Source organism: Nannobrachium achirus, assembly GCF_963921795.1.
Source record: "Nannobrachium achirus genome assembly, chromosome: 15".
Taxonomy (NCBI): domain Eukaryota; kingdom Metazoa; phylum Chordata; class Actinopteri; order Myctophiformes; family Myctophidae; genus Nannobrachium; species Nannobrachium achirus.
The window spans coordinates 10984315-11128493 of record NC_137822.1 but is presented as its reverse complement, the minus strand read 5'-3'; the positions used below and the strand labels follow the sequence as shown (position 1 = coordinate 11128493).

Genomic DNA, 144179 nt, shown 5'->3' with positions numbered 1-144179 from the left:
TTCATTCTAACTCATTCTAATCCCGTTTCGCTCCACCTCATTTTCACTTTTCACACTTTCCATCACCTTCCATCATTCCGTGGCCCTTACCTCGACCATCCCAGAAACACACACACACACAGGGGCGTCACAAGGGGTAGGAAAGTGGGACTGAGTTACTGGGGCCCAAGGTGGAGGGGCCCTAATAACTTTATCTATTGAAAAATAGCAGATATACAAGCTCACAGCGCGGCACCGAGTGCCGCGCTGCGAGCTTGTAGATCTGCTATTTTTGAAAAGTTGTGAAAATGTGTGAAAATCTTTGAATATATGTATTTTTTAAGCGAACATTTCCAACTAAAATGTTGCTTCTGGGGGTCCCTGGAACGAAATATTTTGAGATCGGGGTCCGTGGCCAAATACATATCATCTTGGGGGGTCCTTGACATAGGTTTCTTGCACACATTTTCACGATTTTTCAAAAATAGCAGATATACAAGCTCCTGTGAGCTTGTATATCTGCTATTTTTCAATAGTTAACATTCATGGGGGGCCCGCAGTGAATCCTTGTACCCAGGGCCCAGAATTTGGTGTGACGCCCCTGCACACACATGCTCATACTGTCGTCCATTGACACGATCCACTTATAATAAGATTACGACATCGTAAAACCTGCCGCTCTGATCAGATTAAAGAACTATTTCACCCTTTAATACTTGTTATTTTGTTTTATAACAGTAATTCATAAAGAAGGAAAAGATAAAGAGTATTGCAACAACTATAGACCAATTTCTTTACTAAACGTGGACTATAAATTGTACACATCCATTATCTCAAAAAGATTTGAAAACGTTATGGCGGACCTATTATTTTGTACCTTAAAACGATATCTAATGTACATGATATCACACAGCCACATTTTGTAAAAATAAATAAAATAATAATAATAATAATAATAATAAATGTGTTGGATTTGAATGGCATATCATAATTGTACAAAGCTAGGTTGTGCAATGCAACATAATATTCGCATAAATGCATTCAACCTTTTAGAATTTGATCTACCAAATATGTTTTTTTGGTGTTTTACAATATTTCATCGACTCTACTTAAAGCAAGATGAATTGTCTTTCTTGAACCTCATGAATTAATGAACATTAATTATTCTTAGGTATGTATGGTTCAGGATTTATGTTCATGGGCTATGCAGTCTCTGCTCAGCTGTAGTACTGTTAAACCATAATTAACATCTTTGTTACAGTAGGTCTGTTTTTTGGAAAAGGATTGTTATAAAAACTGGCACCGTAGATATTGTTTATGGTACTATAGCTTGTACGGCCTGGGCCGATTCAAAAGTATCCTTCTATATCCTAAATCCTAACATATATATATAGGTAGCTAAAATCTAAAATTACACAGATGCTTTCCGGATTGAATGGGTTAAGTGCAACATTGAACATGTGTATACACATGATGGTATAACAACAATTCCTCAAAATCATGTATTAATACATTATGCAACAAGACATTACATGTACCAAATAGTTTATTGTTTAGAAACAAAAATATTGTCAATGGTGATTTGGGTGAAGTATAGTCCTTTAATTGCTCTTTTCCACCTAGAATACTCATCAGAACTCATTGGTCCAGCAACATATGAACTACATTGTCTAGAAAGCATGGTTCATTTATACAAACAAAATCCCACGATTACAACTCATGTTTAGCTGTTCCATGTTATCAGCACTCACATCATGAGCTCAGGAATGTAATTCAAATAAAATAACAATAAACGTCTCAAATTTTCCCCAAATAAGTTAGCAGGGTTTTCCTTCTATCCAGGCCAATCAGCATCCTTTTGAATGAGACATTTCAAAACGACAATGGAGGCGGTAGAATTATCTGATCGTATAGATCAGAACTATTCAAGCTGTATTAATTGTCACCTGCTCAGTGGCCTTGTCCTTGTGGTTAAAATGTCTGCCCTGAGACTTCAATCCCCGGCTGGGTCATACCAAAAGACTGAAAAATGGCACCCTGCTTGGCACTCAGCATCATGGGTTGGATTGGGTTTGTCCCTGTGACATACTAGCGTCATGTCCAGGTGGTGCCTCAACAAGGCTTACTACTAACTGTTCCTTAAAGGACAACTTTAGTTTTTTACAACAAGGGTTCATATTTTAGATTGTAATTAAATAATATAAAAGATGAGTGTTAAAATTATTTCATTTACTTCTTTCTATTGTTTTAGAGATTCTTATTTCAGTGGTTGGGGGCATGCATACAAGTGGCTAAATGTGTCATTTTACACAGAATAGGCCCATTCCCAAGATACAACGCAATCTTTCATGGTTGGATGTGACTTATGGGGGCTAGAAGTATTACTGTAAATAGCAATAAAGAAACTGCTGGCTTATTGTGTCTAAAAAGACATATTTAGCCACTTGTACGCATGTCCCCATGCGTAAGCATGCCCCGCATGCCCCACATTTTAGCACTGTGATGATGGTGATGAAGCAAATGAAAACATTTTAACATTCACTTTTTCTTTTCTCTAATTACAATCTAAAATATGAACCCTCGTTGTAAAAAAACAAAGTTGTCCTTTAATTCATAAAATGTACTTACACAGGATTTTGTTATACAAACAGTCTGACATACATTAACCGTATCTAGCCAGTTAGTTAGCAAGCTTGACAACGCCTCTCCCTCTTCGGCAACATCCATCTCAGAAGATGGCAGCAGTGGGAGCACTTTCAGATTAATAATTCATAATTCCAGAATGAAAATCCACATGAAAACTGTGTAGTCTAGGAAGGAAAACATAAGATTGCTCTTGTCTAAAAAGCACTTCTCATTTGACCAGAAAAAGAAATAAAGATAAAATAAATATGGTTCTGTATTTTAACTTTATAGACTTTATGAATCATCCTTGCAATGAAGAAGAGGATAAACTAGCCAGCATGAGCGTTGTCTACGTTTATATGACTGTGATTGTCTGTGTGTTTCTGTATGTTGTATGGCTCAGAACATTGAATGTAATCTAGAATCAACCTTTTATTAAACATCCCAAATTTGCAAAGTTCATGAAATTCAAGGGAATGAACACAGAAGTGTTATCAGACAGAGAATCTAGAATCAATCATCAATCACAAATTCTTATCATTTTCTTCTAAACTGTAATTCACAGGCCATCATGTAAAGACTAATAGAACATATGTTTGAATCGACATACTGTATTTAAGGGGGAAAGATTTACATATTTGTCATAGCTGTAAGGTACTGTAAAGTAACAACGTAATTCACGGGTACCCTGGATGAAAAAGTTATTTACTGGGTTGAAACCACAGTTTCAATCGGGTTTAATGACATTCCTGGAGGTGCAGGAAGAAACACTTTGTGTGATGTTCTGGCATGCATTAAATGTTTCACGTTAAAACACCCAATGTAATCACTTATAATCACATTATATTGCATTATTACAACAATACAGTTTATACTAAAGTAAATGATTCATACAGTACTAGCTATTCAGTTCGGTAGATTCTTATAGTAGTCATCCTGCAAACTTTCTGACAAAGGCATTGTCTAGGTAGGCGTGTGTGTGTGTGTGTGTGTGTGTGAGTGTGTGTGTGTGTGTGTGTGTGTGTGTGTGTGTGTGTGTGTGTGTGTGTGTGTGTGTGTGTGTGTGTGTGTGTGTGTGTGTGTGCGTGTGCGTGCGTGCGTGCGTGCTTGTAGACAACATTTTCGGGGATTTTTGGGAGGATACATAATTATGCATGTTTTCACTTGCGAGTATAACTGCAAGTGCAACAGCAACTTGCTGTTTCTTTTGCAGTGACTGCAAGATGCTGCTCACCCACACCTACGATTTGTGACTAGGGTTGGAACGATAACTATGATTTCCTGGTATTATGTTTACTAAAACGTCTAAAAAAACCTCATCTACATGTCTCAAACAGTTGGTCGGTCCAGATTGTAGCCTCCTAGAGCACCTTTCCTCTTCCTTGATTGACTTGTCACTAAGAGTGACTTACAAGACCGAAATACGATTTGTAATGGATCCAAATACTTGGATCCATTTCCTGTACCTGTGATGGCCATAAAAAGTGTTGGATTATGTGGATAAAGAGTATGTATTTATGGACATTGAAATGCTGTATTTAGCCAGCACCTCAAAACTACATTTGTACATGAAACTATACTCTTTCTGGTCCATGGGCCATTATCATGTCACATGGAAAACTGAACTACTGTACCAAAACTCATCTGGCACACAAGATTTGGGGAGACCCATTTCTTGAGGGTTTCTGTCGTTCATTCTACATATGGTCAGAAATGAACACAACAAATGTGAATTCATTTGTAGGTAAAATATCACTCAAATCCATCAATACCACCCTTACTGTATGTGGATATCTGGTATACCATTACTTTGATATCTGAACATTGAATATCGTGCCAACCCCACTTGCAACACATAACACTACTGTAGATACACTTCTTCTCACCTCCTGTTAAGGAACACAGCATAACTGTCAATACAATATGTCACTTTCTTATTTATTAAGACACAAAGCAATGCAGCCTTCGCCTTATAGAAATGAAGCTCCTTTAACCCCTTGTTAAACCTCACAATTTTGCTGTGTCCCAATGATGGTTAAACAGACTGCTTCCTTTACCAAACAACACAAATGAGTCTACTTTAAAACCAGCCAACCAAACAAGTCAACATTGAACAAGGTAAAGGAAGCACAAGGAAAAAACAACTATGTTTTTACTACTTCCAGTAAGGTTCTGGGCTCTGCTCAGGTTATTTCGACAATGTGTACCAACCACCTTTTAATCTGAAAGTAACGTAAAAACATATTGGGTTGGGATTATTTATCAAGGGCAGTCGAGAGGGAGTGCTGATTTAAGATCAAGACCAAGGTCTGTCTTTCACACTTGCACACCAAACCAGCTGCACAAGGCCCTCGTCGGTCAGTGGTCCTAAATCATCAACCTCACTCACAAAGCACTTGATAAAAGAAATAAACCAAACCAAAAAAAAAACCCTCTGGTTTCTTTCCTGGCATATTGGGACACGGCCGAGTTGGACTGTTTCGTCTGAGGTCAGAGCTGTGGTTCTCAAAGTGGATTCCAGTGACTCTGTGGGTTCCTTTAGTGGGGTCTAAATCGACCCATACAAGTCTGTAACTCTGACAGTGTACAAATGGAACCAAATGAACCCTAACAGGTTCAGTTGGTTCCATTTGTACACTGTCAGAGTTAACGCTCGCATGACAGAGCCTGATTTTGAGATTTAGAGGTGAAATGGATTTGCTCAGGAAACTCTCAGAAATTTGCCCTTTCAAGTCTTGTTTTTTTTTAACCATCTTAGACGTTTTGTAAATATGAAATAAATATTTTTGAGGGTTTCCTGAGCAGTCTTGTTTCATTTCTTAAATCTCAAAATCGGTCAAAATGACCTGTTCAGTCATGGCGAGTGTTTGGGAGACCTTGACATTTGAACATTTGAGAACCACTGGGTCAGAGAAACAGTCACCCCCCCTCCCCGTCCTCCTGAAGGGCTTGCTGGGTTGGTTCTATCTCTCGTCTCCCTTCCTTGTCTCCCCCCCTCTCTCCAGGTTACGGGCTGGTTGCGGAGGAGCTGCTGTCCCCGGCCTCCCTGCAGTACAGCTTGCCCTCCCCGCTGGGTGTGGAGCCGTACTGGCAGGAGGTGTCCAGCCTGGAGTGCGCCCCCATCGCCACCACCGAGGAGGACACGCTGATGGAGATGTCGGACGTGCAGGTGTGGCCGGCGGGGGTGAGCCCCTCGCTGGTGACGGTGGAGGACTCCTCCCTGGACGGCGGCAGCAGCCGCGCCGACGACTCTGAGGGCGCCACGCTCTCGCTGCCCTACAGCATGGGCCGCCCCAGCAGCGGCGCCAGCGGGGCGGGCAGCTCCATCATGGAGCTGGAGGAGGAGGAGGAGGACGATGAGGATGAGGAGGGGTTGGAAGGGGAGGCGGAGGAAGGAGGGGAGGCGCCGCCGGAGCTCGCTACCGCTATCGCCGCCGCGCTGGCGGACACTAGTAGGGACAGGGACAGGGTGAGAGCCAGCGGCGCCGTGCCCAAGGTCAACTCAAACGGCCAGCTCGGAGGAGGAGGTCAGAGGTCGGAGCTGTGGAGGGGAGGAGAGGCCCCGGGAGGAGGAGGAGTGAAGGGAGGAAGAGGTGTAGGGATGATGGGTTCAGAGGGGCTTTCTGTTTCTGCAGGCCAGGAGGATGTTTACGCTCAGCTCTGTGAGATGTCAGGATTGAGCCGCTCTGCCGAACACAACGGAGACAACAGGTAAACGAATGTCACGCTTATGCAAAGTAGTGTGCGTGCGCCGTGCGGGCGGGTGTGCGAGCGAGTCAGTGAGTGCCATCCCCATTTACATTTCAACTGCATCTTTCTCTTATTCCTCCCCCTCTCTCTCTGTCCCTGTCTCTCTCTTTCTCAATTCCATTCCATTCCATTCAATTCAATTAAAATGGCTTCATTGACATGAGAAAACACACTTTAATATTGCCAAAGCAAAAGTGTAACAATAGAGGGTATGCGCGTGACATCATCATCGTACCTGGAAGTTATGCGGGAACGCCTACTGAGTGGGGAAAAAAAGACTTTCTGGCCCATATATCCAAACAGAAAAGTCATATCTGATTGCATTAAACAACGTTAAACTCACTTTCCCACTCACTTTGCCAATCGATTTGCCCAAAAAAATGTACAATTGAAGGGAATAGAAATGATGTGCTCTCAGAGCTGTTACATTGCAACTGAGGCAAATCTAACTTGCAAAACCATACCCCCCTCTCTCTCTCTCTCTCTCTCTCTCTCTCCCTCCATTCATCCAGGGTGGTGGGAGGAGGGGCGTTCCAGCCCTACCTGCCGTCGGCAGACAAGGACTCCTCGTCCCTGCAGGGCTGGGTGGCTGCCAGCTCCCACCAGACCACCACCAGGACGTCAACATCCTCGTCGTCATCGGGACACGACGGCGGCGGCGGCGGCGGCGGCGTTCCGGGGCTGCGCGTGGCCCAGGAGACCCTGCTGACTCCGGTGTGTGACACGGGTTACTCACATGTGCTGCGTGCGGGAGGGCGCCTCCTACATGGCACGCAGGAGCCGCAGTCCTTTGAACAGGTGCTGCGGGAGGCCACAGGGCTGCGTGCTTGGGGACAGGAGCAGAGGCGGGAGATTATGAAGGTCAGGTTGTCACCTTGTCACGCCGACCGACCACCCCCCACGCTCGCTTTCCTGTTGCCTGGAGGAACAGCCTTCCGGGTGCCCATGCCTCGACCCCATTTCTTTTTTCATATTTGTTCATTTAAAACCCATTTAGGGCCTAGAATTATTGAATGCTTTAACCAGTGAAAAATAGCAGATATACAAGCTCTCAGCGCGGCACCGAGTGCCGCGCTGCGAGCTTGTAGATCTGCTATTTTTGAAAAAGTCGTGAAAACGTGTGCGCAAATCTTTGACTATTATGTATTTTCAAAGCGAACGTTTGTAACTCAAATTTTGCTTCTGGGAGGTCCCTGGAACTAAATATTTTGAGATAGGGGTCCGTGGCCAAATAAATATAATTTTGGGGGTCCTTCACATGAAAAAGTTTGAGAACCACTGACATAGTAGTCTCTCAAGAACAGACTAACTGAGCTCCAGTTAAGTGAAAAGGACCTTTTCTTTGACGATGTCTAGCCAGATTGCTGACATAGAAACGTAGGTTTTTCAAAAAACCTTAGAAGGATTCAAAAGGCACTTATAGAATCATGTCAAAATTCTAATTTTCCCGATTTTTCAAAAATAGCAGATCTACAAGCTCGCAGCGCGGCACTCGGTGCCACGCTGTGAGCTTGTATATCTGCTGTTTTTCAATAGTTAAAGCATAAAATAATGATACACAATAGTGTGTACCCGTTCTAAATGGGTTAATTTTTTGAACGATGAATACAAACAGTGGCATTCGATTTGAATTCATCCTCAGCCATCGAACGATTTCAACGCAAGCCCAAATGTCGCGCGTCAGAATTTTGCTGAATTCGATTATGTGTTGTGTGGTTTGGTGCAACACATGGGGCGAGAGATTTGCCATATCCAGTCGCTAGATTTTTGCTTTTTTTTTTGTTCACGTTCATTGATTAAAGAACAATTCATTACTAATCTAAGAAATGTGAGACATTAATTTCAATTAATTCCTAATCTAAATAATGTTAGATATTAATTGTGTGTAAATGTTTTCACAGAGTGAAGAGAAAGGTGACTATGCAGATGTGGAGCATTTTGTTGATGAACATGGAAGTAGTGAACAACTCCCAAGGAAGGTGAGTTTTAAGGTGAGGAGGCCTACACTAGTTGTTAGGGGTGGGCGATATGGACACAATCAAATATTACTATTTATTTGACCAAATACCTTGATATCGACATTGTAAGGATAATATAATTGTAATATAATATCGTCGTTGTCGGGTGAAAACCAAATGTCCAAAAGCGTTCGTTTTGCATTTATCATTTTAAAAATGATTCAAACTAGTGAAAACACTTTTGTGCGACGGCCTTGTATGGTGAAGCAGGCTTTACTTTTGCGAAAAGATTACCCATTTGAAACTTGGAGATACAAGGTTTCTGCCCGACAACGACGATATAATCTTTAATATTTTATACTTTTATTATACTATTATTATTTATTATTATTTACATTTTTTAAAATAGCAGAACTACAGTACAGGCTCACAATGAGCTTGTTTGGTATTTCTGCAATTATTTTCTTTATTACATTAATAAAAGGGCTTAAAGGTAGGGTAAGTTTCAGTTTTCATGTAGGTGACAGGCAGCCATCCTCCAATCATGATCAAGTGGGGGCAGGCCTTGATGCGCTTAAGGCTCGCCCCCACTCGTCCATGATTGGAGGAAGGCCCCACTCTAAAACTTGTCACCCAAACTGCTTATTTCTCCTCACAGGAGATAAGGCTGGAGTCCAAATATGGACCAAACATCCTATAGTAACTACTGTAGTACTATCAGAACATAGACCCATGTTGTTATTATTTGAATTCACTTACCCTACCTTTAAGTTATTACAGGGTTCCCACGGTCATGAAATTCCTGGAAATATTTTGAAATTAGAAAAATATCTTTCCAGTACTGGAAAAGTTTTGGAATTTATCAAGGGTCCTGGAAGGTCCTGGAAAAAATAGCTATGCATTGTCATTGGTTATTGATTTTGTTAATACCTCTGAAATGACAAATTAAGAATGGGCCAAATTGTCAAATATTAGAGGCAGAAATTGTGAAAATAGCCGATCTACATGCTCACAACGCCTCGCAACGCGAGGCGTTGTGAGCATGTTGATCAGCTATTTTCACAATAAAACCAAAATTCCTCTACTCTTAGTGCTCGTCAGGGTGGGGGGGTCCCCAGTTAAAAGATGATTATTTTGGGGGTCACGGCCTGAAAAGGTTGAGAACCACTGGCATACACTACCTGTCTTTAGGCATATTGCACATAGGAGTAAGCGACCTGTTATTGAGCTGAATTATTGTTGTATAGTCCTGGAAATTGGGTTAAATATTCTGGAAAAGTTTTGGAAAGGTTTTGGAAATGAATTGGTAAAAATGTGTGTGAACCCTGTTATTAAAACCATGATTCTTCTTTCTGCTAATTCCCATTTGCTGCATTGCCACATTCATGCGTTTCCATATCTTCTTGTCCTCTGAATCTTCTTCGGTTCTCTCCAGCACCTGCATGTCCTCTTTCACCGCACCGCACAAAGCCTTCCTCTTTTCCTCTTGCGTGGCAGCTCCATCTTCAGCATCTGTCTCCCACTATAGACATCATCAGTCCATTTTTAAAATCATCTCAACCTCGTCTCGAGTACGCAATCCCCAAATCTTCCAACCTGGGCTGTCCCCCTACAGTATATCTAATATACTTTAGACCAGGGGTCTTCAACCTTTTCAGGCCAGGGACCCCCAAACTGATGGGGAGATGGCTCGCGGACCCCCGGTTGAAGACCCCTGCTTTAGACAGGAACACTCACATCAAGTAGATTTAACCATTGATTTCAACAAATGGAATACAGTTAAACTTGGCGCCAAAGGCCTCCACGTTCGGAGATGTTCCATGAATTTTGTTCAAGCAGCTGCTATGCAAAATCAGGGAACGCTAAGCATAGCTCGTTTTATACTTGCGGGTTAGGTACTTTTAATCTTGCGGGTTAGGTACTCTTCAGTTGCAAATGTCATGCATTAGGGCGAACATGACAAAAAGAGGGAGTCCACACACAAGTTCAAAAGTTAAAATGTTATTTATTAGACTAAATTAATTCAATAAGGCAATCAAACAAACTGGTATGAGGTGTGACATGAAGTCAGTATCAGTCATGTCTGCAGGGTATGGATGTGTGGAGTGTGCTGTGCGCTTGTTGTATAAAAAGTACAAGAGCCCGCTTCCAGGAGTAGAGACAGTCCCTATATACTCTCCAAACCGCAAACCACACCCCCATCAGGTGTGCCCTATTTGCCTGACGGCCTGCCCCACCCTGGCCTATTGACCATATTCACACGGCGGCCATCTTGCCATTAAAGTTAATGCAATGCCACCCCAGTTGCCACCCGGTTTCAATGCAAATTTCAAACATGGCCGCCAGGTGAATAAGGCTAATAGTCACTGGGGCTGCCAGCAATCCAACAGTCAAGGCAGAGGGGCAGGGCTGTCATACAAATCACCCCTGACATTTATATTGCCATATCGCAATATTCCGATATCCAAAATCCCAGACGATATCTAGTCTCATATCACAATATTGATAGAATATCGATATTGCCCTGGCCAGTTGTTTTTTACATTATTTACATTCAGCCATATTCATATAGACACAGAAACATAGCTAGTGCAAGAAGACGTTTATGCTTACACAAGTGGTGGGAAATGAATGCCAGCCACCACCCAAATGATCATACATTTTGGTTGTGACTGGTAAATGTGTCCACACTACCAGCCATTTTGACAGCTTATAAAATTGGATTTGGAGGTAAAGTTGTGTTTTACGAAAGGCAGGGTTTACTTCCAAAATTAGACCAGTATTCTTATATAATGAATGAGTCTAAGACCCAAATTAACATAGTAAAGTATCGTTTTATCGGAATACATAAAAACATTACATTAAATCAGTGGTTCTCTCACATTGGTTCTCAGTCAGTGAAGCGTACCAGTCTGCGGAGAGTTTATGGGGGTCTAAATTGACCCTTACAAGTCTGTAACTGAATAATGTACAATGTCAAAGTTAAGTGGAGACCTTCAAATTTCATAGTTTGAGAACCACTGAATTAAATGATTAATAGTTCAAGGTGTTGAACTCTGAATTATGATGAGTCTCTTCAAAATGGATGAGCATGGAGGATGTCCGGGTGGTGTAGAGGTAAATCCACCCACCACTGCATACAGTAGGTCTGGGTTCGCTTCCCTGCCAGGCACGTAGACATCAAATGGGCTTTTACAGCACTGTTACCCGTCAGTAAAAAGTGCCCTCGCTCCAGACCACAAATTTCAGCATTTACTATGGTGAAAGAAATGCAAATGCCCCCTTTCCATGCCGTACCCAAGGGCAGCATTCAAGAGAACTGCCTTTGCCAAACTCTCCTGAGCTCTCCTGAATTGCTCTCTGTGTCAAAATCCATAGCACAGTGTTACTCAAACTTTCAAATGTCAAGGTCTCCCCTTAACTCTGACAGTGTACAAATGGTTCCATTTCCATTTGTTCCTGCCCTGCTTAATGTGTGGAGGGTTCCTATAACTTCCTACAGTATAGTTAACCGGTCAGAGTCTTGTCTCCTTCCCTCCTCCCTCCCTCCTTGCTCCTTAGGTGAGGGTGGAGGTGAAAAAGAGCGCTCAGTCAGTGAAGCGTACCAGTCTGCGGAGAGTTAAACACTGAAACACACATACTACCCAGTCCTCCAGGTACGGGACATGCAGCAAGCACTGGAGCAAACCCAGTGCTTGGGGAAACATGACTCTTTAGGTGGATATAATGAGCCCTTGGGCCCAAGACCTTATTAGAATGGATGTGCAGCGCCCAACTTTCACCAGGCATGCTTCAGCTTATGTGCACTGGACATGGCAGATGGCATTTATACATCGAGATACATATTTTTCTTTATTTCTTTAATGTTTCATACCTCTTAACCCTTTGTTAACCACATGAACCCTAGCATCCCTATTCTGGTCATGTCATAGAACTGCCTGTCTGGTGTAATTTACGCATCCTATAGGTTGACCCCATAGACTTGTTTAATATTGTGTCAAATGGATATGAAGGATAAACAATTGTCCAGAATAGCAGCTCTACAAGGTCACATTCTAATGCAACACATTTGGATCTATTATTTTTGCTATTTGACTTACAGGTACAACAAAGCACATAGGGTTTAAGTGGTTACGATTGGGACAGTCTTGTCACATATAACTCTCATATAAGTGTATGTTGTGTGTTGTGTGGCGTGTCACATGAATCAACTGAAACAACTGAGACAAAAGAGAGTAAATCCCCACTAGCAGCACAAAATTGCATGGCAATCTGCCCTTTCAAAGTGGGCATTTTGGCCTTCAGGAAATACATGAGATTATAAAGACCTCAAATTGAGCTTTAAGTAAAGTAATTCATATAAATATTGTGCCTTGTTGTTAGGCATATCGTGTTATTGCTTGTACATGTCGATTACTGTGAATTATAATAATGTTTGAACAATGTTTTTTTTTGTAGGTATATAACAGCCTTAAAGGTGTAATGTTTTGTATAAAGGCTAAGAGAGATTTAGGCTAATACAAATTAGGCCCAAGTTATCTATCTTTCTGTTTGTCATTTATCTTCTTGTTTAAATGCAAAGGAAGATAACAATTTACAGGTATGAATCTGTTTACCTAACAGTGAGCAGCATTAGGCCCAGTGCACTTTCTCCTCTGTCCATGGTGCTGAAATTGTTCAAATTCATGTCGCTGGCTGCCATTGAAAAGGAATGGTTGACTGTGGGTCAACCATTTTTGTCTATTGACATGTTGGCCACTTTTGTGTCAAAGCATAACTTATTATAATGATTTTTTTAATGGTGTCTCTCCATCTTTTAGGATCGGACATCCACTGCCAAACCATCATCCGCAAAAACACAGCCCGCACGGAGATGGAAATGAGGGGAAAGGAATGAGAGAGTGGGAGAGAGGACGACAAAGACACAAAGACTAAGAAATGCAAACTACAAAATTACAAATAAAATCATCTTCAAAAAGAACATGGGATCCTACAAATGAGAAGAAAAAAGACGAACGGAGTTCTACTTGTAGTTTTGTAAAATTTTTAAAGAAAAAAATATCAATTAGACTAGGGCATGATAGCTTTTGTATTAAAACAAAAGAAACGTGAGGAGAAAAAAAAACTAACAAAAAAAAAGCAACAAAAAGTGCTTCCTGTCAACTGTAATCGCATGATGACTGCTGGTGCATGCAATTTGACCTTTGAACTGTCATTATCTACAGACTGAAGGGGGTACAAGGTTATGGGACCTGTCCAAGGGCCACGTTTTGGACCTTCACCCCCCTCCCCCTCCCCCAAATGGAGTGGTTTGAGACTGACAACACTACAGCCAAAAAAAGCAACAGTCTTTATTCTCCCTCAATGGATTGCTATGTATACAGATAAGCTTACGCTGAGCCTACCGATGCATCTCTCACCGTCACTGGACCCCTTTCTCCTAATTATTCTCTATGTGATATATGCACTCTATGCTACGTGAAAGTGTGTCGGTGTGCGTATGTGTGCGTATGTGTGTGTGTATACTTCTCTACCTACCTACCTACCTACCGCATGTGTTTCTTGCTTCTGGCTTGGCTCTGGGCCCGCCCTATGATTGGTTCCGTGGCCCCTGTGATGTCATGGCGTGCTCAGGGCTGGAATGAGAAAGCCGCTCGTGAGTGTCAACGTCTGTGTGTGTGTGCTGATGTCTTTCCTTTGTGAACGCTGTGTGCTTTACTCTATTGTTTCTTTGGAACCTGTCCACCTTTGTTCTTTTTGTTTGGTAGGGAACTGAATATCTTTGCTCCTTGGGTTTTCCAGGCAGCGCAAGTGTGATTTTTCAGACGCTGAGGATGTTTTATCTGGATGCTCGATAGCATTGTGTGGCAGCCAATGGAATCTATAACACATGTCTACACTTTTACTTTCCTAAGATGGCAGATTGGTCATCATGTGCTTTCTTTTTGTTGTTTTACCTGGTTGTCACGCAGTATGTTTAACCCATGATCTTCACCTGCTTCTCGGTAGCCTAAATCGTGGCTCATTCGTACCGGCGTAGAATGACCACGTTGTACGACAGAAACTCTTGCGCTTTTTTGTCGTGCAACGGTCATCGGACGAGGTACAAATGAAGCCTCGACGTCAGTATGCAGTGAACTTCCATCGCCATCTGTAGCGCCGACATCGAACGTGTCAAACTTGGTGTGCTCTTTCTACTTCTGTGTGCAATGGCTGTAGCGCCTCACTCGTCCCTAAGATAGTTCCGGTTTTGGTATGGAAGAGGAAATGTTGACGGGGAATCTGGTTATTTGCCTGTGTACGCTTGAGCGGTCTGCCACAGTAAAGGACTAGCGTTGTGGTGCTAGGAGCTCCGCCGCGAAGACAGACAGATTGACAGCACTGTGATTGTTAACACTTAACACTGACCCCAGACTCGTGAACTGTGGAGACACGCGTACATGGACATGGACATGCATGCATGCGCGCACACACACGCACGCACACACACACACGCGCGTGCGCACACACACACACACACACACACACACACACACACACTGAAATACACAAATACAGAAGTACAGAGGATAACACTCCAATCCCATTGCCTGATAGTCTATGGCAGTGGTTCTCAACCTGTGGGTCGGAACCCTAACCCTGACCCAGGGGGGTCCCCAGATGATTAACTTAATTTGCAACATTGTTTCCTCACTCAACAGTAAACCAACCATAATTAACAAAAATAACAAATTGTCAAATATAATAGAGAGCAGAAATTGTGAAAATAGCCGATCTACATGCTGAGCATGTAGATCTGCTATTTTCACAATAGAAACGTGTTGTACAAAATGAAATGCCTCAACTCTTAGTGTTCGTCAGGGTGGTGCTTGCGGCCTGAAAAGGTTGAGAACCACTGGTCTATGGTATGGTATTGTATGGTACAGCAATATGAGTATGTGGGCCAAGCCCACACACTCTGCTGTGCTGCTTAACCCCCAAATGGGGTAGCATTTAAAAGGGACATTAACAGGCTTTCCTGCGGTATAAAAGTTATTGGCAAAAATGTTGTCAACAGAGAAATATTCCCGAAATGTTCCAGAACTTTAGTTTATACATGCATACATACATACATAGTGTACATTAAAAACTACTGTACACTACTGTACATTTAAAAATATGTGTGTTTGTGTGTGTCTGTGCGTGCGTGCGTGCGTACGTTTGTGTGTGTGTGTGTGTGTGTGTGTGTGCAAAGTGAAATTCCTCTGTATTCGGCAGTGAGCGGTTGTGCTGTATGTTTGATTCCACTCACCGAAACACCGATGACACACTGAAGTGACGAGACTGACGTCTGATGATGATGACCGTGTTGATGTTTGTAGCAGGGCGGATCGGGGAAGGACCAGAGTAAAGATGGGTTTGTTGTTCAGCACATAACGTAGCAGCATATAAGCCAGGATTATTTATGTTCACTTCATACACTGTCTGACAAGTATGAATGAGCCTGTCGCTGCTGATGGCTAAAAACCACGTAACTGCAGTTCTTTTTCATCTTCTCGTGTCAGGTTCAAGCTCGGATATTCGTTCGGTCGCCCTATGAAGCCTGATCTATATTTTGTTGTACGATGGTGCCGTGTGCCTAAAATAATGAATTGAAGACCGTTCATTTTGTATTTATCATTTAAAAAATAACTAGTGAAAATAGCAGATCTACAAGCACACAACGCCTCGCGGTGCGAGGCGTTGTGTGCTTGTAGATCGGCTGTTTTCACTACTTTTGTGCGACAGCCTTGTATGATGAAGCAGGGCTTTACTTGGTGAAAAAACATACAAATTTGAAACTTGGAGATACGAGGTTTCTGCCCGACAACGACGATAACCATTATACAAGCTCGCAACGCGTCAACCCATGAACGTGAACTTGTAGATTGGTCATTTTCGGTGCTCGTCTTACAACGGAGTATAAATTAACCATACGTTTTGTGAATTTCAGGTCATTGATTTTTTTTTCTTTCTTTTTTTTTAAGAATACATTGTATATTTTCTATAACTTGGGTATCGGTGAATAAATTAGCAGTGTTCTCATTTCTAAACAAAATTAATGTTACTTGTTTGCAGTTGGCATGGTTTTTGTCCACCAGCAGCACTATGAATGAATCGTATCATAGTAGCATACATTTCCTGGATATATAAACACCATATTTATCCCACGAGCACTGTATATATTACTCACATAATTATTCATTCACTGTAACATGAATGAGTAAGACAACAAATGAATGAAAGAATGAATGAATGAATGAATGATTTAGCCTAGTTGCACATCTCAGGCTCCGATTCATTGACACATATTCCTTGCCCTTGGAAGTGCACACGAAAGCCTCATCTGTGATCTCACACATTACATATCACCCTTTTTTCCACTCTTAACTTCACTCAGGTTTTCAGTTTTGCTTTTTTCAGGATCCAAGCTTTGCCCTTTTTTTGTATTTATTTTCATTTCCTTCATTTCAAGCCCTGCTCTTAGAAAATAACGGGGGCCCAACATGAGTGCTTCAGAAGAATGGGATGGGGATATATACAGGGGACAGAAAGGTTATCATATGAAGTGTGCGTGTGTGTGTGTGTGTGTGTGCGTGTGCGTGTGCGTGTGCGTGTGTTTGTGTGTGTGTGTGTGTGAGTGTGTGTGTGTGTGTGTGTGCGTGTGCGTGTGCGCGTGTCTGTGTGTCTGTGTGCGTGAGCGTGCGTGCGTGCATTCATGTGGTGAGAAGCTGGTGGAAGTGCAACCAAAAAGGGAAGTCGTTTTCCCTGGAAGCCCATTTCTGCTGCTGAGAAAAGGTTATGAATTAGGGGTTCGTTCTCTTGCCATTCCCACTTTATACCTCACAATTCTCGCAACTGCATAATCTGATATTTCTGTGCGGAAACAAAATGAGGTATTAGTTGCTAGATTAAAAACTTTTAACCACTTAAAACCCTACATACTTAATTGACAAATCTCTTTCGAAAATAGCTGAGCTACAAGCTCACACCATGATGTGTTGTAGATATGTTTTTGTTTTATTTGATTCAGTGGCGGTAATGGGCTTCCATAGGGTAACATTACTGACTGCTCAGTAGTTGAGTGGGATTGTGTTGTGGAGAAGTGCAAAGGGGGGCTGGAACAATTTGCCCCCCCCCCCCTCCTTTAAACAATGTGCAATGAAAGTATGAAATACAGTGAACAATTAACTGCATGAGTTCTTATTGAACAGACAACAATGTGAACTATAACCAAAAATACAGTTCATTGCAATACATTGTTGCTAACACTGTATTGCAATGAATCCTGTTTGTGCTTTGTACTGAAGTATCTAATATTGTGATATATTCCAACATGTAGTAATCAACACTTTTATTCTGAAATTGAGTACAAGAGATATAATTATTATTAAACACTAAAGGGGTAGTTAATAAAGGGATTAATATGAGTGAAACTCTCAAGCACCTACCCGATTCACCCCCCACAGTTTCAATCGTTTCGTTTGTTCCTTTAAAAGAGACAATAAAAATGATTTAGGCACATGCAATAAACGCTTTGTGTAATCCATTGCGACCTGGATTATAAAATGAGTATGTATTAGAACTGGTTAAGTATATAAGTATATATACCCTGCACATCAAAATGTCAAATCTTGATCATGAATTGATCATAATTTGGATAAAAAAAAAATATACATTAGAAGCGGACGTTTGGCTTAATGCTTAATTTAAAAAAGAAATGCATATTTGTGTGGCTTATTGATGAACTGTTCCAGTTGGAACGATCTGTTATTACTTGTCTGAAGCTCTGTACTGTGACAAATACAGACTCAATCTGTGTGTGTGCGCGCGCGTGAGTGTGTGCATGCGTGTGTGTGTGTGTGTGTGTGTGTGTGTGTGTGTGTGTGTGTGTGTGTGTGTGTGTGTGTGTGTGTGTGTGTGTGTGTGTGTGTGTGTGTGTGTGTGTGTGTGTGTGTGTGTGTGTGTGTGTGTGTACATGTGTGCGTGCGTGTGTGTGTGTGTGTGCTTGCGCTTGCGCGTGTGTGCGGTGTGTTTGGTTCAGGATTTTGAAACGGGGGAGTTGAAAATGTTTTCAAAGTGGACATGACACGAAAGGATATTTAACCCAACGAAGATGTATTTTAAAAAAAAGAGCATTGTAAAATGTAAAAAACTGTTGCGAAGAATAGAGATCACCTATTACTCCTCTTTAGAATGGATACATGACAATGTAAACGCAATATCATATTACTCTATCCTAAGGAATGCAACTGCGCACACATGCACAAGAAGAGAAGAAAAAAAATGTTTTTATGAAAATATATGTATAAATATATGACAAAATCTATTTAATTAGAATGCTATGCACCCTCATAGAGTTGTTATGGATGTTCTTTAAGCATTATGTAGACTAACGTTATAGGCAAATGCCCACATCTTCATGGGGAATGTAGGGGCTTTGTAGCTATATTATTATCACTCGTTTTCTTTCCTTTTGTATCGTCCTGGAGAGAGAGAGAGAGAGAAAAAAAACTAACGTGAATAATGTATACAAGCCTTTCAATCAGAGTTCATTCTGATGTGAAGATTATGTATAGATCATCTTACCCTGTACACCAGCTCAAAACCATTTACACAAATTAATAAACAAACATGTGACATACTGTACTTATTGTTGTTGTTGTTGTGAATGATGTGTGTTATACCAAATAGCCTACTGCCAGTCATACAAACATACCTAATGTAAAGGTGTTTACATACAATGTTACAAAGCAATAATGTTTTTGGAGCTGTGTGGAACACAAGCTCCCTATACGTGGCCGTGTGTGTAGGTATGTGGGTGGGTATGTGGGTATGTGGGTGGGTCTGTGGGTCTGTATGTAGCCTGTATGTAGTAACCCTGGGTGACCAGAGAGGTGCTGTTGAGTCTAGCCTGCCCTGAGCATCAACTGCAATACACACACACACACACACACACACACACACACACACACACACACACACACACACACACACACAGCTCCACTTCGAACAGAGGTTCGATTTTTAATAGTTTTAATAGGATAACATGCATACAGATGTATTCGTAATATAGCATATATCCAATTATTTAAATTCCCCCCCATATGAAAAACACAATAGCAGCCTATGCCATTTAACCAATTATGCCCTACTCGGCATTGGTTTTCAAGCTTTTTCATATCACGGTCCATTATTTATTCATCATTTGAGCTATGGATCACCATTTGATGATATATAGGCATAGGTGTTTGCATGTAATGTTACATAATAGCAATAATAGTTTTTAAATAGGTTTTAATGGGATAAAATGCATAATATTAGTAAAGGCATATTAATTGTTTAAATTCACCCATATGAAAAACACTTTAACAGCCTGCCACATAACCAGTAAATCCCTACTTTGTTGTACACAATGTACAGGAATAGTGAGAATTAAATGTGAAACAAAATTATTAATTGATAATGAAAATTGAGGGAAAACTGCAGTGTTTGTAAAATTCCACACAGCATGTTTGGAATTTACATAGCATGCCCAAAATAGGGCCGCCGCCAGCCAGGGGGGCTATAATGTGCTTAACGACTACTGTAAGTGGGTCACTGTTTATTATAAGTGTGTACACTAACGGTGTACTGTACAGTGTGAATGACGACGCGCCCTCTCCCTCAGCCAATCAGAGGCTGGTCCGTCCCTCGGATCACGCTGTTTACGCGGAAGCCTCTCGGGTTGTTTTGGTGGAGTCAGTCACAAACACGTGGTCGCTCCGATGGAACGCCAGGAGTGACAGCAGGTCGGGACGTCAGATCTCCCAAACTTTCCCACACAGCCTGCTCGTATTTTTGTCTACGTGGTGTTAGCGTGTTGCTGAGGACAGGCAGCGTTTGGACCGTTTGGACGGTACAGTCAGTGTTGTTGTTGTTGCTGTTGTTGTTGTACAGCTATAGAGACATGTCAAGCACCACCAGAAGTCAGGCTATTCCAGCCACCAGACGGGTTCTCATCCACGATGCGGCTCTGATGCCCCAGGATTACTCCACCACCCCCGGAGGAACCCTGTTCAGCACCACGCCGGGAGGTAATCCCAGCATATGGGCCGTGGAAACTATAGGGGGAAATACTAGCCTAACAATAATAAAGTCAAAAACGTTCATGAACAATGTGGGGAAAGTATAGGCTACTCAAATGTGTTTGTACTTGAGTAAAAGTATTAAGTCTGGAATTTATAATGTAGGCCTACTATTGAGTAATGGTACGAAAATGGAACAAACTAGTAGCTAAAGTTTTCATATAATTGTAGTGGAATAAAAAGTACAATATTTGCAGTGGAATAGAAGTAAACTTGTATTGGAAATGACAAATACCTAAAAACTTTTACCTATACAGTAATGTACTGTGGTGTAAATGTTAGTTTACACCACAAGTCCACTGGAGGTAATCCCAGCTGGGCCAGATGGTAGTGGACGGGGAAAATACTATAGTAGCATCATAATTAATTAACAAACAAAAACGTTAATAATGAACTTGTTACTTAAGAAATATGCTTGTATTCAGTAGTGAGTGTCAGCATTCAGAGGACCAAGGCTGTCAGGCCAGGCTGACCACATTATGTATAATTTAGACTAGTATTATAATTGTTGTGCAACAATGTTTTGTTGGTCCTGTTGTAAGCTTATCATTATGCACATTAACAGTAACCTTTTGCTACTTTTAACAAGTGACAAGTGATTTTGGGTGTTGTTTTCCAGACACCAAGGGCTCACTGTCACTTGACTGTTACCCTTTTTATATATATATTTTTTATTAGGATGAACACAATTAATTGAAGGCAAAATGCAAAACATAGGCCTATGCCATAGGAAATGTAAGCTTTAATTTAGGTAATTACTTTTTTCCTCTGGTATAGCTTGAGTCACACACACTGCTATTATGCAATTCAAACGTCGTCATGTGCTACTGTGTATTGGGATGGTGTTTTTTACTGGTGTTTCAGTCCGAGTGTGGGGAAAGGGTGCGTTCGGAAATGCGCACCGGACTGCGCGGGCGTTTATCGTGGGCTTGCCCAGGCCTTACGGCCTGGGCATAAATATAACGATTGCATTCACCACGGCTTCGTAACTCGCGCGGCGCTCCGCCGGCCGCGCGGCCCTGGCCCGCTCTTCGCGGCCACTCGCGCCTGCGGCGCTCGGGGGCGAAGAGCAGGACCAAGGTCCGCTGGCCTTCGCGCCGCTTGCAATGTCGTGGACAATAAAACGAGCGCACCCTTTCATACACTCTGACTGAATCACCAGTAAAAAACACTATCTCACTGTGTATTCTTGTCCCTATATAACCTAAAGGGGTAGACCACCCATTTTCAATATTGAACTATGTCATTAATATACCTTAGAGGAGTTGTGTGTAAATAAAAAAAAGTTCCCCCTCTTCTGTGTTGCCTAGAACTGGAGGATTGATTTTGGGGTTTGTATTGCAAATCACAACTTGATGACATCACACATTGTACTTTACAATACAAACCCCAAAATCAATCCTCCAGTTCAACACAGAAGAGGGGGAACCTTTTTTTATTTCCACACAACTCCTCTAAGGTATATTAATGACATTAGTCAATATTGAAAATGGGTGGTCTTCCCCTTAAGGTCAGTTCACTCTTTCTTTTTTTAATGTGTCTCCAAAACATTACACACATGGTGCCACAATCCTCTGAAACTAAATCTTCGGTGTTTGACACTATTACTGTTACTGTTACTGAAATCTTAAAGATCGATTGCTACTTATAAGCGACTGATTGTCTCATCCATCATCTTCCGTTTGATTTCTGCCCCCATGTGAATTCTGCTTCTGCCCACGACTTGAACTTCCTGCAACCCACAGGAACCAGAATCATCTACGACAGGAAGTTCCTCCTGCAGTGTCGGACGTCCCCGCTGGCGTCCACTCCCCCCATCCTGCCCGATATCCCAGGGGTCACCAGTCCTCTTAAACCTGACTGCTCCACACGGCCAGACACTGCCCCACCTCAGAAAACACTCCACAACAATGACTCAAACCACAGCCCCACGCCAGATGAAAGTTCAGGTACAGTAAATCATTGGCTCCCAACAGTGTTGTTTTTGACAGCAAATTTTGATTTAGTTTTAGTCATAGTCTTTTGAATAAAATGTATTTTAGTTTTATATAATTTAGTCACCCGAACAGTTTTGGTTTTAGTCTAATTTTAGTCGACTAAATATCATAAGATTTTAGTCGACTAAATCCACTGTTGATTTAGTCAACTAAAATGTATTTTGGCAGGCCTTGATGACATCGTAATGACTGATTTTACACTTGATTGTGTGCTAAAAATAGCAGATCAACAAGCTCACAACGCGTCGCGCTGCGACGCGTTGTGAGCTTGTAGATCGGCTATTTTCAGCACGCAACACCTGAGAGCAACCAAACATAAAATGACTCTCTTCTCCACTAGTCCCTCCCTAACGTTTTAGTCTAGTTTTTATTTTGTTGTCGAAATAGTCAATATATTTAGTGTTAGTTTTAGTCATCACAGCTTAGTTTTTATTTTGTTTTTATTTAGTTTTCGTCAGTGAAAAAAACGCAGTCGACAAACATTTTTCGTCATAGTTTTAGTCGACGAAATCAACACTGGCTCCCAAACTTCTCAGGTCGAGACCCTAAAGAGAGATTAGACGCTTGCCCGGGGACCCAAACTAGTGAAAACTCTACAAGCTCACAATGCGTGTAGATACGTTTTCCCACAGAGTTCAGAAAATATTTATATTAATTATTTCAAGCCTGGAGCCAAGTCATACAGGCTCCTTGTGAATCGTGACCATAAAACATTTGATTCTTTGTCAAAAGGTATTTGAATATTCGGTTTTCTAACTGTGGAGGCGAGGAGGGAATCTATCACGGGTTTGGGTAAAACGTTCAGGCCCCCAGGCTCGCAACGCAGATACACTTAAACAACACTGAACTAGTAGCCTACACATTATTATGTAGTATTAAACTACACCTAGCAGCCCTCATCTATATGTAATCTACTAATCTTGCAAATAATAATATGATTAAACACACACTTAAGAAATATACACCATTAGCCTGTGCTTTACAATACACAACAATTACAATGACTTTGGCAGAATTACGTAATTATTTACAGAATACAAATGATACAATCGCACAGAGTTATAGAGCTTTCTTTACCAAAGAAGTGTTTCAGTTTTTATTTACACGCGACCCGCTGCGTTCTATCTGCAGAGAAGAGCTTGACGGAAGCTTTCTCCCTTCGCCTCCCTTCTACATCGTGAGCCTGTTGGTGAATCAGTGACTGGGGACGTGAATGTTTTACCCAAAACTGTGATAGATTCCCTCCTCGCCCTGTGGAGACTGTATGTGTGTGTGTGTGTGCATTCGTGTTTACTAAATTGCAGCATTTTGTTTTTCCAGATGCCCAGTTTGAAATGGATATTTGAAGAATCGGCTACAACATGCCTTGCTAAGCCAGTGGACACAGTACTTCCTACTGTTCTTATTGTGTGTATGTGTAAAATTACAAACTGCACAAGCTGTTTTATTTGTGCTGTCAGATGTATTGGTGTTTGAAATTTCTGTATTTTGTAATAGTACAAAACTATTTGTAGTTATCAATGTATGTTCACATTTGTCTGTATCAAAATAGTCTGTGCCAATTTAATGAGCACTTAACTTTCAACTTTGACTATTTTTGTCAAGAAAGTGACCAAGGGTTGAACGTAACAGTTGAAAATTACTTGTACAGTATTTTTATTTATGTATGGAATGATGTATTAAGCATAAATAAAATCAGCGACGGAGTCCCAACAGAGTCAGAGACGTGTTTCCACAAGGCATTGTGAGTAATAAACTGGCAGAGTAGACGACAGTGTAATAACAACGTTTTCAGAGAAAGACATCCATTTCTATTGACATGAACACATACTGGAAATATCCTCAGGTTTTAAAAGGTGTCATGGATAGATCCCAAGGCTATTAAAGTTGATCTTTGTGTAAACTAAGGTTTACACAAAGCCTTAGTTTACACAAACTAAGGCTTTGTGTAAACAAAGCCGTATTAGTTTGTCCTGAGCCGAAAATGGCAGATCTAATGATAACAGATTTACAAGCTCACAAAGTACTGCATTGTGACTTGTTTTTCTGCTGTTTTCAGGGGCTTTTTTCTGAGGCTTCAACGTCAGAGTTGAAGCCAACTTCAGAGGCTCTACGTATAATAACAGTATTCTAAGGTTGGCCAGGAATATCACTCCAAACACTAGCCATGTTTTGTATGGAGAATATACTGTAGGTTGCTGTGGGCTGAGTGGTGGCCGGTGGACCTTTATGTACATATGTACATACAGTATGTAATTTAGTTTTTGTTCATCAAATGTGTGTATATGTGTTGCATACAGGGCTAGGGTGTTGCATTACAAATTTCAGTGTGAGCTGACTAAAAAAAGTATTATATTGTCGTTGTCGGGTGGAAACCTTGTATGTTCAAAACCGTTTGTTTTGTATTCATCATTTTAAAAATGATTTAAAACTAGTGAAAACAGCCGATCTACAAGCACATGCTTGTAGATCTGCTGTTTTCACTACTTTTGTGCGACGGCCTTTCATGATGAATAAGGGCTTTACTGTGCGAAAGAACGTGCAAATTTGAAAGTCGGAGATACGAGGTTTCCACTCGACAACGACGATATCTTATCCATGGTAATTTGAAAGGCTTCCTTCTGGGTTCAATGACATAAGATGTATTTTCTGGATAATTCCGTTGCTTCAGCTAGATATTTGCCTTTCTCTCCACGTGTTGTTATCACGACCGAAGTTGTGACTTGTATCTTTAAAAAAAAGTAAAGTAAACAATTATGCTGCAGATGTTTCCGAGGTGTGAGGACTGAAGAAGAGACCCGAGCAAGCTGCACAGTACTTCTCTACATAAAAACTGCAATAGAAAGTACCACATCCCCTTAAATCTAACCTTTTTGAGAGGTTAACACAGCCACAACAATTAGTATGGAGATGCTATGCTCGCAACAGGAGAAGTTTTGCCATCGTAAATAATGTTTGTTTTTGTGTGCTGTGTGTTTGTTTGAGGTTAACCATAAGTCCATATTCTCCTTCCTTTCCCTCAAAAAGGTTTACAGCTGTGCCAGAGCTAAGGACAGAGAGAAATGGTCGAGCAGTTCTGTCCACGTGTGTGCTTATTTCCTTTGACCGATTGGATTTTGTTTTTATAAACATTTTGCAGTGCTGGCTGTTTTGCCCTGTGTCCTTGAGCAAGACACTTAACCCTAACTGCTCTCAATGAGCAAGTGTGATAATGGGTGGATGTAATGCACATTGTAAAAGACTATATAAATGAAACTATAAACATGCACCATTTTATGTGTGAGTGTGTGGTTTATGATGAGGGTTTACTTGTTTAAGTGAACTGACCCCACCTTGCAATCAAGACACATTACACCGATATAAGAAATAAATTAGGAAAGTATTTATTTCATGCTCAAAATTGCATTACAAAATACATTGCAGAAAAAGATAAAGCGCTTAAATTACAATTGTTAATTTACATAAGTCATTGGCATGTCTTCAAACCCTATGGAGACACACACAAAAATGTACAGGAGTCTGGTCATTTTGACTACAGCTTTCCTTTAGTGCATCTATCATCTTAAAGAATCCTAAGGAGCAGTGTTAATAAATACATTCATTCTGAGAACTACCCATAAGTATTATTTGCGTGCGGTCACCATTTAACACCCATGATGTTTGTTCCCTGCTACTGTATATCCCGAACCCAAAGCCCAGTGTCCAGCAACAGGGTGCAATGTTGCAGCGATCGGCTCTAGCCTGGTGACACACTGGCCATCTTTGTAAAGTGCATGTGCTTCCATGTTGGGCCCTGAGTGGCCCAGTGGCTGGCGAACGCGACAGGCCTGTGTAGCCAAAGGCCATGTGGCTTCTGAGTCTCAGACCACGGTCAGCCTATGCGTTAGCAAAAGCAGACACAGTTCTCTGTAGACCTATAGGTATAGGCCTAGTAGTGGCGTTACAAGGATATAAGATCCCTTCTCAATGACAGCCACACTCCTGCACCACCATACCCTCGTGCTGCCTCATCACCATCTTTCCGTTCTCGAAGTACAGCATGGACAGTGATTCCAGGCGGGTTGGCACGCAGGATGGGCATGGCACCTTGTCGGGGTGGTGAAGCTTGAGAAGACTCTGCATGTATGCGTGGTTAGTCGGCGTGAAGGTCTCGTCGACGGGTGAAGGACAGCTCCCCTCGCAGCGGTAGGCGTTGTAGCGCTTGGGGTAGACGATCCACTCGCTCCAGCCCAGCTGGTCAAAGTCCACCCACATGTCCACCTTCCTGCAGAGGGGTCCCTCGCTCTTCTCCTTCTCCGATTCCACGGGAGCCGCCCCGGCCACTCTCTCTTGCTCGTGGCCGTGGTGGTGGTGCCTCTTGGTTCTCCTGGGCTTGGTCTCGGACCCTGTGGCCACCTCCCTGTCCAGGGTGACGTATTTGGACTTCTCTGCCGTGTGGATGAGGGTTGTGGCTCGCTGGCCCATGGGGCTCTGGCTCTGCTTGGAGAAGACCACCATCATGACCCGGTCAGCCGTGAGGTGCTCAACCTCTTCCTCGGCCTCGCTCTCCTCTTGGATGTCCTCCTGTGGTAGGGGTGCGGGGTCGCCCTGCCCCAGCCAGCCGAGGAGCAGCCCGGTGACGTCCATCACCTTCCAGGAGGAGGGCGAGGTGGTGGAGCTGGGCTTGGCCACGACGCGGCCCAGGAACTGACTGTGCTCCTGGCCCCTCGGGGAGTGGTAGATGTCCACGGTGGCGTGGGCCGAGCGGCTGAAGGCGGGCAGGCGGATGCGGAGCTCGGAGAGCTGGACCGCCTCACTGGCAGCGATGGTGGACATGTCGAAGGTGACCGACCATCTCTCGCCGTTCTGTTGACAACCTTAAGAGAAGAAAAGAAGAAGACATTAGTTTGTTGTCCATATTTATGGGCAGGAATTATATAAATTATACATTTACAATTATCAGCATTATACAGTGTTAAGATATAAGCATAGGTAGTTTTGTATAGTAGGCTAAGATTCATAAAATGAATGCATTTGTTGTTTTCAATTAAGAAACATTTAAACTTAAAGTTAACTGTTGAACTAAATTAAATGGACATATCTATGCTCAAAAATTCTAAACAGGACACCTGAATACATAATAATTATTATTATTTTAGATTAAATAACTTACTTTCAGCAACAAGGCTGACCACGGAGTCGGAGTGATGCAGACGCGGGTTATCCTCGCTCTTGGGCCGGCTAGCAGCGCTGGTAGGATGAGCCGCCTGCCGGTCCTCGGCCAGCAGGGTGCGGTAAAGCTGCATCATGTACATGGGCAGCCCGCCCTGGGACTGCTGCTGCTGCTGCCCGGGGCGTCTGGAGGCGCCGGGCCGGGGAGAGGAGTGAGCCAGTCCCCGCATCCTTTGGAGCAGCAAGTCCTGCTGGCTCCTCGGGAAGCTGTCCGTGCCATGAGGGAGACACACCAGAGCCACCAGAAGCACGCAGAGGAAAGTTGATCCTGCCATTATTCCAAGTTAGCTCCAAAATGCGCAATGAAATCCAAAATAGTAGTAGGCTAAGTAAGTCACAGCAATGATCCAAAGTAGGATATTCCTTCAAGTGATGCAGGTAGGTATAGATAGAAGAGACGCGGAGAGGAGAGGTCCTTGCCTTGTCTCTGTCTGCTCTGGACTGATGCTGTGAGGTGAATTTCATGGAGTTATGGTCCTACCTTATATACACCCATCATTTATGGACATCAGTCAAAGCCACGGGCCTTTGAAGCGACCGTGTGATCCATGGGAGCGCAATTGGACCTCAAAGGGTTTGCTCGTACCGAAACCAATCGGCCATTGATGACGTGTGAAAACTCTAATACGGCATGATTGTCGTTGTTGTGTATATTAGGGATCCTTTTGATAAGGACACATGACAATAATATTAGTTAAGCAGATTATAGCATGAACACAACGCACTGATTAATTGGGGACATGCGTTAGGGAGTTAATCATTATTTTTGGAAACCCAACTCCTCCTGAACTAATAATTATACGAGCCCATTTGCTAAATAAAAATAGATGTTGACTTTTCTTAATGGGACTCATAATTGACATCAATTTTCACAGGATCTTCTCTCGTGTGATTATTTGTTTATTTATGTTATTTATGTTCATGAGACTTATCATTAGATAGCCTATCATTTGTTATCATCATTCATAATCTTAAAAAAGATCAATCTTCATATTGTAGGATGCTACTTTCATTTTTCTCAATTTACAATTTTATCCAAAGTGACTTACAATAAGCAGGTAATACATCAATATAATAATTCTCTCTAGTTTATAGGCAAGTCAAGGCATGTTTTAAAGTTTAAACTGTCCATAATGGCTTTGATTTGATGAATGGAAATATCGGATTGAAAACTGCACATGTCTAATAAATGTAACCTATAGGCCTATTACCATCAAAAGGTAATTCATAACATTTTATAAACTATATTTTGTTTTGATTTTGTGCGGAAATAAGCGTTAATGTAATAACAGGTTTCACTGATTCAGAAAGTAATATTGATAAATAACATGCAGCTAAATATTGTCTTTGACAGGCAACATCTGAAAGGAAAACTCAAGTTATTAAGTTCTTATATTTGTATTATGACTCGTCGTGGACACTATGGGGTATATTTGGCAACCATAGGCACGGGTGCCAACATTGGCACAGGGGAGAGTGATTACTGGCACCTTAGCATAAATGTGAAATATTATAGCTTATATAGGCCTACATAGAAATATTGAAAATATAGTCAATTCAACTAAATTCACCTCACACACACGCAGTGCATTCAAACTCTGAACTCTGACTGACTGGTGAGGGAGTGAGTCAGGGAGACAGTTTGCTCTATGAGTCCATTACAATGTCCTGATGTGAAAGAAAATATTTCAAAAGAAGAAGGAAACACGTGTTTATGGAAAATCAAAATCAGTTGGAAATCTTATTTTGATGTGGTGTCATAATTACATTTTATGAACACAACATAAAATAAATTTATTTTTTTATGAACAAAATAAAAACGACAGCACCTCAAAAAGGTTGCAGGCCCCTGCATATAACCTATAATTTATATACAGCAATAATTAAAACTGTTTACCCATGCTGCAGCTTACCCATGCTGTTATTGTGAAAATAATAATAAACAAATTCAAATAATATTGTTCTGTCCAAAACAGAATGTACCTTTGATTTTGACGATGTGTGAAAATATCAAAAAGGTCACAGTTACAGTACATTGTCTGAATGAGGATCAGTCCACTGTCCATTAATAGCTCTTTAGTTTTGCGACATCAAACGAACTTGCTTGATCCCTACTTTGTTCTCTTTTTGGTTTTGTTTGATTAGGATGAAAGAATAGCCTCTTACATATAGCTTACGTAGGCCTATAGATTAAAGTGGGTGAAACTAACCCTAACCCTTTTAACCAGTAGCTTTATCATTTTGACGTCCAATAAAAATCATTTGATTATATAGAGACAACGTGCATGTGCTTTGATTGATTAGACTGTGTACGTCTGCACTCGTTATAATTGGTTCAGCAATTATTAGGCTACATAGGCCTATAGGCCTACATGACAATATTTCATAGAAAGTTTTGAGTACGGCTATGTAGGCCTATGTGTCTTTGCCAGCTACGTGGGAATATTATGCCAACAGCAGTGGTTCATGATGTAGCAATAATAAGGACTTTCTCAATAATTAACGTGCATTTTGGCCGCGGGCCCTCATGATTTTGTGTCAGGCAGGGACCCTCGCCTGCAATGTTTCACGAGACTTTTGCTTTCTATAGGACTAATGTTATATTGGCCTATATACTACACACACACACACACACACACACACACACACACACACACACACACACACACACACACACACACACACACACACACACACACACACGCACACACGCACGGCAGGTAGGCTGCTACACCCACGGTATTCACTCAGATAATGCGTGAATGCGCGCGTCTACACTAGGCCTACAGCATTGGTTCTCAATTAGCTAGGCCTACTCTGTGGGTTCCTTAGAGGGGTCTAAATTGACATAGTCTACAAGTCTGTAATATTAGTATACACAAATATAACAGTAGGCTATATATAGCCTATAAACGGAACCAAATGGATTTGGTTCCATTTGTCTACAGCACCACATGACATCACCTGCCTGGACTGCAATGGAAACAAGCTGTAAGCTATTTGCGTTATCCTTTTGATTATGGTGGATCAAATATGTATTAGGTCTATTTGATGACCAACAAAGACATCAATCAATCAAAGCAGTAGCTAGTATCGGCTAGTGAACTTCAAGTGTGTAGGCCTACATCTGACTATATCATGTGACAGTTGGTGCCACTTCCAAACACTGTGGTTCAAACAGCCATCAAAGGCCTGCATAGGTGTTGATCCTCTGGTGTTGATTACTGTACTTACACAATGTTTAGGCATTGGTGCTTTACTTGAGTATTTCCAATATTTTTACTTCTCCATGCACTTCATCTCGGATCCATTATTGTATAGGCCTATTTTACTCCACGAAATTAGTTAGGCTAGTTAGGATAGGCCTACTTTGTAGATTTTTATTATTACAAAACATGCATTAACCATAGGCTATGGGCTACATTTAGGCCATTTGAAATACAAGCTCATAATGTAGGCTAGATCTGATATTTTTATACATTTGAAAACTTGAAGTGCATAGGACATTCTAGCCTACTTTAAGTACATTTTGAATTTTTATGCCAATACTTTTTGCAATGGAAACAAGAAAGCTAAGCTTTTTTGCGTTATTCTTTTGATATGGTGGATCAGAGATGATCAATAGATCAATCAATCAAAGCAGCAGTAGTGTCTTTGTACATGTGCAATAGTCATGTGACAGTTAGCCTAGTAGTGCCACTTCCAAACACTGTAGTTCAAACAGCCATCAAATGCCTGATATGTGTTGATCCTCTAGTGTTGATGAACCACGGATGATAGGCCTACATATGAACCACGTGACAGCCATCAAACTATCGGTTATTATGAGCTCTTTATTCCAGCGGTGTGCTGTGGAGGTAGGCCTACTGCATGGCTGGCAGCTCAGTGCTGGTGACGTGTTGTTTAAGTTGAAACTGTTTTAAATTGCAACTTTAAAACCACCGTCCTGATAAGGCCTAGTTCTAGGCAGGCTGTGTGATGCGCAAAATAACGCGGCAGGGATGCAGCCAGTAGGAGTTGGCCAGTCTCTGGGGTCCATGTCGAACCTCTTCAGACAGCTGACCGAGAGCGCGTGTTGAAGACGGTGCTCCACGTGATGTGATGTGACACTTATTTATTTTTCTTTAACTCTATGGATGTGACCAGTGACCAGTCCAGGACAGGACATGCAGTAGCCTACATGTTTGTGTGAACCCAAAAGGAAATTGGCTGCTGTGAGTGAATACATTTAATTTTCCGTTTACATCCGAGTGTGGGCCTAGTTGAGTTTTTCCAAATCTAGTGGAAACCCGTGGTAAAAAATATATATAGTAGCCTACCATGGCATTAGCTAATTAAAACAATATCCTGACCTACAACTACAACTCTGTGTAGTGTCGTTCACTAGAAACATTATTTTCCATTCAGAGATTATACCCTGTCTAAAGTCTAGGGGCTCTTAAGTCTGACATGATTTTGTAGGCAGAGGAGAACTTTTGGGGCCAAAAGGCCCCAGCGCCCATGAATCTTTTTACTATTTTTACTATTTACTAATTTGTTGACAGGAAAGTGGTAGAATTATACTTTAGTCGTTATTTTTGTCTCAGATCTGTTGAAATAGCGAGGGACACATATTGACAATAAATCTGCTTGGAGGTCTGACTACAAAATGATGTCACGGCTTAAAAGCCCCTTGAAAACCACTGTCAACAAGGAATATAATCCCATTTATCCAGCAGGGGGCAGTATAATTCAACCATCTGTTACATAATCAGGCGTTACTGAATACTAGACGCGCGCGCGCGGGTTTTCTACATTTCTAAATTGTCATATACAATACTAACAGTATACACAAACATGTGTTTACTTTACAGCACCACACTAATGACATCAGCCTACACCTGGACCGAAATGGAAACAATCTGTAAGCTTTTTTGCGTTATCCTTTTGATTATGGTGGATCAGAAATGCATTAGATCTATTTGATGATCAACAATGACATCAATCAATCAAAGCAGCAGTAGTCTATAGTGAACTTCAAGCTTCTCAACAGTGTGTAGGCCTACATCATGTGACAGTTGGTGCCACTTCCAAACACTGTAGTTCAAACAGCCATCAAAGGCATGACAGGTGTTGATCCTCTGGTCTTGATTACTGTACTTAAGTAGGCCTACAATTTTGAGGCATTTTCTTTACTTCAGTATTTCCAATACTTTTACTTCTATGCCTACTCCACTCCAATATTATGTAGCCTACTTTTACTCCACTATAATAATTAATTGAATAATTAATAATTGAAAACTTTAGTTAGGCCTATAGCCTACTAGTTAGACTACTTTGTTGATTTTGATTATTATTATTACAAAACATGCATTAACCACTTGATCAGCCCTATATACATTTCGGCCATTTGAAAATAGCCGATCTACAAGCTCATAATGTAGGCTAGATCTGCTATATGTTCATATTTGAAAACTTGAAGTGGGACTTTCTGCACTGTGAGTATTGTTCTAGGGGTAGCCTACCTTAAGTACATTTTGATGCCAATACTTTGTACCTTTACTCAAGTAGGCCTATACATTTTGAATTCTGGACCTTTACTTGTAACAGAGCATTTCTACATTGCAGTATTCATACATTTACCAAAGTAAATCATGTCAGTAAGCCTTTTTCCACCACTGACAACAGGCCATTGAGTAGGTTGCCACACTCGAGTAGCAGGTAAGGCAGGCTACATCCACGCATCCAGTCAGAGAATAACCTACAGTGCACCCAACATCAGCACAACACTAATGACATCATAGCCTATAGACACCTGGACCTGCAATGGAAACAAGCTGTAAGCTGAGCTTTTTTGCATTATTCTTTTGATTATGGTGGATCAGGATCAGATGTATATTTCGTGATCAATAAAGATCAATCCATCAAAGCAGCAGTAGCCTCTGTGTACATGTGCAATATAGTCATGATGTGACAGTTAGTATAGTGCCACTTCCAAACTCTGTGGTTCAAACAGCCATCAAAGGCCTGATAGGTGTTGATCCTCTGGTGTTGATGAAACACGGTCGATACATGAACCTCGTTACAGCCATCTGCCATCAAACAATTCTTGAGGTACTGCATGACTGGCAGCTCAGTGGTGGTGATGTGTGCTGTGTGTTGTTTAAAGGGGAAGACCACCCATTTTCAATATTGAACTATGTCACCTTAGAGGAGTTGTGTGGAAATAGAAACAAAGTTCCCCCCCTTCTGTGTTGCCTAGAACTGGAAGACACATTGTACTTTACAATACAAACCCCAAAATCAATCCTCCAGTTCTAGGCAACACAGAAGAGGGGGAACTTTTTTTCTATTTCCACACAACTCCTCTAAGGTATATTAATGACATATTTCAATATTGAAAATGGGTGGTCTTCCCCTTTATGTTAAAACTGTTTAAAAATGCAACTTTAAACGAACCACCATCCTTATGATGAGGCCTATATTACCGTACCAGGCAGCCAGGCAGTGATGCAGCAGTGTGGGTGCTGCCCAGTCTCTGGAGTCCATAACCTCTTCAGCCAGCTGACCAAGAGCCGTGTTGAAGACGGTGCCCACGCGATGTGACACTATGGATGTGACCAGTCACCAGCCCAGGACAGGCCTTCGCTTACTGTGAACCCAAAAGGAACTTGAGGCTGCTGTGAGTGGAATACATTTCATTTTCTCTTTACATCGGAGTGGAGTTGAGTTTTTCCCTTTATTTGTTGTACCTTGCTCTTTACTGTACTCTGTTCTTTTTTATTCTTTTCATACTTCTCTGTAACTTTGTTGCTGTGCTGCCTCTGGGCGACTGATTTTTGCCCTTGGGATAATAAAGGTGTCTATCAAATGTAGTGGAAACCCGTCGTAAAAACAAACAAAAAACCCAAAAAACTATGAATAAATAATAATAATGATTATTATTCTTTCGTGTGTAGCCCCAGCCAATAAACTGACCCGCAAACGCCCTGCCAATCGAGCTCAGCTCTATTGGCACAGTGGTTTGTGTGTCAGACTGGCGAGTGGGAGAGTGGTGTACGATTCACGCTCCTGCGCTTCACTACAATCTGGCGTTGTCGGCAGGATGAGGAGCGTGCTATCCTTGCGTGAGGGACATGAGGGACGTTGTGTGCGGTGGTCCGCGGCGTGAAGTGTGAAGCGCGAGGACGCGCTTCCAAAGACCGAGGGGGTGATTGTAGCCCCAGCCAATAAACCGACCCGCAAACGCCCTGCCAATCGAGCTCAGCTCTATTGGCACAGTGGTTTGTGTGTCGGACTGGCGAGTGGGAGAGTGGTGTACGACTCCCGCTCCTGCGCTTCACTACACGTGTATCATCGTCCTTGGTGATTGGTTGACGACATTCTATTTCACAAGATTTCTTGTTACTTAGGGGAGGCCATGGGGCTGGCTGTCATTATAATCTGTTTTGAGAAACTAAGAGGTTTCACCCACAATAATCAGCTCATGCATGCATGGCTAAAATGAAGTAGCCTGTGTTTGTCCACTGATTGTCGCTGTTGTATCATAGTAGCTGCAGAATGTAATCCCATTTATCCAGCAGTTAGGTGAAGACGTGTGTGCGTGCGTGCGTGCGTGCGTGCGTGCGTGCGTGCGTGCGTGCGTGCGTGCGTGCGTGCGTGCGTGCATGCATGCGTGTGTGTGTGTGTGTCTGTCTGTCTGTGATTTGTACATAAATCATGATGATGAGAAGTACGCGTCTCTGTTGATGTTCCGTGGTTAAACACTCACAATAAAAGCTGAACTCATCAGATGTAGTGAGCACTTTGCTGGAATTAGTCTCGGTGGGTGGAATTGATGCAAGGACAGTCACCTACAGAACAGGAGAGCCCATGGCTGAAGCAGGCACAAACAGCTTGTGTTGTTGTCAGTCTGATTTGAATTATTATCATTTAAATTGCAATACGTGTTTTGTTTTTAAACAGGATTTGGGTGTAGAAGTAAAAACGTCCACACTCTTCAGATGTTAGTTTGACTTTCATCAGGGGTTAATTTGTAAACTCTGAAGGTGTACAAATGTAAAGGGTCCATTTGGTTACGTGTATGCAGTCTAGGATTTGGTATGATGTTGATCATCTAGAAAATGCTTCACAATTTGCTTTGGCTTAGATCAGTGATTCTCAATCCTTTTTAATTTCAATTTAAGGACCCCCAGTTTGATATGCAGATGTATTTATTGTCCTCAGTTTTGATTGAACTCTGAGAGAGTATACAAATGGGACCAAATAGACCCTTATGGGGTCCAGATGAACCATAGGGTCCATTTGGTTCCTATTAAAGGTAAGTGATATGTTTTGGTTAAAACAAAATGTTTTCGTTAAAAGGTTAAAGCACCGAATTCCGATAGTAATCATTGCTATAGAGCGTTACCCATTTATCAGCTTCATTTTTGTAGTGTTCCAGTTCCAATATAGAGCAATTGAACCTTATTTCAACCAAAGAAAATCACTTATCCTACCTTTATTTAACTGTCAATAATGTATCTGGGGCCCCTGTGATCCCCTAAGGACCTCTGTGTGTTCCCAGAACCCCTGTTGAAAGCAGTGGCTTACATAGATCATGATTACTGCCCAGACTATTATGTAAGTGTCAAAGTCATTATCCAATTGATAGTTTTCTGCTGTCAGAGGTTTAGATGAATTAGATTTGCCGACGAGTGGCCTGCAAACAGGGGCGTCACAAGGGGGGGGAGAAAGTGGGACTGAGTAACTAGGGCCCAAGGTGGAGGGGCTTATATTTTAGCTATTGAAAAATAGCAGATATACAAGCTCACAGCGCTGTGAGCTTGTAGATCTGCTATTTTTTTTAAAGCTATTTTGGAAAATTTGCTTCTGGGGGGACCCTGGAACTAAATATTTTGAGATGGGGGTCTGTGGCCAAATACATATCATTTTGGGGGTCCTTCACATGAAAATGTGTGAGCACCACTGATATTGAAACATATGTTTTTCATAGGATTTGAAATATTCAAAGACTTGCACAAACTTTCACAATTTTTCAAAATTAGCAGATCTACAAGCTCAAGCTGTGCCGCGCCGTGAGCTTGTATATCTGCTATTTTTCAATAGTTAAAGCACAAAATAATGATGCGTTCCCAGTCTAGATGGGTTGAACCCCCTCCCCCTTTGAAGAACATTCATGGGGGCCGGCAGTGACCTTGCAGGGGCAACTCCCTCTGCTCCACAAATGCTTGTCTAATTAGAGGTAGAAATAATACTCTGATTGTGAGCAATAACCCGATATCCTCCTGCTTGAATTTGCCCTCTGGGATCAATAAAGTATAATCTCATTTTGCACTCATGCCAGAAGTCCATTTTGGAATTGGCACTTTAAAGAAAAAAGTCCTTTTGCACACCTACAGTATGGAGAGAAACAGTGTGGGCTCGCATGTGACACCGTTTATGGGCATAAAGATCTACCCTTTGGCTACACCTCAAGGGCCCTGCCTTTTTTACTGTCGAGGAGAACTTGAATGATAGATAAATAATGAAGATAACATACGTGTGCTCGCTTTCAGACCTACAAGTAATGATTGACCTTAATCAGCTCTGACCTTTATCAGGCATGATATTATATTATATTTGGTTGCGCATCGTGTCGTACAACGAAAATAGACGATTTACAGGCTCACAACACGTCCTGCTGGGACACTTTGTGAGCTAAAAGATAGGCTTAATTTGTTAGAAGAAATGGTTACATCCTATCTCGAGTCATATCTCTATAGCTTCTCTCTGTGGAATGTGTTTAACACCAGCCATTGTTCCTGCTTCAAGTTCACGTCAGTCACCAGTGGAGTGGCTCTGATTGACAGAACTTCCAAATAGAATAGTCTGACGTGTCGGGAACGTTCCCCTCACGGTAGACTCTGGAGGTCACATTAAAGTTCAGCTCGCCTAATAGACTCTCATCCACTTCACATTCAGGAGACCCCGGGGACTGAGACACACGCACGCACGTACGCACGCACGTACGCACGCACGCACGCACGCACGCACGCACGCACGCACGCACACACACACACGCACGCGTTTACTTGTGTTTGCGTGTATATTCATTTGACAATCTATACAGTAGACTAGAGTAACTAGAAAGATGCAACTGGAGATTGCAAGAACAATAGTCTAACTAACACTGGTTGTAATTGGTCTTCAGCAAGCATACCTACAGTATAGTCCTCTTTTTTAAAGTTAAAATTTGGGGTCTTTTTGCCTTTATTGATAGTTCAGTAGGTAGACAGGAAACAGGGAGAGAGACTGGGAGTGACATGTAGCAAAGACCCAGATGGGACTCAAACCCGGGCATCAAAGCCTGATGTGGTATGCACCTGGACCGCTAGGCCCCCTACAATTCTCCTTTTATTGAGGAATCTAGATTCTATCAGGAACCACTAGTGGTTGACATGGAAGGTCAAAAGTGCAATTTATCGTCTGCTCAAATGGTCTTTCTTTCCATTATAGCTCACAACAGCAGAAATTGTGGCGCTCGTGCGGGGGACCCAGTTTCAAATCCGCGGGTGCAAAGTCACGGATTGCAACTTTATCACGCTCTACCTTTTTATGAGATCTTAGACAAGGCGTGGAATGAAATACAGACACCGTTGACGTGATAAAGGCTTTTGGCTTCCAGACAGAGCTTAAAATGACCAGTTATGTGAGACCATCCTAAACTCTTTTAAGACCTACAGACTGCAGTATATTGATATTGACACTTTGACAGATGGGTCTCATAGCCTCATTTACAACCACATAAATGAGCCTGTGCCAGAACAGGCACATTTCTTTTTCTGATCATGTTGGACGATGTTGGGAGAAGGCCCAAAGGACACGTTTTCACTGTTTTCATGTGGAAGTAGGGCTGTCACAATTATTGCATAATTATTTGACATATTCACGATTATATTTTCATAATCATCACAATCGTTTCCATGTTGAACATTTTCATATCTTTTTTTTAAAGTAAAAAATAGTGGAAATAGCATCGCAACGCGTTGTGAGCTTTATCGGCTATTTCCACTATCAATGTTCTTTTTTAAGTATAAAATATGTCAGTAATTTCTTTGTATATTTAGGTTATGTGTCATATCTACCATTTGCAACTTCAAAGCCTAAAAGCCAAACAGAAATGTAATTGTCAACGACAAAAACACAATTAAATCGTTAATCTGCGTGAATTTAAGCTGATTTATGTTACACACCTTTCCAGTCATTCATTCCATGAATGGGCAGTGAGTGGGATCAGTGAGTCTCCTGAATGACCAGGCCGTAAAATGTACACATCCATTCAGACACAATGATACACATACATGACATGTGCTCTGGAGGCGGCGGAGAAATTGTCTTTTTCTGGGAATACAATACACCCTACTACCAGACAGGTTGATTTTAGAGACGAGGGTTGCCTGGCAGCATGTCGCCCCCACAGACACTGATAGCTGCAATCAGGGGAAGAAGAAGAAAGAGGGCTGCTTAAGAGGCTCGCTCGTCAGCCCTGATAAGGCTTCTGGTATCTTAAGTCTGATTGGGTTGGAATACTTGGAAGGCACAGGGGTAATGATGGTCATATCTTCTAGTGTAGTGTAGTGTAGTGTGTTAGTGTGTTAGTGTGTGTGTGTGTGTGTGTGTGTGTGTGTGTGTGTGTGTGTGTGTGTGTGTGTGTGTGTGTGTGTGTGTGTGTGTGCGTGCGTGCGTGCGTGCGTGCGTGTGCGTGCATGCGTGCGACGTGCGTGCGACGTGCGTGCGTGCGCGGCTGTACACGCGTGTGACATATTTTCAGTCCCAATTGTTCAGTCTTGTGTGTTTCAGTCTCTTGTGTTGCCCACCCAGAGGGGAGCAGTTTGAAGAGGGGGTCGGTCACAGGTGACAGGTGATGTCGGAGGCCCCGCCCCCAGCCTGGTCATTATGCTTTTCCAGGTGTGTTGAGGACCCTCTGTGGAGCTTCCTGGTCCTTATAGTGCAGATGACAGACCCCCGTTGTGATGCACTACATTGTTGGACACTGCTCCTACAGATTTTGCCCTAAAATCACACAAACCGGTACACAGTATCTCTACAGTCATGTCATCAAAATGCATCTGTCCCATCGAGCGCCACCATCTGGCCGATTTTTGAAAAACTAATTTTTGGACACTGCTCCTACAGATTTTGCCCTAAAATCACGTGAAGCGGTACACAGTATCTCTACAGTCATGTCATCAACATGGATCTGTCCCATTTCCCATATTCCCTCCTGATTGGCTACCATTGCCTTCCAAAGTTTGTGTATGCGACCTGACGGTCCCTTATCTCCCGATTTAGGGAGTCTTACTGGTTTTATTGTTCTAAATATGGGTTAGTCGGGTGGCGAGATTGAAAAAGCTCAGGTTTCTTGACCGTAAGACGGAATTGATTAGTGTGGTTGCCATAGGCAACGCACTTGCGTTCGGTCCAAGAATATTCTCCCAGCAAAGTGAACCTGTGTCTTGTAAACCTATTGAGTAATGTTATCCGGGTTGGGTGGCTGCACAACAGTAAAGTGAAGCTTTTGGTCATGCTTCACTTGACATCAAAACATATATTTATTATAACATAATTGGTAAGACGGAATTCATTTCCCAGCGGATTCCTCGTGACTCGTGTCACAGCAACCACACTTGCAATTCCCCCAGAATTGCATCTTTCTAGTTTTCCAGTTAGTTTCAGTTTGCTTCGTAAACACAGTGCAGTTACCGTTATGTTTTTCGTACAGCCTCGTTAACTAGATACAATTATAAATACTACCTTTCGTAATTTTATTATAATATAAGCCTGGTCAGGACACTCCACTGTGCCCTGGCACGCATGATAGCAAATGAGAGCCGCATTTCGACAAACCCCACCCTGCCAGCGTGTGATTGGCTGAAGTCCCTTTGAGCCGCATTCGGACGCGGAAGCAGTCCCTTTGTCAATATTTACTACATCCTTTCGACAACCAAACCTAACCCAAACCCTAACCCTAACCTCCGCATGGGGTGTAGCGAGATACATGTCATCTTTTCGACAACCAAACTTAACCCAAACCCTAACCCTAACCTCCTTGCATGGTTGTCATTCAAAGCGACGCCAGCCAATCACAGCGTGTATTTTCCGGGACTAGGCAGAATGTGGCTCTCATTCGCTTTCATGCCTAGGGCATGAAAGCGAATTACATAATAATCGTCTAATCGTGATTATTTGACATTATCGCAATTATTTTGTCATAATCGTCATAATCGTGAATGTTGAAAAATGTCAGAAATAGTGGAAATAGCAGATCTACAAGCTCACAACGCGTCACATTGCGACGCGTTGTGAGCTTGTAGATCGGCTATTTCCACTATCAATGTTATTTTTTAAGTAGTAAGTTGTCAAATATGTCAGTAATGTATTTGTATATTTAGGTTATGTGTCATATCTACCATATGCAACTTCAAAGCCTAAAAGCCAAATAGAAATGTAATTATCAACGACAAATACACAATTAAAGCGTTAATCGCCAATTATTTGAGTGACAATTAATCGTCATGTAAAATGTCATATTGTGACCTATTCATGCCCCTGGCACACGTTCCCATGAGGGGTGCAGGCGATCATTTCCTGCCCCCTGTACCACAGAGACTAGGCGTGCGAATCGTCCGCGGTACAGTGCCTCCAACGAACACAATAATGGTCGGCGGGAGGGAACACAGCCAACACACAGCCACCTTTCAGCCAACATTCCAACTCATTATACTTTTATCAGGCTTCCAACAGCTTTCTTTCTGTAAGACATTGCATGAGACATAATGCACACTAAGACAGCTATACCGCATATGGGCACCTCAAAGGAAATTAGAATGCTGACCGCCACATCACCAACATGAGCATGTAAATCAGACATGTACATCACGACATGTAAATCAGCCTTGGAATTATAAGGATGATTAAACTGTCACACAAAGAACGCTGGCGGTGGGGACTTATTTTGTCAGAAGCTAATGAAAGACTAGTCGTGTGCGTTGTGTGTTCATATGTGTGTGTTCTTGTGTGTCTTTCTCGAGTTTGTTGTGAAGCGCTGGTTGACACCAGCCAGACAGCCACTATTCAGCTTAAACAAAAACACAAAAGTTTATCGTCACTGTCGGGCAGAAGTAGCCTGATTTCAGACTCTGCGCTGGAGCTTAAGAGTCTGAGCCTGAGCCATTGTGTTGAGATTTCAAAGGGGAGGGGATTTAAAATTTGAAATTCCCAATCACAAGCGATCTGGTGGGAGGGTTGTGTTTGACTTTTGCACACAAAACAATCCCTCCTCCCCCTCCCCTCAATGACATGCACCCAACAGGTCATTGTCTTTGATGTTTCATTGATTAGAGAGAATCACTAACGAGCTACTCGACACTTGTATGGCTCAATCAATGCCTGCAGTTCGGAGTCCTTCTGAAGTTCAAAGGGAGCAATTAAGAACTCTGGTGAGCCACGCAGCCACCCCTCCCTCCACTGTTTCTGTAGATTTTTTCCCGTCTTGCTTTGAATTCATTGGTCGGTTCGCCAAGATACGGCTTTGAACCGAATCAAGAGACTCGTCATATGACATATCCAGACCAAGAGATGCAGTTCACTCAGAGAGTGGGCGGGTCTATTGGCTGGAGCCAGGCTAGGGCAGAAGCCTTGTACCGGTATCTCCAAGTTTCAAATTTGAACGTTTTTTTTTACAAAGTAAAGCCCTTCATCATACTAGGCCATCTACAGCACGGCTGTTTTCAATAGTTTAAATCGTTTTTAAAATGATAAATACAAAACGAACGGTTTTGGACATACAAGGTTTCCACCCGACAGCAACATTATGAGGGGTAGAGGTAACATAGGCAGGAGGTTAGGGTTTAAATAAAGGAAGGAAACAGTGCTTTCACTGTCTGTAGGTTTGCTTTACGTTGCCTGTGAGAAAGTGCAGCCGTGAACAAACGGGATGGTGTTTTCTACTGGTGTTTCAGTCCGAGCATATCCAAGGGTGCGTTCGGAAATGCGCACCGGGTATGTGCTCAGTGTAGTGAGTGACTAAACCTAACCCTAATCCTAACCCTAACCTCAGTAAAACTATGCCTAACCCTAACCCTAACCCTAACCTTAACCTCAGTAAAACTATGCCTAAACCTGCATAACCCCTAACCCTAACCACACCCGGTGCGCATATACGAACGCACCCTTTGATACACAATGACTGAATCACCAGCAGAAAACACTCTCCCGTGAACAAACACAAGTAGCTACCTTGTTAAAGCACAGAAGGTTGGAGAACCATAAGTACATTTCATATCATTTAAACATTTCAGTAACACTTGCTATGCATATCATATATCTAATAATTCACTATAAACATACTTGTTAATGCATTCTAAACGATTCCTTCCCTATTGGTTTGGAACTCGGATGGTTATTGCTACAGTCATGTGCACAGATAGACGTCAAAGGGGGCTTGAGCCCCTGCCCTTTTATCAGTCTGTAAAAAGTGTCCTCTCCAGACCATGCAGTTTTTACTACGGTGAAAGAAATGCAAGTGCCCACTTCCATACCATACCTGAAGGCAGCATTCAAGAGAATTGCCTTGTCCAAACTCTCCTGAACTTGAATGCAGCATCTTGTGTGTAGAAATCCATGCCGCTACGCCACATTTCCAGTATTGACTAGATTATGCTTAGTTCCGTGTGGTATCACGCACCGAAAATAGCCGACCTCCGAGCTCACAACGGGTCGCAGTGCGACGCGTTGTGAGCTTGGAGGTCGATATTTCCACCAAAAGGCCCTTTTAGAAATTTCAGCCCCTGCCTAACATTCTCTGCACGTCCCTGGTTTGCTGGTTGACATGCGAGGCCAGTGGGCGATGCTTGGCAATGCCACTCTGTGTAGCATTCTGTGTGTATATGCGTGTGTGTGTGTGTGTGTGTGTGTGTGTTCTGAGGTGCAGCTACCAACTAAGTGGTGTTCAGTGTTTCTTTCCAACATAGACACATCAACAGCGACACCAATCTCCATCCAGGCCAGCTGATGATTGCCATCAAGTGTCTTCGATGATGCACTTTTGCACTCGACTTGCCCATCAAGTCGCTATTCACTGGCGCCCTCTGCGCTGATTGTTCATCAAGTGATTCTCCCTACCACCATATTTGATATAAACATGCAAAACAACGACGTAATGCATACAATAAGAATAATCAGCGAACGATTTGTTAAATACTACTTTGTTGTCAGGGAAATGCTACCCCACGGGAGGACGGAGCGCCAGGAGGTAGCACCTAAACCTAGCCTTAACCCTAACCCTAACCTCAGTAAAACAAACACTGAAAATCTAACCTGCCGACGCAGGTGAAAAGCTAACCTGGTGAATTGCTAACCATTTTTTCAACAAAAAAAAAATCACACCCAATGTGAAGTGAGCGGTGGTTGTGTTTGCATAACGTCTTCAGACTAGGATTTGAGTCTAGGTTGTACTATGCTACACACACACGTTTTGCTATGGCAAAACGCTGAGGAAAAAGGCTACAGACACACGCACAGCCACTCTATGATGTAAGGCCATGCTACACACACACGTTTTGGTATGGCCAAACGCTGAGGAAAAAGGCTACAGACACACGCACAGCCACTCTATGGAGCGGTTTACCACCGCTCAAAAAGTGTACAGAAAGAGTTAAAATTGTGTTTTTATGTGGCCTCACCCACCAGTTCATTAAGTATGCCTGCATGGTTGTCAGTTGGGTGGTGACCCAGCTGAGGTTAGCCACACCCACACTGTTGGGTGAATGGTGTTTTTCTGGGCCTTTTGACTCAGAGGCTTTCAGCTTTCAGGAAGTAAACAAAAATACACAGGGAAGACAGATCTGCACGTTATAACAGTGGTCTATTAGAGTAATGTTTAACTTCATAGACACATACAAAACAGAAAAGGTACAAAACTATGGCACCACCGCTTTAAGGACTTCCAAGGATGGATGCAGCTGTGGGTGTCAGACCTGTGGCCTATGAATACAGGTCACTCTAGTCTTCCATGGAGAGTTGTGTAAAAAAAAACATGATAAACCTGTTATAGCACCACGAAAACATTATTGTTCGCTTGGTTTAGCTACAAATTTCGTTCAAACTGCTTTACACAGTTATGAGTGCTTGTATTTTTCTCCTTACAAATGTTTATACTTTTTGAGATTTTGTAGTCGAACTGGACATTTCCAACAAAAAGTTTGTTTTTTCGGACAGAGTATGTACGGCCCTTTACCTTCTTCAGGAGGGATGTGTATACATTTTACTGCCCATAATACACTTTGTGCATTCTTTTAGAGAGCCCGCGCAGTTTCTGCAGGAACTGCATTTCTAGTTTCCACCTGCCACCCTTTGGTGAGCGCAGCAAACACGACACATATTATGCATCTCTCCTACAGTATATGGGCTATTCTGCATGACGTCAGTTACTTTATGTGTAATCCTCAAATCCATTACATTGTCCAATCAGAAAATGGTTGCAATTTTCTCCATTTTGCATTAAAAATGGACAGTGTATCAATTACTTATTTTCACCACATGGATATACACACAAAGTCATGTATTGGAGCAGCTAGCACCACTAAAGAAATAATAATAATAAAAAAAAAAGAAATGAAAGACAAAAAAACATGGGTGAATTTTGACTATAGCTGGATATTTTTCTGTTTTGTCATTAGTGTGGTTTCTATTGGGAACCCACTATTTTATTTGCCAGCAAAGTGAAGCCGCTTTTGGCTAACCTTTGCACAAGAGAAAAGTTAATTTTTTGGTCATGCCTCACTTGACATCACAATATTTGCCATTTTCCAGTGGATTTCTCGTAACCCGTGTCAGTGAATTGCACCTTTCTGGTTCAGCTTATTGGCAGAAGGTTTTGTTATCAACGTATTAGCTAATAATAATGGTGGCATTGTAGGGGCTCTGTCAAAATGCCTCCAAAAAAGCCAGTCTGTGAAAGTGTTATGGTGACTCGTGACAGGTTGGCATCTTCACCTGCACAGCCCAGAATGTAGCGGCACATTTCCACTCAAAGCCCAGGCAGGCAAATGTTTACAATCTGACTGATTATGCCATCAGTGCAGTCTGTGTCTGGGACCTCTGGGAAATAATCGCTCATCCTCAGTGACTGACAGCTGGATCTTCTGTTTTTTTTACCCCTTTTTCACCATGATGGTAATTGATTCCTCCCAGGGACGTGCTGGGCCCCTGATTCAGCCCGGGAAAAAGAGTTGGAGAGGCCCTCATTGCACGCTATAGAGAGAGATCTCTCTCTATAGCGCTGCTGCTACTCAAAGATTTGCCATTTCAGATCATGACAAGTGACAAGCCAGTGTGCAGTTTTATTTCATCGTTGTCAGGTGGAAACCTTGTATGTCCAAAACCGTTTGTTTTGTATTTACCATTTAAAAAATGATTTAAACTTGTGAAAACAGCCGATCTACAAGCACACAACGCCTCGCACCGCGAGGCGTTGTGTGCTTGTAGATCTGCTGTTTTCACTAATGGCCGGCCGGCCTGGACCGGCCTTTCGGGAGTTGTCCCGCTTTTCCCAATGGCCAGCACGTCCCTGATTCCTCCCCACACATGTTTCTTGTCACAGCAGTGACTGAGGTGTCGACCCAGCCCGCATGAGTAGGCTACATGCAGTGACAGTTAGGGCTTCCTTAGGGCTTCCCTCCCTGAACACGGGCCATCAAGGGCGATCTCTATTGGCATCCCCGTCCCCACACATAGGGGACGCAGGTTAGCATTTCACCAGGTTAGCCTTCACCAGCGTCGGCAGGTTAGCATTTCAACCGCGGGGGGAAGACGCACCACGGGTGGTCGACGGAGCATCGGCAGGTCCGCATTTCACCAGCGTTAGTTTTACTGAGGTTAGGGTTAAGGTTTGGTCTACAGTAGGTGCTACCTGACGGCACTACGTCCTCCCGTCCTGCGGGGACGCGACGGGGACGGGAGAATCGCGTCCCGGTCTTCAGGTGCTATGGCAGGTTAATATTTCACCCACGACCCCACGCGATTGACGCCTTTCTTGATCTTTCCGATGAGTATAATGGTGAACGCCAGGGCTGTGAGCAGAAGAGCTCCAGTTCCGAGGAAGCTGCCCATGACCACCAGCGCATGGCTCTCGATGGCACTTGGAATGGCTAAAGGGCAGCCAGGCACGACCTCCAAGAACGTGCTGGGTTTGGGGCATGTCTGTTTAACCGCATCGAGTTCAGCCAAGCCCCCCAGGACGCCACAGCAATGGAACCCATGGTGGAAGAGCGTGAGAGCGGCGGCGATGGCTGGGTCCTCCTTCTTGGCCAGAACGCCTAAGTACAGAGCATACAGGGTGGTGTAGAACTCCGACAGCTGTGCCCCAACCTCATCGCTTCTGGTGTAGGCGAGCACTCCGAGTACCGCCACAGACGCAGCCAGGAAGGCCAGCAGAACAGCGAACACTTGGAGGGCGCGTCGACTCTCATTGTAGACACCGATGCCTCCAAAGAGAACCACGGCCAGCAACACTGAACCCAGTGTGATCAGCACAGTAACACCTTGGACAAACGCACCCGTCTCGATCATAGTGGTTACGAGAATGACTTCATCCTTAGATCTCAGCCACAAGCCAAGAGCCAACATGGCAATCCCCACCGAAAGCAACACCGTGTTGAGAATGAGGAGCATCCATTTGGATAGCTTGCCGCCTGCGTCCACAGCCATGATGATAAAGATGTCTTCTTTTCTTCTCCGTCTCCTCTCAGTGTCTGATCTCTCACTACTACAAGAAAAATCTTTAGTCAATTTAGTTAGAACAACCAATACTCTGGAAACCAACTGCAGGTCTTGCTTATTTACTTCCATTTTATAGGGCATGTTGTGATGTCATTGCATGGTTATGTGACATCATTCCCATTAATTCATTCAATTCTGAATGAATTAATGATTTTGTCTGGAGGGCCAAATTGTCATGTGAAGCTTGACCAATCCTTTCTGCATGCACGGGACATGTACGGGACAGACAAAGCCACTCCTTGAGAATCTATGGGAATCCTCAAAAAAACATGTACGGGACAGACAAAGCCACTCCTTGGAAGCGGCTTTCACCGCTTCAAAAAGTTCACTGAGCTCAAAGGACTTTTTCTGTAACTCCCAAACCCCAAAAGTCCATTGAGTTTAAAGGAGGAGTGGTGAGGGTTTACGGATTGGTTAAGCTTTCCCTACCATAAGAACAGTTATACTGTATGTACTGCTGTGCTTAGTCTCTCTTAAGGCCAGTCCATACTCTCTCCGAAGAGTTCTCTCGTCTGAGAGTTCTGACTTTCCGACATGCAGCTTTCTGAACTCTAATTCGGGGTAATGGTTTTCAGAAGTTCTGAGTGATGTCATTTTGTAGTTGAACCGGACCTTTCAGATGAAAAGTTAGTTTTTTCAGAGAGATTATGGACAGCTCTTTACTTTCTTCAGGAGGGATGTGTAGATTCTAGCCTCGTAAACCAGCTCCTCCTGAGGAGTCAGTTTACAGAAGTGCCCGCACCTGTGGAAGCCAACAAACACAGAGTATACAAGTAAAAGCCTCGTTCTCCGTCAGTCTGGGCTGGGACTCCGACAGGCGAACATATGGGCTATCGGGCGGTAAGAACCAACACTAATATTCCCTCCACCGCACCTCTGTAAATGAAAGAACAATATAGTGACATGTACAGTACTCACCTCTTTTAGGCTTGTGTGGGGAGCTAAACTAAACTCTGGAGAGAGAGTACTCAACGGAGACCTGAGGAGAAAGGACAAGGAAAAGGAGTGGTCAACCTTACCTGCCTGGATTCCGGGAAACCTAGAGCCAACTTATGCTCACCTTAACCTGGGGAAAGAAGTACGGTACCTACCTTACCTTATACTCACCGCAACCTGTGGGAAAGAAATACCCTACGTTATCTTATACTCACCTTAACCCTGTGGGAAAGAAATACCCTACCTACCTTAAACTCACCTCGAACCTGGGCTAGAGGAAAGAAACACGGCAGCCCCCACCCGGGGAAGAAGATTTGTTGAACTGTTTTGGCCTATGTTGATTCACCTTTGTTAGCCCTGTGACCTGAAAGAAATACTTACGTTGAATTTAACTGCCCTGTGACCTGAAAAATGTGAATAAATGCGCAGTGTTGGCAACACTTACCTTGCTCTCTTGTGGTGGTTCAGTCTCTACAGCGTGTTTTCAGAGATCCCACACAGTTTCTGCAGGAACTGCATTTCTAGTTTCCACCTGCCGTCCTTTGGACCTGACTTACATTAATAATTGCACCTGTGCGAAGTGAGCGCCGCAAACACGACACACGTGCATATCTCCTTGTATGGGTCACTCTATCCGTGCTGTCAGCTACTTTATGTGTAATCGTCAAATCCATTACATTGTCCAATCAGAAGATTTTTTCCATTCTGCATTTAAAATGGACAGTGTATCAATGACCTGCCCATGTTCACCACATGGACATACACACAAAGTCACCGCTAAAAAAAGAAACACACCCAGTGTGAAGTGAGCGTTGGTCGTGCTTGCATAACGTCTTCAGACTAGGATTTAAGTCTAGGATGTACAGGCTACAGACACACACACAATGCTATGGCAAAACATGACATGTACAGGCTACAGACACACACACACGGCCATGCTATGGAGCGGTCTACCACCGCTCAAAAAAGAAAGAAGAAAGAAGAAAAAACAGCAGGTTTTGTTGCGAACGTCAGGTCACAGTTACTATGAAAAGTTCCACTGGCTGTCTGTCCCAGACACACACAACGTCACACTTTTGCCCTACTCATATCTCCGCCATTGTTGCCCCTATCCATGCCAAACTTTGCACACACACTCCTTGGTTACCAAACCACAACCCCTCATTTCTCACATGGCCCTCTTCTAGTGCCACCATGAGGCCGATTCTTGTAAAACACTTGGACACTGCTCCTACAGATTTTGCCCTAAAATCACGCAAAGTAGTACACAGTATCTCTGAAGTTGTGTCACCAACATGGGATCTGTCCCATTTCCCATATTCCCTCCTGATTTTCTACCATTGCCATCTAAAGTATGTGTATGCGACATGACGGTAGCTTATCTCCCGATTAGGGAGTCTTACTGGTTATCAACGTATTAGCTAATAACGGTGTGTGGCGTTGTAGGGGCTTCTCTCGCCGATCACAAGCCGTTCATACAGGCTGTCAAAATGCCTCCAAAAAAGCCAGTCTGTGAAAGTGTTATGGTGACTTGTGACAGGTTGGCATCTTCACCTGCACAGCCCAGAATGTAGCGGCACAACACCATTTGTTGGCAAATGTTTACAATCTTGACTGATTATGCCACCAGTGCTGTCTGTGTCTTGGATCTCTGGGAAATAATCGCTCATCCTCAGTGACTGACAGCAGGATCTTCCGTTTTTTGACCCCTCTTTCACTATTATGATCATCATGGCAATTGATTCCTCCCCACTCGTTTCTTGTACAGCTGTGACTCAGACCACACGCAGTGACAAATAGGGCTTGATAAATAAGAAATTCACTCAAAATATAAATAAAAGAAATATAGAACCTTAACTAAAATGTAAAAGAATATAGGATCCAGAGGTTGATGAGGTAGACATTTCCAGCAGCTTTATTCAGAGAGGTCACAGAACAAGTCCAGGAATGGCATAAATCAAGTAGAGTCAGGATACAAGAGAAGGTCCTCCAGCACTGACATCACCTCACGGCAGTGTCAGGCTAATACTGAGTTCTAACATCAAGAATAAAGTCACAGCTGGTCTAGGACCCCTATAGTGTATTAGGAGCAGCCAACTTATACACAGATTTTAAAAGAGTGCATTAATATTAAACAAAATACAATCATGCTCAGGGACGTGCTGGCCATTGGGAAAAGCGGGACAACTCCCGAATGGCCGGTTAATTCTCGGCCGGGACAGGCCGGGCCATTAGGAAAAAAATGTAACTGTTTGCACAAAAGTAAAAATGAAACTGTTTGCACAAAAGTAGTGAAAACAGCAGATCTACAAGCACACAACGCCTCGCACCGCGAGGCGTTGTGAGCTTGTAGATCGGCTGTTTTCACTAGTTTAAATCATTTTTTAAATGATAAATACAAAACAAACGGTTTTGGACATACAAGGTTTCCACCCAACAACAACGAAATATAGGGCTAATTCATCATGTAATTGGCCCACTGGCTTGTCACTTGTCATGATCTGAAATGGCAAATCTTTGAGAAGCAGCAGCGCTATGGAGAGAGATCTCTCTCTATAGCGCACAATGAGGGCCTCTCCAACTCTTTTCCCCGGGCTGAATCAGGGGCCCAGCACGTCCCTGATCATGCTTAAACCTATTCATCAGGGCTTCCCTAGGGCTTCCCTCTCTGAACACGGGCCAATTGTGTGTCTTGCATTCTCTCTATCTCGATCTTTCCGATGAGTATAGTGGTGAACCGCAGGGCCGTGAGCAGAAGAGCTCCGGTTAGGGGGAAGCTGACCATGACCGCCACTGTATAGCTGGAGCTGGCACTGAACATGACTGCACGGCAGCCGGGCACGATCTCCAAGACCGCGCTGGGTTCGGGGCATGTCTGTTTTAAAACCTCATCGGCTTCATGCAAGCCCCTCATGCCACAGCAATGGAACGCATGGTGGAAGCGCGTGAGAGCGGCTGCAATGGCTGGGTCATTCCTGGACCGAAAATACATGTACGTGGCGGTGTAGGAATCCAACACGTCACCGCTTCTGATGAAGACGAGCGCTCCGAGCACCAACACACACGCAGCCAGGAGGGCCAGCAGAACAGCGAACACTTGGAGGGCGCGTCGACTCTCATTGTGGACACTGAAGCCTCCAAAGAGAACCACGGCCAGCAACACTGAACCCAGTGTGAACAGCACAGTCACACCGTTGTCAAACGCACTTGACTCGATCATAATGGTTACGAAATCGCCTTTTTCCTTAGATTTTAGCCACAAGCCTAGAATCAACATGGCAATCCCCACCAAAAGCAACAAAGTGTTGAGAATGAGGAGCATTGTTTTGGATAGCCTGCCCCATGCGCCCACTGCCATGTTAAAGTTGTCTTTTCTTCTCCATCTCCTCTCAGTGTCTGATCTCCGTCTGATAGGGAAAAGCGTATCATTATCACGGACAGGAAAATGCCTAGCATTAGCATGGACAGGAAAATGCATGGCATTAATAGCACCGCCAGGAAAAAGCATGGCATTAGCACTGCCAGGAAAATGCACAGCTACTTTGACAGAAGAACCAATAGTTTGAAAACCAACTGAAGCAGTTGCTTATTTGACTTTCATTTTATAGGGCATGTTGTGATTGTGGTCATTGCGTGATTATGTGACGTCATACCCAACCGATACGCCCATAGATAGGCATATATGGAGATCCAGTTGTCCAGAACTGCCGATCTGACCGCTATGTCCATATATGGGCATGCCCATATATGGCACTGCCCGACTTCAAACTCGGCATGGGCTTGATGTGCCAAGGGGGAAGACGGTTGGATCAACAGATCTCTTTGTTTACAAAATAATCGCACCTGTGCTAAGTGAGCGGTGCAAACACGACACACGTGCATATCTCCTTTGACGTCAGTTACTTTATGTGTGCGAGCTGTACTAATACACACAAAGTGAAATGTAGGAGCGGTTTGCACCGCTCAACGAACTAAAATAACTGAAATCATAGAGAAAATCTCGTTCGTTTTAGTATTTGACAAAAATAGCAAAGAATTGCAGCTCACAATTCATTTGGCTATTTCTTCTGACATTGTTTCAATTCTGATCTTGCCCTGGCCCTGACTAATCCATATTAAAGAAAGAAAAAAAGAAAAGAAAACTAAGCATTTTCAAAGACATAAATCTAAACTAGCACACCCATTTCAAATGTGTGCATGTGCCTGTTTGTGAGTTAGGGCTGGAAGGGTCTAGCGCATGTGCTTGTACAGTAGGCTATGTGTGTGCAGGGGCATCACAAGGGGGGAGGGGGGCTTAATTATTTAATACTTTAGCTATTGAAAAATAGCAGATAAGCTCACAGCGTGAGTGCCGCACTGCGAGCTTGTAGATTATTTTTGAAAAGTCGTGAAAATGTGTGCAAATCTTTGAATAGGCCTATTATGTATTTTTTAAAGCGAACATCTGTAACGCAAATTTAACTTCTGGGGGGGTCCCTGGAACTAAATATTTTGAGATGGGGGTCCGTGGCCAAATGCATATTTTGGGAGTCCTTCACATTAAAAAGTTTGAGCACCACTAACATAGGTTTAAAAAAAAAAAAACCTTTGAAGGATTTGAAATATTCAAAGGCAGATTTACAAGCTCGCAGCGCGGCACTCGGTGCCACACTGTGAGCTTGTATATCTGCTATTTTTCAATAGTTAAAGTATCCAGGGCCCCGAATTTGTTGCGACACCCCTGTGTGTGTATGCAAGTGTGCACTAGGGCCTGAGTCAGAGGGTGGAGTTCCAAGCCACTCTGAGATATCCCAGACTCCCACCAAAGACATCCTTGACCAGTTTCCTGTAACCATGGCGATGAAGAGCAGTGTCCAATCAGATCTTTGTACTGTGTGTTGGGGAAGTGCACTGTTTCCTGCCCGTTTGGCTGATTTCCTCCCATTGGCGTAAGCTTGGAATTCTTTCCTTGGCCCAGGAAAGCTGCACCAGAAAAACAAAACAGAACTTTTCTTACAACATTTATTTATCGACTTAATCAAATTAACCTTGAATACGACCATCAGTTAAATGTGATTCATGTAAGTAGTGTTTTCTTATTCAAAACTTTCATGTTTTATATCAGGGGAGCATACCACCTCTTTTTGATCTACCAGGTGCTCATATAGGCTATTGGGGTGATCAATTGAGAAAATAACCATTATTGTTTGATTTGCGTAAAACTTTCCTCTGCAAATAGAGATCTAAAGATGTATTATTTATTATTCGTTTTCTTATAAAAAATATGGATTTATTCTATTGTATTATTAAGCAGCTGAGCCTACATAACTATAATAATATGTAAATGCAATGCAATGGCGATTTTAATATGAGGCACTGAATGATCACACCGACCTTGGAAAAAGGCTAGTTGTGATTCTTCTGTTTGCATTGATTACAAATGCTTGTATTTACCTAAAAGGATTATCAGATCTTTATAATGAATATTTCACTTTAAAAAATGCTTCAAAAGAATAACAATAATACATGTAAAAGCTATGTTGCATAAAACACAAGTACTAGTGCCTGTCCAGTTGGGAAATGATTTAAGTGATCTGAGAGAAGACCCAATGAAAAAGAGATTAAAGTCTTCCGCATGTCTCGTCTGTCCTAAAATATATTTATCATAAAGTTGTGTTCTGAAATACTGCATTCTTTTATTGTTTTAATGCATTCCATGCCGTTTTTTGTTTTGCTGTAAACAAATAAATCTGTAAAAAATTAATAGAACAGGTACACATTATTTTGTATCATTATTTTATGCTATAACTATTGAAACATAGCAGATCTACAAGCTCGCAGCGCGGCACTCAAATTTTTGAAAAATCATGAAAATTAGAATTTTGACCCGATTCTATAAGTGTCTTTTTAATCCTTCTAAGATTCTTTTGAAGAAACCTATGTTTCTATGTCAGCAATCTGCAGCCATCGTCAAAGAAAAGGTCCTTTTCACTTAACTGGAGCTCAGTTTGTCTGTTCTTGAGAGACTACTATGTCAGTGGTTCTCAAACCTTTTCATGTGAAGGACCCCCAGACTGATATTTATTTGGCCACGGACTCCCATCTCAAAATATTTAGCTCCAGGGACCCCCCAGAAGCAAAATTTGAGTTACAAATGTTCACTTTGAAAATACATATATTCAAAGATTTGCACACATTTTCACAACATTTAAAAAAATAGCAGATCTACAAGCTCGCAATGCGGCACTCGGTGCCGCACTGTGAGCTTGTATATCTGCAATTTTTCACTGGTTAAAGCATTCAATAATTCTAGGCCTAAATGGGTTAAAAAAGAACGAAAAATAATTCATTTCAACATGTCTCTTTTAGATCTCACAGCATATATCAAGGCCGTTGCAGCAGGTTCCATGGGGATGCATGCATGCCATGGGGTGCATCATACCTCATACCATATCTCTATCTGACACCACCTCTTAAAAGCGGCGTCCAGCAGGATTAAACATGTCGACGGTTCCTGAGGCTGGCGGTCAGGTCACCAGCAGCACGGCTCTCCAGATCCCTCCCCAGCCTGAGCCTGTGCCACTCGGGAGGAACCAGCAGCACCCGGTCAGTGGTGTAACCTAAGTCAGGGGTTCCCAAACTTTTTTGTCTCAGGGCACCCCATAAATATTTTTTTAATCCGAGGCACCCCTACATATATTTATAGCATATCGTTGTTGTCGGGTGGAAACCTTGTATGTGCAAAACCTTTCGATTTCTATTTATCATCTAGCTTGTAGATCGGCTGTTTTCACTAGTTTTGTGCGACGGTCTTGTAGATGAAGCAGGGCTTTGCTTTACCAAAAGACATACACATTTGAAACTTGGAGATAAGATGTTTCTCCCCGATAGTGACGATATTTTAGTGATTATGTTGCGAGGAAAACGTTGAGATAATAGCCATTTTGGTTAGAACTGACTGAAAATAACTTTGTACTTCAAGTTTACAATGATACTAAATATTTTTTCAAGTGTCCAAATAAATTCCAAATATTATCAAATGATCTCGCGGCACCCCTGGACTGCCGTCGCGGCACCCCAGGGTGCTCCGTCACCCACTTTGAAAACCCCTGACCTAAGTGGAAGTACATCAGGTTTAAAAAATCATTTGTACCCGTGTCCACTAAATTGTTGAACGAGGCTCTGAAACAGCACTGACTGAGAGTATTGATCAATCACTGTGCACTTGTGTAATGTTGTGTCCCCCCTGTGGCATGTATTTCTATTATGTATTGTCACTGATGTTTTGTGTGTGGCTGTAGCAGGGGTGAAAGCCCAAGACTAATTTCCCTTGTGGACAAAAAAAGTTTACCTTGACCTTGACCTAGTAAAGCAGTGGTCCTCAACCTTTTCAGGCTGTGACCCCCAAAATAATCATATTTAAAGTGGGGACCCCCGCACCCTGATGAGCACTAAGAGTTGAGGCATTACATTTTGTATAACACAGTTCTATTGTGAAAATAGCAGATCTACATGCTCACAAAGCCTCGCAACGCGAGCCGTTGTGAGCATGTACAGTAGATCGGCTATAGATGGGCTATTTCTGCCTCTAATATTTGACAATTTGGCCAATGTTTAATTTGTCATTTTAGAGGTATTAAAAAGTCCTTAAACTGTCACTTAAGAAAGGTGCAGATACCCTCTACAGACTTAAACTTTATGTTGTTTTGTTTACTGTTGTGACTGAGAGAGAAAACAATGTTGCACATTAAGTTAATCATCTGGGGACCCCCCAAAATAATTTGGGGACCCCCTGGGGTTCTCAAACCAGTTGAGAACCACTGGTGTAAAATAACTAAAGAACATTTACTCATTTACTGAGGTACTTTGCCTTGGGTATTTCCAATTTTCTGTACTTTTACTGCTGCTCCACTACATCTCAGAGGCCAATATTGTACGTTTACTCCACTGCAATTATTTGAAAACTTTACTGGTTACTTTGTAGATTTTGATTATTATAACAAAACATACATTAACCCCTTCAGCCCTAGACCTATACTGTGTACATTTCGGTGTGACACATTGTAAGCTTGTAGTAGATCTGCTACCCCAAATTACTTTTTTTCTATCTATCAATTACTCACCACATGCAGACTTGACTTGTTTTTTGTTTTTTTTGTGTAACCACTGCTGGTCATCAAATTATTGGCTTAGGAATGTGACAAAAAAATAACAAATATCCATGAATTCGAGTCTGCATGATTCATTTGACTCTCTTTTCCCCACCACGTCATCCGGTCCAGGAGATGGACGCCGCCCGGCCCGCGGTCCCTCGGGGCATCATCAACCCTAAGAGGGGGACGGACAGCTCCCTGGAGGCCCAGACGCCACGGCCCCCCAGGAGCTGCAGCAGACCCTGCTGGAGCATGGACGTGAAGGTGGCCGTGGTTCTGGTGACCGTGGCCGGAGCTCTGATCCTGCTGCTACTCTACAGACTCCTCCAGATGAGGCACAGGCAAGTAGAATGTTTGTGTCTCTCCCCCTCTCTCCTCTTCACTAATATTCTAGGTCAGGGGTGGGCAACTTTGATGATGGTGAGGGCCTCTATATTTCCACCTTCACTCCAGAGGGCCACATAGCATATTGCTATGTCCTACTTTGTCATTCTAGTATCTCATACAAAAGAAGCAAAAATAGCAGATCTGCAAGCTCAAAACGCATCGCACTGCGATGCGTTTTGAGCTTGTAGATCGGCTATTTTTGCTTCTTTTGAATTGGAATACTGATTAATTTTTGGTTATTTATTCAATGGAATCCTGAAATGTAACATTTTGATTTAATTTCAAACACATTTAGTCATATACTCGTGTTAACTTTATGAACTTAAATACAAATACATTGGACATAAAAAAATACATTTTAATACTACTATACTAACTATAATATTTAGACTGAAGGAATTAAAGCAGGTTATGTTTGGAATTGTAACAGCTGAAATCAATAATATATCAGTATTCCGGTATCAACCTGCGGGCCGCATTAAGCGCCAGTTGCCCATGTATGTTCTAGGTGTATATTTAGTGTGGTTGCCTAGAGGGCAACACACTATAGTTCTAGTCTAGCTTTCTTATTATTTTCCTGGATAAACAATCCAGACTATTAATAGTAAGTCTATGTCCATTGAGATCAGTGGGGGAGTGGTACTAACTCGAGGATTGGTCGAGCTTCACATGACAATTTGGCTAGAATAAATTGGCAACCACACTCGCAATTTCCCAGAATTGCATCTTTCTAGTATTACTTGCGCCAGCAGAGCGTGCAAGTAGGGTGATGAGTGCTGTCTGTATGTATGTGGCTGACAGTACCAAGGATGGGCCTCTAGCCAATGAGGGAGCAGCGTTCTCAGTGATGTCACCACCAACGAGTACGATCTGATATGAATAACAAGGTGCAAGTTGGCACCTCAACAGAGTGCCAACTTACATACATGAAGACAGCACTGCAGTCTAGTTGTGTTATGTCACTGGTTCTCTGACTTTTCTCTGACTCCCAGATAAATCAGAATGATTTTTCTTTTTCAAAACATTGTTGATATATTTCAAGTGTGTAACTTCGTGCCACGCTGTGAGCTTGTCCATCTGCTGTTTTTTAATTGTAGATAGAATAGAAAATGTTTGAGAACCATTGTGTTGACTACTGTATGTTTTCATGTCGTGTTGTATTGTATCATGTCATGTTTTGAGCCATGTCGTGTTCTGTCCTGATTCAAAGGTTGAAACTGGCCAGGGCCAGGAACGCTCTGCAGTACTACAGCTTCTACCATGCCGCCGCGTACACGTTTCAAGACCCGGGTCTTTCCCACACGTTGCCCACCAAGTACGGGAACGTCCCCGAGGCTATTCCAGTGGTACAAGCGGTAACCGCTGCGACACCCGTTGTTGTCGTTGCCCCGCTGCCGTCGCCGCCGCTGGCCCCTCCACCGTCTCTGCCCTTACCCCCTCCTCCTCCCCCCGTGCTCCTTCCACCTCCTCTCCACCCTCCGCCTCCGCTCCTCCCTCCGACTCCCGCCCCTGTCCCCAGCCTCCTCCCTCTGCAGCTCCCCATCATCCACACCACCCCGCCCAGCCCCCACCTGTCGTGGGGAGCCAGCTCCGACGCTGACGTCTACTCCCGCATCGGGGTGTTCAGGCCGTCCCGGCTCTCCAGCCTCTCGGGGCGGACACAGGTCATCCTGTTTGAGCACTCTTCCCTCTGACTACTGCCGCGCCGCCTCCCCCAGGGCACGGAACACAGCCTAGTGGACAACTCCCAGGAAAATGAGTCTATAAGGTTAATCACAATGTGCCACCCAGAGAATGAAGGACATCGGCGAAGAGAAGATAAAATATGCAGTACTGAACAAGAACAAAATCTTCTGCTAGGCTGCTACTGCTATGATTAATTAATTTCCCTTGAGATTATAACCACTTAAATCCTCTCTAGACTTAGTAAACCGGACCTGAGTTGGCTCTGTACATGGACTGCTTTTTTCCATCTAAACCAAATCCCTTTAGACAGCATTTACTGTATGTTATGTGCATATACGTACAGTGTACAGTACATACAGGGTACAGCAGTGCCACTCCCTCACACACATGGCAGGCAGTAGGCACAGACTAACATACCAAAAGACTTGAGAAAATAGGAAGGTCTTAGGCCTGCTCAATAATGTTTGAAATTTGGCCATTACAGGAAAAGCAAGAACGTAAATAATATAAAGAAAATACAGAAAAATGAAGTTCATCCTTTAGTGTCTATAAAATATAGGTTATATCTGTAAACATTTTATCATTTTACCAGTCATCACAAAGAGGCATGCTCTCCTATATTTGGTTTTCTATGTTTTGTATTTCTCTTTATTTCTTTACTTTTAAAACAGGGATTATTGTGCCATTTTGACCAAAGGCACTTCCGCAAATGTGATACACACTATTGTTACCTGTTGGGAGATCATGGTGACTAAACTCACTTTGATCATTTTAGCAAAAGACAAAGGTATAATAATAATAACAGGTCATGTTCATCAAGCATTTTGTAAGAGGTTGAGTAATGGTTATATAAGAGAGGCTTTTCTCTGCTAGAGACTGTCTAGACTCTAGACAGACTCAACCAGATATAGTGGTTTATTTGTTTGTCTTGTTTTTTAAGTGCTGCCCTACCCAAATGGTTATACCGTAACTGTACCACTGCCTTTTTAACCTTCTGATCTAAGAACTGCTGTGGATCTTCAGTTGAGACTGGAAGAATGGATATATACAGTAGCTCATTGTTTATAACAGGTCTCTTGAGCATGCTAAATCCTGGGTTATAGAATAATAATAATAATCCTTTTTAGTGTACCGATTGGATTAACGCTCACGGCTTTCCACAATTTGTTCACTTTCTTCCTCGTGATATAGTTATTTATATTCTTAACATACTGTAGTGTATCGTCTCATGTTCTTTTAATGACATCCAAAATCAGCTGCCGACCTCGTGATATCCTTAGAAGGGAGGCATTTCCTGGGGTGGTTTTCCTTGAAAAGGTCTCTGTTGGTTTCACTCCCTTCTGTGTTTCCTCTCATTCTCTCTGTTTCTTTTTCTCTACTTAAAGGGTGATGAAACTCCCTCTTCCGTTTCCTGTCCATCCTGCTAGTTAAAAACACATGTGCTTTGAAGAGAGCAGCTGTGGAAAGCGAAGGGAAGCAAGCATAGGAAATATCTCTACCTGCATAACTGTTGTGGGCAGCTTGAACATTTTTTATACTATGGACCTTTCCTTGGACAAAATGTCAGAGGTTTAGGCCTATATACTTTGTTGTGTGCTGCTGTTCCAAGTTGAAAATGACACATCTACAAACGCACAATGTGTCACAGAATCAAGGCGTTGTAAATACTTGGCAGAATATATCTACCAGTAGGGTTCCATTGAGTGACATAGGAAACTCTTGCACATTACTTAAAAAGTTATGTTTCAGCATAGAAGAGTTATATAAATAAACAGATAACTTTCCTTTGACTTTCAAACGTTCATGGGGGTGGCATGGCTCAGGGGTAGAGTTGCTGTCTTCTAACGTTGCTAGTTGCTCTTGGTGAGCAGGTTGGTGCCTTGCATGCATGGTTTCCTCTGCCATCGGTGTATGAATGCCTGAATGGGTGAATGCAATCTCTGTAAAGCGTCTTGGATAAAGGCGCTGTATAAATGGACCAGTTACTCATTACTTAGTTTTCTTTTCCATTTTGCAAAGCATAACACTGTTTACCAGTCAATATCAAATTCTATTAAGAAATAAATTAATAAGCTACTTTCTCTCAGTCATTTTATTTTAGGGCCAAGTTGTTTATCTACACAATAAACACTAGGCTGCATTACATTGCATATTGTTTACTTAAAATGTCAGCATAAATTCATCAAGCTTCATCACTCCCTTCCCTCGAGTTATTATAGGCCTGTTAGGCTACACATTTTTTTTGTCTCCACCTTGTGGCTGAATTTGTTTATATTAACTTTCAGAAAGTAACTTTAGAAGTTTCTTTCTTTCCCTTTCGCTACACTTCTCGACAGGGGCGTCACAAGGGGTAGGAAAGTGGGACTGAGTTACTGGGGCCCAAGGTGGAGGGGCCCTAATAACTTTATCTATTGAAAAATAGCAGATATACAAGCTCACAGCCGCGCTGCGAGCTTGTAGATCTGCTATTTTTGAAAAGTTGTAAAATGTGTGAAAATCTTTGAATATATGTATTTTTTAAGCGAACATTTCTAACTCAAATTTTGCTTCTGGGGGTCCCTGGAACTAAATATTTTGAGATCGGGGTCCGTGGCCAAATACATATCATCTTGGGGGTCCTTGACATAGGTTTCTTGCACACATTTTCACGATTTTTCAAAAATAGCAGATATACAAGCTCGCAGCGCGGCACTCGGTGCCGCGCTGTGAGCTTGTATATCAGCTATTTTTCAATAGTTAACATTCATGGGGGGCCCGCAGTGAATCCTTGTACCCAGGGCCCAGAATTTGGTGTGACGCCCCTGTGCTCGATATAATTTAAGTATTGTTTGCAGATGACCAGGAATGCCTGTGTTTGTTTAGCTTTTTTACACTAGTGAACACTAACCCTTGACATGCCTCATTATTTGATTTGCCTAAATTATGCTCATATTATGATCATACGACACGACAGTGTTGCTCGCTGACAAGACATTAGCAGATCTACAAGGTCACAATGCTTCGCAATCTTTGAGGCGTTGCGAGCTTGTTGATCGGCTCTTTTCTGCCTTCTGTCAGTGTGGCCTTCGTTTCCATTCTAAAAGCCTGATAATTCAATTTAAGCACGGACGTCGGACGGTGTACAGTAGCATTGAATATCGATATGCAAGTAAGCTGAGCAGGAATACGAGTCAAATTAGACCATGTTAATGGGTTTTCTGCATATCAAATGTTAAACGGATCAACAATTACTTTACATTTCAGTATTATCCAAATACCTAATAATTCAGAATGTATTAAATTACAGTTTTCCCCATTGATACCGGAACTCAAGTCTCCATGGCGTGAGTAATGAACAGAAACAAAGTCATTTGGGGGGGGGGAACTACTCCTTTAACTCTAGAACAAATTTGACTGAGCAAATTCCACTTGTAGTTAAGTTGAGTAATATTTGAACTATACTTTGACTCAAGTACCTGTGTTGGGTTACTTTGTCCACCACAGATCAAGTATATACCGTATTATGCAGGTTGTGATTGCCTTGCCTGGCACGAAGCTAGATAAGAGTTAAAAGTAGGCTTGTGCAGAACAGAGTTGAGTCACAGTTTGTTGTTGACCGTTTTTCTTGTATCATAAATTTGAGCCCAGCTCCAGTGTGGTAATGACTTTGCTTCACAAAAGCCCTCGACATAGAGATACATGGTAATTGCATCTTCTGCCGTCCTCTAGCTTTCTTATCTCTGCAGTCAAAGTGAGAGGAAATGGATGCTTTGAGCGTTGCTCTCGGTGCTTGTCTCCTCTGTGCAATGCCAAAACAAGTGTTTTATGTGTGCTCTGTACCCATGGTGGCAATAAACTAACATTTAGAGAGGTGTGTTTGCGGCCCTTGATTGTCACTGAAAAGTTTAAGGAACAAACAACATCATTGCAGTGTCTATGAGCACTTATCAGCCAAATTGTGGTGGGCAGCGCACTATCCAATAAGACTGTGACTATAGACACACATAAATCATAAGCATACAGTATTATATTATTGCGACTGTAGGTCACAGTTTAGTATGTGAAAGGTCACAGCTTGTCCGTATGTCTGTCTATAACGCCTGACACTGTGGTTCCCCTGACACATCACTGTGACATCACAGGTGATATCACAGGTGACATCACCGTGACACATCACAGGCTTGCTTGGATCCTGTGGAAGTGTGGACAAGGCCTTGCAGCGCATGCATGCTACTGGAGTGTGAAAAACCAACAGGCCTGATGGAAAATGCCACATTTGTTTGTCTACGCCTTTCTGTCTGTCTGAGTTTGTGTCTGTGGGATGCCACATACTGTACTAATTAACATACAATTTACGCCCTAACTTCCCCAAAAACATAAGTCCATATATGGGTGTATATTAATAAAGGATAAAATAAATAAAAAGTCCATATATATGGGCATTCCTATATGATGCCCTGTTAGGCTACCCCCTTATATGTAGATCCCTGATGTCAATATTAAGCCCATATCTGTGAATACCAATATATACTGTATACTGGTTCTACAGACAGGGATCTGCTTGTATGGGCATAAAAGGGTACGATATCAGATGTCAGAATAACTGAGTAAGCATGTTTGGGCTCTCACAGCATATCTCCATATACAGTACATGGATCTCCATATATGTGTACCAGGGGTCTCATGGGTAACTGGTCCGATATACATCACTGGCCAGATGGCCAAGAATTGGCACATCGCCCTGAGGCGTCCTACTAGTTGATAGCCGTTCAAATTTGTGTGCATTTAAACGTAAGGGTAAAGAATACAATTATGAGAAAACCTACACGTAATTTATTCCTAAACAATGGATTTAAATTAGTTTTTACTAAATGATTATACATTTTTCATCTATGGCTACCTACAGTAGTGGGCCAACCAAAAGATTAACTAACATGCTTGTGTCTTCCTCAAAATTTAGATGATATTAGACAATACAATAATGCCTTGACTTTAATGTGGAGACAAAGCTAAACACATTAATTTAGTTATTCACTCAGCCATCATTTCTAAAAGTTGGTTTTGTTTCATTTCTTCTTCGTCATTCACAATCTTGTTTTCATATAGCTTTTCCAGGGAAGCTTGCAATGAGCGAGCGTAGGCTACTCTAATCAAGTAGAGTCATATGATATCTATCATATCTTTGATCTTCTGCATGAGTCATGGCTGAGTGAAATCAAGAAGACAGGGCAACTGTAGCACCTGCAGGAGCTTTCAGACCACAAAACAACAAACATCATTCTTATGTCACCGTCTCTTTGAAGTTCCCACTTACAAACCAACTAAAAGCACTGGTTGCTGTGGAGTTCTGGTGGTGCACATGTGTGTGCACACGCAGACGCAGACGCACACACACACACACACACACACACACACACACACACACACACACACACACACACACACACACACACACAGACACACACACACACACACACACACACACACACACACACACACACACACACACACACACACACTCACACTCACACATGCTTCCCTGCTTCCCTTCTCTATCCTGACCCCTGATCATCCATGTGAATAGTACATTCATAATATTGCACCATATATGGTATAGCCACATCCTTATTTTATCTGTTTAATATACAATATTATTTACATTGTACACATCAGAGCTTGTTACTGCATTTTGTGTATTATGCTGCTGCCTGTCTGAAGGTCTCCAGAGAATGTTTAATCTCAATGGGATCACCTAAATCAAAATACAGTATATAATGGTATGTGAATAGTGAATGATTGCCACTTACAACGCCCAAAAGAAAAACACTGAACACTGATAGTGTGCTTATTTTATTTGATGAATTTTGGCAAATATGTTGACTCTTTAATAAACACCATGAACGTGTAGCCTATACTTATTTTTTTACGATACACAATTCAGAAAAAGCAAGATGGAGTGGCATGGATTTTCAGTCCAATAATCACATCTTTATCTATGCATAGACATCTATTGGCAATGATGGATAACATCCCTCGTTCCAATCAAGCACAATTTATATTCCAAAATAATCTATTTCATTTTGAGTCATTTTAAGGACTGCATACTTGCTTTTTTGGGGGGCGCTCTGAAAATGGTGTATGTACAGAAAAAGCCCGCTCCATTGCGCTCTCATGGTCTACAGTAATGACACTTGATAATCTTTTTGAAGGCGCTTTGGAAATCTTTGTTAAAGTACGCGTAAATGATGGGGTTCAGCAAAGAATTGGAGTAGCCCAGCCAGTTGATCACATCCGCCAGCCAACGAGGCATGTAGCAGGAGTCCAGACAGAAGGGCATCACCAGTGCCACGATGAAAAAGGGCAACCAGCAGAGGATGAACGTGCCCATGATGATGCCCAGCGTCTTCACCGTCTTGCGCTCCCGTGCCATCGCTATCTTTCTCTTCGCCTCGCTCGCCTTCTCGTGTCTGCTCTCAAAGAGAGGGCCGGAGTTCGGGGTGTTGGGCAGCGGCAGGTTGTTTTTCGAGTTGCTGTGCACTTCAATTATCTCCAGGGATTCGCCGTCGTCGGTGTGCCTCACCGCTCCGTTTACGTTTACGCACGGCAGCGGCTTGGGCTCCACGCTGCTTTTCCAACTTTTGCACGCGTCGACGCCGGCCGTCTTCTTGTGGAAGAGGGCCGGGGACAGCGCCGAGCAGGAGTCGCTCACTTTCTTTTTCTCCGTTTTGCGCACGGTCCTCCTGATCCGAAACCTCGCGGCTTTGAAAATCCGCCCGTACAAGACCAGCATCAGGATCAACGGGATGTAGAATGCCGCGAACGTGGAGTATATCGTGTACCAGGGTCGGTCTTGCCTTATCTTGCACTGCGTGGTGTTCGCCCGGTCCTCTGCCAGGCTGCTGGGCTGAGAGCGCATGATCAGCATGGGCGGGATGGAGATGGAGAAACCCACCAGCCAGGTGGCACTGATGAGAACCGCCGCTCTCCGCGGGGTTCGCTTCTTCATGTAGTCGATGGGCTCGGTGATCGCCCAGTATCTGTCCAGGGCGATGGCGGACAGGTGCAGGATGGACGAGGTGCAACACAACACGTCCAGCGAGATGAAAATATCACAGGAAACCTGGCCGAGGGTCCAGCGGTTCAAGACCTGGTTGAACGCCGCCATGGGCAGCACCAGCACCGACACCATCAGGTCGGTGACGGCCAGGGAGCCGATCAAGTAGTTGGCCACGTTCTGGAGCGACCTCTCCAACCCGATGGCCGCTATGACGCACGCGTTCCCAAATATGGCACACAGGAGCAGCGCGACCAGCAGGAAAGACGTGATTATTTGGTAGCTCAGCTTCACCTCTTCCTCGCTCTCAGCTGCTGGTGTTTGGTTGAAAAGGCTGTCGGGTTGCGCTGTCGTGTTGTTTGTTCCCTCCATGTTGGGGAAAAGGCAACGCCGCTCAGCAGTGAGTCGGCTCAGGTGGCAACCCCAGTGCGCACGGCCACAGCCCCACTGCACGACGCACCGCGCGTAATGGAATGTGCGAGCATCTCCATGCCGTGCGCGCAGCGAAGTGCAACCTCTGTTTCGGTGGGGGTGGCAACGAATGTTCGTGTGTATTTATACCGGCGCGTGGTGGAGAATACGTCAGATGACTGACTGCATGTGAAACGCAGTTGGCACCGGCAATTCACTGCACATAATATGGCAAACACAATGAGGATATCCATATCCACCATTTGTACATTCTCTTCCAATAACATAATACATTTCTGGCTACAATTCTCATTTGTATTCTAAGTTATAGAGCATATATTTGCAGGCAATATGTTTTCACATGGTCATGGTCAGTCAAGGCCTGAAAAGGTTGAGATTGAGAACCACACTGGGCTATAGCAATATAGGTTATGCATACGGACCGAGACATGGACATTAGTTATTATGTGGGCAGTTGGCACAGTCCACATTGTGAGAGGTTAGTCTGTGTTAAGGCTCATTCCCACTGGGCCAGATAAACAGATAAAAAATGTCTTTCTCCATTCAAGTGGATGGTAAGATACAGATAAAGAATATCTGAGAAAGATATGTTGTATCTGTTTATCTGGCACAGTGGGAATTGGCCTTTATCCATGTGAAATGACCAGAACAGATAATGGATCAGAGTAGGGCGTCACCATGCTGAGGTTTGGGTTCAGCACCATGGATAGCGCCGGTGTTGCGTGCTTTCGAACGGTGCTGCCACCTGCTGTTGACAAGCCTGTTGTGGAGTTGGTTCGGTTAGCGGCTAGCCCAAAGTGGGGTTCAGCCAGCCAGGTACCCTCAGGGTTCCTGAGACCTGAGGGGGTTCCAAATGGAGCCTTTCTGCAACTCTGAGAGTGTGTAGACTTACTAGACTACAGAGTTTTTGAGGGTCCTCAAAAAGCTGTAAGCTAGCCTTGATATAGGACCATAGTTAGTTTGGAGGAGTTCTAGGAACCAGAGCTACTGTAGGCCTATTAGTCTTGATACAAGCCTATGACCGATGACCGGCCAAGGATAGTTGTCAACGAGCCAGTCATTGATAAATTCATTTTCATATAGGCCTATAATAGGCTACTATCATATAGGCTAGTTATTAGTTAAGGATAGGCCTACTCATTGAAACAATACAACTACAATTAGTAATGCTTTATAAGACCAGTACAAACAGACTACAACAGATATAAGTGCATTCATTGGAAAACCCAGAGAGAAAAAGGAGAACCTGACTTTATTTCTTTTGGTCCAGTTGACTTTCCGTAGCTGTTTTGTCGTAGTGACGTCACCGCCCCTGTGCGTCTGTGTCCTATTAGCCTGGGCTGGCTTCCAATTTCGGGCTTTTGATCCGGTCGGGAGCGGAAGATCTCCTACGTTTTTCTGTAGTCCAAAACGGACTACACTTTGGCCGGAAACAACGACCGGAAACAGTTTTAACCCGTACTTGCGCATGCGCTAACTACATGGCTAACAACTTGCGCATGCGCTAACTGGGTTGAAACTGTTTCCGGTCGTTGTTTCCGGCCAAAGTGTAGTCCGTTTTGGACTACAGAAAAACGTAAGAGGTCTTCCTGTCTAGACCGGATCAAACGACCTGTTTAGTAAACGCAGACCAGGCTCTCTCTCGGGAGAAAGCCTGGTAGGCGAGGTTAGTGTCCTATGGTCTGTGTGTGTGGAAGTGGACATGATGATCACAACTTGATGTTTTGTTTTTAAAAAGGCTTGTTTCTCTCTAGATGTCTGGTGTTTGGGCATTACTACTTTTATATACCCCGGTAAGTGACTTGTATGCATTTAGAAGACGCCCGTTTGTTCTTATTGTTACAATCTGTTGAGATCTTTTTACCCTCTGGTCTGGTCTTTATAGTCCACTCTAACATACATAGCCTACTGTATATTATGCGCACTGAAAATAGCAGATCTACAAGCTCACAGCGCGTCAAGATGAGATGCCCCATGAGCTCGTAGACCCGTTATGTGTTTGGTGAGTGAGAGAAGACAGTCAAGACACCGTCTCTAGAAAGTGGGATTTTGGCTTTTAAACATAGTCGGGATAGCCCCATAATACAGGATCCCTCGACCATGCATAATTAGCTTGAACATACTTTTAAGTTCTTGTTGGCATGCGATGGAGTAGTACAGTGGTTTTCAACCCGTTTCCACATCAAAGTCCATTATTTATTCTGCATTTGAGCTAGGGACCACCATTTGATGAGATTTAGCCTCAAAACTTAGAATATTCTGATGTTGTTGGATAAGAGTTTGCCCACAATTCCATGCTGTATTGATGATGTTATATAGGATAGATATAACCTGTAAACGTTGATCAAAATAACAATCCTTTAATTAAGTAATGCAGATGTTTAACAATCATTTAGTTAATAATACTGTATATAAGGGTCCATTTGGTTACCAACTCTCCATCATTTAGCTGGGGACCACCTGGAACCCCCCCAAGGACCACTGATGGCCCCCGGACCACTGGCTGTAACTCACTGACTAGTGTACAAATAGAACCAGATGGTCCATAATAATATTCAAGTTTGTACACTCTCAGAGTTAAATGAACATGGGAGGATTTTACAGAGTAGATTGGGTCCCCTTTAAAAGACATCTGGGAACTCAGATTAGGGTCCCACAGTTTGACACTAAGGGCTTGCCCACCTGCCCCCGGCAGGTAAATAAAACGTCAGGGCAGGTGAAGTTGGCTTTCAGGTTGCCCGACAGGGCAAGTGCTCATTTGAGAGGGGACACAAATGTCTATAAACACAACACGAGATATCTGTCTAAACACCTGAACGTGGCCAGTGCGCCCACTGCGCTGTGTCTTCTGGTCTGTGGAATGTAAAATAAGACTCTTATTTTACATAATTTACCTATAATGTGCTGTTTTTACTGTTGCTACATTTAAAAATGTAAAATAACAAGTGTGAAACCATAGACATATTCAATCATAGCTAAAGTATTTGGTATTCGGATTTGGAGGTATTGAGGTATGACATTTTATCACACAGCCCCAGAAAGTGAAGAAATAAGTGTTAAATTGAGCGGTAATTAAAATCGTACCTATTATTTTATAATGGACCGGACGATTTACTTTTCGGGCAAGTGGGCATTACCTTCGGGCAAATAGAACATGACCTGTACTTGCCCGATGTGCAAGTGCCTCTGAGACCTTAGTGTCAACCCCTGTGACCCATAGTTTTAAATAAATACATAAATACATTATTTCTGTGACCTAATGCAGTGGTTCTCAAAGTGGATTCCAGGGACTCAATGGTTCCTTTAGGGGGGTCTAAATTGACCATTTGGTTCCATTTGTACACTGTCAGAGTTAAGAGGAGATCTTGCAATTTGAATGTTTGAGAAACACTGGCCTAATGTATATCAAACTGGGGTTTCTTTGAAATAAATGATAATGGTTTGAGAGTAAAATGTGTTACTTGTTTTAAACTATTGACAGGGGTTAGGTTAGGATGTACTGTAATCTGAAGACTCCACCTTAGCACTTGACCTAGTTTTGAGCGTGCAGACTTGGTTACACTGGTCATTTTGTTCTCATGTTTTTGTTGCAGTGCAGGCTTGTTTTTTTTTTTACCATAAGGTTAAAATGTCATTCAGATGGCGCCTGGAATGTACAGCGTATTATATTGTTAAGACTGATGCTATAGTTCTTGGTTTACCTGTGATCTTAGTTTACTGAGGCACTATTACACTGTCTCTCTGCATTTGATGAATGTATTTACCTTATTGTAAGTCGTTATGGATAGGAGCATCCCCCAACCTGACAAGCACTTGGAATTGTAGGCATTTTAGTTTGACACGATTCTGCATATAAATATTGTGTAAATAGCCGAACTACAAGTTCACAACGCCTCACACGGTCGTCTATTTTCACAATGTTTGCCTCTTTCTTACGTAATATTTGACAATTTGACCAATGTGTTTTAAAATTCATTACATTGTAAGTAACTTCAGAAATGTGCCACGATACCATGTACTGTATATACACTTATACTCTGTGTTGGTACTTGGTTTGTTTATTGTTGAGTGAGAAAATAACGTTGCACATTAAGTTAAGCATCTGGGAGCGGGGACTCCCCCACACAATAATTTGAGGACCCCCAGTTTGGGGACCACTGTGCTAAATGCTTAAATTATCATTTTGTTCAGCAGGACGAGGCTCAAGGCCTTCCATGGAGAGCCTACTAAGTGAGCTGGCCGTGCTGCGCTGCAGGAGATGTCGCAAAGCCTTCGTAGACTCCACCTGCTTGCATCTGGTGAGTGACAAACTCTGAGTTAATGTTATAGCTGGCTAATTAACACATGCCCAAAATGTTGGGAACCAGGGTTACGGTAGGGGAGCACAGGATAGAAGCACAGAAGCGATAGTAAGATTTGCTTATCACTTCTGTTATGACCCTGTTAGGAGTCTAGAGCAGAGGGAGTAACAAAACACGTACTGTATGGTATAGTGCAAAGAAAAGGACATTATTTACATAAAGTGATTTTAAACAATGAATGAATGGATTAAAAAAATACCAAGACAGAGCGAGGCAGGGCTGTGCCATTAGTTAAAGTAACAAAAACAAAAAACCCTGTAATTTAATTCAGGGTTTTTAAAACATACCTAAGTAATCTAACAAAATAATAGAATACCATAACAAACCTAACTCCTTCTTCTTTCGTGTATCATCCTCAAATGTCCAACTAGCCATGCCCTTGTCCCACTTGGAAGAGACCAGCCTCTGAAGGTGGTTTGTACAGGGGGCAGGTGTTAATTATGTGCTCTACAGACTGCTCAAGCTCGCCACACTCGCATGTTGCACTGTCTGTCAAGCCCCACTTCTTCATTGCTGATTTGAAGTAGCCGACTCCAGTGCGCTGGCGGTTTTATAGGGTCCATTGCTGGCGTGGTAGGTCCTCTTCTTCAACGCCAACTCCCGGGTCCCAGATGTAGAGGTGGAAACCTAACTTAACTTACTGCACTAACTAAACTTTGCAAAATACATCATTGGCGCGTACCCTCTTACCTAGTGCCACCACTAACACTAAAGCCCTGCATGGACAGGCTCCCAAGTACGTTACAATACGTTATGCTTGAGCCTACGGCTGTCACGATTGACATTTTACATGACGATTAATTGTCACTCAAATAATTGCGATTAACTGTGTTTTGTCATTGACAATTACATTTCTGTTTGGCTTTTAGGCTTTGAAGTTGCACATGGCATCCATCTTTGTGGCAATGCCTAATAAGTGGTATGTGCCTGGACCAGTAGGCCAGTGGGCACCCCAACATATTTGACAACTTTATACTTAAAACCTAACCTACCTATTCCCCTCATCATCAGTGTGTCTGTCAGTCAGGAGGAGAAGGTAGGCTGTCTTTGAAGTGTAACATAATACATGACTATGTTATTAAAGGACTGTTTATACCACTATTTCTAAGGTTCTGCCACCATGGTGGTACTGGTACATGGTTTGTATCTGGAGGAAGAACAACAACAGAGGTTTCCAAGAACCACCAGGGCAGGGCTACAGTTGACACAGCAGCATGCATGAGTGAAATGTTTTCATGGTGAAACAGGTGGAGGCCTCAGAGCAGAGTGCAGCCTCCTCCCTGTGCAGCGTGTGGCACCTCAACCCTGACGAGCTGCCAGACTGGATACTGACGTCTGTCCAACAGGTAAGCAGTGCTGTAAAGCAGTGGTCTTCAACGTTTTCAGACCAAGGACCCCTTAGTTGAGAGAGAGAGATGAAGCAGGGACCCCCACAACCTGTTCATAGATTCCATATAGTTTCATTGTTTGACAGCACAATCGGTGTATTTTAGATTCATGTACATTTTTGTTTTCAGATATTTAACCACTTGAACCGTCAATACTTAATAAACTTGACCTTTCACTCTGTACTTAGTCTGCTCTTTTTCCCCTCTACACCAAACCTCTTCTGCGAGGCGTTGTGAGCTTGTAGATCTGCTATTTTTGGCTAAAGTTCTCGGCTAACTAAAGAATTTGGACACTAGTGTTCAAATGGTTAATATAAAAAAAAGGAGAAAAAAAAGCTTATATCTCACAAAGATTTGGAGGACCCCCTGTAGTAAATCTGAGGACCCCCCCTGTTGAAGACCCCTGCTGTAAAGTAACTAAGTACATTTACTTAAGTACTGTACTTTTTCGGGTATTTGTACTTCACGTGAGTGAATATTTCCAATTTCCTTTTACTTCTACTCCACTACATCTCGGATCCAAAAATACTTTTACTTGAGTCAAATATTTGAGTACTTTTTTCCACCACTGCACAGCAGCTATGACTGCCGCCTTGTGAAATCGGTCTATACAGGGGTGGCAACAGTTAATCGAAACTATAATTGATCAGAAAAAAACAACAACCGATAATCAATAATTTAAAGTTAGGATAAGTGATACTCCTTTGTTTAAATAAGGGTTAAATAACTATACATTCTGATAGTAAGCATTGAGTGTTTGTTCAGTTACAGAGGTCTCCCTGTCTCTCCAGCTCTTTAATAAACAGAAGATGCGTTTTCAGGTCGGGATACCAATCTCATCCAATCAGAAGAAAGTCCTCTGCTGGATAAACAAGTGAAATTAGAAGTGACGACCCAAAGAAACGAGCAGACAAAATTAGAACTGGTCTGGAACAATATGAAATTGAAGCTGATGGATGGGCACTCTCTCCTGTTGGTAGAAAATGTGCAACCCACATGAAAATACTTTTTCACGTGGGTTGCAAAATTTAATTCAATCAGGAGAAGGAAGTCTGCCGGATGATGAACGAGTGAAATTAGAAGTGACAACCAAAGAAATGAGCAGACAAAATCGGAACTGGAACAATATGAATTGAAGCTGAAGCTGATCAATCTCTCCTGATTGGTAGAAAATGTGCAAGCCACGTGAAAATGTACTTTCATGCGGTGGCGACTCGTGAACTAGTAGATCGGCCATTTTCGCTGCGAGATGCCGTTGTACTACAATGTATAAAATCCTAAATGGGCCGTAAACCACTCCAATAGAGTAACAAAATCCTCCTTCCCGCCCTCTTAACAACCATTTATAAAAAGTAAGTCCACCAAATAAATCAAAATGAATCCATTTTGAACGGGGTATTAGCTGTTTGTTCTCCGGTGGGTCTTGGTTGCAAGCTGCTGTTGTGTTTTATTTATTTTTTCCTTCAGTGGGACAGCGCAGCTGTGCCATATGGTCTAATCAGGTGCAGAGTGATTTATTAATGTGATAAGGCCCGGTGCGGTCATACTGGTTTGAAGCACGGTTAGATGGCTAATCCAACCAATCAGATTGCTTCGTCGGAAACGTTCGGAACCACCTGTTGTATAACATTGTTTTAGTAACTCTGTTTCCTGTGGCCCAGAGGCGTCAATTGAGTTTACCAAGGTATGGCAACTGCCTTACTTTGGCTACAGGGAAAAATAAATAAAATGTACTTCTTAAATTCATCATGCCTGTTGCTATGGTATGGCAACATGACCGGTGTCAAGACACCGGTCATGTCGCCATACCTTAGCTTTTGCTGAATTGACGCCACTGCTGTGGCCTCTTCTCTTAGGCCCAGTGGACCGTAGGGAAGTTGAACTGCCAGAGTTGTGGCGCTCGTCTGGGCGGCTTCAATTTCATCAACCACGCCAGGTGTCCCTGTGGCCAGAACATCGCCGTCCACATCAGCAAGAGCCGCGTGGATCCAGACTACAGGCACTCCATTCACATGGTACCGCCGAGGAGGACCAGGCTCGAGGGAGAACCAGGCTGCTTGCAGGTAGGGATGGGATGATAATCGATATCGTTTATTGTGATAAAAAACACTCATTCATTGCACTGGGAACAATTCACTTTTTATTTGCAAGCTGCATTTCCGGTACCATTTAACCCCTCTATAATATTGGTCAATAGATCTGGAAGTAACGAACTCGATACAGTATTTTTTTCACTCTCTACCAAATCCCTTTGCCAAAAAAATTTGCAAATGTTATAATGGATGTTGGGGATATTGTGATTATCACGATAATATATTAAATCGCATTAGTTTTGGTCAAAACAATCGTGACATTTTCAGATGTTTCCATCCCTATTTGCAGGGCCAGCAAGGAGCCTGTCACCGCAATGAGCAGGAAAGCCCGAAACTCTTCAGGAACGTGTCGGCTGGATCTCAGTCTGGCTCTGCCATCGTGTCCCACATGAACCCTCAGACACGACCAATCGCACCCCGCGCAGAGGACTCAACGCGGTTGATGGACGGCGAGGCGACGCTCGGGAGAAGATTCATGCTAGAAGATGACGTATCCAGTGGCTCTTCGGGTCTGTGCCCAGCACAGACACAGTCGATGAGGATGGGGACGGTCCAGTATGTCCATTCACCAACGGCGCGTCGCAGAACTCAGCGGACTGACGGCGTCACCGATGATATGTTTGACAGCGTTCCCCGTCATTCAGCTGCTTCCCGGGGTAGACGCTCAATGCTGGATGGGCAGCAGACGTCCACCATGGAGGGTGTCGTCCCCTCAGCGGTCATCCCAGCCCCTCCCGAGGAGGCCCCTGACTCACTGATGTTCCTGCGAGGGAGGACCATCTCCGACAGCATCGGGGAGGAGACAGGAGGGGCGCAGGAGGAGCAAGCGTTGGTAGGACTGTCACGATTATAACATTTTACATGACGATTAATTGTCACTGAAATAATTGCGATTAATGATTTAATTGTGTTTTTGTTGTTGACAATTATATTTCTGTTTGGCTTGTGGGCTTTGAGGTTGCACATGGCAGCTATGACACATAACCTAAATATATAAAGAAATGACTGACATATTTGACAACTTTATACTTAAAAAATAACATTGATAGTGAAGATAGCCGATCTACAAGCTCACAACACGCCGTGACGCATTTTGAGCTTGTAGATCTGCTATTTCCTCTATTTTTTCAAATGTTTGAAACGATTATGTCAAATAATTGCAATTATGTCAAATAATTGCGATTAGATGATTATGTAATAATTGTGACAGGCCTAAGCGTTGGTACAGTATGCGGCCCATGGCTCCTTTCCAGATCCAAGCCACATTATTGACTTACATTATATAACACCAGATATGGAGATAACCAACACATCCCTCCATATATGGAGATAACCGACGAATCTCACTAAGTCTGACCTCACAAGCCCCATATTTGGACACGAACAATATATAACTCCATATATAGAGACATAGCTGCTGACATCAGTATGACATCACACTGCTGACATCAGTATGACATCACACCGTACTACCGACAGATTAGATGCAAGCAGGATCTCGACTCTGACACAACTCATCGGCTCATAAGCTGGTTCTCCCTCCATATATGGAGATAACCGACGAATCTCACTAAGTCTGACCTCACAAGCCCCATATTTGGACTCTAACAACATATAACTCCATATATAGAGACATAGCTGCTGATATCAGTATGACATCACACTGCTGACATCAGTATGACATCACACCGTACACAAATGACCCTGACGGCACACACCAAGCAGTGTGATGTCATACTGATGCGGAGATATGAGCAGGGCAAAGGTGTGACGTGTGACGTGTGACCGACCGACGGACGGACGGACGGACGGCCGGTGGAGGTTTTGATACTAAACTGCGACCTAATGGTCGCAATTAAAGTTAACTATTTCAATCCATTACCCTCTACTCCATGGCCATGCTGATCAATTTGGTGCTTTTTGGTCCAACCGTGTGCAGGATTACCACTGGACAGACACACAGACAAACCCTCTTCTTGGCATCTAGTCTCCTACAGAGCCACGCCGTAAAAGAAAATGTGTGCAGTGGATTGATTTTTATTTCTTTATTATGAGACATACACTACATGTACAGATCAGGTTGAAGTCACAGCCTCCTTGAATAAAACCAGGGTAACGAGGGCATCGGTACTTGTGTTCACTGCTCTTAGTTACAGTACACCAACATTGTTCCTGCGTTTATTCCTATTGGTAAAGTATTTATAATGATTGCTATAAATAAGACCAATCGCCAAACTAGCCAGCCTGCGACTGCGAGCAAGACAGTGGACACCACATTGTGATAGTTGTGGCTTCATTCACAAACTGTACACATTGTAACTCAAGCTCAAGATTAGAGAGGGAGGCCACATCAGAGTTATGCATGCTAGTACAGTAGGTACCTCTAGTCACTCTAGTCTTGTGCCTTTGACCAAAGTACTGGCATTACCACTGGAGTTGGTCCCTGAGTGCTGCACCGCGGTGCTATTTTCACTATACAAAATGATAGAAAATGCCTAATAAGATTAGGCATAAGGGATAAGGTGCCGCACATGCTCTTGTTTACATTTACTTAAATCTCTCACATTTTGTGCCAAGCACACATTCAGAATTTGTGATGCACTATTTCCACGTCTTTGCTCTTTCACTCAGCCCCAGCCCCCTAGTGGCTCCTCTCTGGGACCCAACAGACTGAACAAGAGGGAGAGGAATCGCCTGAAGAGCCATAGGAGGAAGCAGAGACGAAGGGAACGCTGGCTCCATAGTCAGCTGCTGGAGCAGGAGCAGGTGAGACACCAGGGCCCATACGGACTGGTTTGGTGCTGAAAACAGGGCTAAATGTCCCATAAGAATTGTTCAACTTCAAACATATACACCAGGGTTCCCCAATTACTTTTCCCCAAGGGCCGAATTATGTCTAGGGTACCAAGCCAAGGGCCAAGCAGGGGCGACGGTGGCGTTCCCACTACTCCAGCGACAGTTTTCGTCGTTGTCGGGTGAAAATCTTGTATGTCCAAAACCGTTTGTTTTGAATTTATAATTTAAAAAATGATTTAAAGTAGTGAAAACAGCCGATCTACTAGCACACAACGCCTCGCACTTGTAGATCTGCTGTTTTCACTACTTTTGTACGACGGCCTTGTATGATTTGCGAAAGAACGTACAAATTTGGAGATATGAGATTTCCACCCGACGATATATTAGTGTTGTTGCTGCTCTTATACCACCATTATTACTGAGGTTGGTGTGGGCCAGACAGTAGCCCCCCGCGGGCCGCCTATTGGGGAACCCTGATGTACACTGTTTTGGGTTGGTGGTTCTGTGTATATCAAGGGATAGAACATACAGGTACAGGGCCCTATTTTCATCCATGCCTTACCCCTTATCCCTGAACTCTTTTGCCATTTTTTACTATTTTGAAAAACACTTTTTCAATATTTCAAATAGCTGCTCTAAAAGCTCACAACATTTTGATGTAGATCGGCTATTTGAAGTATTTAAAAATGTTTTTCAAAATAGTAGTCATAAGGGGTAAGACATGGACGAAGATTTAGCTCACAGTAGTGACTTAAAAATGCCATAGCAGCTGTTGTTAGCTGAATTGTTGATGGATTATACGCATTAAAAAGAATCCTTCTGTTACTTACCGGTACTTACCTTACCTGTTGGTGAGCGGTGGACCTTGGCACTGTGGAAGTAGTAGCGTGTAGATGTAGATAACAGCCTGTATGAAGGTCAGGGACTTAACGTCTTAAATGTATGTGGTTGGGATTGAGCAGGCCCTGATAAACGGCTGCTACAGTCAGACTGTACACTCTGTGAAGGGAACTCTGGCTGGCCGTCTTTCTCTTTAGTACACAGCACAATCTGCATGGAGAGGAGGGAGACCAACAGACCATGTCCAAACACCACAGTTGTGCATACTGAGTCTACCACACAGACTGGTTAAAATATGGATTGCAGCTTTTAAGCATTAATCTATGGAAGTTTTTATTGGACTTTACTTTTTATTGGACTAAGATTTTTCAGTGTTTTCGTAAGGTTTTTCAGTCTATCGTGCATTTTGTGTGTTTCGTCTTTGAAAATGAAACACTTCGCAGAAAAAAAACGACCTCGCAAAAAGAAAAATAGCATTCGCAGAAAAAATTATAATCTTTGTACGTGTTTGCGTTCACATTTTTTCTACGAAGCATGCCATTTACGTGTTTGTGGATCATTTTTTACAACACCAAGCCATTTTTTTCCTACAAAGCATGCCATTTAACTGCGACGAATAATGTCCCATTTTGACCTCTCCTCTCTTCACAATTACTACTTCGTGCATAATATCCATACCGTGTAGACTTTCACAACTTTACTCTGGAATTTCAAGACTTGGCGTGTATTTTCAAAGTCCTGCGACTAAAAAGACGACCGCAACAGTCTGCGAAGCACAACCAATCTGCTTGCATTGCATTCAGCGCACACGACCACTCATCATACGGACGAAGTCTGAAAAATACGAGACGCATGTTTAGTCATATTGCAGTTATAGTCAGGTTCCTTATCAGGCCGATTTTTTAAAACACATTTTTGGACACTGCTCCTACAGATTTTGCCCTAAAATCACGCAAATCGGTACACAGTATGTCTACACTCATCTCATCAATATGGATCTGTCCCATATAGCGCCACCTTCAGGCCGATTTTTTAAAACACATTTTTGGCCACTGCTCCTACAGATTTTGCCCTAAAATCACGCAAATCGGTACACAGTATGTATACACTCATCTCATCAATATGGATCTGTCCCATATAGCGCCACCTTCAGGCCGATTTTTTAAAACACATTTTTGGCCACTGCTCCTACAGATTTTGCCCTAAAATCACGCAAATCGGTACACAGTATGTCTACACTCATCTCATCAATATGGATCTGTATACTGTGACCTGACGGTCGCTTATCTCCCGATTAGGGAGTCTTACTGGTTTATACTTTTGTCGGATTTTTGTGAGGATTTGCAAAACTATACATTTTTGGAAAGGTTATTATCTAAGGAATCAGAAAATCAATTTTTCCATTTGCTCAGATGTGTTTATGGTGGCCATATTGGAATTTACAAAATGGCCACCATAAAATTACGTTTTGTAATATCTCAGCCTCTAAATAAGCTGGAACATTGATTTTGACTGCTAAACCTACATTTTCAGGGTCAAGGAATCCAATGGCGGAGGTTATAAAGCTCAAATAATTACGACATTAACCCTTAGATGCATGACTGGGTCCAAAACGGCCTGGTGTGTTTGTTTTCTTGCTATATTAGTTTCACTATGTTATTTTGTTGGATGTTTTTGAAGATTTGCAAAACGATACATTTTTGTAAAGGATAGTATCAGAAAATCAATGTTCCCATTTGCCCAGATGTCTGTGGCGGCCATATTGGAATTGACAAATGGCTGCTGTAAAATGTACGTTTTGTAATATCTTGACTCCTACATAACATGGAACATTGATTTGAATGGCTAAACCTACAATTCCAGGGTCAAGGAATCCAATGGTTCAAGTTATCATTTCATTTTTTGTATCATCCTATTGACGTGCATAATCCACCATATGGGTAAATAATGGCACAGCTCAGTCAGTCAGTCAGATACAAAATCTAAAGTGTAATCATAGACGGTCTCTATGCATCATCATAATCATCACCATCATCACTTTCGTGCATCACAGCTTGGGAATCGTCATCGTTCTGGAACTGGCTCCTGCACTGACACAGTACAGTCAGTCAGGCTAAGTCCTTAGCTTTGCAGAAACATCTGCCAGAAGAACAGTCAGATTTACACTAGTATTGGACCATCTGGATGGCCTTTGGGGCTGGAGGACCTCTCTGGTTGTTGGTTTGAGCATGCCATCCAAGTACCCATTTTGCAGGGGATCCAGCTGTGGATCCTTCAGAGCAATGGCTGCTTGTGCCCATGCCCTTTGGACATGGATTCTCAAGATGTTCTGCTTCAGAGCTCCAGGTGTTGGAGGGAGCTTGTCACTTTCTGGCCCATGTTTGCAGAAAAGATGCCATGAAATTTCAGGGATTGTCTTGATGTTGATGCACATACAAAGGACTCCAGTGTTGACAGCATTTTCCCATAAGTTCAGCATCATCCAGTCTGCAGAGCATTGTTAACATCTTCATCTGTTTTGATTTAGACCCTGCAGCTAGGTTGCCTTGCCTATAGAGGAGAACCTCCCTGTGTGACAAGAGAAGATATGCCCCATGAAGACTAGTCACCTCGAACTGGAAATTCTACCCACCAGGATGCAACAGATACAGGACTTATAGTCATTAGACAACACTAGTGGATGGCATGGTGCTTGTGCAGAAGCTGAGCAAAACAATTGCGACTGTAGTGACAGTCAAGGATCGGAGTGGCTTTTTCAATGACAGACTGATGCAATTAACACAAGATTATGATGAAAGATGGTGAAAAAGGAGAAGCTTCTATTAAGTATCAAGTCAGATGACACCAACATCAAACACATATGTGTTATGTGTCTGATGTTGGTGTCAGACTAAGGCTGATCTGACTGACTATCATGCTGCCAAACTCTAGAATACAACAGGGGATCTTCCAGGCTGATCATCACATCTGCTTCTAAATATATTTGGAGCAACAAAGACCTGGTCTTTGAAGAAAATAACCACGAAGAAGCAGACACACTGCTGATCCACCAGGCTGTGCTTGGTTCACAGAAAAACCCACCTAATACACAGTTGGTATTTCCCTACCCAGATAAGGACATTTTAGTGCAGGTCAAAGCAAACTGCGGCCTCTTGCTGAAGAACACAGCCATTTCTATGGCCTCTGGTGTTGTGCAGATTGAACCACTGTGGCGAGCTCAAGGTAAAGAAAAAGCAAAGGCTTTGCCAGCCTTCCATGTATTCACTGGGGTCGACAACACAGGGAGGTTCTCCTGTATAGAAAAGGCAACCTGACTGCAGATCTACCTCAAAACAGATGAAGACCTTATCAATGCTCTGTAGATGCTTTTGGATGAAGCAGAAGTGACAGAAGGAATAGTGTCAACCCTGGAGTCCTTTGTATGTGCAGCTTACTCATCCTAGAGTAACAACATCAAGACCATTCCTGAACTGCGATGGATCTGTTCTGCAAACATAGGACAGAAAGTGACAAGCTCCCTCCAACACCTGGAGCTCTGAAGCAGAACATCTTGAGAGTCCATGTCCAAACAAGGGCATGGATTCAAGTAGCCATTGCTCTGAAGGATCCACGGCTGGATCCCCTGCTAAATGGTTACTTCAAACACTTGATTGGGATGCTAAAACCAACGACCACAAAGGTCCTCCCAGCCCCAAAGGCTATCCTTGAGATGATCCAATGCAAGTGTAAATCTGACTGTTCTTCTGGCAGATGTTCCTGCAAAGTGAAACAATGATGATTCCCAAGCTGTGATGCTCGAAAGTGATGATAATGATTATGCATATGAGACTGTCTATGTCTCTATGATTACACATGTCATGATGTTTAACATGGTTACACAAACATTTAAAGTTCACAGTTAAATATAAAAGAACTCTGAGTTCGTATCTGACTGACTGCCTGGGCTGTGTCGGTTTTTTACCCATATGGTGGGTTATGTATTTCAATGGGATGATTCAAAAAAATTAAATGATAACTTGAACCTTTGGATTCCTTGACCCTGAAAATATAGGTTTAGCCATTAAAATCATGTTCCATCTTATTTAGAAGCCAAGATATGACAAAACATACATTTTACAGCAGCCATTTTATAAATTCCAATATGGCCACCATAAACACAATTGAAACATTGCTTTTCTGATTCCCTAGATAATAACCTTTCCAAAAATGTTGCAGATCTTCAAAAACATCTAACAAAATTACATAGTGAAACTAATATTGCAAGAAAACAACCACAGCAGGCCGTTTTGGACCCAGTCATGCATCTAAGGGTTAATGTCGTAAATATTGGAGCTTTATAACCTCCGCCATTGGATTCCTTGACCCTGAAAATGTAGGTTTAGCAGTCAAAATCAATGTTCCAGCTTATTTAGAGGCTGAGATATTGCAAAACGTAATTTTATGGTGGCCATTTTGTGAATTCCAATATGGCCACCATAAACACATCTGAGCAAATGGAAACATTGATTTTCTGATTCCTTAGATAATAACCTTTCCAAAAATGTATAGTTTTGCAAATCCTCACAAAAATCCGACAAAAGTATAAACCAGTAAGACTCCCTAATCGGGAGATAAGCGACCGTCAGGTCACAGTATACAGATCCATATTGATGAGATGAGTGTACTACATACTGTGTACCGATTTGCGTGATTTTAGGGCAAAATCTGTAGGAGCAGTGGCCAAAAATGTGTTTAAAAAAATTGGCCTGAAGGTGGCGCTATATGGGACAGATCCATATTGATGAGATGAGTGTATATGTTACAGTTAGTTTGGGTAACTCAGTTAGATTGGGGTAGGAGCGCTTGTTTTTGTTCACCTCATGTCCCAGCGGTAGAGCATTTGACTGCATTAGTCCCACGCTGGTGCCTAAACCTAAACCTAACCCTAAACCTTACCCTAAACCTAACCCTAACCCCTAACCCTAAACCTAACCCTAAACCTTAGCCTAAACCTAACCCTAACACCTAACCCTAACCCTTACCCTAAACCTAACCCCTAACCCTAAACCTAACCCTAACCTCAGTCAAATTATTCCTAGTTCCCCGAAGGAGGCGGCGCCTGCTCCACATTGTGCACAAAAACGAGCGCTCCTGTTCTCAATCTAACTGAATCTCAAACTAACTGTGACATATACATACTGTGTACCGATTTGCGTGATTTTAGGGCAAAATCTGTAGGAGCAGTGGCCAAAAATGTGTTTTAAAAAATCGGCCTGAAGGTGGCGCTATATGGGACAGATCCATATTGATGAGATGAGTGTAGACATACTGTGTACCGATTTGCGTGATTTTAGGGCAAAATCTGTAGGAGCAGTGTCCAAAAATGTGTTTTAAAAAATCGGCCTGAAGGTGGCGCTATATGGGACAGATCCATATTGATGAGATGAGTGTAGACATACTGTGTACCGATTTGCGTGATTTTAGGGCAAAATCTGTAGGAGCAGTGTCCAAAAATGTGTTTTTAAAAATCGGCCTGATAAGGAACCTGACTATATGACTAAACATGCGTCGTCGTATTTTTCAGACTTCGTCCCTATGATGAGTGGTCGTGTGAACCGATTGGTTGTGCTTCGCAGACTGTTGCGGTCGTCTTTTTAGTCGCAGGACTTTGAAAATACACGCCAAGTCTTGAAATTCCAGAGTAAAGTTGTGAAAGTCTACACGGTATGGATATTATGCACGAAGTAGTAATTGTGAAGAGAGGAGAGGTCAAAATGGGACATTATTCGTCGCAGTTAAATGGCATGCTTTGTAGGAAAAAAATGGCTTGGTGTTGTAAAAAATGATCCACAAACACGTAAATGGCATGCTTCGTAGAAAAAATGTGAACGCAAACACGTACAAAGATTATAATTTTTTCTGCGAATGCTATTTTTCTTTTTGCGAGGTCGTTTTTTTTCTGCGAAGTGTTTCATTTTCAAAGACTAAACACACAAAATGCACGATAGACTGAAAAACCTTACGAAAACACTGAAAAATCTTACGAAAAAGTAAAGTCCAATAAAAACTTCCATATTAATCAGGCTTTCTAGATAACGTGTCTCTGACTAAAACCTTTTGGATTCTCACCAGAGAATTACAAAATCCCCTCCGCTTGGCCCAAACCAAGGACGGTCATCTATTTGAGCACATTTGGTACAATGGGTACATGATAAGCTGATTTCAGTGTGCTGTTCTCATTTGTGATGTGGAAATGGAATCAAGGACAGGCAGCATAAACACACCAGCTGCAGAATCTTGTTTCAGAATGCATAGGCTTGGAGTTTTCAAACTTTTTGTGCCACACATAGTAAACACATTATCAACACTCTTATCACTCTGTAAATGTTTATTTGTATTTACTTTCTGTTATTCTGGGTGTTGTTGAAAGCAACGTTTTGTGCGCTACATTTTGAATATTTTTGACAACTCAGTAAAAATCTGAAAGGTTTAGATAAGGTAGTGACGAGAGGGTTAATGTGGTTAAACTTTCCTATTTTCCCTCTGAGGCAGGAATTCCTATGAAGTGGTTGGCAATACACACTGATTTTAAGAGTGAGAGAGTACAGGCAGGGCAAAGAGCATAGTTCACATACAGTTCATAACTATTCTACTTGCAGGGTGAACTATTTGTGTTTGAATATACTATTAATTACCTAGTTTGGGCATGTCGTAGTATTTTTTATCAATTTGTGAAAGATAGCAAAAATAGAAGATCTACAAGCTCACAAAGCATCAGACCCTAACGCTCAGTGAGCTTGTACTTAGTGTTTTTTTTTTTTGCTGTTTGTCGTACGACAAAGTATATAGGGCTTAACCCATTAAGACCTGTGGTCGATTCTACAAATGTATTCTACATCCTTCTAAGGTGTTTGAAAAACGTATGTTTCTATGATCAGTGGTTCTCAATCTCAAACCTTTTCGTGTCAAGGACCCCCAAAATTAAATGTATTTGGCCGCCGACCCCCTTCTCAAAATATTATACAACCAGTACCTCCCAGAATCTAAGATTTGCGTTGGAAAAGATATTCAAAGATTTGCACGTCATTTTCATTTAAAAAAGAGAATAGCAGATCTACAAGCTGGGTGCTGTGCTATGAGCTTGGGTGTCTGCTATTTTTGAATAGCTAAAGTATAAAATAATGGTCTTAAAATCTAAAGTGACACAGGTGCTTTCCAGGCCCAGAAAAATGGGACAAATGTTGTTGAGTGTTGTTTCTTAACCCCGTGTGTGTGTGTGTGTGTGTGTGTGTGTGTGTGTGCGTGTGTGTGTGTGTGTGCGTGTGTGTGCGTGTGTGTGCGTGCGTGCGTTGATACACAGAATAGCTTGTTGACGGACAGTGAAGAGGAGGACAAAGAAGGCTACACGTGTGCTGTGTGTCTGGAGGTCTACTACAGCCCCTACACCTGTCACCCCTGTGGCCATGTCTTCTGTGAGCCCTGCCTCCGCACCCTGGCCAAGAACCGCGCCACCAGCACCCCCTGCCCGCTGTGTCGCACCCTCATCTCTAGCACCCTCTTCCACAAAGGTCAGCATTAGGGATGGGACGATAGGAAAATGTCATATCACAATTATTTTGACCAAAGATATCGCGATTTACGATATTATCGCGATAATGAAAATATCCCCAACAGCCATTATCCTTCAGTGGAACATTTGCCAAAAAATAGCTGATCTACAAGTGTCTCAACGCGATTTGGTAGAGAGTGAAAAAAAAAGACTGTATCACGTATATTATAAGTACGTTTTACCTATAGATAGTTTAAATGGTACTGGAAATGCAGCTCGGCAAATAAAAGGTGAATTGATCCCAGTGCATGATGGAGGACAATTTCACGATAAATTAAAACTCCACGATACCAGTGTTTTTTATCACGATAAACGATAATATCACTTATCGTCTCGTCCCTAGTCAGCATCCTCTCCTCCACGGCTGATATTTGTTAGACTGGTTTGGCGCGGAGGCTCTACTAGAGTACGTCCTCCCGGTGGGGGCTCCTCAATGGCAGGTTGAGCCACGGCAGTGACAACAACACACAGAACTGTGTGTGTGGGGAGGAATCAATTGGCATAACGACTACTAAATTGGGGAGAAAAACTTGGGACTAAAACTATTTGGATTTTCTTTAAAGCCATTTTACAGAAGGGATGCCACGGCCAAAGACACGATATCTGCAGCAAACAGCAAAGTTTTCAGAAGAAAATTAAACAGAATTCCTGTTGCTATATTCATAGCAACATCTAAAATGACACAGATTCTTTCCAGGTTTTAAAGGTAAAACAACATATAGGCTTTCCCGATCTGGTGACCGTGAACACAGAAGCAGATGTGCTTATGACTGATCTATATTTTTTTATGAGCGATCGATATTTTCATATCAATGGAATGGATACAGTTTGGACGTTCTGTGAATGAGATACCTACTGTTTCCATTCCCTTTCAGACCTCAACCAGACCGTGAAGAACTTCTTTCCTAAGAGCTACAATGTCCGCAAGGAGAACTTCCAGAGAGCCAGCTGTGCTAAATGGCCTCTGCCCAGCTGTCGGAAACGCTTCCGGATCTTCTGGGGTTGGTCTGATGTGTTTTCAAATGCAAACATCTTGGCAGGTCTTTTGCCTTATGTTCTGGGGCACCAGGATTCTCTGTGGGTCCTTCTGAAGCTGTCTGGAATGTACTAAAACATCAGTTATTTATTTTATTCATGTATTGGTCTGGTATGCACCTGCACCAATTAATATAAGGCTCACACACTTTCTACTCAGCAAAATGTGAATTGAACTGGGCTAGATGTTGGAACTATGTGACACTGACATGTAACACTATATAAGTTTTTCAGAAAACATTGGTCAGGATTTAGAAGGCATTTGTAGAAGCGGCTTCAGGTCTAAATAGGTTAAGAAAAAAAAGGGAACTGAGGTGGCCTAAAGTTTAGAGGAGCGTGTTTGTAACCGAAAGGTTTCTGGTTTAATTCCCTAGACCGGCCGAAGATATTCGGTTGGGGAAGTGAATGAGAAACGTGGCTGTGTGGTCACCTCTCTTGTTTGTATTTCACTCTAACCTCACATGATGCCACTTTGTGTAACTCCAGGCTACCAGAGACAAGCGGCGGGCAGGCGCTGGCACATCGGCCAGGCGGGCTTCACTCTGGACGCGCTGGACCTGGCCGACATGCGGGGCTGGCTCTTCGACATCGACCTGGTCATCATCTACATCCACTCGGTCAACTGGATCCTGGCCTTCCTGCTGCTCTGCTTCCTCGTTTACTTCTTCTTCTCGTGAAGGCGGGCGGCGCAGAGGTGTGTTTTAAGTCAGGGGTTTCTGGAGAGAGAGAGACCCCACAAGGAGTCATTCAAGGGGTTCCGGGGGGTTCCTGATACAAAATGAGGAGCAGTTTCTAATTTAACTGTAATTCAGTTCACTTGAAATGATTAACAATGGTGTCCTAGTCTAGTGGCATGTGCAGGGGTAAGTTCCTTCCTACCACCATGGAGACTGGGACTCGAGTCCTCCGAAGTGCCGCCTCCGGCTTGGCTCCAACGAACATAATTGGCCGTGTCCGTGGGATGAAGCTGGATGGGGAGGGTACACTTTGTCACCGTACTAGTGACTCCTACAGGGTGCTCGGGGCACCCGCTCAGCAGGGAGTGGAACCGGACTGCATGTGTTACGTTCTGCCAGTGAAACTCACTGCTGGGCCCCGTTTAGACGACAGCGGCCTCTAAAGAAAAAGGCAAACGTTGCTTTCCGTTTAGACCAAGGGGGCAAGTTTTGTTCGCTGGAAATGAAGCCACTTCTGGGTTCTTGTTGAAGTTGCTGTTCTTATTAATGGCCCAGCAGATGTCGCTGTTCACCTTCTACTGGTGTCAAGAAACCATGAGCTCAATGCAACAAGTCTTTGATGAACTTTACACTTGATTTTATTATCTTAGTAAACCTTTTCATTAACACCTAATGTTTTCAATTGACAATTGCTAGTTAAAATCTTTTTATAAAAGATCATCATGACATGCGTTTAGTAAATTATGGTCACATTCATTTTAAAATGAATGATAAAGTAGGCTATGTTTCTAGGCTTTCTATTGGTTATACAGAGTGACGACCCGCCCTCCAGCCAATAGCATTCGTTTGATTCATTTCCATGTTCGTTTCTGGAGCGGATGGCGGATTGGCAATTGCTGAAAAATAGGCTTCATTTATGGTCTGTAGAAACCAATGGCGTCACATTGTCCATTTCTCTATTACAGCCTGTGGTTTAGACAGACAACAGCATTTTCGGGGGGTTGAAACCGCAAGTATCGAAACCCCCTTCCCGCGTGGAAATCTTAATTTGAAGACGCTCCGCCTTGCCGTGTAAACATGCGGCACGGGGGGGAAACGGCAAAACGTGTGATGTCACGGCTCACGTTGGCATCACGCCATGTATGCTATTACATGCGTGATAGCATACTGCTGTGATAGGAAATGGAGCGTAAGTGGGCCAACTCATGCGTGACTGGTCTATCTGGCAGTGTGTCACGCTGCCACCTAGCCACCTGACACTACAGTGTTTTCAATCATTTCGGCGACTCTGCGTAAACGCAGAATAAAAAGTGACAATGCAATGGCACTTTGACGTTTTCTGTTCTGATCCGTTACCGTGTGAACGTACTAGTTGTGGTCGTCTGCACCTCCACAGGCCAACAGTAGGGTTTGGCAATTACTACATTGAATTGAAAAAACTACTAAAAAACAGTTGGTTTGGTTACATTCTCAGAGTTACAAATGATATACCTTATCTGAGGGAAATTCATGCTCAATTGGTGTTGGGGACACCAGGACACAGCTGGGAACCTTCTGTTTCCCAGATGGCCTCTTTACCCATTCAGCTATGGCCCGCTAAACTGATACGTTAACGATCAGGATTTTATTCTGTATTTGTTATCTACTTGAAATGAAACTGGATAAATTAATGCATCCACGTATTTTCTGTATTAATGGCAGTCACTGCTACTAATAGTTAGGATGTGTATATGCAGAGGACACACTGTGCAAAACAAAGTGTTGAAGTGTCTTTTGGACTCACTCACAGACCCTCTCCTAGACGGTTTGGCCCCTAGAAGCCACGCTGTGAAATACATGTTAGTGTGTTTGCAATCTAAACAATATATGTGATGCATTTTGATTGAAATTCTAATGCTGATGTATTTTTAAGAAGTGTTAGAGAGAGAAGTGTTAAACTTGTGTTAATAAGGTACAGTGTACAAAATGACTGTATGACCCTGTGTGGTCCTTATAGACACATAACCCAGAATAATTTTTCCTGAATTAACTCTCAGAGTAAAATGAACACTCAGGATTTTAATGTGCAGTGAAACAAATGCCAGAGCAAACTGAAATAAATGGGCGACATCCTAGTTGGGAGAAAAGAAGAGTTCAGGATTTTAGATAGGTGTCATATATTGCCACTTGGTCAGTTGCCTTTCATGTCTCATGCTGACAGCAAGGGAATGGTTCAAGGTTCAAGGTTATACTTTATTGTTACTGTACATCTTGTGTACAGGTGCATAAGAGTAAAACTTATTTTAGTTTGGCTTCCTTCAGACATTGCAGCAGGATATACAGTATAATAACAACAACACAATAATGATTAAAAAGAGCATATAATCAGGAAATCCGGTTTTCCATACAGGCCAAAGTTATGAAATTCACGAAAATGGATTTATCTCGTAATCTAATTCCAGATCACGTTCTTGGTTAAAACAGGCCCTGCTCTACCGACCGTTACAAAAGCATGGATGGCCATGATTGTAATTTTTCTGTTCTGGGTAAAAGAAAATACGAACGCAAAGAAAAAAAGGAAATTCTCAGATTACATTTACAAGGAACCTCGGAAATAAGGAAAAAACTATAAAAAAAAACCTGGCACTCTGCGATTAAATCATTGTTTGATCAAAGGCACTCAATGTGTTAAGGGGGTTCCAGGGAGTTATAGATATTTAGGAAACAATTGCACCCTTATGGGTCTGTAACCCTTTGAGTTATGGGGGTCCTTGAAATTAAAACGTTTTCAGAATCAATCAGAAAAGAGACACCTGGGGCACTTGACCAAGTGGTCAAATATGACTTGATGGGGTGAAAATGTGTTAGTGAAACACCCTTCAAGCCTCAAGCCTGGTGCCTTCGTTTCCTAGTACCTACTGTATTGTGTACCCCAAAGTAAAGAGTCTGTGGTACAGTATTATTATGAGCTGTATGAAGATTTACTTACACACTTTTTGTCTTTTGTTGTTACCTAGAAATTCTTGATGTTATGTAAAATAAATGCCTGACACTTCATCAACATCATGATCCACTTTTCTTTGTTGTAGTCGATACATTCGGGAAAATCCCAGTTGGGCGGTGTCCCAGTTGGGCAGCGGTGTAGCGTTAGGCGGCAAGCGTACAGCTATGAGACCCCATTTATTTCTCGCCGAAAATTTGATGAGCAATACAATGGTTATATGTCACAGTTATTGTCCACGACATTGCAAGCGGCGCGAAGGCCAGCGGACCTTGGTCCTGCTCTTCGCGCCCGAGCGCCGCAGGAGTGAGTGCCCGCGGAGAGGGCCGCCGGCCGCGCGAGTTACGAAGCCGTGGTGAATGCAATCGTTAAGCGCACGATAAACGCATGAATGGGATGAAGATCGCTTGCTTTACAGTCTGTTGGAAAGGCTCCCCCACCGCCTTATCGCTGCACCGCCCAACTGGGACACCGCCCAACTGGGACTAGCCCATACATTCAGCATGGGAGAACACATTTCCGGTAGTCATAATGTATTTATTTGTCGAGATTTTCAGCACTGTTTCTAACATAAATTAAAAATGTCACTTTTTCTGTCCAGCTCATTAGTAAACATAAAGAAGATAAATGTTCAAGGTAGGGATTTAAATGTTACCCAATCAAGAGAGAGAAAATGTCATCTTCTGTTTATTAAAGAGCTAGGGAGACTGTTACTGTTTACTGAACAAAATACTCTATAGCAATGATTACCATCGGGATAGCCATAGTTTTTGACAAAAACTTTTCACTTACAGTTGTACAGTTTATAAGGAGATGGTAGAGCCAGGCATGCCTGGGAAGATGTTAAGACACTGGTCTCCCAAATAACAGCCCCCCCCCCTCGTCCTACCTAAGACAAGAGGAATGTTTGGAGATAACCAACCCCTTTCCTAAAAGACCAGAGGAATGGGTGAGTTTGCAGAGAACCTGAACTCTACTGTACTGTCTACTGACTGCTGCAGGTTTGACAACACAACTCAACACAACAACAAATTGGAGGAGCTGACCTCCAAAAGCTTGTCAAATTGACTTAACATAATCACTAGTCCACTAATCACATATTTGCCAGGTCACTAATTTCACTATAACAGAAGGAGGTGATTTCTTGAGTTTACCCAAAGGTTTGCTGAAAGTGTGCTCAAGAGGACAAACCCAAAAGCCTCATGGGCACCAGGCGCACCAGCCGGTCCTGTAAACCCACACTTAAAGGTTTGTCATTAGCAACTGGCTGAAGTTTTCTGTAATGTCTTCAACCGCTCGTTGTCGGAACACACTTACTGTACATCTTCTGCCCAGTCCCCAGGAAAAGTATTGATTAAGTAGGCCGTATATAGAGGTGTAAATTGTAATGTAGAAATTCCACTCCTAAACTTGTATATAGGACATTTTATGGTGTGAATATAAAATGATGAAAAGAAATTGTGAGGCATTGTGTAAGAGAAGCACAAATTGCTAGTACCAGCCAAACTGATCATTTAAATAATGATGAAGTAGCCTATATTATTAATATATTATATCAACAATTGTTGCAAAGATGGTGAACATTCATTTTATAATTATGAAGAGCATTGGTATAATTTATTGAGCTTATAATTGGTGCATTATGCAAAGGCTTGCATTCACAAATATGAGCATATTGGCTTTGGTGATACATGGCACTGTAACAAAACTTATGTCACAAAGATTGCAGTGTGTTTCTGACTCTGAATCCATGAAGGAAGACATCTGGTGAATCTCTGTGTTTGGTGCTGGGAAACGTCCAGAGGGTCTTTACTTCCCGTAAAGAGATGGGGTTCAGAGATTGTGTAAGACTTGCATGGAACTTCGACTGTGAAGATAGCACTGTGATTGAGCACTTTGAATCCTTCATTTCCTTGGGGGGCATTCAAGGGGCGTTCCTCCTTCACAGCACGGTACTTGGGATCGAGGCTGAGATTGCAGTGAGAGGCAAAGCTATACTAGGGGGTCCTCTTATCTGTTCACAGTCAGACACATAAGTTGACTGTTGGGTTTATTCCCTGCAAGGAAGGACAATCATTTGATTTCTGATTTGTTTTACTTACATGGTAAGTCACCGTTTGCATCTTCTGAGAATGTGCTTTGATTGGATTTTAATGGCAGCGATCACATCTGAAAATAATTGTAAAAACTAAAGTTTGAGCAGTGGCATGGATGTGGCATTGTTGTTGCCACTCAGTTGGATGATAAGCTGAAAACACTCAACCAAAGGTTTTTCATTCTCAAGTTAACGTGAAGCTACTTGAATTGTTTGGCTGACCTTTTTGGCAAGGTTTCATTGATGTCATAGGCTAGCTGCTGTAAAATGTTGCATGTGCATGGGAAAGCATACCAGTGTTTCTCATATTTTCAAATGTCAAGGTCTCCCCTTAAACTCTGACAGTGTACAAATGGAACCAAATCTCAAACCTTCAAATGTCAAGGTCTCCCCTTAACTCTGACAGTGTACAAATGCAACCAATTGTACACAGTCAGAGTTACATACTTGTATGGGTTAATTTATACCTCCCTAAAGGAACCTAGCCATAAATTATAACTTCCAGCAGAGGGTGCTAATATTCGGACGTTTTGTCTCTCCTGGAGTTATAACGCAGAGTCAAATAGCTCTCGCTGGTTGAGCCTCCACGTCCCTAATCGCCTCAAAACATGTTTAAATCATGAAGTTGCTCACCTCATCGTCGAAACAGCTTTATATCTACCTATGAGCCCACTCGTTGGCATGTGTTAGTCCATATGTTTCTAATAAATTAATGTTTACTAAAACTTCTCAGAGACTCGCGTTTCCTCGTCGGAATCCTTCCGCCTTCAGAACGCTTCAGAACTACAGAACGTTGGAATACTTCCGCATACAATAAAACGTCATGTCCTAGTATGAGCGAATCGCAACGGCGATCAACGTCACGTGATATGTTCGGCCATTTTTACCCAAGCAGTTCAAAAACAAGGAAAGCGATGAGACTCGGTGAAGTTTTAGTAAACATTAATTTATTAGAAACTTCATGATTTAAACATGTTTTGAGGCGATTAGGGACGTGGAGGGTCAACCTGCGAGAGCTATTTGACTCTGCCTTATAACTCCAGGAGAGACAAAACGTCCGAATATTAGCACCCTCTGCTGGAAGTTATAATTTATGGCTAAAAGGAACCCACAGAGTCCCTGGAATCCACTTTGAGAACCACTGCTGTATACAGTAGATCATATCACTTCCATATGTTCAAATAAAACAAAGAAATGAACAGTAGTAAAAAAAAAAAAAAAAAGAACCCTGCTCGCGTTTACCTGTCGACTTTTCTTTCTTCTCTCTTTTTCCACTTTAGAAAAGGTGATTAAAGACCATTAAAGCAGTTCAGGCCTCTAACCTGTGTGTCAGGACTACTATCACTGTGCAGGGGGCTCATGGCTCGCAGCAGCATTCTCCTCCTCCTTGTCCTGCTGCTGCAGGTCATGAGTTGGGGGACGTTTGTCCAGGCGTGTTTCTGTGACCGCTACCCATGGGCGGCGTGGTCTGCTTGCTCCAGAACATGCAACCTCGGCGAACAACATCGACGCAGGTACCTTACCTTTGATACGCTTCAAATGCATGCCATACTCCTAGAATTGTACGCTTATTAAATAGGAATCTGGGAACCCTGGTAACGTACCAGACTACTGCAGGCAGTGTCACAGCATGTATCTTCAACGTCAATACTCTTACCAGCTTTTTTCTGTCACACTTTCACTATGGGTTCTGTGTGACATGATCTGAACATTTTATGAAAACCATTGGCCTATTCTGTAGGGATACAGGATAGTTGGATGTCTTAATAGTATCATGATATGAATATGGCGGTACAGTACATCATTATCAGACTTAATTTTATCCTTCAACTTCTTGTTTATGTCCCAAAATGACTGGATATACAGGTTTTGGAGCAATTATATAAATATTAGTTGAATGTATAAGCATGCTCTAATCATGTATACTTAACTTAAAAACATTTTCTACATGTAACATTTTGGCCCACTCTTGGTTGGTGTCCACCTATCATGTTACCTTCTATCACACTGTTATTAGCTGCAAAACTATAATGATGAGCCAGCTGTCTTTCTGTTTCAGTATGAGCATCACCATTTTACATTTGCCCACCAGAGGGCACTGAAAATGTCCAAAACAGTTTTTAGTATTAGTATCAGTCCTCGTATCCTAGTAATGGAATTTTCAAATGCTGTGTAAAGGCAAGGAATGCATCTTGAAATACAATTCTCACATATGTTCTGAGAGTAGTGACCATAAATGTTCAACATCATAATAACCCTGATTCCATCTTCCAAGTAAACTTGTTTTTGCAGCAGAATTCCTCCCGCAGTTTTGGTGGCACGCACTTGGGCCATATGTCAAATCGACCGGCTTCATCGGGACACGCATTTTGCTAAGAGATACGTTATATAGTTTCATTTATATACATTTATTCATGAAATTAATCTACTCCATTGACTTTAATTCAAAATAAACTTTTCCCAGATATGGATTTGATGACTGACATTATCATGTCTGACATCATAGACAACATGAAAATGACACATATGTCCATCTACAGTGTGGGTATTTCACAATATGGGCTTAATATTGATGACTGATTGATATTGATCAGGGATCTCCATATACTGTATGTATGGGCATGAAAAGGACATGGACTGACACAGAAATCTCCATATATAAAAGATATTAGTGAATTAACTTTCCCCATTGACTTGAAAGGGGACCACGGCAAGTCGGCAACCATACTTGCAAATTCTAATTGCATCTTTCTAGTTTGGCATATAGCTCATTGACCACAGTACAGAGACCTGTCTTATTTCAACTTATTTATTATGCTTTTGAATGCTTTTTTGTCTTTGAATGCCTTTCTATGCCTTACATGAAGTGCTTTGGATTGCTTTATGTGTAGCGAGCTATACAGTACAAATACACTTGTTTTGCCTCAAATCATTTATTACGACCGCTATGATCTGCAAACACAAAGGTGATCTATACTTAGTTGGCCTAAACTAACTAACTGAATGAACTTTTTCAAGTTGTCTGAACGAAAGCTTTCAGGTTGTCTCAACGAAAGTTTTCAGGTTGTCTGAACTCTGAACGAAGGTTTTCAAGTTGTCTGAATGAAAGTTTTCAAGTTGCTTCAAAGAACGTTTCCAAGTTGTCTGAACGAAGATTTTAAAGTTGTCTGAACGAAAGTTTTCAACTTGTCTGAACGAAGATTTTAAAGTTGTCTGAATGAAAGTTTTCAATTTTTCTGAACGAAGATTTTAAAGTTGTCTGAACGAAAGTTTTCAACTTGTCTGAACGAAGATTTTAAAGTTGTCTGAATGAAAGTTTTCAAGTTGCTTCAAAGAAGGTTTCCAAGTTGTCTGAATGAAGTTTTCAAGTTGTCTGAATGAAAGTTTTCAAGTTGTCTGAACGAAAGTTTTCAAGTTGTCTGAACAAACGTTTTCAAGTTGTCTGAATGAAGGTTTTCAAGTTGTCTCCACAATCACTCTGGGTGTTGCATGTTAGTGCCATGTTGATGATAAGATAAGATGGTCCTGTGATGGTAAGACAGAATCATTGACATCAGAGTGTGTTGTTTTGTTTCTACACTGGCACAACTTGCGTGACACCTGTACTTTAGATGAATATTCACTCTACTCATATTAGGGATATATCTGACTCTTGTTTTTTGAACAGTTGTTCTTGTTTTGTTTCTATATAAATTGTTTACTATTTTTATAATGAATTGCAGTTGCATTTCTTTTGCAGTACTATAGTTTTGAGGCATTTGTACTTTACTTGAGTATTTACAATTTCAAATACTTTTACTTCTAGTCTACTCCACATCTCAGGCAAAATTGCACTTTTACTCCACTACAATTATTTGACAACTTTTGTAACAAGTTACGGTTACTTTGTAGATTTTGATTATTATTACAAAACATTCAGCCACTTCAGTTCTATATACAATTAGTCCATTTGAAAATAGCCCATCTACAAGCTCACAATGCATCACGTTGACATTCTGCATAATGAGTAATACTTTTACTTTTGGTACTTTAAGTACGTTTTGAATTTCTCTATTGCATTATTATTGATCGTTTACTTAAGTAAAACATTTGAGTACTTTTTCCACCACTGTCTGAATGAGGGTTTTCACATTTCTTTTGGCAGGAATATTGTCTATGACGATTACTACTGGAAGAACAGCTGCCACCAGCTGTGCAAATCAGAGACCAGAGCTTGTAACGAGCAATTCTGTCCAATCAACTGTGAGCTCACAGAGTATGGGGAGTGGTCAGCCTGCTCGCCGTGTGCCAAGAAACAGGCAAGAACCTCTCTCGCATGTGTTCACATTGTATTCCTCGCTGTTGGGTGTAAAACCCTGTCTGTCCAAAATGTTTACTTTTCAGCAAATGGAAAAGAGTAGAGCAATAATTTACGAAAACACATAAAAGGTTGAATTGGAATTGTAGATATGAGATTTCTGCCTGACAGCAACAGCATGACAAAATGCCATCGCAGATCTACAAGCTCACAAGAAAATAGCTGAGCTTGTAGATCAGTTTCGCTCATTTTGCATGACACAGACAACTTATAACAGATATAACAGCACACACACACACACACACACACACACACACACACACACACACACACAAAGATCACATTGAAAGACATCAAAACATCTTTCAGTCTGTCTTTCTCTTTATTTTGGAACGAAAGTTTTCAAGTTGTCTCTCTGAATGAAGTTTTTCAAGTTGTCTGAACGAAGATTTTCAAGTTGTCTGAACGAAAGTTTTCATGTTGCCTGAATGAATGTTTTCAAGTTGTCTGAATGAATGTTTTCAAGTTGTCTGAATGAAGGTTTTCAAGTTGTTTGAATGAAAGTTTTCAAGTTGTCTGAATGAAAGTTTTCGTGTTGTCTGAATGAAAGTTTTCAAGTTGTCTGAATGAAAGTTCTCATGTTGTCTGAATGAAAGTTTTCATGTTGTCTGAATGAAAGTTTTCAAGTTCTCTGAATGAAAGTTTTCAAGTTGTCTGAATGAAAGTTTTCAAGTTGTCTGAATGAAAGTTTTCAAGTTGTCTGAATGAAAGTTTTCATGTTGTCTGAATGAAAGTTTTCAAGTTCTCTGAATGAAAGTTTTCAAGTTGTCTGAATGAAAGTTTTCAAGTTGTCTGAATGAAAGTTTTCAAGTTGTCTGAATGAAAGTTTTCATGTTGTCTGAATGAAAGTTTTCATGTTGTCTGAATGAAAGTTTTCATGTTGTAAGAATGAAAGTTTTCAAGTTGCTGCAAGTTCAACTGTGTGTTTGTATTTTACGTTGTTCTTGTAGCTTCGAACCCGGTACGTCCAGAGACCAGCCCAGTTTGGAGGCGCTGCTTGCGACCCGGTGCTGACAGAGGAAAGGCCTTGTTATCCTTCTACTGAATGCAAGATCCCAGCGGTGAACTGCAAAGACAAGTTCCAGTGTGAGAACGGTACAGTATGTAATGTTCTAATCACTTTCAGCCTGGCAAGCTGGAGAATAGCAGATCTCCAAGCTCACAGCAGGCGGTAGTGACTCAGGAGGTAGAGCGGCCCGATTGGGAACCGGAAGGTTCCCAGTTCGATCCCGGGCTCCCCCAGAGCTACTGTCATTGGTGTATGAATGTGTGAGTGAATGTGTGAATGTGTGAGTGAATGGGTGAATGTAATGCACATCATTGTAAAGCGCCTTGGATAAAGGTTGCCTGACTGCTAGCGTCCGACATCTCAACACCACACTACGTGGGGGGAGAGAGTCTGACATTCCGGGCAGACAATCCATTTCGGCGGGGGGGGGCTAAAGCCTATTGACGTCACACACACACACACACACACATACACACACACACACGCGCGACGGCGACGTGGCGTGACATTGCAAAAATACGTTATTTCTCATAACATATTATATGTCTGCATGTTTACGTTAGTGCAAAATGGTATTAAAACGTGAAGAAACGGCACTATTTCATAGTTTATTAAAATAATACGAGTCAAGTCTGACTCCGCCATGACAGTTTTCACGGACCAATCAGAGTCCACTAGACTCTCACGTGGGCAGAGGACACCAATCAGAGTCCACGAGTGAGTCTTACGTGAGCTCAAGAGCTCTGTTTGGAGGGGGCTGGGACCGGAGCAGCCACACACGTGCCCCAAGCATACAACCCTGATTGGCCCATTCAATGCGCCCGCTCTTCGGGCGCCTTCGAAATAGATTAAAATGTGTGCAGCTTCAGTCCACACTACAAACCACCCACCAGCAGGGGGGGGTGATGTGCGGACTGAAGTGTCAGGCTAGGATAAAGGTGCTATATAAATGCACCATTAACCATTTACCACAATGCGTCTTATTGCTGATTAGTAACAACTTCAACTTTATTGTCACATCACAGGTTTACAATTGAGTACAGTACCTGAGACGAATAACAGTATAAGTCCATATTTGATTTTTTTTTAAATATATATATTTTTGGATTTACCAGACTGTAAACCACAAACTAGTCATTTTTTATCTGTTAAATTGTTAATGCAATCCCCCCTCATTTTGTTTAATTGTCGGTTTTAATGTTATCTGCTCCCTTTGTCTGCTGTAAAGCACAGGTGTCACACAAGATAATGTATGTCAGCATAAAAAGCATACAGGTTGTGCTCACATGCACAAAACGACACACTCTGACATCAACGTATGCTGATATCTGTCTCCTACCATCACAGGACGCTGTATCAACATGACGCTAACGTGCAACGGCCAGAATGACTGTGGAGACAACTCTGACGAGTTGAACTGTGGTGGCCAGACCACGGAGTTCTGTGCAAACAAGAATCTGGTCCCTGGAGCTGAACTCATAGGAAACGGGTAGGCATTGTTTAACCCAATGTTTCCCAAACAGTGCGTTTAATTTTTGGTTTACTACATTTTGTTTTTAATTATTATTATTTAAAAAACATTTTTTTAAAACATTCCCAAAAAAGTTAAGTAAATTCAATGATTTCTTTCTGTAATTTCAGCAAGAAATCAAAGAAAAATCTAAGAAATTACATAAATTAGAACACAGATGTTTAAGAAGTAGTGAAAATAGCCGATCTACAAGCTGGTAGATCTACTGTTTTCACTAGTTTGGGTCCCAGGCAAATGTCAAATTTCTCTTTTGGGTCACAAGCCAAAACGTTTGGGAACCACTGGTTTAATGAAGGAGACGGGATGCTGTGGAGTTAATGTTATCTGTATGACAACAACTTTACTGGTTACCAAGGAAGGTAAAAAGGAAGTGAGGACATTTCCTCTCTCCAGAAATTACAGCTGGCACATTCGTTGCACTGGGTGGCAAACCGCTCGATAAAACTAAGTACTGTTCACATGGGAGTCCCGGGTGCTCCCAAAAGCCTGATTAGACGATACAATTATCAAACCTTTTTTTTTAAAGTGAAATATTCCTTTAGAAGAACACAGATATACAGTATGCAGAAGCCTGACCATTTATAGGGCTTTAAAAACAAGCAGTAAAATCTTAAAATTCTAAGATTCTAAAACTCACATGTAACCAGTGAAGTGCCGCAAAGTTGTTCATAATGTGTTGTTGTTGTTGTTTGTTGTGTAACCGTGGGGTTGTGAAAACCAACGTGCAGGTTTGATGCCCTTGCGGAGGAGCCCAGGGGAAGTGTGCTGGGCAACACGTTCATGGGAGGCAGCTGCATCACCGAGAGACCCAGGAACTACACCCCCGCCGATCTGCCCAAACTCATCTACTACCGCATCCCCTACAACTTCCAAAGCTTCGAGATTAAGGTACTAAATAATAATTGCATCGCTTCATTTGCCCGCTAGGTCCATTTGGTTCCATTTTGTACACACGCAAGAGCTACAGACCTATAATCAGTGGTGGAAAAAGTAGGCTACTTAGTTTTCTGACTTCAGTAAAAGTATTAATACTGCAATGTAGAAATACTATACAGTGGTGTGTTCTAGACTTTTTTTGAGGGCATACTATAATCTATGATCCGTGGCTATTCATGTGGCCAGGGCATACGCCAGTGCATAATGCCTATCAAAATACGCTACTTTGAAAGGTTCACGAGGGCATACGCTATTCATATTTTTATTTCCGACAGCAGACGCGTATACGTGCGTTACAAGTAGAACACAGCACTGCTCTGTTACAAGTAAATTCACAATTCACCCTTGAAGGTCCCTCAAAACCCACTTTGAGGACCGCAGCACTAGCTAGCACTATACATTCAGGGTTAGCTCTGTTTCTGGTCATATTTGTAATGTCCATTGCAAAAATAGAATTTTGACAAATATGTAGTAGTAGTACTACTGTAGTAGTTACTGGCACAGTGGAGTTGACACATGTCATGCTGGTTGCTGTCCTACAGGTGGGGCTGCAGGAGCACTTTTCCATAGATCCTCAGCCAGTGGAAGCTGAGGTGGTCAATGTGAGAACAGTCTATTCTTCTAGCAGTTACAGCCCCAAGTTCAACTGGGGCTTCATCCTCTTCGTTGGAAGTGGAAGCAGAGAGTCTTCCAAGAAGTACAACGCCGCTTTCAAGGCCTCAAAAAACAAGGCAAGCCTCTCTCTCCCTCTCCCTCGCTCTCTGTCTATCTGTCTGTCTGCCTGTCTGTCTGTCTGTCTGTCTCTCTCTCTCTCTCTCTCTCTCTCTCTCTCTCTCTCTCTCTCTTTCACACACACACACACTCTGCATGCACTGAAGGAAGCATGAATGCAGTTGGTTGTTCGCCCCCAGGTTGGCAAAACACACACACACACACACACACACACACACACACACACACACACACACACACACACACACACACACACACACACACACACACACACACACACACATTGTGTTTGCTTTGCTGTACTTGTGAAGGCCCTGAAGCCTGAGTTGCACCTATAGTTTGGCGCCCGCATTGTGGACATAAAATAGCTGAAGCTCACAACGCGTCGCAGCACACAAGCTGAATATCTTCCTAAATATGATGTTATTATTAGGATGGTTATTATCATGAACATTATTAGTGTGGTTGCTATATAGGCAACCCACTATTGTTCTAGGTCAGAGAACTTTTATGCCAGCTCACGTGAACCTGATTTTATGATCATTCTTATCATCTACAGGCGTCTTCGTTCATCAGGGTGAACCAGGTTTTGCCAGTGTCCAAGTTCAAGTTGAAGGGACCTGAGGAGCTCATCCTGGACGGGCCTTTCCTGCAGTTCCTCAGTGCTCTCCCGCTGGACTACAACTACGCCCTCTACAGGGACATCTTCCAGCGCTTTGGCACACACTACTACGCCTCGGGGACCCTGGGAGGACACTATGACCTGCTGTACCAGTACAGCCGCGAGGAGCTCAAGAGCTCAGGTGCAACAGCACAGCCTATAGAGCAGTGGTTCTAAAGCCTTGAAATGTGAAAGTTCTCCCCTTAACTTTGACAGTGTACAAATGGAACCAAATGGACCTGTTAGGGTCCATTTGGTTCCATTTGTATACTGTCAGAGTTACAGAGTTGTATGGGTCAATTTACACCCCCTCTAAAGGAACCCACAGAATCCCTGGAATCCTCTTTGAGAACAACTGACCTATAGTGCAGTGGTTCTCAAACCTCTTCATGTCAAAAAGCAGATGTACAGTACAGGCTCAAGCATAATGTGTTATTTGATCCCATGTGTTCCTCTCCTTCAAGGTCAAACGTTAGAGGAGACTTCAGGTTGTCTTAAAAAAGAGAGCCTAATCTTCACCATTTTCTATAATCGACACGATCGCTCCAGAAGATGCAGTAACAACAAGATGACAGAAAATTATGAAGGTAAATTTCATTTTTTTTTTTTTTTTTTTGCTTTTTTTTAAGCAACATGTTGCCCAGTGGTTATTCACCAAGGCCTAAATTAGGCTTTAACCTAAAATATTTCAGTAACATACAGCTATCTCTGGACAAGAAAAAATATGGTTCCTATAACTAATGACAAACACAGCACTCACAACGTTTACAATATATATTTTTTTTTTCTTAAACTAAGAAATCCAAAGAATATTTAGCACTACCCAAAATGGGGTCAAAATAATCCTGAAAGCAGAGCATGTTCACAGTTACAGTTGCACGTTGCAGAAACGGGTCACCATCCGGAATCAATGGGGGTAAATTTACTCAAATCAAATTTTTGTCTTAGGAATGTGACAAAAACCAAAAAATATTATTGAACTCTACTCTCCATGGCATGGGTAATCAATAGGAAAAAAGTCATTTTGGGGGTGAACTACTCCTTTAAGTTTCTCTCAAGTGAACACTTGAGATGACTTGAGATGCTTCCTTAAAACACTCGGATCCTTTTTTGTTATATATTTACAGTTTACAGTTTACAGTTTAGGCATTTAGCAGATGCTTTTAATCCAAAGCGACTTACAATAAGCAGATACAACATCACAATAATAAACAAGATAATAGGTCAGTACATTAACAGCAATATAACAATGTAAATGGATATCTATCTAGAGAAAAACACAATATAATCAAGTTCTAAAGAAACCTAAAAAACAAATGTTAACTAGCTTCATGTATGGTCATTGATTTTACTGTAGTGCTAAGGGTTTAGGTGGAGTCTGAAAAGGTGAGTCTTCAGTCCACGGCGAAAGGCAGCGAGTGAGTCCGTTGTTCTAAGTGCGACAGGGAGTTTATTCCACAACTTGGGAGCCAAGAGGGCAAACTGTCTCGGACGAGTGGATTTTTGCCCTGGAGTTTTTAGCGAGGGTTCGGTCAGCATCCCTGTGTTGGCTGATCTAAGTGAACGAGTGGGGGAGTACGGGTTGATCAGATTTTGGAGATATGGAGGAGCCATACCTTTGGCTGCTTTGAAGGTCAGCATCAGTGTTTTGTATTCCATGCGGCATGATGCGGGCCGCAACCGGGAGCCAGTGGAGGCTGCGGAGAAGGGGAGAGACATGTGAGAACTTAGGCTGGTTGAAGACCAGTCGTGCCGCGGCATTTTGGATCAGTTGGAGAGGTTTAAGTGCACATGCCGGGAGACCAGTGAGGAGAGAGTTACAGTAGTCAAGTTTTGATATGACAGATGTCTGAATGAGGAGCTGCGCTGCCTCCTGGGTGAGGAACGGTCTGATTTTACGGATGTTATATATTTGATTAAATCAAATAGTTTGATTAACTGTTGCAACCCTTAATGTGTGCTATCCTCAGGGTCTTACATCAAGTCGTCAGAGAAGTCTATCTCCATGGTCAGAGGAGGTCAGATCAGAGAGGCATCGAAGCTGGCCTGGGAGAGGAGAGGCGTCCTTCCCAACATGGAGATATACAAGGAATGGACTAAGACACTCATAGTAAACCCTGCCGTGGTGGAGTATGAGGTCAGGATGCTTTTCATGGAGAGCTTCTGTTTGCACATCCCATAGTAATAATGGACTTTGTCCAGCGTCTATACCAGGGTTCCCCAATAGGCGGCCCGCGGGGAGCTACTGTCTGGCCCACACCAACCCCAGTAATAATGGTGGTATAAGAGCAGCAACAACACTAGTATATCGTCGTTGTCGGGTGGAAATCTCGTATCTCCGAATTTGTACGTTCTTTCGCAAATCATACAAGGCCGTCGCACAAAAGTAGTGAAAACAGCAGATCTACAAGCACACAACGCCTGGCACCGCAAGGCGTTGTGTGCTTGTAGATCGGCTGTTTTCACTAGTTTAAATAATTTTTAAAATGATATATTCAAAACGAACAGTTTTGGACATACAAGATTTTCACCCGACAACGACGAAAACTGTCGCTGGAGTAGCGGGAACGCCACCGTCGCCCCCTGCAATGTTGTGGCCCTCGGCTTGGTACCCTAGACATGATTCGGCCCTTGGGGAAAACTAATTGGGGAACCCTTGTCTATACTGTAGGTACACAACTGGCCCGTTTTCGGGGGAAAGAAAGCCGGGCGACGAGGATGATATGGGCTGGGGCGGCACCTGTCAGTGGGGAGTGATGGGGCTGAGGAGGAGTAGGACAGAGGTTCTACGATGTCCTTCCGGTGGGGGCTCCTCACTGGCAGGTGAGCCAGTAGCAGTTTGACCCCAGAAGGAATCAATTGGCATAACGACTAAAGTGGGGAGAAAAAGGGCCCAAAAAGCAGCAACAACTAAATATTACTTTATAATAATATTATAAAGTAATATTTATTTTTTACTAGACACATAAAGCTGTTGCCTGAGAATCAGATGTTTTTACAGGGCGATCGTCAGCTCACCATATCCTATACTTAGTTGGCTAAAACTAAACTAAATATATTGACAATTCTGTCAACAAACAAAAACTAGACTAAAATGTTAGGGATGGATGGACCAGTGTAGAAGAGATCCAGTAGAACTTAAAAACAAATCATTTTATGTTTGCTTGCGCTCCGGTGTTGCGCTCTGAACATAGCAGATCTACAAGCCCACAGCGCGTCGCTCTGCGTTTGTGTCTGATATTTTCAGCATGCAACCAAGTCTGAAAAAAAAGAATCGTCTACACAATCAATTGTAGACCGACTGAAACTAAATGGAATTTTATTCAAAAGACTATGACTAAAATAAATAAAACATTTCTGTCAAAATTAACACTATGAGGTCAGGTGTACTTTATCTATCATTAGTTTTTACTATCATGCTTCAATGTAATTTCAGAGTAATTACAGAGTCTACTCGTGTGTTTGCATCTGCAGGTGCGGCTCATCATTAATCTGGTCAGGGGGATCCCGTGTGCGGCTACCAAGCGGAGACACCTGAAGACGGCGCTGGTCCAGTACCTGCAGGAGTTTGACTCCTGTAAGTGCGCTCCCTGCCCCAACAACGCCAGGGCGGTGCTCTCTGGCACAGAGTGCAAGTGCATCTGCCAGGACGGCACTTATGGTGACAACTGCGAGAGAAGATCCCCAGACTACACTTCAGGTCAGTGGTTCTCCATTGTTTTGATTCCAACCCCCCCCCCCCCCCCCCCCCCCCCATAACTCTGAGAGTGTACAAAAAATGAATTGCATTTTTATAGCACCTTTCTAAATACAATGGTTCATTCATTCATACATTGCAGTGTTGATTTTGTTGACTAAAACTATGACGAAAAATGTTTTCACTGATGAAAACTAAATAAAAACTAAACAAAAACTAAGCTGTGGTGACTAAAACTAAGACTAAATATATTGACAATTTCGTCAACAAAATAAAAACTTTTATTGCTTGGCCGCCTATTTGTTCTCCATGTTTTCTCTACTGAGAAAGTTTAATGCTGTAGTAGGGTCTGACCTCTACTGGTTGACAAGTGGTACTGCCTGAAGGTAAAATCTCTCCCATGTTAGAATGAATAGAATAGAATAGAATAGAATAGAATAGAATAGAATAGAATAATGAATGTATTTGTAGGCTATAGTGCTTTTCTAAACAGTGTGGTTGTGTTAGTTATACCACTATTGTATTAACATACTCCACTATACAGATTGGTCAAAACAATGTTTTCTTTTTTTTTCTTCTTTTTTTCACACACAAAAAGAAGTGCCATTGTGTAGCTTTAAGTGGTTGTCAGAGTATATCTTCTATGTAATGTGGGACCTACTCTTGGTGATAGAACAGTGGGAAATGAATGTGACAAGATAGCGCCGTCCATGGCTGCTGTGGTGACTACGTGTTGCGTTCTGTATTTGAATGCAAAAATGTAGTATGCCAAAGCAAATTCCTATGTGTATTACACAATGGTTAATAAAGAAATCTGAATCTGAATCTGAATCTGACATTTGTACATATTTGGTATTATATTTGTCCAGAGGCGGTGGACGGGTTCTGGAGCTGCTGGGGGCCTTGGTCAAGCTGTTCAGCTGTCCTGAAGAGACATCGGACACGACAATGTAACAACCCTCGTCCCATGAAGGGAGGCAAACCATGCCAGGGCCTTGGCAGAGAGGAGGAGAGATGCCACATATCTCTTTTTGAAAAGTAAGAGAAACAGACAGACAGACAGTCAAAGTAGGAGAGAGCGAGAGAGAGAGAGAGAGAGAGAGAGAGAGAGAGAGAGAGAGAGAGAGAGAGAGAGATAAAGAGAGAGAGAGAGAGAGAGAGAGAGAGAGAGAGAGAGAGAGATAAAGAGAGAGAGAGAGAGAGAGAGAGAATAAAGTATTAAAGTAGGAGAGAGTCTTTCAATAAAATGAAGTCAGTCAAGTACAGTAGGAGACGATACAGTGGGTTGATTGGTTGGTTGGTTAATTGGTGTTTGTCCAATCACATTGCTTACTAATTTGCAATATCTGTCTTGGAGACTTTTACAATTTAGGCATTTAGCAGACGCTCTTTAAACAGAGGTAAACACACACGCACGCACGCACGCACGCGCGCGCACGCGCGCACACACACACACACACACACACACACACACACACACACACACACACACACACACACACACACAATGCATAGAGAAGTGCCTCAGTAATCTCGGATCATAAGTAAACCAAGAACTTAGACTCTAAATAGAATATCACAAAAGAAGCAAAAACATTTTAGCATAACTGAAAGAAACTTTCTACGCTTGCAACCCTACATTTTATGGTGTTTGTGTTTCCCTATAGACAAGACACCTGTGACAATGACGATGACTTCACAGAGGGATGGAAAGACGAGCTGCCTCCTGGTGTGCAGGGCTGCCTACGACCCAACAGGCCAGCCAACAGTTATCTGCTGGTAATGTTAACAAGCCTGTAGCCAGCGTGTTAATAGGGTAGACCGGGGTCAACGTTTTCAGGCCAAGGACACCCCCTGTAGTAACTCTGAGGATCCCCTAGGGGTCCCTGACCCCCTGTTGAAGACCCCTGGAGTAGACCTATGGTTCAAACATTTCTGCATAATGAGTATTTTCGACTTTCGGTACTTGAAGTACATTTTGATACCAATACTTTTGTACTTTTATTCAAGTAAATGTTGAATTCCTGACTTTTACTTATATCAGAGTATTTCTACATTGCCGTATTTTATACTTTTTCCACCACCGTCAGAAAGCCAAGCTGTACTATGACTTTGGAGAGGCCGAGTCGTTCCAGTGTTTCACAGGCTTCGAGCTGGAAGGGTTCCAGTACGTCAACTGTCTTCCAGATGGAACCTGGACGCAGCCAAGAGGACAATGCATCAGTAAGGGCTAAAGCATGATATCATTGCTTTCGGGCAGAAACCTTGTATCTCCATCCATTTAAACTTTCTATGTTTTTCCCCACCCGTAAATGAATGCCCTACTTCAGGGTTCCCCAATAGGCGGCCCGCGGGCCATTTGCGGCCCGCGGGGGGCTACTGTCTGGCCCACACCAACCCCAGTAATAATAGTGGTATAAGAGCAGCAGCAACACTAGTATATCGTCGTTGTCGGGTGGAAATCTCGTATCTCCAAACGTACGCTCTTTCCCAAATCATACAAGGCCGTCGCACAAAAGTAGTGAAAACAACAGATCTAAAAGCATATGTGTGCTTGTAGATCGGCTGTTTTCACTAGTTTAAATAATTTTTAAAATGAAAAAATGCAAAATGAACGGTTTTGGACACAAGATTTTCACCCGACAACGACGATATCTGAACTGTCGCTGGAGTAGCGGGAACGCCACCGTCGCCCCCTGCAATGTTGTGGCCCTCAGCTTGGTACCCTAGACATAATTCGGCCCGTGGGGAAAACTAACTGGGGAACCCTGCCCTACTTCATCAGTTGCATGTTGACCAGTACAGTGTATTACTGTATATGTTGGTCTCTCTTTAAACAAACAAAGATTTGCCTTTTCTATTCTTTCATTATTACAGAATAGTTTCATACACCCTACAATAGCACCCCCAATCAATTAGACGTTCAGTCAGCATCTTACTCACTCTTTCTCTTCTTGTCTTTTCAGAGAAGCTGTGCTTTGCTCCTGAGAACGTGCCTGAGTCGATGACGTTGTACCCGACCAAAGAGGTGTACCGCGTGGGGGAATCCGTTGGCCTTAACTGCAAGGAGCCAGGCCTGGCCCCTATTCCACGAGGCTTCTACAGGTGCAGCGAGAGACTCACCTGGGAGCCACCGCTACCTGCTGACTTACGTTGCAGTGATGGTACAGTCAAAGTAATCTCTTTTTGATTGATAGACGATTGAATACTTATTAACACTTTTGTTAACATTACACGTAATACAGTCAGCCCTTATTGCCAGGAATAGTGATGGACTTTGAAAATGAGTACTCCTGTGTGGGTTTGAGTCCCATAATCCAGGATTCAAGGTATTTTGAGTACCCTGCTGTTGTGGATTCAAGTCACTTAACTAATACAATAATTCCTCAGCAGAATTGAAATTATAATAGATTCTAATATGCGTTTGAGTTTCATAATTGTTGGTTAGAGGGGTTAGAGTTCCCTGGTGTTGTGGTTTCAAGTCCCATAGATTCATAGATAGATACAGTAGATAGATAGATCTACTGTATCTTACAAGACACTCACAAAATATACATAGAATTTACATAATGCTTTGAGTTACGGATACAATGTTTTCCATCGCAACTGCCATGCCATTAAAAAAAAAAAAAAAACTTCTTTATTGAACAGCCAATATAACATATAACTTTCAGATATCCAAAACAGCATTACTTCAAATAAAGAATTTCTTAAATCATTTTGGAATGGACATTGAAAAAGAAACTAATGAAATATGTTTTTGGGCAGTTTTTGAGACAAGCAAAGTGAACACCAACAGATGCCATTAACTGAAACAATGGACAGAGACAGTAGTGTTTCTAATAATCTCACTCAAGAAAGTGGCCACTGTATGGTATTTAAGGGAGACGCCTACTAATACCAACTGCACTGTTGAGATTATACATGTGGAGACAGAATGCAGTAGATCTCCATATACACAAGATTGTTTTTTTCTTCTTTTTAAATGGAACACCACGATACTGTATAAGATATACCAAACAAATATTCTTGTGTTTGTCTAGAAAATCCATATGTTCAGGACCAGTGTGATCCGGGAAAGACTCTAGAGGGCGGTCGGTGTGTTTGTGTTCGACGTGAGAGCTGCCTGTAAGTGACATTCAGTATTTGTTTTGTCCGTAGAGTTATTGCAAGAACATTTGCAATGGAATTTGAGAGTCTTGTAGCACAAAGCGTGGGCTCACTTTTAGTGTATTTTATATAAGTATAAAAAGGCTTATACTTACTATACATACTATTTATTACCTGCTGTCGCAATACACTTTTTTGGAGCTAAATGGTTCTATTTTTTCAGTTTTGGCTCAGCACCAAACGGATGTGCATTATTTTAAATATGAAAATCTGCCGTGTCTTGTCCATCATCAATAGAAGGATGTAAATTATGTCAATACTATGATATTTTAGAGCTCAGCAGCTGAAAATACATTTCTCTACAGTTGAGATTATGATGAGATAAAAGTACAAAATAACTGAGCTTCCATTCTGTGTATGTATATATTTGGGAATCTGCATACATACAGTACATTATGCATTTATTTATCTATCGCCAGTGATGGAAACTAAGTAAAGTAAAGTCCTTTTTACAATTACACCAGTTACATTGTGGAGACTAAAACGGAGGGAATGTTTTGGGTCAACAAAGAGAGTTGAATGAAGTAAATAATCAGAGTTCTTTTCCCACCTCTTACACTTCCCTGTCTGATTTCAGCTCGTTCGAGGAAACCATCTGCGTGCTGAATTTGGACGTCAACGTCACAGTGCCAATGTCCCTCTGTTCATTCCACGCTGGCCGATGCCACGGTGATCCCCTCTTCTTTGTCAACGAGGGCCAGTGTGACGACACCAAGCTGGACTGGGCCAGGTTCAGAGCCGAGATGTCCTATATTAGCTCCAGTGTTGTCCCCTGTGGACTGGACCGCTGTTACGAATGGGAAACCTGCTCCGGTGAGTATTAACCGCGTAAAGCCATCGATCCTTAAAGGAAGAGTGTGGTGCGTGGCATGCTCCTTCCCAGATTGAAAGCCTTCTGTGGTGCTAAACTCCCAAAACATATATACAATGTACTTACACAACATCCAAGGATGTATGGTAGCACTCACTCACCAAACATTTCACCAATTCATTTTGGCCAGACAGTTTGAACGATTGAATGATAAATACATGGTAAGTATTGGCTGCTCACCGGGAGCAATTAGGGGTTCAGTGACTACCACGGCCAACTTGTCTTGGCAAAATTGGTGAAATAGATGCACTGTCCTGGTCTTTTTAAGCCCTATAATAATACTTGTTGTACATCACCAGAGGAAATATCTGAGCTACAATCTTGTGTCGCTTCGTCAGCAATGTGACGAGTTGTGAGCTTTTATGTCTGCATTTTTTTGCAGATTGTTTGTCTATTCTCGCCTAGTATGACATGCCCAGAATAGGGACACTAGGGTTCATGTGTTTAAGTCTAATTTTATACTCCCGTCTACAAGCAATTTACAAGCTCACAATGCATACAATCACAATGAATTGTCATTAAAGGGGGCCTGTCACCTAAAGGGTTACTGTCACTTTAAGAATCATCTTAAAAAACAAGTTAATATTTTTATGATATCATTGTGGGGATGCGCAATTATAAGCCAATCAAATTAATTGTCTGTATTGCCTGACCGTATGACTACTAGCTGTTGTTGGGGGCTGAGGGGCAGATTACACTGTGACATGAGCTTCAGACTGTTTCAGACCGTTTTCAGAGAAGCTCATGTCACAGTGTAATCTGCCCCTCAACCCCTTTAGGTGACAGTACCCCTTTAAGGTCCAAGTACAGGTTGGGAATGACTGGGTTAGTTAGTTGAGTCACCTGCTGTTGTGTATTCAAGTCACTTTGTGACTAATACAGTACAGAGCCAACAATACTTTTTTTTGACCGGTGTCCCCCTGGCCCCAGGGCTCTGTATTTGGTCTGCTCCTTTTATCCCCTCTACACACCATCTCTTTGCAAAGAAAAGCTGATCTATAGGCTATGTGAGCCTGTAGATCTTCAATTTTGGCCGAATGTTTGACCCTGAATATGATGATGGGTTCATGTGTTAAGGCGCTGCTGTAACTCAGTAGCAGTAATACATATTTGCATTGAGCTTATGACTCATTTCTGTATTTTTATTTACTCTCTTTTCTCAGCGTTCGAAAAGTGTGAGTGCATAGCTTCACGAGACTGCCACGGAGGCACAGACGCCATGTACTGCCTGAGGATACGCAACAGGAACAGGAGCATGAACCTGTGTAAAATGGCCACGCTCAAGTGCTTAAACTACCAGTTTGAGGTCCTCCACGAAGGTGACTGTGAGGCTAGATGATCACTGTGTGACACTCATGCGGTGGGTAAGGCTGTCACAATTATTACATAATCGTCATAATCGTTTCCATGTTGAAAAATGTTCATATATTTTTTTAAAAGTCAAAAATAGTGGAAATAGCTGATCTACAAGCTCACAACACGTCGCATCGCGACGCGTTGTGAGCTTGTAGATCTGCTATTTCCACTATCCAATGTTCTTTTTTTTAAGTATAGTTGTCAAATATGTCAGTAATTTTTTTGTATATTTAGGTTACATGTCATAACGGTTACGTGTAACTTCAAAGCCTAAAAGCCGAACAGAAATGTAATTGTCAATGACAAAAACACAATTAAATCGTTAATCGCAATTATTTGAGTGAAAATTAATCGTCATGTAAAATGTCATAATCGTGACAGCCCTAGCAGTGGGTCCAGTGGTATTGTATTTCAATCAAATGAAATGGGAATACCGTTACTGTGGTGGTTTACTGTAGGCTAGTGCTATTGGTCGGTCCTGCGGTTGGACCGATACAATGTAAACAAGTATGGTACTGTGATAGGCGTTACTGCAATAGAATATATACTGTCTTTTCAAATGGGGTTGGTTGCTTCCATCAACAATATTCAGAAAATAAAACCACACAGAAATATGCATAAGACATCGTTTTATTATTGTATAGGTTGACCTGCTTATTGTAAATCGCTTTGGATTAGAAGCGTCCGCTGAATGCCTAAATTTGTAAAGATTGTAAATTGTTGACCAGGTCTAGCTACTTCCAAAACATGGAAATATTCACCATTCTGTAATGTACTTTGCATAATCTCATTGTGTGCACTCTTTTGAAATAGCTTGAGACTTTGTTGCTCTTTTGCCCACATGCTGTCATAAAAATAAAGAATGTCTCTCTGACTGATTTTGCCAACAGCATCATCAATTGTCTAAACTTGTCAGTTAAACCCCAACTTCAATACATTTACTTCTCGTCGACTATCATCCATCTTTGACATTTCAGAACGAATACTAAAGGCATAAATTACATATTTACATTAATAAAGTGTATAACATTTCTCTCTATATATACATTCAAATGAAAATAGTCAAAGTCTCCCTGTACATAATACTCAGTCAAATCTAGACTTAATTTAACTTGGAGGAGTGTACAAATCTACGTATACTGTATATCTACACTTTTCAGAGCAAGTGTGTAATTAATCTTTGATATATTTCTGGCGCCAACAACATTTCTGCGTGTGGAATGGTTATTATGAAACACATACCAGTGAAAGATGATACCTGAAATAACTTTTGTTTCATTAAAAAGGTTATTACAGTATGACTTTAAATGAATACTGAATATAAATGAATGCTGAATATAAATGAATCAATAGGCTTTTACGGTGAAGTGTAAAGGTGTAATTGGAACTAAAGTCAGAACAGAATCCTTATGTCTGGCAGGTGTCCAGGTTGACCACTGTAACCTGCTCCCCAGCACACCTCCTTGCCCCCACCTCACACTCTGTCATCGTCACGGCAACACTCCCATCAGCCGGGGTGACACACATTGGGGTGGAGTCTTCGGGGCATTCCGCTGGGGCCCGGCATACGCAGCTTGTTGCTGATTCTACAATTAAACACAGTCAAAACATAGCTGATTCTACAATTAAACACAGTCAAAACATAGCTGATTCTACAATTAAACACAGTCAAAACATAGCTGATTCTACAATTAAACACAGTCAAAACATAGCTGATTCTACAATTAAACACAGTCAAAACATAGCTGATTCTACAATTAAACACAGTCAAAACATAGCTGATTCTACAATTAAACACAGTCAAAACATAGCTGATTCTACAATTAAACACAGTATAGAGCCCTTAGTGTCCTGCTTTTAAGCAACCGTTTTAATAAAGTATCACATTTCGTATCGTGAATGAAGATTGGACATTGAATTGCTTTGTGTGTATGTATCGTATGCGTTGCACTAGCTATGATGTTATTACAAATAACACATGACTCTCGTCTCGGCCAATCTGATTTGTACGTGGCATGTCTACAATATGTATTCAGGTATTTATATATTTTAATGTATTTATTTATATAGACAGATAAATAGCAATACAAGTAAACACCTATTATGCATCATACTGTAGTTACACGATCATGCACACATGCGCACACACACACGCACGCACACACACACACGCACGCACGCACACACACACACACACACACACACACACACACACACACACACACACACACACACACACACACAGCACACACACACTAACCGTTGCACTTTTCCCCTGGATTGCAGTTTTGGCAGGAAGTGAACGTTTCTTCTGGCCAATCACAGTCGGTGTCCTTGGCTAGAGTGAAGCTCCGGCCCAAACACTGCAGCGCCCCCAGCTGACAGGAGGCCAGGATGCGCGTTCTGGAGCCCAGTCTGGCACACAGCTTCACCGAGGGCCTGGAAGACACACACGTCATTTACACAGTGGTGGAACAAGTACTTACATGTTTTACTTAAGTAAAAGTACCAGTAAGACGCCTCAGGGCGACATGTCTTGGCCATCTGGCCAGTGATGTTTATAGATGACATCATTAGGGATCTCCATATATGGGCATAAAAGGGATTTGTTCCCCTGGCATGACAGGGATCTCTCTAACAGGCCATCATCTGGGATACAATCCCTTTTATGCCCATATATGGAGATCATAGTGTGGTTCTCCTAACAGGGCATCATCTGGGACTGGGATACAATCCCTTTTATGCCCATGTATGGAGATCTCTGCTCTGAGTATCTGATATCACCTGTGATGTCACAGTGATGTGTCAGGGGAACCACAGTGTCAGGCGTTACATGTATACATACATACGGACAAGCTGTGCCGGTTCTGACAGTAAACTGTGACCTACAGTCGCAATCAACACTGCAATGTAGAAATACTATGTCCAGAATTCAAAATGTACTTGAGTAAAGGGCTTTGCACACAGGCCTGTTGCGTTTCTTCCGTTTGCTCCATGATTAAAACGTGTGCAATGCTGTGTGGAATTCACACTGCGGTTCCGAAAAGGAGTCAATGAGTTTTTACTGCATGTGAAAAGACACACAAATCGAACTGGGTTAGATCGGGAAAAAACGCTCTGCCGCGGCCACTTGCCGCACAACAAATTCGTAGCCGGTGTGCATGAGGTCATTGGTTTCTTTAAAAAGCCCTTAAAAGTACAAAAGCATCGGTATCAAAAGGTGCTTAAAGTACCAAAAGTAGAGAGTACTCATTATGCAGAGTGTCCCGTTTCACAAGTTTTCAAATGTATAAAACTAGAATTTTGTCGGCCTTTGGCGGCCTCATCCTATGCTCGCACCCTTCGAGTGCTCGCAGCTGCTATTTTTGTTATTTTTTAACAAGGTCTCTGCCCGACAGTGGTGATAACATGAAAAACTGCCTGACAGCAACATTATTTATTTATTTACACCTCATATGGAAGTAACAATGTGGAGCATACTGTATACTCACTGGCACTGGAATGGCATTTTACACACACACTGAGCATTTCCTGCAGTCTGCCATGGTTTACAGTTAAGAGCAGGTGCGGTGGTGGCAGCAACGTGAGAAACGTTTGGCACTGTTAAGAGAAAAAGCCAACAGGAGCGGCCATAATGTCAGGTAAATTTTCATGTATTTACTTGCACTCAACGTTTATATTCCTTCGATTTTGGAAGAACTTTTAAGACCCCCAAAGATCCATGAAAAAAACTCACTTGTTTGAAGATACATATCGTATATGTCCAAAACTGTTACTTTTCAAATTAGAAAATAGCAGATCGACAAACACAGAACGCATCGTTTTATGCTTCGAGCTTATGGATATGCTACTTTTGATGCTTTTGTGTGACGCCGTAGTATGATCAAAGTAGGGCGTTAATTTACGAAAAAAACAAGAAAAGTTAAAATATGGAGATGAGATTTCTGCATGACAGCTACGATATGGTCTTCAAACAAGTGAAGGAGGTGCACCTTCTGTGCATCTGGCCTCCTCCGGAGTGGGGGACCACTGGAGGCTGGGGTTGCAGATGCTCTCTGTCACGTGACCCTGTAAAGCTGCTCCCACCGGGCAGGACAGGGTCACCCTGTCTCCGATCCCATAGGCTGCCTTGGTGGGCGTGAATGTGACATCACTGCTGAGTGGAGGAACCCCACATGTTGCACCTATTGGAGGGCACAGGAAGAATAGGTTTGGAATTAATAAATTAACAGGGTTGTGAAAATAGCCGATCTACATGCCCACAACGCCTCGCGTTGTCACAATAAAACCGTGTTATACACAATTCCTCCACTCTTAGTGCTCGTCAGGGTGCCGGGGTCCTCAGTTGAAATATGATTATTTGCGCATAGGAGTAAGTGACACATTATTGAGCTGAATTATTGTTATATAGTCCTGGAAATCGGGTTAAATATTCTGGAAAAGTCTTGGAAAAGTTTTGGAAATTAATTGGTAAAGATGTGTGGGAACGCTGAATTAACCACGGCATCCCTATTCTGGTCAAAATAGGCAAAGATTCTGTGAAAATAGCTGATTTATAAGCTCACAATAGTAGTACACGTGAGCTTGTATGTTTTCTGCAAATTTGGTGTCGAGGGAAATGGGAGGGGGCTAAATACAGACCCCTGGTGGGCTGTACTTAGTATTGAGCCCCCGCCAGTCAATCTTACACATAGTGACAGAGAAAGAAAGAAAGAGAGGGAGAGAGAGTTACAACACGTACTCTTGCAAACCATTTGTCCAGTAGTCCATGTCTGATTGTCAGTGCATTCAGCCACAGCATCTCCGCTGAGGAAGTGTCCGTCTATGCAGCTGTATTCAATTCTATTCCCCACCAGGTAGAAATCTCTGGGGTTCTGAACCAAAACACACCAAAACAGAAACACACATCGGTCATGAAATCATAGATGGTGCATAGACATAGTGAAATGATAGATGGTGCCTAGACATAGTGAAATCATAGATGGTGCCTATACATAGTGAAATCATAGATGGTGCCTAGACATAGTGAAATCATAGATGGTGCCTATACATAGTGAAATCATAGATGGTGCCTATACATAGTGAAATCATAGATGGTGCCTAGACATAGTGAAATCATAGATGGTGCCTATACATAGTGAAATCATAGATGGTGCCTAGACATAGTGAAATCATAGATGGTGCATAGACATAGTGAAATCATAGATGGTGCATAGACATAGCGTAATGTTCTCCTGTAGGCTATTTTGGACATTTTGGTTAGGTTCTGAGCGTTTGATTTTGGATTCATCTTATGGGCTTTGCTTCTTTGGGACTACAATGGGTTTTCATTGAAGTGAGTTGTCTTTACACTTGAGTCCCCACCCAGATGGTTAGAGCTGAGACCCGGTTTCGGTTTAAGAGGTTATTTGTCTAGCAAACAGGAATGTTCCGATTCCAAGACAGCCTCTCGACCACCTGAGCCACTGCTGCCTCAGTGCCTCATCATCACACTCTCCCTCAAACAAGATGGACGGCCCCTAATGTTGGTGTGCACTGCTCTGTGTGTTTAACCTTCTTTCATTGTCCTTTTATATTCTTCCTCAGCGATGTTCCTTCATTTGTCATTTACATGCAATATACAGTACAATCCTAACATATATGTGCTTGTAGATCGGCTGTTTTCACTAGTTTAAATAATTTTTAAAATAATAAATGCAAAACGAATGGTTTTGGACATACAAGGTTTGCACCCGACAACGACGATATCTGAACTGTCGCAGTGGCTGTCGCCCCCTGCAATGTTGCCCTCGGCTTGATACCCTAGACATAATTCGGCCCTTGGGGAAAACTAATTGGGGAACCCTGCATTAGACTATACTGCTACATTTGGTACATTTACACTGGGGTCTTTTGTGCTTTTTCTTAATGGTTTCCAACATTGTCATGAATCATGTACTGTACATTAAATTAGTGCAGTGACAACCCAAGAAACCCAGTAATGACAACCTTCCTTACCACAACATATCCATTCCTCAGGGCTGGAGGCGCTCCACATGTCTTTTGCGGGGCTACGGAAAGACCAAAACACTGTGGTTCCATCATCCTATACACAGACACGCACACGCGCGCACACACACACACACACACACACACACACACACACACACACACACACACACACACACACACACACACACACACACACACACACACACACACACACACACACACACACACACACAAGATTCAGTGGCCATAAAATGCCACGTTGTTATGTTATGTTGTGTAGTATACTTGGCTCCAACAGCTGATGTAATCCTCTGAATGCATGCACTTATGTGGATGAGGTGGTTTTGTTTTGTGTGTGCACGTTGAGAGTGTTTCCTTACTGTAAGTAACGTATATCTGGGTCTTGGCATGGCGAGGTTTCAGTTTCCAGGCCGATGCAATGCTGTCCTCCTCTGCTGGGGGCGGGGTTATTGCAGCTACGCGTTCTCGACCTCTGACCTCCAGAGCAGGGTCTCCATGACGACCAACAGCTCCAGCCTCCATGGATTACTCCTAATAGAACAATATGTCCACCTTGATTTCACAACCATTTTTACAAGATTACATACCGTATACAGTATATGGCAGGGGTCTTCAACAGGGGGTCCGGGACCCCTAGGGGGTCCTCAGAGATACTACATGGGGTCCTCCAAAACTTTGAGTGATAGAAACCTTTTTTTCTCCTTTTTTATATTAACCACTTGAACCCTAGTGTCCATAGAACTTTAGCCAAAAATAGCAGATCTTCAAGCTCACGACTCACAGCGCAAGGCGTTGTGAGCTTGTAGATCGGCTATTTTTGGCAAAGAGCTTTGGTGTAGATGGGGAAATGTGCAGAGTGCACTAAGGTCAAGTCAAACAATGAAACTATATGGAATCGTGAAAATGTTGTGGGGGTCCCTTCTTCATCTTCTCTCAACTAAGGGGTCCTTGGCCTGAAAATGTTGTAGACCCCTGGTATACTATGGTATACGTGTTGTGAGCTTGTAGATAGATAGTACATTTTTTGGCACAAAACACCTAAGCAGGTCAAAGAGACTCACGACTTTTGTTTTGTAACTGTGAATGAGTTCTCAAATATTTTCATGTCAAGGACTCCTTAATTGATATGTATATGCCCCTCAGACACGCCAAAATACAGAACCTGGTATCATGGCGGTGGCGAAAGTTGGAAGAAAGCGGCAGAGTCACATTTGGGATTACTTTGAATATGACTGTGTTTCAGATAAGAGTAAATGCCTTGTTGTAGAAAATGATAATACGGCATGCGGTGCATTAGGCCTATAGGGGGAAAAAACACAAATCTAAAAGTCCATTTGAAAGGTAAAGGACACCGCCCCAGCCAAGCCTCCCTCCCCCGAGACCGATGCCAATCCTCGGCCAGTCTAAAATAAACTTGCTCATGTCAAGGACCCTAAACTGACACTTGGACCCCCATTTGATAACATTTTCTCCCTGTGTTCCCCATCTGATAAGATGTTTTGCTTTAACATGTTTGTTAGGGAAAGTGTAAGAAATTCTGTCATTGTGTTACTTAGGCATGGAATGATAGTGAAAATAAATGATCGCCCCCTTTTTGCTAGGGACCCCCTGCAACCCCCTCAAGGACCCCTGGGGTCCTCAGAGCCCACTTTGAGAACCACTGGCTTAGAGAGTTCAGTATTTTAGCAACCTGTTGAAGCCATGCTGCTGCTGTTCTCCGGTGCTTCTGTTTTTTTTATTAGATAATACTTTTTCCAGAGCTTTTTTAATCTCACCCCTGACAAATACCCCATATTACGTAAAAGACTAAAACTAACACTAAAACTAATCAAAACTAAACTAAAACTAAGCATTTTCAAAAAATAGAAAACGAAACGAAACTAGCAACCCCACTTTAAAAACGAATTAAAACTAAACTGTAATTGAAAACCAAACCTCAAAACTAATAAAAATAAAAACTAATGAAAAATCCAAAACTATTAGCACTTTGATATGCAGTGTGTCGGGTTTGGTCATCATCAACTTGACTCAACGATTTAACTAAATTCACTGATGGATGAAGTGCAAATCGGTGTTATTAGGAATGATGTCAACGGTTTGTGTTGTGTGACGTCAGACCAGAGTTCTGGTCTACCCGAATAAGATGTGACATCGTTTTTAAACATCACATTTAGTCTGCGTATGTCCAGAGTGTGTTCTTTACGGGTAGAGTGTAGCGAGAGAGTCAGAGAGGCAGGTATTTATTGAGACACCGACAATTAAAAGGGGAGAAAGATATTGAGAATATATTAAAACCAAATCCTTCCAGGCTGCAAGAAAGAAACGCCTTCCAACACAGTCCAAGTAGAAGAAGCGGTTTCCATGAACCAATCGTCCAAGATACAGGTGTCCTGTATTGATTGACACGTCTCAGGTCGCCCTCCGTGAAGACATGAAGAGGAGTCAAAACAACCTCTACTGTCAAATGACGAGCAATGGGCAGTTACCCTCACCTTCCTGTGAGAAGGTCACCAGCTGTGTAACCAGCCAGAAACAAGGGGACACAGGCCAACCAAGATATTGCGAGGACTCTAACTCAGCCAGGAGTAAAGAAACATTTAATGACTTGGACAGGAAAGCAAAGCTCATATGTGATAAGAGCTTCTTTGAGGTTTTGACTCTGAATGAAAACCAGCGTGTCCACACCAAAGAAAAACCTTTCAAGTGTATGCAGTGTGACAAGAGTTTCAATCGGCCAGCTAAACTGAGAACACACCAGCGTCTCCACACTGGAGAAAAACCCTTTGTCTGTACACATTGTGACAAGAGTTTCAATCAGCTAGGTAACCTGAAATTACACCAGTACGCCCACACTGGAGAAAGGCCCTTTGTCTGTACACATTGTGACAAGAGTTTCATTCAGCTAGGTCACCTGAAAACACACCAGCGTGTCCACACTGGAGAACAACCCTTTGTCTGTAAAGAGTGTGACAAGAGTTTCAATGTGTTAAGCAGCCTGAAAACCCACCAGCGTGTCCATACCGGAGAAAGACCCTTCGAGTGTAAACAATGTTACAAGGGTTTCAGTACATCAGGGCAAGTGAAATCACACCAGCTCGTCCACACTGGAGAAACACCTTTCCACTGTAAACAGTGCAAAAAGGGTTTCGGTCATTTAAGTGATCTGGAGAGACACCAACGTGTCCACACTGGAGAAAAACCCTATGTGTGTAAACTGTGTGACAAGGGTTTCAGTGTGTTAGAGACTCTGAAGGCACACCAGCGTGTCCACACTGGAGAAAAACCTTTCAAGTGTAAACAGTGTGACAAGAGTTTCAGTACGTTAAGCAACCTGAGGGCACATCAGCCTGTCCACAGTGGAGAAAAACCCTTCGTCTGCAAACAGTGTGACAAGAGTTTCAGTGCGTTACGTAACCTGACGAAACACCAGCGTGTCCACACTGGAGAAAAACCCTTCATCTGTAAACAGTGTGACAAGAGTTTCAGTGCGTTAAGTAGCTTGAAGATACACAAACGTGTCCACACTGGAGAGAAACCCTTTGTCTGTAAACAGTGTGACAAGAGTTTCAACCAGCTAGGTTACCTGAAGACACACCAGCGTGTCCACACTGGAGAAAAACCCTTTGTCTGTAAACAGTGTGACAAGAGTTTCTGTCAGTCAGGTCACCTGAAGGCACACCAGCGTGTCCACACTGGAGAAAAACCTTTCCATTTTGAACAGTGAAAAGGGTTCAGTGTGTTAGGTTCTCTGAAGAAGCGCCAGCGTGTCCACTTATACCACATAAGAGCTTCAATCAGTTTGATATTCTGATGACAACCAGCAACGTTGTCCACCAAATGGCGCTGACCATTCAGGCCATGCTTGAGCGAACAGAAGACGATGATCCAGATGGCTCAACTGTGCAGAACTATAGATTTCGCTACTTTAATTGACAATAAGACTTTATTGACTGTACATGTCACATCTTGCTCACACTAACCCACTCTCTCACTTCCCACAGTGACCAGCTGGCATTCCCTATTTTGGGCGTGTCATCATTATAGGTGGAATTGTTCGAACGTTTTCTCTTTTAAATGTCAAAAATAGCAGATGAGAGCTTATACTGTAGCTGTAGTTACAATCTCACAAAAAAGCTTAGAAAAATATGGAAGTCAGTGGGACTTGGATTATCATAGACTGACCAGACCACACATGGAGTCTGAGATACATATGAAGCCAGGCAGGTTGTTATTGGACCAATAGTCTCATTTGGATTTGGAGCATGAGCTGTAGCTCTTATTTTAAACAACTATAGGCCAATACCTATAGGGATGATGCTGGTTGGGAAATATACTAGTTAACCCTAAACCCATTGTAAATGCGTTTTTTTCTCTTTTTTTCTTTTTTTTTTACTAATATTTTTATCCCACGTTTTTTGCAACCCTTTTTCTCACCCAGTGCCAACTACCTAACCTGTAGTCCTGGTTTCCGCTCTCTGAGGGCATCTACCCAAGGAGACATGGGGAGAACATGCAAACTCCACACAGAAAGGCCCTATCACCAACCCCACCTAGGTTGTGGGCGCTGATGACGCGGAGGGAGGAACACGCCCCCAGCACCCACAGCTTCCCCCGGCGGGAATCGAACCCAGGATCTTCTAGCTGTGAGGCTAGAAGGTCTTTTTTTCTGCCTTCATTGATAGGTATACAGTAGGTCGACAGGAAATGGGGAGAGAGATGACACGCAGCAAAGGTCGTTGGGATCGGGACTCGAACCCGCAACGCAATCAGGCCGGATTGCCGTCCAAGGTGCCTGGACCACTAGCCTGTGGCCCAGGCCCATTGTAAATATTTTACAGGCCAAACTCTGACATCAGTTTCATGACATCAAGGATCTGCACAGAAGAATGAGGGGCACACGTCAGTCTGACGTCTCATTACTCCGACGGGTGCGGTTAGGTTCAGGGTTAGGGATAGGGTTACTAATGGGGAGATTCGTACACTTGCAACGTCGGAGTAATGCGTGTCGGAACAGCAACACACAACCCAACAACGCAAAAAAAAAAACTTTTTCAAAACTATAGCCAATCTACAAGCTCACAACACAATGCCTTGCATCGTGACACATTGTAAGCTTGTAGAGGTGGGGTCCCATTTGGTTCCAATTGCACACTCTCAGGGCGATTTTTGACCGGCAAAGAACCGGTTCGGATTCTTTCTCCCGCCTAGTTGGTTCGGAACCGTAAAAGTTAGTTCGGAACGGGAACCACAAAATCCTTGGTTCCTCTGGTTTAATCTGTCCAATCTGGCAGAAACGCAAACCGGTACGAACGAACCAAGGTTCCGAGAAAGTTGAACGGCAGTGGTTCTTGAACGAAGGTTTTTTTGGTGGAAAAGGCCTCAGAGTGAAATGAACAGTGTAGATTGGGTTCCCACTTCCCAGAAAGAGATAACAGTTGTCATTTGGAGGTCTGGCCTAATGCATGTCAAACTGGGGGTCCTTGAAATAAAGAAGAAAAAAAACATCACTGCTGTATATTGTTACCTGGGGTTTCACCAGTGACTGTCCCCCTCTCACAGGCCAGCCCTGAGCTGCCAGGCCTACAGACACAGGAACACTGGGTGCCCGTCAGGAGAGGCTGGCCGTTGTTGTGACAGGGAGGACAGTGACAGGGGTGCTCCTCGGCCAGAAGCTCCTCTAGCACCCTCTTCAGGTGCATCTTCTTCAGGCCAGAACAATCCACCTCCTTCACCAGCTCATACACTGGACGCAACTGTGAGTGACAACATTTAGACATAATGTGTTGGATGATGATGATGATGATAATAATTATATTAATGGTAATATTATAAATGTGCAAAAACTCTGTCCGTGTGTGCATGATGTCTGTAGTTTTATAACGAAGAAAATGGCAGATTTCACACTTGCATGCTGAAAATAGCCGATCTACAAGCTCACAAGCTCGTCACGCTGCGACGAGTTGTGAGCTTGTAGACCTGCTATTTTCAGAGTGCAACACTGCATACAAACAAACATGAAATGAATTGTCTTTTAGTTCTACTGGATCTATTCTCCACTAGTCCCTCGCTAACTTTTTTGTCTAGTTTAATTTGTTTACGGAATTGTCAACATATTTAGTCATATAGTTTTAGTCATCATTGCTTAGTTTTTATTTAGTTTTCTTTTTTTTAAGATTTGGTTTGGGGATTTTGTGCCTTTATTGATAGGACAGTAGACTGATAAGAAATGGGGGGAGAGATGGGGAGTGACACGCGGCAATTCGAACCGGCGACGCCACCAGGCATCCATGCCTATGTGGCAATGCCTAAGTGGTATGCGCCTGGACCAGTAGGCCAGCGGGCGCCCAAGTTTTTATTTCATTTTCATTTCGTTTTCGTCAGTGACAAAAGGTAGTCGATGAAGTTTTTTTCGTCATAGTTTTAGTCAACGAAATCAACACTACCTTCTGGTTGATGACGTCAGGGAAGTCTTTAACAGAGGAGGCCCACGTGGCGTAAGCATCTCCATTAGCTTGTGGGTTCTCCAGATCCAGGATGCCCAGGGCTCCTGAGAAGGCCGGGTCCCCACCCATGGTGTTGGTCTTCACAGAGAGATGTTTCAAGTCATGTCCTGCAGAAAGATGCCAGCGACTCTTTTTTCATTTTTTTTCATTTTTTTTTTCAGATCAGGTTTTAGATTAAATGTAATCCCAAAGTCCTGAATTGTATTCAATGTGAAGATTTTACTAAGCAATTGCAGCATACATTGTGTACATAATTCAGACGATATTACTGTAAGTTACTGTGTTAAATTTAAAACTTTCACTTACCACTGCTTGATTTTAGAGCCTGAGTAAGTTTTTCACATTTAGTCGTGACTTTCTTCCAGAATAAACGACGTTTCACCTTCCTCCAGCACCGCTGGTACTCTGTGTCTGTTGTACCTGCGTTGGACAAGAGAGGAGGCAATTTGAAGTGACACCGTCATACTCTATAGCCTACCTGTGGTTTTCAACCTCTTTCATACCAAGGTCCATTATTTATTCACCATTTGAACCACAGACCACCGTTTGATGAGATTTTAGCCTATCAGACCCAAATCTTAGAATATTTTGTTATCAAGAGTTAAAGATCTATAAGGGTCCGTTTGGTTATCAACTGTCCATCATTTAGCTGGGGACCACCTGGAACCCTGTCAAGGACCACTGGTGGTCCCCGAACCACTGGTTAAAACACTACTGACTTACTGGATTGCACCATTGCATCCCGGTCAAACTCCAGCAGAGCTTGGTACTCCCCTCCCAGAGAGCCCTCTGACATGTAGTGGGTGCCGTAGGTCTGCAGGAGCTGTCGGTAGGCTGAGTAGTCGTAGGTCAGTGGCAACGCGGCCAGGGCTTTCCAGAAGCCCTCGGCCAGCGGGAGGTACTGCGGAGCCGAGTTCTGGAACTGGGCGAGCTGCACTTGGTTCTTCAGGATTAGAAGCTTGTGAGCCTTGGGATGGATTGGACAGACAGGCACTGAATGATAATTTCCAAGTGGACAGAATACTATGACTTCACCTATCTTCATTTAATTGGTCCTCACTCCTCACTAATGCCTTGATATCGGTCTGTGTCATAGGAGGGCTGTGGACACTATAGAAAGCTGACATCATCATCATTCTTTTTCTTTTTTTTTCTTCTTTTTTTTCAAATGTATTTTTTTACCGGAGAACAATGGCTTCCATTATAGCATGCTAACTTTCCAGGAATAGACACTACATCCTGCATTCTTTTAGCTTGGATTCCCCATCGATGATGTCACTGGTTGGCAGGTTTCTGAACTGTCCACAACCCTCCTCTGAGACACATACAGACCCTATTACAATGAGCATTATGAGGAAGAGGACCAATTATATGAAAGATAGGTTGAAAATGAGTGACGTCGTCCTTCAACTACTAAGCCACTACTTCACCACAGCTGATCTACACGCTCACACAGTAAACGGTGTGCTTGCTCACCTTGGTTTCAGAGAGCTCTTTGTGGAAGGTGCGTCGGTCGTGTACAAACAGAGCGTTGGACTGGAGGTGCTGCATGTAGGACCAGGAGCTGTCATAGGTCTCATCACTCTCCTCGTTGTTTACTAGCACCTGGAGCAGTATAAGAACACACTTCAGCTGCCTGCCCTTCTGCAGTGTTGTTTTTGACAGCAAATTTTGATTTATGTTTTTGAATAAAATGTCATTTAATTTTAGTCATAATTTAGTCACCTGAAAAGTTTTAGTTTTAGTCTAATTTTAGTCGACTAAATATCATAAGATTTTAGACGACTACATCTACAGTTGATTTAGTCAACTGAAATGTATTTTGGCAGGCCTTGATGGTATCGTAATGACTGATTTTACACTTGGTTGCGTGCTGAAAATAGCCGATCTACAAGCTCACAGCGCGTCGCAGCGCGACGCGTTGTGAGCTTGTAGATCTGCTATTTTCAGCATGCAACATCAGAGAGCAACCAAACATAAAATGACTCTCTTCTCCACCAGTCCCTCCCCAACATTTTTGTCTAGTTTTTATTTTGTTGACAAAATTGTCTGACGAAAATAGTTTTCGTCAGTGAAGAAAACGCAGTCGACAAACATTTTTTGTCATAGTTTTAGTCGACAAAATCAACACTGCTCTTCTGAGGCTCATAGCTCATAGCCTCAGAATAGGGGCCACTTGGGTTCGTGTGGTTAAAAGACACTGGATGTCACTTACCTCAAAGTTGTATCTGAGGATACTCTGTGGCAGTCTGTAAAAGACCCCATGGTCTCCACTGAACACCTTTCTGCACTGGCCTCCAAATCTTAGAGTGTCAATTACCCCCAACTTCAACTTTCCAGTCAACACATCGTATCTGTATGAGAGGAGAGGAAAGGTGAGGAGAGGAGAAATACCGGTATATATCTTTTTAATTTATCCCATGATTTTGTAACCTATTTTTCCAACCAGTGCCAATTTCCCAAGCTTTATTCTACAAAATCAACAATGTACTGATTACTGAACTGTACTGTACTTACCCTCTGCCTGTAAGATCAGAGTTGGGTGGGGTTTGGTCCATGTCACACACATGGTGGCTGGTGTCCACATCACAGCTTCTCTCGTCCAGGCCGTCCTCACAGTCTTGGTCCCCATTACACACCAGAGACGGGCTGATACACCGACCTGCAGCAAGGAGTCATCACTGTCACGTTTTCTGTTGATAGATATCCTCTGCTAAAACAAATACTGACACTTAAAAAAAAACATGATTAAGAGAAAACTAGTTAAAAAGGTAAAAAATCGAACCTCTGTTCGAAGTGGAGCTGTGTGTGTGTGTGTGTGTGTGTGTGTGTGTGTGTGTGTGTGTGTGTGTGTGTGTGTGTGTGTGTGTGTGTGTGTGTGCAACAGCGCCCCTCCCTTAACATGTGTGGCCACTGGCCAGAAAAGGTTACTGCAGGCTACATACCCGGAGACAGACAGACAAACAGACAGACAAACAGACAAACAGACAGACAGACAGACAGACCCACACACACGGCCACGTATAGGGAGCTCCACACAGCTCCAAAAAAACAACAAGGAAAGAATAGTTGGAGGAGGTCAGTGAGGTACCGCAGAGCCTGGTATAGGTGGTGATCAGTATTTTGAAATCTATTCTGTGTTTGACTGGGAGCCTGCAGTGAAGGTTGTGCAGGACTAATGTGAAGTGGTCTCTGGATTGGGTTCTGGTGAGCAAATAGGTAGTTTCTTGATAACTGAGTCTTCATTTTATGTTTTTCATCCCTATAACCGAGATGTACTCACAGGCCATAAAGCTCGATCCTCGATGACACAAACTGTATACAGTATTCCATCTCTGTCCAAAATAGCATATCTACATTAAGCCTTATTTATACCTCTCGACAAGCTCACAAGCTTGTCGAGAGGTATAAATAAGGCTTAATGTTTTCCTGGCCTTACCTGAAGTGCAGCGGAAACGTTCTCTACAACCGGTTTCCAGGGGACATCCTTTTTCAGCAACACATGGCATACTTTCAGTGGCGGCTCCCGGGCATGGCATGCCATTGTAATGAGCATACACCTGCACTCGCCGAGTGCGAACCTGGACAGGAACAAAAATAAAACAGAATAATAGAAAATAGTTAACACCTTGCATTTAGTGGAATGGGATTGTGCAAGGAAGGTAAGCTACAATAGATAATACACTGTTGGTAAAATAAAATTCAATAGGCTGTGTGACAGAGTGTGTGTGTGTGTGTGTGTGTGTGTGCGTGTGTGCGTGCGTGCGTGCGTGCGTGCGTGCGTGCGTGCGTGCGTGCGTGCGTGCGTGCGTGCGTGCGTGCGTGCGTGTACCTTTGTTTGACTGCAGCCGTCACATTCAGACCACTCTCCATATGGCCCCCATCTGCAGTTCACTGGTGTTTGACAGCTGAAAATGATTGACGTACAGACAAACCACAAACAGTAAATTTAGATTTCATTTTGCACTATTCAAATACTGTAGTTTATATATTAAATAATATGACTTGATTACAAAAGGAGAAGTATTACAGTATCAGTATCAGTACATTTACGGCAATAACTGAATTAATGAATGAGATGTTTGTATGTTTGTAATACACCTACCGAGTTAGAGGAAAACAGATGCAGAGCAGCACTATAATTGAGGACAGGGGTACAGCCAAGTTGACCTATAGGCAAATATTAGCGATGGGATGTCACTTAGGGAAATGTTTGTTACTTTATCTCAGATTCCACCTTAGAGAATTCTAAAATGTCACATTACCGGTACATATAGTTACCAGTAAGACTCCCTAATCGGGAGATAAGCGACCCTAGGTCGCTTATCTCCACAAATAGGGCAAAAATGTGTTTTTCCAAAATCTTCCTGATCCATGTTGATGAGATGAGTGTAGACATGCTGTGTAGTGATTTTCGTGATTTTAGGGCAAAATCTGTAGGAGCAGTGTCCAAAAATGTGTTTTTAAAAATCGGCCTGAAGGTGGCGCTATATGGGACAGATTCATGTTGATGGGATGAGTGTAGACATACTGTGTAGCGATTTGCGTGATTTTAGGGCAAAAACTGTAGGAGCAGTGTCCAAAAATGTGTTTTAAAAATCGGCCTGAAGGTGGCGCTAGAAGAGGGGAATGCGAGAAGTGAGGGGTGGGGTCTCCGCATTGCCTTGGCGGACGAATAGGTACCGGCCCCGGCTCTCCCGGACGCTCCTAGCCCGAGTTACGGCATTTTATGTGAGCTGCAGTGGAGGGGGTCCTCCACTGGGGGCGCCACCACTTTTGCATCCGTTCTGGAGCACCAGGAGTGGGTGGTCCCCAGGAATTCCCCGTGAGCAGCCCCGTTGGGGTGGTCATTTGGTCATTTTTGCACATTTGGTCATTTTTTACACCTGGGGGTCCCCGAGGGACCTGGGGGTCCCTGGAGCTCCGGGGTCCTTGGAGGTTGTAGTTTGCCAGGTAAGGAGTGTGTGTGCAAAATGTGGCATGGATGGGTGCAACGGTTGTGGAGATATGAGCAGGGCAAAAGTGTGACGTGTGACGTCTGACTCACGGAGGGACATTTTTTTACACCTGGGGGTCCCCCAGGGACCTGGGGGTCCCTGGAGCTCCGGGGGTCCTTGGAGGTTGTAGTTTGGCAGGTAAGGAGTGTGTGTGCAAAATTTGCCATGGATGGGGGCAACGGTTGTGGAGATATGAGCAGGGCAAAAGTGTGACTGACTCACAGACAGACAGACGGACGGACGGACGGACGGACGGACAGACAGCCTGTGGAGGTTTTGCTAGTAAATGCGACCTACGGTCGCAATTATTATTAATTAATATAAGGTGCCTCTTTCTATATTCAAATGATTTATCAATGAAGGCAGAAAAGCCAAAAACAAATCTTTAAAAAAAGACATAGGCTTCAGACAACTTAAAAACCTTCATTCAGACACCTTGAAAACTTTCGTTCAGACAACTTGAAAACATTCGTTCAGACAATTTGAAAACATTCACTGAAAACTTCCATTGAGACAACTTGAAAACCTTCATTCAGACAACTTGAAAACTTTCATTCAGACAACTTGAAAACCTTCATTCAGACAACTTGAAAACTTTCATTCAGACAACTTGAAAACTTTCATTCAGACAACTTGAAAACTTTCGTTCAGACAACTTGAAAACCTTCGTTCAGACAATTTGAAAACCTCCGTTCAGACAATTTGAAAACCTTCAGACAGGGCTTGTCCTGATAAAAATGAGACATTTCAGGAGTCAGACATTGAAATAGAATAAATAATAAAAGGACTGCTAACGACTCACCTTGCTCCCTCCACCCTCCACTCCATAGTATCGCCAGTCCATATTCACAGCACAAAGCTGCTAGGAGTGCAGGGCTTGACATTAAGGCTTGTCCTGTTGTCCAGGACAAGTAATGAACCCTTCCGGACAAGCTCATTAAAAATGTACTTGTCCATTGGACAAGTGGCTTGGTTTAACTTTTTTTGTCATGCTCCTAGCAGCTTTGTGCTGTGAAATGGAATGGCGATACTATGGAGTGGAGGGTGGAGGTAGCAGAGGGGTCGTTAGCAGTCCTTTTGTTATTTATTCTATTTCAATGTCTGACTCCTATATGCATGCATTTAAGATTTTTTTTATCCAGACTTTTGTGCCCGGACACGTGAATGGAAATGTACTTGTCCCTAGGACAAGTGCCTCAAAACATTAATAAGTATATACTGCCCTGTATTGAGGGCAGTACTTCAACTGGCTTTAGTGTAAACCTGCTGACACCGATCATAATTCTCACAACAAGGCAACAAACAACCCATTGTTACAATATGAACAATAATCTTTTCACTCAAATCAAACACCAAATCTTCTAAATTCTCAAAGCACAGGTTTACAATAAATGGAATTTACCTTCATGTTGTGCACCTCAGAAGAAATAGATCTTGTCTTCTGCTCTTGCACTATCAAGCCTGGTTGATATAACCAGCCGAGAGCGATTGCTCCATAGTGCCCCGTCCCCGTGTTCGGGAATGTCCTCGGTGCAGAAATCCTGTACTATCCTGTCCAAGTTGGACAAAAGACAAAGACAGACTGCCTCCATTCACAATCATGAATAGAGGTCTTATGTGGCTTTCCCCTGCCACATTTCAAAGCTAGTCATTATTTGTTTTCGATAATTAGTCATTTCCCCCAACAACAGTGGGGAACAACAGTGTATCACTGTTTGCAGTGTGTAATGCATGGCTATGAGTTATGTTGAAATTGTGTCACGACTAGTTATGCAATAGCTGTTTTTGTCATGTTTGTTCTGTTGTCGAGTTTGCAGTATTCGTGCAAATGTCATAGAATAATCAACATGTATTTTGTAATAATGCCTTTAACCTTTAAAAGGTTTTGACAAAATGTAAAAGTTTATGATTAAAAGGAGATACCTTTATTGTGTCTTTATTGCAGATCTCTCCAAAGGAAAAAGGTTGGTAACTAGATATTGTCTTTCTTCAAGACCAGAATGACTGGGGTGGCCAAGGAGCTGTTGGAGTTGGAGGGTTCAATGATGAACCAAGGACATCCTTCCAGTTATATCCTAGTTCCTAGATATGGTCACGTATGAGCCATGAGCACAGCCTTATAGGTCCTCAGATAGGACCCTGTTCCTAAAACCTGCCTGGTAGCCATGAAGCAATCATACATATTTATTGTATTGCCTCTTTTATCCATGCTATTGATCTAATCTCCATACATGACCTACTTGTGCACATGGTGCAAGCTGGCACCTTGACTGAGTGCAGTTCTAATTGATCTATGCTTTTTAGTTTTATTGTATTTTATATATTCTGATTATTCTTTTTTTTTTACTTGTGATATTTTATCTCTTTATTATGAGGCTATAATGCATTTTCTTTTTTTGTTTTCAGTAAAACACTAACTCTGTTTGGTAAAGCCCTGCCAATAGAGTAGTCTACAAATATACTGTAATAATTCATTATAATGATTCCGTATTATCATCTCCTACACCTTCTGCTCCTGCCTGCAGATGCAGAGAGGGCAGTCTCTGTGGGTGGCCTGTATGCAAGACAGGTGGCATCTCACAAAGGCTCTTTCACTGTATAGTTGTGACCTGTCAAGTGTTAATTAAATTAATAAATAAAACATCTCACCAGGGGTCATCACCATGCTGGCTTTTGCTGGACATTATTGGATTCCATTTTATTATTTTTTTCACGGGTCCTTGACTCCTTACGGGTCCATTTGGTTCCATTTGTACCCTCTCAGAGTTAAAAGTTAAGGGGTCCTTGCAAATTAAACATTTGAGGACCACTTGTACTAGAGCACTCATAATGTGCCATAGTGTTGTAGTAGGCTACATATTCTGAAGAAAACCTGGAGAATTGACTGGTTATTATGATGATACAAAATTATATTATTATAATTCGAATTAGAATGTGCCTGTAGGGACATTGATGATCCCTGGCTGCATCTCATTCATTCGTTTGTTTGTTTGTTTGTTTGTCTGGCCTATCTTGTCTCCTCTCCTGCATGTGGGTGGGTGACGTGACGTAGCGTTTTCGCTGTCCTCGGTGTCAAACATGTATAAATAAAAAATATATTTGTCAAAAACCTTCTGAATATTGTGCAGGACATTAAGCTTTATGTGAACTTACTCAAGATTAAAACATTTCATTCCTCATTTCTTCAGAATCTTCAACCAAACATGGTAAATGTCATCTGGTGTGACTGTCCCGACCTTGTTTCTCAAAGTGGGAACTTGAATAAAACTAAGAAAAAGAATTGCTAAAATTCATTTAAAAATGAATTTAGGCAAAAAAAATGTCTATTTGTGAGCCTATATCTTTTCAAAGTCCAAGCATAATGTTTTCAGTCATTTCTGATCAAAAAGATTTTGTCCCCCAAACCAAAATCATCTGGTGTGACACTAGTTTGGAAAAATTAAACAGGCAATAATTTGGACACCTACTGGGCTAGAGAGGTCCTTCTTCTGTAAGGCTATTCAGCACTCCCAGCACAACTGCAAGACAGGTGTCTGAGGTGAGTTATGATTTTAACATTTTCATGAAATGCCATCTTGTTGAAACTTTGACAAGTGTGGCACTTCTGGATGTCATCTGGTGTGACACCTTTTTCATTAATAAAGCAAAAGTTATTTGAAACTTTGGTCATAATTACATGTAAATCTAGGTTGTTTTGTTATAGCTAGCATGTTGTTAGCATGCTAATGTGTACCTGGTAGCCTCAAGGTAGTCCTAAATGCAGAAAACGACATCTGGTGTGACACTTCGTCATCTGGTGTGACATATCTGCTTGTCACGCCAGATGACTTGATTGTCACACCAGATGATATATACTGTATTTTCCTACAGACATAACAATAAATAACAAGTCCCATGTTTCTTTTGTCCATTTAAAACATTTTAACATGTTTAAAACAACGTTTTAAACATTTTTACATAATTTAATTTAGCTTCATTCGGTGATACAGCAAATTCATCAGACAGAGCAGAAACCCCTTCACAGAAACCTAAACCTTATATTGTGGTAACACTTTATAATAACTATCCGTTATAAGCAGTTAATATAAGACACTTGACAACAGAAAATGGGTGGTACAGAAAATGTGATTTTATTATTTCCAAAATACACAAACATACTGTATAGTGATGAATGAATGGATATGGAGGAAGGGCATTTAAACAAAACCATAGCTGTTCTTATCCTTACTTGGATACAGCAAAACAAAAAAAAAGAAGGAAAAAAAGTAGGACTACTAGTTATAGATTTAGCACAATTCAAATAAATTGATTAATTTGGACTCACTGATGTGTTCAACCAGAGGCTCAGTGCGATTGCAAGTCATCAGCTCAACTGGCTTCATCAGGTGAAGCAGTTCAGACACATCAAGGAGAGCATCCAACCCAATGAAATGGTCTTGCATATAGACTTTTCTGAGAACTATGCATGTAAACTAAACACAGAGATTCAGGCGTTTCATTTTGGTGGCAATAGGCAGCAGGCAACAGTGCATACCGGAGTTGCCTACTCAGTCAGTGGCTCCCAGTGCTATGCCACCATTTCACAGTCCTTACGCCATGATGAGCGTGCTGTGTGGGCACACATCAAGCCAGTTATTGATGATTTCCGAGGAAAACAAGACAATGCAATTGACACCCTGCATGTCCTCAGTGATGGGCCAGCAACCCAGTACCGGAATCGCACAAACTGCTTCCTCATGAGCAGCATTCCTTATACATGGGGATTCAAGAGGGTCACCAGGAACTTTTCAGAGCGTTCCCATGGAAAGGGCGCACCTGATGGTGTGGGAGGGGTGCTGAAGCGTAAGGCAGACATGTATGTCCTCGGAGGCAGTGACCTACAAACACCGAGGGATCTGTGTGAGTATTTACAGAAGTCCTCTGAAAAAGTCACTGTCATGTGGATCGAAGAAGAGAAGATATCCAACATGGATGAAATGGTCCCTCCATCAGTGCGTCCAGTGACTGGCATCAGCACTACGCACCAGGTTCTTTCTATCTTCCCGGGAAAGATAGTTTACAGAGACCTGAGTTGTTTCTGCCAGTTTCCTCAGATCTGCACCTGTCACAACCCACGGAAATTACAGTTCGACCAAGTCTCCAGGGCTGAGGTGCCAGGTGACAAGACAAGTGATGAGTAAGTATAACTAAATCATTCTCTTTGCCAATTTTATGATACCTGTAATTGTACCTGTTTAATGACAATAAAGTAACTTATGTCATCCATTCATTCCTTTTCTTCCTTAACTAAGTGGTGGCCCATCTGCGGAACTGCCCCCTTCCCAGGTCAGCTGCAGGCCCAAAACAGCTTCCGGAGCTCATTGAGTATAACATCCTTGGCAAACTTGAGGACTTACTAGTAATTACATTTTACTACTAAAAACAACCCAGTAAGCATTTTGAGGTGTATTAGTTGCCTAATAGTCGTGTTTTTATCTTCTACACCACGCGTTGAAAATCAGTGTTGTAAAGGTCTAGATTTGATATTTTTGACTAGTTGTTTAGTCGGCTATATTTACACGGGTTGCTACATATACCACTATTAGTCGGATACAAAAAGTCTACATTTCGCCGTTAGCGGCCGTCGAAAGTAGGGAAAAGTAGGGCGACGGTGGGATTTGATCCACTAATCTCTGGCACTCAAGTCGGCAACGCTATCCACTCAGCCATCACTATTGATATGATAGTATAGACCTTCTGGCCGTATTAAAAGGTGACATTGCCCACCTGTGTTCATTTTAGTGTAGTGCACATTGTTGAGGAAACTAAATGTTAGCGTGTGTGTGTGTGTGTGTGTGTGTGTGTGTGTGTGTGTGTGTGTGTGTGTGTGTGTGTGTGTGTGTGTGCGCACATTGTTGAGGAAACTAAATGTTAGCGTGTGTGTGTGTGTGTGTGTGTGTGTGTGCGTGTGTGTGTGTGTGTACGCCCCGGACTCATTTTTGAAGCTTGTGATTGGCTGAACCGGACGTAGGGAGCGCTCCGTTGTAGTCACTTGGACCGCGCGAGGTGCACCAAAACCCAATTATCATGGCGTTTATCGTGCGCTTGCCCAGGCCGTAAATATAACGATTGCATTCACCACAGCTTCGTAACTCGCGCGGCGCTCCGCCGGCCGCTTGCAATGTCGTGGACAATAACTGAAAACGAGCGCTCTTTGGCGTTTCCATCCATCTTTCCCAGTTGGATCCATAATCACGCGGCACTGCACTGTCTGACTGACAGACGAGGAGAAATATGGATTAAATCTAATTGTCTAAATTCGGTGTAAATATAAACGTTGATACGGCGACTATAATTAGTTGGCTAAATCTCGGCTAGATCTAAACTATACTTAATAATGATCAACGGATATTATAATTATGTTAGTCCAATATTAGGAGATCAGTTAAGCACCTTACTGTTGTTTTTTTTAATAAATTGTTATCGAATCATGGAATAAATTGCAAAGTATATTTTCGGTGTGAATATAACCGGAATCTAGCCGGGTGAAATTAAGGCTAAAAAAAAACTAGTCGTGTAAAAAACGACTATTGCTCAGTGGGAATCTACCTGACAAATAAATTACATTTAAATGTCTCCTCCTGAAGGTCTTCTACTCAGGTGCTGGACACAAGTGCATCTATTGGAGAGGCCCAAGCTGAGGATTCAGACACCTCCTCAGATGAATACACACAAGGACAGTTTGTCATAATCAAATATGAGGGAAAGCCATATGTGGGGCAGATTGTTACCATTAATAAGGAGGGGCTAGAGATAAACTGCATGAATCAACTTGGAAAAATGAAAAATGGTTTTGTCTGGCCAAAGGGGCGAGACTGCATTTTCTACAAAGAGCAGGAAGTTGTCTGTGGCATAGCAGAACCGCAACAGGGCAAACGGTTTGCTACCCTCACCAAATGTGACTGGCTGATGTACAATACAGTCTAAATGTCTAGATACCCTCACCAAATGTGACTGGCTGATGTACAATGCAGTCTAAATGTCTATTCTAATCTAATCTAATACTTTTGTACTTTCACTCACTGGACTGGACAATGAGGTAAGGTAGGACCCGAGACAAACATAGCGAAAATAGCTGATCTACAAGCTCTCAACGCATTGTGCTGCGAGAGCTTGTAGATCAGCTATTTTCGGAGTTGCACAACCCAGCACTCTTTAGCTAGTGGAGATGTGGTGTAACGACATGATTCGTAAATACATTTGTTCAACTCAAAATGCTGTGTTCAAGTTCAGGAGACTTCGGAAAAAAGTAATACACCTGAATGCTGAGTTGTTTCCAATAATTGGTGTTAATAAAATGTTGCCTTGGCTCCCAGTGTGGCTATGCACCTTATTGTCTCTTTAAGATCCTTCTGCCGTGGGCCGGCAGAAGACTTAGGTGTGCGTAGCATTCCTGTGCACATCCTCATCATCCATCTACTACTACAATTCTTTGTTATCCTATGTTAAGGCCCAACAATACTATCCTGTTCAGAAATATTAAGGCCATGTTATTTAATGTTAAAGCAATTTTACTGTTGCTGTTTTTCCTGGGTAATTGTTTAATCAATCAGTAAAGTTCAGTACTCACTAATAGGTAGGTTAAAACACAGTTTGCTTTGACACATGAAGATATGGTCATCTGGTGTGACACTAAGTCATCTGGTGTGACATTCCAAATAGTGAGAAATTATACCTTTATTAATGATGAAACCGAAAAAATGTGTATGGTTTACATAGAAAATAGTATCAGGAAGAGTCACAAATATTTGTGTAATTTTAAAGAAAGTTTTTGTCAGAATAAAATTAAAATATGTTGAAAGATCGACAACATGGGCCTCACACAGAGTGTTGATTATGAAAAAAATATACAGATTCAATTAATTTTCACAAAACTATAGTGGATCACAGGTTAGTTATGATAAAGGACTTTGATAAAGTGAGTAACTTAAGAAAGGTGTACTCCATTTTCATTTTATGAACAATTATTGTCATGTCACACCAGATGACGGTTTTAGGCACAAGTACAACAAACTGCTCAATAAAGTCTGATTCCAATAAAATATCTAAAAACAAAATGTGTTTCCATAAAGTTGAGAGTGAGTAGAACAAAAGTAAATAATTTTTATGCCTGCTATTTAAAGTTTTTTAAAAAACATGTTTTTTGGGGCGTCACGTCACTGACCCATAAGCGTTTGTGTGGTGCCAGCTGGTGGTAGGCTACTGTTGTTTTAGGTCGTCGTGGCCAAAGTGCGCCCATAGATGTCACCACCAGACTGCCTGTCAGCAGACTGCCTGCTGAGTCTGACAGGCAGTGCATCAAGTGAGCATAGAGTTATGGCGCGTGATTATGGATCCCACTGGGAAAGATGGATGGAAACGGCATAGAGCGCTCGAAGCCGTGGTGAATGCAATCGTTATATTTATGCCCAGGCCGTAAGGCCTGGGCAAGCGCACGATAAACGCAATGATAATTGGGGTTTGGTGCACCTCGCGCGGTCCAAGAGACTACAACGGAGCGCTCCCTACGTCCGGTTCAGCCAATCACAAGCTTCAAAAATGAGTCCGGGGCGTGGTTATCCATCTTTCCCAGTGGGATCCATAATCACGCAGTTATGGCATTGGAGCCAGTCCACAACAAATTGACCACAATGAATACAACCGGAAGTTGAGAGTTTATGCCATAATAGGGAGACGCTCGTGAACATTTGAAGGATGAATATTGTTGTTGATGGTTATGAAATGCTACCGTTTAAACACGGCCAATTTTCATAATGCTGAGCATGAATGATTCTTGAATAATAAAATCGTCCTAGCCTAGCCCTGCGTGTGTCATTGTATTCTATTCATAGTCTACTATTTGTAGCCAACTTGACCCTGGCAACTACAGGCCAATCTCAATCCTTAGTTCCATCTCTAAGGTAATGGAAAAAATTGTCTATGAACAGGTGGCTAAATATCTTGAAGAGAATAAACTGATCTACGAGTTCCAGTCTGGCTTCAGAGAGTCCCATTCCACAGATACATGCCTCATCTATTTGAATGATTACATCAAACGTGAAATTCACGATGGCAAATATTGCGGCATGGTCATGCTGGACCTCCAGAAGGCATTTGACACCGTCGATCATTCTATTCTGATTGAAAAACTCAAAGCTATTGGTCTTGATAGCACAGCAGTGAGATGGATGCACTCTTACTTGGTGGGGAGGGAACAGATGGTGGAAGTCAACGGAACCCTGTCCCCCCCCCTCCCAGTAAACTGTGGAGTACCTCAAGGGAGTATACTAGGACCACTGTTGTTCTTAATATACGTAAACGACATGTCATCTGCTTGTGACTGCAATCTGTTTCTGTTCGCGGATGACTCGGCTCTCCTAGTCTCCGGCAGAGACTTATTGCAGGTTGAAAAGGCCCTTAACTGTGAACTTAACAAGATCTGCACCTGGCTCAATGACAACAGACTCTCAATTCACCTAGGCAAAACTGAATGTATCCTCTTTGGATCTAGTCAGAAACTTAGCCTAGTTGAGAACTTCACAATTAAAGTAGGTGACACTGTGATAGAAAGAAAAAACTACATCTGCTACCTGGGTTGCATCCTGGAGGCTAACCTATCCAGTGAAAAAATGACCACCAAGGTAATCAATAAAGTCAACCAACGAATTTGCTTCTTGCAAAGGGTTGTCCCGCTGATCAATAGGTCTACTAAATCCCGAAAGACACTAGGAGGAGCTCTTATTGGGCCCCTCATTGATTACGGAGTCCTTGTCTGGTATCGCGAGACGCCCCAGCCGCCTTAAAGTTAAAGCTTCAAACAGCCCAAAACAAATTAGGGTTGTGCTTGGTCTCCCTCCTCTGACCCACCTTACCGATCATCACCACGAAAGCGTGGGATGGCTCAAAGTAGCTGACAGAGTACAGCATCTTGCAATGGGCCTGGTGTACAAGATACACTACACCTCCAAGATTCCCATGTACCTGACAAACTACTAAAGGTCAAGGATGTTCACGACCACAACACCAGAGGCAGCTCCACTAATCATCATCAACATAGATTTAACACTAAACAAGGCTCTAACTCGTTCTCCTGCTACACCATCAACATGTGGAACGCCCTTCCTCAAGCCCTAAAGGAGAGCAAATCCCTAGCCTCCTTCAAAATTGGTATGAAAAGTCACCTTCAGACAGCTGCTACCCGTGACTTGTAAATAGACTAAGCCCCCATGCCCCCCCCCCTCCTTTTTATTATTCTCTTTTCTGCCTTTGTATAAGATGTTATGCTTTTGAAACTGATATTATCCTAGATAAAGTACTATGTTCTATCCGTCTGTCTTTCAATGTTATATGAGATACTTAAAGTGTGGTTCCTGTGGTCTGTGGAAATAAGCCTCGGCTTTCTAGGATCTCCTTTTAGTTGACCTTGTACCAGTGATTTGTACTGTCATGAAACTGTACTTTTTTCTATTGCAAACTTCTAATAAATTCTTCAATCAATCAATCAATCAGGTTACAAATGTATTAAGTTTACACCAACGGAAAATAGGCTAATGTTTGGGTCTTTCTTTGGACAAGTAGTGGCCAGCGTGTATGACAGAGTCAGAGGCGTCAATTGGGTATGGCAAGCTATGGCAGCTGCCATACCTTGGCAGGCTACAGGGGGGAAATAATAAAATGTACTTTTCATCGTGCCTGTTGCTAAGGTATGGCAAGGTGACTGGTATCTTGCACGCGCGCAAGACACCAGTCATGTAATGTTGCCATACCTTAGCTTTTGCTGAACTGACGCCACTGTACTGGACGGAGTCGCTACTCGCTACTCTCTTCTTCGACTACTGCTCCTACGCCCTACGGTGTCGCGCGTCGAAAATAGCACAGATCTACAAGCTCACAGCTCGCTGCGGACGGGACGCCTCGTGAGCTTGTAGGTCTGCTACAAGCGACAGACGCCATCGTGCGGCGAAGTGTAAACAGCAGGGCAGTGAGAAGGGGCGTTGCTGTAGTTGTACTAGAGAGCAGAGCAGTGATCTGATACGAGACGCCCAGACAGATTTTTTTCTTGGACAGCGAAACACACTTATTTTCCTCACTTCATGAACTTTGTTTGTTGATGTGGCGGCTGGGGGTATGACGATCATAGGCTATGTGTTTTGCTTTAGCAAGAAAATATAGATAATTCCCAGAAGAAAAGAAGAAACAGACGGATTTCAACTTGAGAGGTAAGAAAGAGTTTTATGGGGTTTGAGTTTTTATTGCATGTTGCTCACATGGTTCAGCATTTATTTACAGACTGTGCCCACTGTGTGTTGAGTTGACTCTGAGATTCAATTTATAACTTGTGTATTTGAGCCATGATCATGGAAAAAAATGCCCAGCTGGTGTTCATTTGCACTGTAGTAAACATTTTGTAAATATTTAACAGCACTCACCACCAGTAAAATATCAATGTGTTGTTCATAACTCGACTGTAGACTACAGTACAGTGTGTGACCAAATGTACCCCAGATGTACATGTCCATTTAGGTTTGGGACACATGTAGCCTACTTTCTAAAGTTAATATTTTATTTATTGTACTTAGGTACTTATTTATTTATTTGTCAGGCATTTTATAAGAATGTGTGTCAACTGTCAAGTTCATTACTTGGGGCAAATATTTTTCTGATTCTGAATATATTCCTGATTTGTGACTTTTTATATGATGTTTTTTTTGCATAGTACTCTGTATATGTGTCTGTCATTTTGTCTGTCTCAATGAATTGAGTAGCCTACAAAATAACCCCAATGTAAACAAGCCATTGTGCTTTCTTGGGTTTAAATCCTATTAGTACTTCTAATAAAGTATTGAATCAAACAATCAATCAATCAATCAATCAATCAAAGGAAGTGAAGTGAAGGAACTCAGTATTATCATAACGATAGTTCCTTCATTTACACTAGCCTACTATGCACCCTGTGTGATACTGCAGAGTACAGTAGCCTATGATACAAGCCCTGACCCATGGTGTAATTCCAATGGAATTCTGAAATGAAGGCCTGTAATAACAAATAGATTTAGGGTAGCTTGTTGGAGTGCTTGGAATTTGTTATTGTGTGTTGTTCACAGTACAACAGTAGTGTAGAGCAGTGTTTCTCAAACTTTCAAATTTCAAGGTCTCCCCTTAACTCTGACAGTGTGCAAATGGCCTGGGTTCAATTGGTTCCATTTGTATGCTGTACGCTTACAGACTTGTATGGGTCAATTTAGGCGTCCTTAAAGGAACCCTACAAAGTCCCTGGAATCCACTTTGAGAACCACTGGTGTACACAGTATTACACTCTGTACAAGAATGCCATATCCCTTTCATTCCCACGCGTACAATGAATGCAGAGTGCAGACACTGTTGGCCTTGTGTGTGTGTGTGGCTGTCTGCTTGCCTGTCTGGAGCTCAGCTTCACACCCTCTTATCAAACGTGTTGTGCCATCCATGTGCTGATGTGTGAAGACGGGTTGAAAGCCACTCTGCTCACTGTGTTTTATGAGCAGCCTGGCACGTCCTGTCCAGTCCAGACAGACGGGCACGTGCACACATAGACATCAAAGCAGGCTTGGGCCCCTGCCATTTTATCCGCCCGTAAAAAATGCCCTTCCCAGACCATGAATGCCGTTTTTTACTACGGTGAAAGAAATGCAAATGCGCCCACTTTCCATGCCATACCTGAAGGCAGAGTTCAAGAGAATTGCCTTGTCCAAACTCTCCTGAACTTGAATGCAGTGTCTTATGTTGACAGAATTGCCCTCTCTCTGTGTAGACTAGAAATCCATGTCGTACGCCACAACTCCAGTACTATATGCTTAGTTCAGTGTGGTATCAAGCACCAAAAATAGCCGACCTCCAAGCTCACAACGCGTCGCAGTGTGACGCGTTGTGAGTTTGGAGGTCTGCTATTTTCGATATTTTCACCAAAAGGTGAAAGAAATGTCAGACCCTGCCTCTCTAACATTCTCTGCTCGTCCCTGCAGACAGAGGATGTGAAAAGGACATGTTTGTTTCCGCAGGAGCAGCACATGCAGTCAGGAAAATGGCCCCACACCACAGTGGGGTTAACATTGGGTGCAGATGGCCACTATAACCTACTATAGCCCAATGGTTCTCAACCGCTTCAGGCCGTGATCCCCACCATAATAATCCTATAGCTATTTGAACTGGTGACCCCCCCAACACCCTGACAAGCACTTGGAATTGTAGGAGTTAAGGCATTAGATCAGATTGAGGCATGCACAGATTGAGGCAACGAGGCGTTGTGAGCTTGTAGATCGGCTATTTTCAAGATTTTTGCTTCTTTCTTATATCATTTGACAATTTGGCCATATGTTTGACCACTTTTTATTGATAGTTTGTTGACTACTTGCAGTAATGGTCCTTTTTCTTTTCTTTCTCTTTTTTTAGGCATTAAAAAAGTCTTAAGTCCTTTAATTGTTACTTCACTATCCTCTGGTCTGGGGTCCTGACCCACAGGTCGAGAACCACTGACATAGCCTGCTATAATCCAGTGTTAATCTATCCAAGTATAACTCTGGTGGTGTACACATTTAACCAAATGGATGGACCCGTACCAAACTTTACAAATGAACCTTTGTAAAGTTTAACTCTGAGGATTATTTTATTGTAGGCTATATAGACCAGTGGTTCTCAACCTTTTCAGGCCGCGACCCCCAAAATATTCTTATGTTAACTGGGGACCCCCCCACCCTGCACAAGCACGTTTGACTCGATCTCTCTATATTGTGAAAATAGACGATCTACATGCTCACAACGCCTCGCTTTGCGAGGCGTTGTGAGCATATAGATCTGCTATTTTCACAATTGCTGCCTCTAATATTTGACAATTTGACTAATGTTTGACCAGGGTACTAAAAAGGTATACAAGTCCTTAAATTGTCACTTTATAAATGTGCAGATACCCTGTATTTACTTATTGCGACCGTAGGTCGCATTTACTACCAAAACCTCCACCGGCTGTCCGTCCGTCAGTGAGTGAGTGAGTGAGTGAGTCACACGTCACACGTCACACTTTTGCCCTGCTCATATCTCCGCAACCGTTGCCCCGATCCATGCCAGATTTTGCACACACACTCCTTGCCTGCCAAACTACAACCTCCAAGGACCCCCGGAGCTCCAGGGACCCCCAAGTCCCTGGGGGACCCCCAGGTGTAAAAAATGACCAAATGTGCAAAAATGACCAAATGACCACCCCAACGGGGCTGCTCACGGGGAATTCCTGGGGACCACCCACTCCTGGTGCTCCAGAACTAATGCAAAAGTGGTGACGCCCCCAGTGGAGGACCCCCTCCACTGCAGCTCACATAAAATGCCGTAACTCGGGCTAGGAGCGTCCGGGAGAGCCGGGGCCGGTACTTATTCGTCCGCCAAGGCAACGCGGACACCCCACCCCTCATTTCTCACATGGCCCTCTTCTAGCGCCACCTTCAGGCCGATTTTTAAAACACATTTTTGGCCACTGCTCCTACAGTTTTGGCCCTAAAATCACGCGAATTGCTACACAGTATGTCTACACTCATCCCATCAACATGAATCTGTCCCATATAGCGCCATCTTCAGGCCGATTTTTAAAAACACATTTTTGGACACTGCTCCTACAGATTTTGCCCTAAAATCATGAAAATCACTACACAGTATGTCTACACTCATGTCATCAACATGGATCAGGAAGATTTTGGAAAAACACATTTTTGCCCTATTTGTGGAGATAAGTGACCTACGGTCGCATATCTCCCGAAAAATATATATTACATGGACGTAAAGGTGATCACATGAGACAGAATCATTTGCTACTGTTCAAAGCTGTGTAATTGCGACCGTAGGTCGCATTTACTACCAAAACCTCCACAGGCTGTCTGTCAGTGAGTGAGTCAGTGAGTCACACTTTTGCCCTGCTCATATCTCCACAACCGTTGCCCCCATCCATGCCACATTTTGCACACACACTCCTTACCTGCCAAACTACAACCTCCAAGGACCCCCGGAGCTCCAGGGACCCCCAGGTCCCTGGGGGACCCCCAGGTGTACAAAAATGTCCCTCCGTGAGTGACACATCACACGTCACACTTTTCCCCTGCTCATATCTCCACAACCGTTGCCCCCATCCATGCCACATTTTGCACACACACTCCTTACCTGCCAAACTACAACCTCCAAGGACCCCCGGAGCTACAGGGACCCCCAGCTCCCTGGGGGACCCCCAGATGTAAAAAAAAAACCCAAATGTGCAAAAATGACCAAATGACCACCCCAACGAGGCTGCTCACGGGGAATTCCCGGGGACCACCGACTCCTGGTGCTCCAGAACGGATGCAAAAGTGGTGGTGCCCCCAGTGGAGGACCCCCTACACTGCAGCTCACAT

The 144179-nt window shown here is 42.6% G+C and overlaps 9 protein-coding genes across 9 annotated transcripts in view; 5 read left to right on the top strand and 4 right to left on the bottom strand.

The window, feature by feature from the left end:
* LOC308299606 (uncharacterized protein) overlaps positions 1 to 11942 on the top strand; it is a gene marked incomplete at both ends in the record, with an annotated part of 155105 nt that extends 143163 nt beyond the window's left edge. The window contains 4 exons of the mRNA XM_080743401.1: positions 5610 to 6315; positions 6867 to 7215; positions 8256 to 8333; positions 11874 to 11942. Coding sequence (XP_080599527.1) covers positions 5610 to 6315; positions 6867 to 7215; positions 8256 to 8333; positions 11874 to 11942 — 1202 coding nt within the window. The remainder of the gene's footprint in view (positions 1 to 5609; positions 6316 to 6866; positions 7216 to 8255; positions 8334 to 11873) is intronic.
* An 8157-nt stretch (positions 11943 to 20099) lies between these two features.
* LOC308299394 (eukaryotic translation initiation factor 4E-binding protein 1-like) lies at positions 20100 to 24168 on the top strand. The gene is made up of 3 exons (XM_080743169.1): positions 20100 to 20407; positions 22204 to 22407; positions 23776 to 24168. Exons 1-3 carry the CDS (start codon positions 20281 to 20283, stop codon positions 23799 to 23801), a joined length of 357 nt encoding a protein of 118 aa, XP_080599295.1. The 5' UTR covers positions 20100 to 20280; the 3' UTR covers positions 23802 to 24168.
* Positions 24169 to 26418: 2250 nt separating this feature from the next.
* ndr1 (nodal-related 1) lies at positions 26419 to 27641 on the bottom strand (the record flags this gene model as incomplete). Its single annotated transcript, XM_080743400.1, has 2 exons — positions 27608 to 27641; positions 26419 to 27311 (listed from the first exon to the last, which is right to left on the bottom strand). The coding sequence occupies exon 2, from the start codon at positions 27268 to 27270 to the stop codon at positions 26419 to 26421; it is 852 nt and encodes a 283-aa protein (XP_080599526.1). The 5' UTR covers positions 27271 to 27311; positions 27608 to 27641.
* Positions 27642 to 46680: 19039 nt separating this feature from the next.
* On the bottom strand, positions 46681 to 47394 carry LOC308299604 (CD9 antigen-like; the record flags this gene model as incomplete). Its single annotated transcript, XM_080743399.1, has 1 exon — positions 46681 to 47394. One exon carries the CDS (start codon positions 47392 to 47394, stop codon positions 46681 to 46683), a length of 714 nt encoding a protein of 237 aa, XP_080599525.1.
* Positions 47395 to 64755: 17361 nt separating this feature from the next.
* Positions 64756 to 66012, bottom strand: htr1ab (5-hydroxytryptamine (serotonin) receptor 1A b; the record flags this gene model as incomplete). Its single annotated transcript, XM_080743167.1, has 1 exon — positions 64756 to 66012. One exon carries the CDS (start codon positions 66010 to 66012, stop codon positions 64756 to 64758), a length of 1257 nt encoding a protein of 418 aa, XP_080599293.1.
* A 1762-nt stretch (positions 66013 to 67774) lies between these two features.
* Positions 67775 to 86985, top strand: rnf180b (ring finger protein 180b). Its single transcript, XM_080742606.1, has 9 exons — positions 67775 to 67865; positions 70267 to 70370; positions 71681 to 71779; positions 73678 to 73884; positions 74204 to 74746; positions 76546 to 76680; positions 84890 to 85097; positions 86014 to 86139; positions 86660 to 86985. Exons 2-9 carry the CDS (start codon positions 70287 to 70289, stop codon positions 86848 to 86850), a joined length of 1593 nt encoding a protein of 530 aa, XP_080598732.1. The 5' UTR covers positions 67775 to 67865; positions 70267 to 70286; the 3' UTR covers positions 86851 to 86985.
* Positions 86986 to 93284: 6299 nt separating this feature from the next.
* c6.2 (complement component 6, duplicate 2) lies at positions 93285 to 111228 on the top strand (the record flags this gene model as incomplete). Its single annotated transcript, XM_080743397.1, has 17 exons — positions 93285 to 93439; positions 96070 to 96223; positions 97233 to 97377; positions 98639 to 98780; positions 99551 to 99710; positions 100301 to 100489; positions 101050 to 101293; positions 101616 to 101738; positions 103122 to 103288; positions 104626 to 104851; positions 105718 to 105886; positions 106516 to 106627; positions 106939 to 107071; positions 107815 to 108012; positions 108892 to 108976; positions 109596 to 109831; positions 111053 to 111228. The coding sequence occupies 17 exons, from the start codon at positions 93285 to 93287 to the stop codon at positions 111226 to 111228; spliced, it is 2814 nt and encodes a 937-aa protein (XP_080599523.1).
* A 637-nt stretch (positions 111229 to 111865) lies between these two features.
* Positions 111866 to 130443, bottom strand: LOC308300017 (complement component C7-like). Its single transcript, XM_080743787.1, has 18 exons — positions 130160 to 130443; positions 127866 to 127930; positions 127593 to 127668; positions 127200 to 127341; positions 126278 to 126422; positions 125976 to 126114; positions 125237 to 125365; positions 124484 to 124727; positions 124067 to 124180; positions 123701 to 123867; positions 122782 to 123010; positions 117617 to 117788; positions 117243 to 117330; positions 115987 to 116119; positions 115238 to 115429; positions 114737 to 114845; positions 113506 to 113684; positions 111866 to 112831 (listed from the first exon to the last, which is right to left on the bottom strand). The coding sequence occupies exons 1-18, from the start codon at positions 130163 to 130165 to the stop codon at positions 112653 to 112655; spliced, it is 2508 nt and encodes an 835-aa protein (XP_080599913.1). The 5' UTR covers positions 130166 to 130443; the 3' UTR covers positions 111866 to 112652.
* Positions 130444 to 139845: 9402 nt separating this feature from the next.
* Positions 139846 to 144179, top strand: part of LOC308298961 (growth hormone receptor-like) — a 28051-nt gene continuing 23717 nt past the window's right edge. Inside the window, exon 1 of the mRNA XM_080742673.1 lies at positions 139846 to 139994. The gene's annotated coding sequence lies outside the window, so the exon portion shown is untranslated. The remainder of the gene's footprint in view (positions 139995 to 144179) is intronic.

Coding starts and splice junctions, on each gene's coding strand:
- LOC308299394 (XM_080743169.1), top strand. CDS start 20,281: ATGTCAAGCACCACCAGAAGTCAGGCTATTCCAGCCACCAGACGGGTT. Junction 20,408..22,203: donor GTTCAGCACCACGCCGGGAG/GTAATCCCAGCA, acceptor TGCAACCCACAG/GAACCAGAATCATCTACGAC. Junction 22,408..23,775: donor CACGCCAGATGAAAGTTCAG/GTACAGTAAATC, acceptor TTGTTTTTCCAG/ATGCCCAGTTTGAAATGGAT.
- rnf180b (XM_080742606.1), top strand. CDS start 70,287: ATGGAGAGCCTACTAAGTGAGCTGGCCGTGCTGCGCTGCAGGAGATGT. Junction 73,885..74,203: donor GAGAACCAGGCTGCTTGCAG/GTAGGGATGGGA, acceptor CCCTATTTGCAG/GGCCAGCAAGGAGCCTGTCA. Junction 74,747..76,545: donor CGCAGGAGGAGCAAGCGTTG/GTAGGACTGTCA, acceptor TCTTTCACTCAG/CCCCAGCCCCCTAGTGGCTC.
- LOC308300017 (XM_080743787.1), bottom strand. Junction 127,342..127,592: donor ACGGCTGCAGTCAAACAAAG/GTACACGCACGC, acceptor GTTCCTGTCCAG/GTTCGCACTCGGCGAGTGCA. Junction 112,832..113,505: donor TCCAGGGGAAAAGTGCAACG/GTTAGTGTGTGT, acceptor GTTTAATTGTAG/AATCAGCAACAAGCTGCGTA.